Here is a 143507-nt window from a genome sequence, read left to right as displayed (position 1 = left end):
TCCCCTGTAACAGCTTGAGGTCATTTCCTCTCCTCCTGTCCCTTGTTCCCTGGGAGCAGAGCCCGATCCCACCCGGCTCCCCCCTCCTGTCAGGGAGTTTTAGGGAGTGAGAAGGCCCCTCCTGATCCTCCTTTTCTCCAGGTTGAGCCCCTCCAGCTCCCTCAGCTGCTCCCAGAGCTCCAGATCCCAAATCCCACCTGCTGTCCCTCCATGGCTATGGACCAAAAGGTCTAATCCCGTTATCCTGAAACACCTCCTTGCCTGAGGTGCTGCCCAGCTGCTCACACTCCCAGCCCATTCCTGGAAAGATTCCTGCCCCAAATCCTGCTCTAACAGCCCTCAAAGAGTTGGTGCCCTCCAACCTGTTCCCAAAATCCCTGGAGGATCTATTGCTTACATCACACCCGTACTTCCAGGGGCAAATCCCGCCTTGTTGCCTTGAAAACCCCAATTAAAGCTTTTCCCAAATCCCCGAAATATCCCGTTGTCCTGTACTGCTCACAAACCTACCCAGGAATCCTCCAGTGTCCCATCCCACCCCCATTCCACACACAGCTGTTATCCCAAATCCCTAAAGGAGCGAGAATTCCTCTGGCCGCTTCCCAGCATCCCAAATCTGACAACTCAGTGGCCACAAAGCCCTTTTTTTTCAGCCCCAAATCCCCCCAGACCCCATCTTTTTTCTTGCCCTTCTGCAGAGGGATTTCAGGCTCGCTGGGGAGGCAAAGGAGACGTGTGGAGGGTTGCTCCTGTGGCTTGGGAAGGGTTAAGAGCCTGGAAGCTGGAAGGTGGCACAGCAGGAGAGTAGTGACCGGCTAACAGCCCTCTTGGCATCCCAAAAGATTCCCGGGCTCAGGTTTTTGGTGTATCCCGGGGGAAGGGGCAGCCGGGGAGGGACTGGGGAGAAAAGGGAAGGTTTGGAGAGGAAAAGGGAAGGATTGGGAAGAAAACGGTCAGGGAGAGATTGGGGAGAAAAGAGAAGGACTGGGGAGAAAAGGGAGGGATTGGGGGAAAGTGCCAGGGAGGGACTGGGGAGAAAAGGAAGAGATTGAGGGAAAAAGTGTGGGAAGGAATTGGGAAAAAAAAGGAGGGACTGTGGATAAAAGTTCCAGGGAGGGACTGGGGAGAAAAGGGAGGGATTGGGGAAAAAAGTTCTGGGAAGGGACTGGAGAGAAAAAGGAGGGATTAGGGATAAAACTACCAGGGAGGGATTGGGGAGAAAAGGGAAAGATTGGGAAGAAAAATCCAGGAAGGGGATTGGGTAGAAAAGGAGGGAGTTGGGGGGAAAAGTACTGGAGAGAAATTGGGGGAAAAAAGGAGAGATTTGGGGATAAACTTCCAGGGAGGGACTGGGGAGAAAAGAGATGACTGGGGGGAAAAGTGCTGTGGAAGGTATTGAGGAGAAAAGGGAGGGATGGGGGGAAAAATAGCAGGGAGGATTAGGGAGAAAAAGAGAGGGATTGGGAGAAAAATGCCAGGAAGGGATTGTGGAGAAAAAGGGAGGGATTGGAAGAAAACATGCCAGAAGGGACTGGGAGAAAAAGGAAGGTACTGGGGAGAAAAGGGAGGGATTGGGGAGAAAAGGAAAGGATTGAGGGGAAAAGTGCAGAGAAGGACTGGAAAGAAAGAGGGAGAGACTGGGGATAAAACTGTCAGGGAGGGATTGGGGAGAAAAGGGAGGGATTGGGGATAAAAGGAAGGGATTGGGGAGAAAACATCCAGGGAGGGATTGGGGAGAAAAGGGAGGGATTGGAGATAAAACTGCCAGGGAGGGACTGGGGAGAAAAGTGCCGACACGGAGGAAACCTGGAAAATAACAGCAACAAAAAGGACCAAAAAACCCAAAAGCAACAATCAAAGGGAATAAATCAGAGCTGATTCCACGGAGACACAAAGCGATCCAAGAGCCAGAGCCCACCCCCTCCTTGCACCTCTCCTGCTTCCAACCCCCCCTGGAGAGCCCGTGTCCCTGGGGAAGGGAGCACAGAGTGAAAATTCCTCGCCGGCTGCCGCTGGATGGCCCCGAGCCTATGGAATGGCGGTTTCCCAGCTCCCACATCCCGTTTTCCCCCCGTCTCCCCCTAACCACTAACGACGTTGGGATGCGAGGGAAAGGAGATCGGGGGATCCAGGGGTGGAAAATGAGGGCTAAAAGCACGGGCACATGGCGCCAAAAATCCCGGGATGGGCCGTGTCCCAGATCCATCCACACACTCATCCTGGGGAACTGAGGCACTGGGATAATTTATCCTCCAGGAGGGGTTTACTGGGAGAAGGTTTGCCCTCCAGCACTTCCAAGAATTCCCACCAAGGCTAAACTCTGCCTTGGTGTGGGAGCATTTCCTTAGCACAGCTCATTATCCTAATTATCCACGTGGCCTCATCCAGCTTCGGGGTGATGCCTGTGGCCAACCCCACCCTTGGAGGTGACAACCCTCATCCTAACGGGTCTCCCATATCCCAAAACACCTTATTGCCCTCTCAGGCGTCGTGGGGAGGGTTTGGGACCCTGATGCTGCTGGTTGGTCCAGCACCAAGTGGAAACAACATCCAAAGGTGCTCCAAGAGAAAGTAAGGAGAAGGGATAGGGATGAAGGTGTTCTGTGGGAAGGGGTGCCAGGACACCTCCCTCCAGGACTGAGGAATTAGCAGCACCTCCCTCGTGCTTTAGCTCGCCCTAAAAGGGGACACATCTGTCCCCGTGGCCCCAAAATCTCCCGGGAACAGGATGCGGATCCCAAACTGGGAATCACTGGAGCCGATTTCCCGGGGTGCCGGCACAGCTGTGAGTTCGGGGAAGCTGCCGAAGTCTGGGAGGGGGAAAAAATCCTGATTAATCTCGCCCTGCCGTGGATCCTGAGCTGCAGATGTGCAGCTGCTGACTCGGCAGCTCCTCCTGAGGAGACCTGGAGCCGGGAAATCCGAGGGATCCAGGTGTGGGGATGACATGGACCCTGGGGTGAGGCTGGGATGCTGCCCTGCCATCCCATAAAATCCCAGGAGGCAAGGAGTCACTCATGCTCTTAATATCTGGTGGCACTCGCCGCTTTGGAACAGCATTCCCGTGGAGAGGGCTGGGAAAAAGCTGCCCGCAGGCTCAGGCAGGTGGGAATGAGCTGAATCAGCTCCCGAGTCAGACGCTCCCAGTCCCAACAAAACCTTTTATTCTAAGTATTTTTATTAATTTTATTAATTTTATTAATTTTATTATTTTAATAATTTTAATTTTTAATTATTTTTATTTTTTTATTATTTTTATTTTGCTTATTTTACTGATTTGAACGAATTAATTCATTATTTTAATTTTTACTGGGTAAAATTTAATTTTTACTCCTGGGACACATCCACAACCGCAGGATATATGGACTCATGTTATCCGTCCCTAATTAAACTGGAGAGGCTCCTTCCAAGGCTGACCTGACCCATTGGAATTAATCAGCAGGTGACCAATACCGAGCAAAAAAAGCAGGGAAAAGACGTTGCCCTCCTGATTAGACGGAAGGTGAAGTCTCCTGGAAAACAGGAATCGACTGCCCTGTGCCGGCCCAGCACCTCATCGATCCCTGTGGGCACATCTGGGAATGTAATGAGCTCCCCCGGAGGCAAAAGGGAAATAATTTGTGTAAGAAACGAGGGAATAATTGTGGAAGGAAATTGTTGGTGTAAGAAAAAACGGGGGTTGTTTCTGGGAAGAGCCGATTCGACACCAGCTTGGGAATTTGGTCCCCAGGGTGGTCGGGGAATGTGGTGGTCCTTGGGCATGGAATTGGGTCTTGGGTGGATGTGGGTGGATTTGGGAAGGCTGCTGGTGCTGTTCACACGGGCAGGGAATGGGGGGGGACAGACAGGAGGCACAACTTTCCCTAAAAGGGAAGGTGCAGAGTCCCCATTTGGGGACAAACCTTCACCTTCCCTTTGTTTGGGAACAAACCTGAAGGCTCCATCCTTCTTATCCAACCACCTCCATCCTATTGCCCATCCCTCCTGGTAAAACACCTCCATCCCATTTCCCATCCCTCCCACCCAACCATCTCCATCCCATTGCCCATCCTTCATATCCAACCATCTCCATCCCATTGCCCATCCTTCTTATCCAACCACCACTTCCCATCCCTCCCATCCAACCATCCCACTCCCATCCCTCCCACCCAACCATCCTCCATCCCATTGCTCACCCCTCCCACTCAACCACCTCCATCTGTTTCCCATCCATCCCATCCAACCATCTCCTCCTTTCCATCTTCCCACCAAACCACCATTGTCCATCTTCCCATCCCTCCTACCCAACACATCCATCTGTTTCCCAGCCTTCCCATCCAACCACCTCCATCCCACTTCCCTCCCTCCCATCCCACTTCCATCCACTGTCCCTCCTCCCATCCAACCACCTCCATCCCACTTCCCAGTCCTCCCACCCAACCACCTCCCTCCCATTGCTCATCCTTCCACCCAACCACGCCATCCTGTCTCCCATCCTTCCATCCAACCCCTCCATCCCACTTCCCAGCCCTCCCACCCAACCAACCTCCCTCCCATTGCTCATCCTTCCCACCCAACCACCTCCATCTGTCTCCCATCCTTCTCATCCACCCACCTCCATCCCATTTCCAACCCTCCCCCCAACCACCTCCATTCCATTTCCCATCCCTCCCACCCAACCACCTCCATTCCATTTCCCATCCCTCCCACCCAACCATCCCATTTCCCATCCTTCCCATCCCTCTCACCCAACCACCTCCATCTTGTTTCCCGTCCTTCCCACCCAGCCACCTCCATCCCACTTCCCATCCTTCCCATCCCACTTCCATCTCACTGTCCCTCCCTCCAACCCCTTCTCCACCACCATATCCACGCCTGGTGCTTCCCACAGCCCACACTGTGTCCTCACTCCAGGACTCCCAAACTTTCCCCTCCCAATCCCACCACCCCCCTTTTCCCAGAGCCCAGGACAGGAGCTCCAGGGGGACGCGGCACCAGGCTGGGTCCAGCTGCTGCCAAACCGGGCTCATACATCTTTAAACCGCCCCCAAAGGAAGCCAGGCCTGGGTTTCCACAGCCTCTCCAGACCTCCACACCTGCCTCCCATCAATATTGCATCTCTGCCTCGTGGCTTTGGCTCGGCTCTCGTTGCACTTTTCTTTCCCGTCCGGTGCTCTCCCTCATCCTGCACTAACGGCCCATCCCAGGAGACCCTCCGGCACCCCCCGCGCTGGCTCCTGAAATATTACAGGCCAGGACCCTTGGCCAGGGAAGTGACTTTGTGGGGCCCCTGCAAATCGAGGGGTGGAGGATCCTTCCCTCCTCTCCTTCCCCGACCTGTCCCGGAACGGGGAATGTGAAGAGCCCACACCCAGTAGGAAGATTTTTGGGGATAACATTGGGCTGAGCTCCAAATTGCAATTAAAAATGAGCTCCTGAGTGTCTTCACTCTGCCCTTGCAGGGGACACGGGAGGGAGGGGGATGGGAAGAAACGAGCAGCAGGACATTTATTTTAGGGACTGTGTATAATGACAGAGGGAAAACTGCTTTAATTTGGGTTTATTCCCTCTTTTTTCCCCATGAAATGCTGTCCCAGGAAGGCTTTGCTGTTGAGGCAGATCCTCTGCGGTCTCCACACTCTGCAGGGATGGAGAACCTCAGTCGGGTCGCCTGGGAATTTTTTCCTCTCTGGGGTCATGGATTGTGCCTCCTGTCCCAATTCCAGTGGTTTTGGTGTTCTCCAGAGGTGCTGAACTTTGCCGGGCATCATTCCCTCCCCAAAAACCAGCTGAGCCCATCTTGGCTCCTCCCCTCCCTCTATCCCACCGGATTTCTTTCAGGAACCCCATCCGGGGTCAGCAAAACAGCCAAACTCTCCCCCATCCCTTTCCCAGAGCGATCGGAGCGGGCAAATCCCAACTCCGCAGCTTCCCACTCCTCCGGAGCAGCCGGAGCTCAGCGACCCACCCGGGCAACTCATCCCTTCCTTAAATCTTAATCAGCAGCAATGAATATTTAACGAGGGACAAACAGGGCAGGTAGATGGGCCCATCCTTTATTCATGAGCGCAGGAAGGGGAGGCCGTGGGCAGAGAGATCCAGGCTCAATCGGTCATGGACATCTCCTCGATGAGCCAAGACCTCTTTTTCCGTGGCCTCAGGGTGTGAGGCAGCAGGAAAAACCCCCAGGGAAGCAAAGCAGGGTCAAATGATCCCACCGGGAAGAAACTCAACCAAACCCCCACCTTTTGGGTTGAGTTGAGCCTAAAACCTGCCTGAATGTTCGTGGGGATCATCTTGGGGTGATTTTTGGGAATGTGGCCAGCACTTTGCCCACTCCACTGTGTCTATGTCCACGGGAGGGATCCCATGGGTTGGCCACTTTTGGGAAGACCAAGCCAAGCCTGCACTGGATTGAGCTATGATGGACCCACGCTGACCAGGACCTTCCAAAAAAGGCCTCCTCTGCATCCCGGCTTGGAACAATCCCTAAATCCCACATCCAAATCATTCCCAACTCCTTTGGCATCCAAATCCCAGGCTTTTCCTACTGGCTCCATCCACACATAACAGACCCGAGTCACCCCCCTAATTAACGGGTTTAATTAAACACAGCCTGGCACAAAGCCTGGCCTGACGTTTAGTGGCACCCGAGAAGCCACTAACAAGAAGTCGTTAATTATCCACCTTATTAGATGCCCGCGTTATTAACATAACCCCGCCAGAACGAACCTGATCCAAACCATCCCGCAAATATTAATCGCCCAAAAATCTTCCCGTCTCTCTGACGGTCTTTAATAAGGCACTAATTACGGACAGTTGTGTGGCTGCGAGTTAATGACGTGGCAATTAATTAGCGTGAGAAGGGTGGTAAAAAGCCAAGGAAAGTGTTCTCCCAACGATCGATGGATGCTTAATTAATGGAGGGGAATAATCGGAATGAACACCTTGTTGGAAGGGTTGCGACAAAGGATCCCTGGATGGAAAGGGTCTCCTGTGCTCCGTGATCCAAGGGATGTGGAATCATAGGGTTGTGGAATGGTTTGGGTTGGAAGGGACCAGAAAGATGGAAGGGGAGACCCTGCTGATTTCAGGCCAATTTTGAAGGATGGAGAGGTTTTTGGGAGTTTTCACTTTGACCAGGAAGTGTGTGGATCAAAAAGAAGGGCCTGGGACATGGAATCATGGGATGGTTTGGTTGGGAAGGGATAGTAAAGATGGAGGAAAGATCTGCTGATTTCAGGCCAGTTTGGGGAGCTTTGAGAGTTTTCACTTTGACCAGGAAGTGTGTGGGTCAAAAGAAGGCCCTGGGCGTGGAATCATGAAGTCATGGAATGGTTTGGGTTGGAAGGGATCATAAAGATGGAAGGAAAGACCTGCTGATTTCAGGCCAATCTGGGGGACTTTGGAGGTTTCACTTTGGTTGTGGAGTGTGAGGATCAAAAAGAAGGCCCTGGGGTCTGGAATCATGGAGTCATGGAATGGTTTGGGTTGGAAGGGACCAAAAAGATGGAAGGAAAGATCTGCTGGTTCAGGTCAGTTTGGGGAGATTTGGAAGTTTTCACTTTGACCAGGAAGTGTTGGATCAAAAAGAAGGGCCTGGGTATGGAATCGTGGAATCATGGAATGGTTTGGGTTGGAGGGGACTAAGAAGATGGAAGGAAAGACCTGCTGGTTTCAGGCCAATTTTGGGGGACTTGGAGGTGTCAGTTTGGTCAGGAATGTGTGGAACAAAAGGAATGGCCTGGGTATGGAATCACGGAATCATGGAATGGTTTGGGTTGGAAAGACCTTAAAGATATTCGGTTCCAACCCCCTGCCATAGGCACCTTCCACTATCCCAATGGATAGTGGTAACTGGAGGATCTTTATATTCCCTCCCAACCCAACCTTTTCCATGATTCCACACCCAGGCCCTTCTTTTTGATCCACATGCTCCCTGGTTGAAAGTGAAACTCCAAATCAACCTCCATTCCCCCAGATTGTCCTGAAATCAGCAGGTCTTTTCTTCCCTCTGACTGCTGGAAGTGGCTTTTCCTCTCCCTCCCTTTGGACTGCGTCTACATCGGGATGGGCTTCCCACCTCGCAGTTGGAAGTAGCCCTGACCCCGTGGTGAGGAAGATGATGGTCCTGCACCTTCATCTCCATGAATTTGACTCCTCCAGCCACCAGCCAGGCAGGATGAATCCCATGGGAGCAGGGAATGTGCCGGTACCTTGGTACACACCTCCCAGGAGAGGGTGCGAGCACCAGGTTCCCTTCACATTCCCTTCCCTTCCCAAACCTCCCAAACCCTTCCCAAACTTCCCTTCCCAAACCTTTCTCTCCTCTCCTCCCCTCCCCTCCCTCCCCTCCCTTCCCAAACCTTCCCTTCCCAAACCTTCCCTTCCCAAACCTTCCCTCCCTTCCCAAACCTTCCCTTCCCAAACCTTCCCTTCCCAAACCTTCCCTTCCCAAACCTTCCCTTCCCAAACCTTCTCTGTATGTAAATGGAAAATAACAATTAGTTTATTTTTCCCTGTGAAAATTCCAGCTCCAGCTCCCAGAGATCCTCCAGCTGCCAGGGCTGCTCTGGGAGCGCTCCAGCCTCAGCCTCTTCCATGAATAAATAACCTGCTTTGGGAAGAGGAAGCTTTTCCTTCCCCCTCTGCTCTCCCTCTGCTCCCATCCATGGAAAGGGAGGATTGGAGAGGGGAGGGAAAACCCGAGGAATCTTTGGATTTTACTGGGGGGTGGAAATTAAACACGGAGTCGGTGATTTCACTGGGATGAGAAATTGCGGAGATGATGGAACAAAGGATGCCCAGGGATTGGGAATGGTGACTCCAAGGAGAGCTGAGCTGTCCAGAAAACTGGGATAACAAAGGGCTGATGGGATCTGATCCCAGGCCTGAGGACTGACGGAATGTCCTGGCATCATTCCCACTTGGCACTGCAGCTGGTTTCCCTGGATCCCGTATTCCACCTCCTGTATTCCATATCCCAACTCTTGCATCCAGTATCCCACCTCTTCTACTGTATCCCATGTCCTGCATCCCATATCCCACCTCCTGTATCCCATATCCCACCTCCTGCATCCCATATCCCACCTCCTACTGTATCCCATGTCCTGCATCCAATATCCCGCCTCCTGCATCCCATATTCCACCTCCTACATCCCATATCCCACCTCCTTCTACTGTATCCCATGCCCTACATCCCGTATCCCACCTCCTACTGTATCCCATGTCCTGCATCCCATATCCCACCTCCTGCATCCCATATCCCACCTCCTGCATCCCATATCCCACCTTCTGCATTCCATATCCCACCTCCTGTATCCCATATCCCACCTCCTACTGTATCCCGCCTCCTACATCCCATATCCCACCTCCTACTGTATCCCACCTCCTGTATCCCATATCCCACCTCCTGTATCCCATATCCCACCTCCTACTGTATCCCGCCTCCTACATCCCATATCCCACCTCCTTCTACTGTATCCCGCCTCCTACATCCCATATCCCACCTCCTTCTACTGTATCCCATGCCCTACATCCCATACCCCACTTCCTGCATCCCATATCCCACCTCCTACTGTATCCCATGTCCTGCATCCCATATCTCACTTCTTGTATCCTCTATCCCATCTCCTTATAATGTATCCTTCCTCCTGCATCCCTTATCCCACCATCTGCATCCCACAACCCGCATTCCATTTCTCACCTCCTGCATCCCATATCCCACCTCATGCATCCTGTATCCCAACTCCTTAAATTGTATCCCACCTCTTGCATCCCATATCCCACTTCCTGCATCCCTTATCCTGCCTCCTGAATCCCATATTCCACCTCCTGCATCCCATATGCCACATTCTGCATCCCATATCCTATATCCTGTATCCCACTACCTGCATCCCACGGCCATTGTCCTGTATCCTTGCATCTCACATCCCACATCCTGATTCCCATGTCCTGCATTCCACATCCTGCATCCCACCTGCCATCCACCTCCTCCATCCTGCATCCCACATCCTGCATTCCATACCCTGCATCCACCTCTTCCATCCCACATCCTGCATTCCATATCCTGCATCCCACCTGCTCCATCCCACCTCCTGCATCCTGTATCCCACCTCCTGCCTCCCATATCCCATATCCTGAATCCCACTACCTGCATTCCACATCCAATGCCCTTATCCCTACATCTCACATCCCAAATCCTGAATCCCATATCCTGCATCCCACCTGCTCCATTCCACTCCTGTATTCCATATCCCACCTCCTGCATCCCATATCCCATACCCTGAATCCCACTACCAGCATCTCACATCCAATACCCTGTATCCCTTCATCCCACATCCTGCATCCCATATCCATCCACCTGCTCTTCCCACCACCCACCCTTACTCCACTTCCGCATCCCAGATATCCCATAGCTGAATCCCTCTACTGCAGCCCACATCAGTGTCGTTATCCTGCAACCTGCATCCCACATCTGCATCCATTACCCTGCATCCCACTCTTCCATCCCATCTCCTGTATTCCGTATCCTGAATCCCACTACCTGCATCCCACATTCAATGCCCTGTATCCCTGTCTCACATTCCACCTCCTGTATCCCATATCCTGCATCTCACCTGCTCCATCCCACCTCCTGCATCCCATATCCCACCTCCTGCATCCCATATCCCACCTCCTGCATCCCCTATCCCACCTCCTGCATCCCATATCCCGTATCCTGAATCCCACTCCCTACATCCCACATCCAGTGTCCTGTATCCTTGCATCCTGCATCCCACATCCTGAATCCCATATCCTGCATTCCATATCCTGCATCCCACCTGCTCCATTCCACCTCCTCCATCCTGCATTCCATACCCTGCATCCCATCTCTTCCATCCCACCTCCTGCATCCCATATCCCATATCCTGAATCTCACTACCTGCATCCTACATCCAATGCCCTGGATCCCTGTATTCCACATCCTGCATCCCACCTACTCCATCCCACCTCCTGCATTCCATATCCCACCTCCTGCATCCCAGATCCTATATCCTGTATCCCACTACCTGCATCCCACATCCAATGTCCTGTATCCTTGCATCTCACATCCCACATCCTGAATCCCATATCCTGCATCCCATACCCTGCATTCCACATCCTGCATCCCACCTGCTCCATCCCACCTCCTCCATCCTGCATCCCACATTCTGCATTCCATACCCTGCATCCCACCTGATCCATCCCATCTCCTGCATCATGTATCCCATCTCCTGCATCCCAGATCCCATATCCTGAATCCCTCTACCTGCATCCCACAGCCAATGTCCTGTATCCTTTCATCCTACATCCCACATCCAGTGTCCTGTATCCCTGCATCCCACCTCCTCCATCCCATCTCCTGCGTCCCAGATCCCATATCCTGAATCCCACTACCTGCATCCCACATCCAATGTCCTGTATCCTTTCATCCTGCATCCCACATCCAGTGTCCTGTATCCCTGCATCCCACCTCCTGCATCCCAAACCCGTTCCCTGCATCCCACTTCCCACAGCAGCATTCCTGGGCTGCTCCCAAACCCACCCAAACCCAAGGAATTTGGGATCCAACCCCAGCCATGATCCTGTTCCTGCCATGCGGGGGTGGGGGGGGGTTTTCCCACATCCTGTTTTTTGGGAATGGTCTCACCTCTTCTTCAAGCTTTGGGATGTGTTGGCAGAGGGTTGGAATAAATTCCATGAATTCCAGCTTTAGGGATGAGGCAGGGAAGTGCCAAAGCCTCAATCCCAGGGCAGAGTTGAGTTTCCCCGAGGTCACAAAGGTATTTATAATATATTTATATTTCTATCTGAGGGGCAGGGAAGTGTTTGGTTTCCTTGGAAAGCAGGGAACGTGGTAAAATCAAGGATTACAAAAATCAGCTCCAGCCAAAAATTCCCGGCTCCAAACCGAGCCCGGGCCAGGATTCTCTTTTTTGGGGATTTGTTTTGCTGGTGTTTTAATTAATTCCTGCTTTTTGAGTGAGCAGAATCCCAAATCCCTCCATTCCCAGCAGCCCACTGGGAATTCACAGCCCAGGGGCTGGAATTCCCATGTTATGGAGGTGTCGGGATTCGCGTGGAACACGGCAGAGATGTCGGGATTTGGAACACGGAGCAGCAGTTTGGGAACAAACCTGGGAGTGGGATCATCCATAACTGAGGAGGGAGGAGTGAAGGACACTTTGGAGATGCTGCTTCCATCCGCTCCTCGTGGTTTTCCTCTTGTTTGCAGCGATCCAGAGAAATTCCTGCTTGGAAGTGGCACGGAGCGCCCGGCCCTGGATCACGGGGAGGGAGGTTTTTCCAGGGGTTGTAACAAATCCCAAGCATCCATGTGAGCTTGGATAAAGTGTTCCAAGGCGCTGAAGTGTCTGGGGGTGAGCATTCCCCAAAAAAACCCCTTTTCCAGTGGAAAACCCACCGACAGGGATGGCTGGAGGAATTCCAGCTGTTTCCCAGCCCGGTAGTGCCTTGGGAAGGCAAGGAAATCTTGGAATAGGGTTTACAAAGCTCTGCACATGTGGAAGAGACCCCCAGGGATTGCCCCCACCCCCCATTCCCAAGTGCCAGGCACCCCTTGGACATCCCATGGGGTTGGGATGCTGTTTTCCGCCTTGGAAAAGGCTGGAATTGGGATGCAGGAGATGCCCGGGATGAGTGGAGGGGCTGCAGACCCTCATGGGAGGAGGAGTGTGGGGTCCTCCTGCAACCTCGTGCAGATCCCAAAAAAAAACCAGCGAGGAGGTGGGAAAGGGGGCTCCACTCTTTCTCAGGGAATCAGGAAAAATGCGGGAAAAGCCTTAAAAAAAGGAGGTCGGGGTGACCCAAAAATGCCACACGTCCTCCTGCGCCACCGGAATATCCGCAGCCCTGCGGCACTGGGGACACACCAGCCCATCCCAGAACATCCCCATCCCAAAAAAAACGGCCCAGCACGCGTGGAATACACCACGCAGCCCTGCAAGGGTCAGCACGGTGCAGCAGTTCCAAAAAAACCCTGGAATTCCAAGCAGGAATCACCCAGACCCCCCAAAAAACCCGGAGTGCGGGTGGTTTCGGAGCCCCAACACGGAGATGAGTCATAAACGAGCCAAATTTGGGCTTAAAACACTCGGGTTTTATTATTTATTCGGCGTATCCCGATCCCAGGAAGCCTGGAGGGAATCAGGGGGATGATGATCACTGCACCCCAACACTGGGATAGGGCAGGAAGCTGAAATTCCACCCCCAAATCTCCCTGGAAAAGCGCCTTGGAATGGGGTCCCCTCCATGGAGGCAACAACCCCCCCCCCCCGCCCCATGTCCTAATCCAGCTTTTCCCCTGCTTGGGGGATTTCCAGGAGGTGCTGGAAAGCACAACAAAAAATCCAACTGGTGCAAGGGTTGGGAATCACATCCCTTTGGGAATGAAGGAAAAGGGTCAGTTCCAGGATCACCAACATAATCTGCTCCAGGGCGAGACCCCGGCTTGGTGCTCCCCCAAAAAATGGAATATCTAAATCAGAAAGGAGAGGGGGGAGAAGGCATTAAGGGGGAATATTGGGAATTCTCAGCCTAAAATTGCCACCTTTGCTCTGCCAAGGCGGCAGGAAAAGGATTCCCGGGAAGGAGGCGATGGCGGGATCTTGGGGTGAGATCCCACAGGGAGTGTTCCCCTAAAACCCCACAGAGCCCCCCCAAAGCCAGCTCTGCTTCCAGAACCGACCCCGTTGCAGGTGGGAAAAGGGGCAGTGACCCCACAGGGAGCGCAGAGCGAGATCCAGGGATGAGGAAATGGATGCAGGGATGGAAAGTCCCCGGGCTGGTTTGGGAAAGGCAGCGGCCCCAAACACCTTCTTCCCCCCAAACTCTTCGTATTTAATCGTGGGGCAGCTGGGTGGGTTTTCCCAAATCGAAAGCGCCATGAAAAAGGAATATCGGGAGGAAAAGTTAGGGAATAACCCATCAGGAAAATGCGATTCATCCCCAAAAAATTCCAGGAGAGGAGGCGAAGTCCTGCCAGCGGCTGCAGGGGCAGCGGGACGGGTTCTATTTATTTAGAGCCAGGTCTGCAAAGCTTCCTTGGATCTCAACAAAACCAGGAAAAGGGGATGAATCCCCCCTCCCCAAGCGCCCCAGGGCCGGGCAAACAGGGGGAAGTGATCCCTCTGCTTCCCGGCTCCCATCCCAAAATCCCAGTCCGACATCGAGCCGAGCTCTGGCTGCTCCAACGTCCTGAAAATAAGACACCAAACAGCCAGAAAATGAGGAAGAAAAGGAGGGGTGAGGTCGGGGGGGGGGGGGGGGGGGGGCACAGGAAAGGCAGGATCGGGGGGTTGTGGGGTCACAGGCAAACCCCAGAAATCCTGGGAAAAGCCCGGGAGTTGGATGGAGGGCGGCAGGAGGAAAAGCCGCAGCCACGGAGCCGGAGCAGCTCCCGACTGAGGACCCGCCGAGGCCGAACCCGTGCGAAAACACAGGAGGAAAATCACAGATAGATTTAAAACAATTAATATAAAACGTTCCCAAAATACGCCGGACCAAGGGTCGCGTCGGAATTTTTTCCCGCCGAGCCGGGAAAAAGCCGCGAGCGGAGCGGCCGCGCTCGGGATTTGCAGGAAAAACCTCCTTCCAAACAGTCCCCCCCAAAAAACCCCCAAACATCCCTGAAAATACCAGCACGAAAGGTTTTCTTTAGGGGAGGCGTGCGATGGTTTGTTAAGGGTTGTTTGTTTTGTTGGTTTTTTTTTTTATCCTCCTTTGAATTAAAAACTCGAGAGGGAAAAGCCAAAGAGGGAAGAAAAAAAATCATTTATTGCCGCTTCAAACCCAGCCGGCGGCTCGTCGGGACGAGCTGGGATCACACGCTGGATCCGGCGACTTTTTCCGCAGGGATAAAGGTCTCCGGGACGTTTCAGTCGGGAAATAAACCCCAAAACCACCCTGGAAAAGACTTTTTTTTAAAAAAAAAAAAAAGGCAGGAAAAGCGAAAAGCCGGGAGTTCAACGGGATTTATCCCCGGGGAGGGTTTGGCATCCACAGCGGGATTTAAAAGCAGGAAAAACGCCCCCCCCCCCTCCCCACAACCCCTCCTCGAGGTGAAGAGAAAACCCGACCCAGGCTCTAGTTGAATATAAGTTTTTTTTTTTTATCTTGATGCAACATCGTTAAAACCGTCACAAATCGAAACAACAGGTCGGTAAAAACGCTTCGCACGATCAGTCCCTAAAATGCACCAGGGGCTCCCCAAAAAGCTCGCCGCGTGTCCGCAGGACCCCTTTTGTTCTTCCCCCCCTCCCCTCCCCATCCTAAAATCAAGGGTTGTGTTTTTTTTGACGTCTTTTTTTTTTCCCTCTCCTCTTTTTTTAAAGAAGCAACTCGTTTAAAATAAAATTAAAAGAAAAAAAACCCCACCCCGCTCCTCGGTCCCGCTTTCGCTCCGACGATTGCACGAATTCTTAATCCCCTTATTCCTTTTTTTTTTCCTTTTCCACGCAACAAATAATGTGCATTTTCTTCCCGTCTTTTTTTTTTTTTTCCCCCCACCGAACATCGAGGTTAAAATAAGATCCCGTTTCTCCCGAGGGTTAATAAATAAATCTGGTGCATAGTGAGATAGCAGCCAACCGTTCGCAGTCCATATATTACTATATGCCTTTCAGGTCACCCGAAAATTGTTGCCTCTCCCTCCCTCCCCTCCCTCCCTCCCCTCCCCACTATTTTTTAAGAGCATAGATAATTTTAAATCTCTATAAAACAGTATTATTTAACCCAATCGATTCCTGTATATAGTGCATTCGGCTTCTTCCCAACATCATTAAATTAACTCGGATATTATTTGCATGCTATTACATACAAACTTTTAAGACTCGTGTAATTTTTTTTTTGTCTATTTTCTAAAGGATTTGGGGTTTTTTTTGTCTTTTTTTTAAGGTTTTTTTTTTTTCTCGTAAATCACCAAGCAAAATATAGGCTCAAAAAGAAAAAAAAAAAAGAAAAAAAAAGGCAAAAAACTAACTAATATTCTACATATTTACAAGGGTGAATAAGTTAAACGTGGCTCAGTTTCGCCGGCCGGGAATTAGGGAGGGAAAGGGGGGCGCGGAGGGGCCGGACAGGGCGCAGCGCTGCCGGGGACCCCCCCCCGGCCCGATCCGTGGGGACCCCTGGAACAAAAAAAATCAAATTGCGGGTAAAACACGCCGGCAAAGGGGTGTGGGATTGGGGGGGGGGGTGAAGAAGGAGAACGAGAATCCACCTGGAAGGCGCTGATGCTCCGGGAAAAGGTGGGGGGGGGGGGGGGTTGGCCGTACACGTCCCGCATGCAAGGCTGGCTCCAGGTCTGCTCCCCACTCACCACCCCGGGACCCCCACCCCGAGTCCCCACGGGCGAGTGGGTGCGTGGGGGGGGGGGCGAGTTCGACTTCCCCTCCCCAAAATTTCCCGGAGGGGGGGGGGCACGTCCTCATATTATTATTATTATTATTATTATTTCATTATTCTTAAATATTTTTTTTTAAAGACAAGCGGCGGGGTTTTTTTTTGCTCTTCTCCCCGCACGAGGAACAACAGCGACGACAAACCAACAACGACAACGAAAAAAAAAAAAAGGGGGGGAGGGGGAGCGATCCCACCCCCCCATCCCACCAACATCCCACCAGCCCACCGGGCTCACATGAAGAAGTCAGCGGCGGCTTTGGGGGGGGCGGCGGAGGATGGGGACGGTTCCCTCGGGAAGCCCCGGCCGGCCAACTTCTCGTATTTCTCTTTGTACAGATCCCTCTCCTTGGCCAGGCGGGTCACCCCTGCTTGAGCTGCTCCACCTGGCTCTGCAGCTGGCATTTCTCGTTCTCCAGGATGTGCCGCTGCTGGACCCGCTTGTAGCGGCAGGACTGAGCGTAGCCGCGGTTCTTCAAGGTCCTCCTCTTCTGCTTGAGGCGGATCACCTCCTCCTTGCTGAAGCCCCGCAGCTGCCGGTTGAGCTCCCGCACCGACATACTCACCAGCTGGTCGTCGGAGAAGCGATCCTCCAGGCGGAGGTGGTGGTGGTGGTGGTGGCCGGGGTGGTGGTGGGCGGCCGGCGGCATCTCCTCGCCCGCGAAGGGCTGAGGCCGGAAGGGCTCGTAGCCCTGGTGGTGATGGTGGTGGTGGTGCGGGGCGCCGATCAGCGCCTCCACCGCGTCCTCCGGCGTCAGGTTGAGCGCTTCGGGGTTCAGGTGGTGCTGGTAACCCGACATCCAGTACAGCTCCTCCAGCTGCTGTTTGGAGCCCAGCGAAGCGGCGGCGGCGGCGGCCGGGGGGCCGGGGGCCGGTTGCCCGCCGGGGCTGGGGGCGCAGAAGCTGGGCGAGGAAGGCACGGAGGAGCAGGGCGTGCTGAGCGGGGTGGACGACAGGGAGCCGGCGGGCAGGCGGTGGCACAGCCGCTCCGCCTCCGCCGGCTCCTTCTTCACCTCGAACTTCATCAGGTCGAAGTCGTTCACGTACTCGATGGCCAGGGGGCTCGTGGGCAGCTCCGCGCTCATGGCCAGCTCCGAGCCATCTCAGTCCATGGAGGGCACCGGGGGGGAGCCCCCGGGCACCGCCGCTCGCCGACGGGGCTCCGGGAGCCTCCTCCGAGCGCGCTCCGGGGCTGCCCCGCTCCCGGGGGGCTGCGGGACTTTCCGCCGGGGCTTTGCTGCGGTTCAGCGGGGCTGCGGGACCCTCCGCTGGGGCTTTGCCGAGCGGTTTACCGGGGCTCCGGGATGCTCAGACGCGGATCTGCTGCCGGGCTCCGGGACCCTCCGCCGCGGCTCCGCTTGCGGGCTCAGCCGGGCTCCGGGACCTTCTGACGGAGCTTCCCGGTGGGGTCAGCGGGATTCGGGACCCTCCGCCGGGGCTTTACAGTGGGATTCAGCCGGGCTCCGCTGCGGGATTCAGCCGCGCTCCGCGACCCTGCGACAGGGCTGTGCTGCGGGTTAAGTAGGGCTTGGGGACCCTCCGACAAGGCTGCTCTGCGGGTTAAGCCGGGCTTGGGGACCCTCCGACAGGGCTGCGCCGCGGGACCTTCTGACAGGGCTGCGCCGCAGGTTAAGCCGGGCTCAAGGACCTTCTGCCGGGCTCAGCCGGGCTCCGGTGCTCGCCTCCGATGGGATTTCGCGCTGAGCTTCAGCGGGGCTAAGCCCGGCTCCAGGACCCTCCGCTGGGGCTCCCGGGCAGCCCCCTCCGTCCGTCGGGGCTCGGCGCCGGACTCCGGGAGCCTCCTCCAGCCGCCGCTCGGCGCTCGGGGCCGGGCGGGCTCCGGCGCTGCCTGCGGCCGCTTCCCAATGGCGAGGAACGGGCAGCGCCCTGCCCGCCCCTTCCTGCCTCCCCCTGGCACCTGCCCCGGCCCCACCTCCCCGGGCTGCGAGCCTGAGCCTTCTCCTGCCTCCTCCTCCTCCTCCTCTCCTCCTCGTCCCCCGGGACCCGGGCGCGCTGCGGGGCGGGGGCCGCTCCCTGCCCGCCCCTGCCCGCGACCGGCGCCTCCGCCGCCGCCGGGCGCTCAATGGAACCCGCCGCCTTTTATACGGGAAAAGGAGGAGGCGCAGACACTCCTACAGGGGAGGGGATAATCCATCCCCCTTATCAGCACGCCGGGATTTGCATATCCCCATGGCAACGCCCCCGGGCAGCTGTCAGTCCAAGGGGGTTTTTGGGGGGCGCATCCCCTGGACCCCCCCGGGCACCCCCCGTGCGCCGTCACCCCTCCAGCGACAGCTCGGAGAGGGAAAAAGAGCAAAGAAATCGTGTTTTTCTCCCCTCCCTGAAAATTGGAAAGACCCAGAAAGCGGGTTATGGAGCCCGAATTGGGTTTGATTCCACCTCGCTGGACGCGGCCCCTTCCCCGCCTCGGGAGCGGCGCAACGTCCTTCCCCTACACCGAATATAGGTATTTCTGGGATTTTTAGGGATGTTCCCAGAAGGTGGTGGTGGGCAGGGAGCGGCCACGAGCACCAGAGCCGGCTCCCCGTGCTCCGCTCCGGCTTTGTGTCACCGCAGGTGACACCCGCACGTGGCGTGTGGCCGGGAGTGTCACCAGCTCAAGGAGCGGGATCACCATCCCAGCACCTGGAAAAGGTGTCCCCGGCGCCGAGGGGAAGCCGGTCGGGAGGTTTTGGGGGGTCTGGATGAGTCCCTGGAGGGGATGTGGCCTCGCTGTTCCTCCTGTCACCACGTGGCCACCGCAGGACGGGAGGGATTTGCAGGGAAACTGAGGCACCAGAGTTGTCCCACCCGATCCCAAGGGATGAGCGGCTTCATCCCACAGAGGCATCGACACCCACCCGCTCACCCCCCTCGGGGCCCAGGATTGAATCCCGGATCCCACTATATCCCAGCCCAGCTGCATCCCACCCCACTGCATTCCACAGGCAGTCCCTTGGGATGGGAAAGGTGAAGGTCCCTGGCCATCCCTGCTTGGGGACTTGGGGACAAGGGACACTGCCCTCCATTGACCCTTCAAAAGGAGGGATTATTTGGGCCAAATTAATGCAAAAAAAGGAGGGGTTTTTTTTGATGAAACCCTTACCCTGCTGCATCCCAGCAATTAAAATCCGACGTCATTCCGGCCCTGGAGGGTCCATCTTTCTCCTCCTAATTTTGTTGGGGCAGGTGGGGGGGATTTGTCCCCCCGGGAAGGGTCACAGTCCCAGGCAAAGCCCCAGCCAAGATCCTGGTGGTGCTGGATGTTATCCCATATTGGATAACCAGGGACACAGCTATCCCACATTGGAAACCCCAAACGTGAGCATGGAATAATGCCCCTCCCCCCTTCAACTCAAAAGAAGGGACAAAATAAGGGACAAAAAGGGCATCTTGATGATTTTGCAACAAAAAACCCCTTTTCACTCAGTGATTTTAGCCCTTTTGCTTCATCGTGCCACCCTAAATCCATCCTCAGTCACGTCCTCAGTCAGGATTTCGGATCCTGCCCTGGGAAAAGATGGGTGCCACCTCCCTACCCCTGGCACCACGTTCCTGCCCGGCTACTCCCCCATCTTGGCCCCCCCAGCAGCTGCCACCCGCCTCGGCCGGGAGCCACGGAGGGATTAGGAATGGGACGGGATCCAACGGGGCCGTCGCTGCTCCGTGGGTATTTTTAGGAAGTGCCCGTGGCATGTCCCCAACCCTCCTGGACACGGCCAGAGCCGTCAGCTAAGTTTACTCACAGGGGGTCAAGTGACATAACCAGGTTGGTGGCCTCGGGGATGGCCTTGGGATCACGTCACCCTCCGCTTATGGAGCTCGTGCGCCCCGTTAACCCTTCCGGTGGGACCTGCCTCGGCTTCCCGGGATATTCTAGCAGTATCCAGACTGGGGGCTGGTGGCTTGGGGACCCCTCACTGGGATATCATCCCATGGAGAGGGCGGTGTCCCATCAGGATGAACCCCATGAGCCGGTAGGATCATCTTGATGCTCCACCAGCATCTGCGCTGGATGTGGAGAAGGGTCAGGAATTTTGGGAAGGGGGAATCACACAGTGAGGATGGGAAGCAGAGGAGGGCAGGGAACCCCTGACCCCATGGAGAGACTGTTGTCCATCAGGATGAACCCCATGAGCTGGTGGGATCGTCTTGATGCTCCACCAGCATCTGCAACTGAACACGGAAAAGGGTCAGGAATTTTGGGAAAGGAGGGAATCACACAGCGAGGGTTGGGAGGAGGATGAAGGAGAGGACAAGGAGGAAGGAGAGCAGCGAACCCCTGACCCTATGGAGAGGGCGGTGTCCATCAGGATGAACCCCATGAGCTGGTGGAATCGTCTTGATGCTCCACCAGCATCCGCAACTCGACATGGAGAGGGTCAGGAATTTTGGGAAGGGGGGAAATCACACAGTGAGGGTGGGAGTAGGAGGAGGAAGAGGACAAGGAGAAGAGGAGGAGGGAAGGGAACAGCCCCCTCATGCCAGGCAGGAACCCGATCCAGCGGGTGCCCACCCGGCACCTGCTTCCCTGGCAGGGGCCCAAGAGCCGTGCTAGCAGCGCCTGCTGCAGGAGGGTTTTCCAGAAAATGTTTATGGAGCCTTCTAGAAACTCCATCCGCAGCACCCCCAGGGAACGTCCCTGCCAGGTACCCACCGTTCCCATCTTCCCAAGGAAGGACGAATAAATCCCCTGGGAGCTCGTGCCAGAGGCGTCGCGGCCATCGGAGACTCAGAGAAGCCACCGGGCTCGGAGACTCCTCTCTGGGGGCCGAGCTGATCCTGAGCCTGGGAATTAATCACCCCCCAAGTGGAGCCTTAACGACAGCCAGGAGCAAATTCCAAGCCTTCCCAGGATGGGAGCGGCAGCTCCAAGCGAGAAGCCGCTCGTTGCCTCATTTAATTAGCATGGCATGAGGCTTAATCCTCGTTAGGGAATCCATGGATATGGGAAACCCCCAAGCTCCACACTGGCCATCCCGGAGGATTCCCAGCTCCTTCTCCTCAGGGGGTGGTTTTTAGGGAATTTAGCCGTTGGTTTTTTTTTTGGGGGGAGAAATGTGGAAAAGTCGAATAATAATAAATAAATAATAAAATAAATATATAATAATAAAATATATAAAATAATAAATATAATATAATAATATATAATAAATAAGTAAATAATAATAATAAATAAATAAAAAAAATATAAAAGTTAAATAATAATTTACGAAAATTGAAAATTTAAGGGTTGGAGCGGCTTCTCCCTTGGATCCAAATGGATTTTGATGGGATGTTCCCGCTGGAAGAGAGAGGAAGCCACACTCCTGTCCCCAGGGGAGGAAAGTCTTTTATTTACAAACCAAACGACAGGAATTAAAATAAAAGACATTTCACGGCGACGGAGACGACGGAGCTTTTGTTACAAAACAGCTCTTGGGATACAAGGGACATCCCAGGGTGGATCCATCCATCCCTGGGGGAAACACTCTGGATTTGGATGGTGACAACCCCCCTTCCCACCGTGGGGGTCTCTCTGGGAATAGAAACCCCCCGGGGGGGGGGGTGTTTGGATGCAATCAGCATCTTCCCGGAGCCACGGAGCACCTGAGCCCATCCCATTCCCGGAAACATCCTCAGGGAGCCCCAGCGCTCCCCACATCCCTGCTGAGCCTTTTTTTTCCACAGGATTTCACCTGAGGGGCGTTTGGATGGGCAAATCCTGCCATCCCCCCCCTGTGGCTTGGAGGTGGCCCCCAAATCCCATCGGCGGGGGGGTTCCCCAAATCCATCCCTGGGAAGTGGTACCTATGGACCAAACCCTCGTGGTGCTGGTGACATAACGCCCTCTCCGTGCTTTGCTCCGGCAAAAAAAAAAAAACTCTGGAAGAGTCGGTTTGGGTGTCCCTGGGATGAGGAAAGGTGGGAATTAGGAGCAACAAGATCCCAAAACCTGCAGGGAGAGCTCGGCACCGCTCCCACACACATTCTCATTAGGAATGCTCTCATCACACGGCTCTGCTCCAAGAAATCCCCTCCCAAAGCAAGGGAATGGAGCAGGATGGAGGGATCCGGGCTGTGGGGGTTTTACATTCCGTTACATCCCGGCCCGTGGCTGCCCTGGATTTGGGAACGTCACCTCAGGTCCCCGGATCACCTCGTGTCCGGACAGCACCCACGGGAATGGGAAGCTCTTCCCACCCCAAACACCAAGGAGCTTCACTTGGGGGCAGGACTTGCCTCCAACAAACCAACGGAGAAAGGTCATTTATTGTCAACTCAAAGATTCCAAACGAAGCCGCTTCCTGTGGGAATTCCGTGGAATGAGAGGCGTATTCCCACGCTGCTCCTTGTCCGAATGGTGTCCCGGAAAAGCGAGAGGAAAGGGGGGTGCCATGTCTGGACATGGCGTCCTGAGGTAGGTGCCAGGTCGTACCGGCTCTCCAGTCCTGAGCGGGTCGGCTGATCCCGGGATCGGGAAATCGGGAATTCCTCACAGCCGGGGGCTTGATCTGCAGCCGTTTGCCTGGAAGGAGAGCACAGAAAGGGGATGGTGGGAGGAGGGAACACCTGGACACTCTCAAGTTTCTCCTTGCCCAGTCATGAGGGGTTAAAGCACCGGAAAACTGGGAATGTGGGTGGTTTTCCGCCCCGGTAGCGCCCACTGGCCTCACCTCTGGCACCTTCCACAGAGTGTCCTCTGATCCTCTGAAGATTCCTGTGGCAAAATCCTCTTCCTTTTGGTGGTGCCTGGGAGGGGAAAGGGAAAAAAGAGGAGAAAGTCCTGGAGGTTGGCTCAGGTCAACTTGGAAATTCCTTGGAATGAAGGAGTGGGAGTGTCCTGAGCTCCTCTTCTGCTCCACATCCCCCTTGGCCACATCCAGGATGGCTCATTCCCCCAAATCCCTGAGTATCCTCAGGGCACTTGGAGGTCCCTTCCCATCAATCTGCTGCAAAAATTCCCAAGTTATGGGTGAAAAAGAGAATTAAAAAGGATCCAAACCTTCCCACTGGAGCACAACATGAACATCAGGATCTGCTTTGGGGCTGAGCTGGAGCTGGAAGGAGCAGAGCACTGGAATAAGGATTAACCATACTCCATCCCCAGAATTCCCAGGTGATGGCTTCTGCTTTCTCCAAAGAGGGGCCTGGATGCTCATGGAAAGCCCCTGGGAAGTGACCTCCTTGGAGAGGACAGCACAGGAACATCCCATGGATCGAGTGGGAAGTCCTTCCCCCATTTCAACCCAACCTTTGTGCAGGTTCTCCCATTTTCCCTTCTCCAAGGGTTGGAAAGGTGGTTCTGTGGGGGAAGTGAAGGGTGGGAAGGAGAGCGGTGGTCCCCCAGGATGGATGGAAAGATTGGAAAAACAAGAGGTTTCCCAGAAAAAAAACGGGCCCGCAGCTTGTTGGAGGTTTAGTGGGAAAATTCCCCCCCCCCACCTGGGATTAGAGGATGGGGGAAGGTGATGGAGAAGATGGAGGGAATCCAGCCCAAACCCCCTCCAAGTGTTCTGGGGGAGCAGCACACAGCTTGGGAGCATTCCCACAAAATTCCACAGCCCGATTCCCAACGTTGGAGGTGAGACCACGGGACCTCGGAGAAGCCCAGAATGGAAGGATTGGGGGGGCAGGGGAGGCAGGAGCAGGGAGAGGACCCCAAGCAACACTCAACAACATGGGAATCTCCGAGAGTTTTCCTTAAATTTCAACTCGGATGAACAAACTGACTCCGAGTGGAGCGGCGCAGCAGTGACACAACGTTCTGGAGCTAATTTATGGAAAACAAGGAGGGCTCATTGAGCGCCTTCCCACCCTTCACACAACATCCATACATCAGGGGCAGCCATGGGATTAGTCACTGGCGCGGAGCGGAATCCGGATCCCGGGAACGCGACACCCTCCTCCTTTTTTTCCGCTGACCCCAAACAGTGGGTTTTTCCGGGACTGGGATTTCCAAATCCCGCCCCGTCGCTGGAATTAAGGTCCAGCAGAGCTGCTGGTCGTCACCTCGAGGGGTCAAAATCAGGGTGTGCGTGTTCCTGCTCCACCGGCAACCTGGTTCAGTGGGAATGGCGGGAAGGGCTCAATTCCCTTTGGATGAACCGGAAAAGCTTCAGTGATGAATTGTGTCCCATCTGGTTGCTGGAATTAAGGTCCAGAGCTGCCGGTGGTCACCCTGAGGGGTCAAAACCAGCATCTCCATATTCCTGCCAGTGTCAGTTCAATGGGAATGGTGGGAAGGGCTCAGTTCCCTTTGGATGAGCTGGAAAAAACTTCATTAAAATTTTTCCTCATCCTGGTTGCTGGAATTAAAGTCCAGAGCTGCTGGACCTCAAGGGGTCAAAACCAGCATCTCCATGTCGTCCCACCAGTAACCACAACATCAGTTCAACAGGAATGTTGGGAAAGGCTCAGTTCCCTTTGGATGAGCTGGAAAAAACTTCATGAATTAATATTCCCATCCTGATTGCTGGAATTAGGGTCCAGAGCTGCTGGTGGTCGTCCCAAGGGCCAAATCAGGATGTCCATGTTCCGGCCCCACCAGCAACCGTGGTCCTGGTTCAGCGGGAATGGTGGGAAGGGCTCAATTCCCTTTGGATGAGCCAGACAAAACTTCCTTAGTGAAGATCTTCATTAATTAATAACTTCATTAACTAATATCTCCCACCCTGATTGCTGGAATTAAAGTCCAGAGCTGCTGGACCTCAAGGAGTCAAAACCAGCATCTCCATGTCATCCCACCAGTAACACACATCAATTCAGTGGGAATGGTGGGAATGGTTCAATTCCCTTTGGATGAACCTGAGAAAACTTCATTAATTAATATCTCCCATCCTGGTTGCTGGAATTAGGGTCCAGAGCTGCTGGTGGTCATCCCAAGGGGCCAAAATCAGGATGTCCATGTTCCTGCCCCACCAGCAACTGTGGTCCTGGTTCAGCGGGAATGGTGGGAAGGGCTCAATTCCCTTTGGATGAGCCGGAGAAACTTCCTTATCTGATCTCCACAAGACCCCTCAAATCAAACATGATTAGAGAAGTAGAAATATGGATTCCTGGGGGTTTTTGGGGGGATTTTTAAATTGACCACAATTAACTTCACGACGCCGGCACGGAGCCCAGACGCTGTCGGAGCATCCATGCTTCATCCCAAACACATCCCTCAAAACACCCAGGCAGGAATAAGGGAACAAACCCAAAACAGGTCGTGTGAAAGGACTAAAGTGGTTGTGGGATGGAGGGAGACACAGCTCCTGGAAAAGCTGGAGAGCGACGGGATGGGAGAAAACCACCTCCAAGGGGTGGGAAACCCAGACCAAATGGTGAGTGAGGAGGAGTCGTTTTTCCAACTCCGGCGAAGGAAAAGACATTTTCCGCTTTTGTGCTTGGGAGATCCTGCAAATGGTGTGATCAATCTTGGGCCTCTCTCCCCCCCTTCTCCCACTTTTCCCTGCCTTTGGGAAGAGGCTCCATCCATCTCCTGGGAACCAGGTATATCATTTATATCAAGTAGCAAAAGAGAAACCCCCCTTTTATTATTTTTTTTTTTGTTATCCCATTACCACGATTGAACCGCTTCCGAAGGAAGAGGAACCGCGGCCGGAGCGCGAGTTTTCTGTCGGAAACCAGGAGGCTTTTTGGCCAGAGAATTCAGACTTCCAGCACTTTTTTTTTCCACCCCCCCTCCCCTTTTCCCTGATGGAAATCAACATTTATTTTGCCTGAGCTTAAGGAGGTGTCAAGCAGACGGAGGGGACTTGCCACTCTTCTCCGGGAGAAAGGAGGGAAAAGGAAGGAAATCTAATCGGAATATATTATCCAGTCCGAGGGGCGGACGGGGCAGTAAATCACACTTCAGGTGGCCCCATTAGATTTTTCAATCAAAACCTGGTTTTCGGAGCTGAGAGGCTCCAGCTGCATCCCACAGGGAAGGGAAAACCCAATTTGTTTCCTCCAGCTGCCGTACAAGAGGGATTTAAAGGGATCTCAAGGCAGGGAATCTCCTTCAGGTGAAGGGGAAAAGGAGGTGCGGCCGTGCCGGGCCCCAAATCCTCTCCCTGCTCAACTCCTGTGGGTTTCTCCAAGGAGTGGGAAAGTGGGAAGCAGCTGGAGATGTCCCAAAGCCCCAAAGTGACGGGATGTGGCTTTTCCAAGCTCCACCATCCCGTTATAAAAAACTTTGGAATTTTTGTGGGTTTCCCTTCCCTATGGGATGTTCAGGCTCTGTCGCTCTCCCGATGCCACCAAGGGGTTTCATCTCCTCCAGGAAGAGGCTCCAGGAAGAGGCTTCACTCAGGGATGCCATCCCAGGTTTCCCTGCTGGATGCTCCAGGTTTAACGCCACGGGGGAAATTCCCCAAAACACTTTTCCTCCCCTTATTCCCAAAGGGAAAATATCCCTTAACCTGATTTGAGGAGCCGGGAATGGTCGGATCATGACCCACCACTACCATGTTCCCCCCATCGGGATTGGGGCGAAAGGAGGAGAAAACCCCCACTTCCAAAGTGATTCTTCCAGAAGCCAAACCCATAAGGAGTTGGACTTGGATGAACCTCGTGGGTTCCCAACTCAGGATATTCCATGAATCCAGGAGCTGGGGATGGTTGGATCATGACCCACCACCAATGAGTTGCCCCCACTGGGGTTGGAAAAAAGGAGGAGCAAACCCACATTCCAAAGTGATTCCTCCAGAGCCAAACCCATAAGGAGCTGGACTTGGATGAACCTTGTGTGCCTCTAACTCAGGCAGCTCCTGATTCCAGCAGTTGGGGATGGTTGATCATGACCCACCACAAATGGGGGGAGCATCCAGGAGAAAGGAGGAGCAATCCACATTTCCAAAGTGATTCCTCCAGAAACCAAAACCCATAAGAAGCTGGACTTGGATGAACCTTGTGCATCCCAAACTCAGGCTATTCCTGACTCCAGGAGCTGAGGATGGTTGGATCATGACCCACCACCACCGTGTTCCCCCCGCTGGGGTCGGGGCGAAAGGAGGAGAAAACCCCCACTTCCAAAGTGATTCCCCAGAAGCCAAAGCCATAAGGAGTTGGACTTGGATGAACCTTGTGTGTCCCAAACTCAGGCTATCCTGACTCCAGAGCTGGGGATGGTCGGATCATGACCCACCACACATGGGGGGGCGTCCAGGCCAAAGGAGGAGCAAACCCACATTTCCAACCCCCACACTTCCAAAGCGATTCCCCCGGAAGCTGAAGCCGTAAACAAACCCGGGAGTGGCCTCCTCACCTCCCCCGAATTCCCGGGAAGCCGGAGCTCGGCGGGGCCGTTAAAAAAAGACTTGGAGCAGCATCTTCCATTAACGTTACGACCGTGAAATACGACAATCAAATGGCGGCCGTCTGGCGGCAAATTTGCCCCCGCCCGAGCTGCTCGGGGTTTTATCGCCGCTCCGACGCGCGGAGAAGCTGTAAAATGTTTACAGAAAGGGTCGTTTGAAGCCATAAAATCCTCTTTTCTCTCCTAAACAAGGCTGAGCGGAGCCATTACGCGGTCCGGAATGTTCGTCGGGGGAGAGGCGGAACATCTGTTCTCGCCGGGAGTTTCGCGGCGATCTCTTCTCGAACAAATTAACTAAAATGGGGGCTTCCTAATTAAATTAGCGCTCGGGTTCGGAATGGGTTGAGTCGGGATGAGGGGCCGCGAGGCTCCGGCACGGGGGATTTAACTGAGAGGTGAAATATGGAAAAGGCCGTTACCTGGGAATGGCTGTGGGAGGGGAAGGGGAGACGGTTTTCCCGCCCGTTATCCTGGCTGGATGGCACGGGGTTGTTCCGCGTCTGGAAGGGGTTTGCCCTCCCCATTCCACAGGGGGTGCTTGGAAAGCCTCAGCGCCCTCAAATTCCAGAATCATTTCGGCTGGAAAAGACCCCCAAGATCGTCGAGTTCAACCTTGCGTTTTGGGAGGTGCTTGGAAAGCTCAGCGCCCTCAAATCCCAGAATCATATTCGGCTGGAGAAGACCACCCAAGACCATCAAGTCCAACCTCTGCCCGGTCACCTCGTCCACAAATTACTCTTCCAACCCCAAATTCTCAGGCTCCTCTTGCGTGCAGGAGGACGACAGCAGGTTTCGCTCCGTGCATTCCCATCCGTCTTTCCATCCCCTTTCCCTGTATCCCAAGCCCAGACCCCCACTGAGACCCCCTTCAAGCTGATGCTGTTGCCCACGCTGGTCCTTAAAGGTCACTTCCAAGCCCCCTCCCCGTTCCTGCCATGCACGGAGCTGGTGTTTTATCCTGTTCCAGGATTAAAGGGCACTTTCCTCAAATTCTGAAGTTTAAACCGGGGGAATTCAGCTCATTCCATAATAACAACCTGTCTCTCTCCTTATTTATGATCCCAACAACTTGTGTGTTGACTCCGGCTCCACAGCAGAACCCACCATTATCACCCCCAAAATCCCAATGCCGGTTACGCGAGGACTCATCCTGACCGTTGACACAGCTCAGAATCCCGGAATCCTGGGATATTCTGAGTTGGAAGGGATCTGCCAGGTGAAGTGGTCACCACAGAGCATTCAGTCCTTCAGCAGCACCAATGGTCTCATCCCACCTCCTTTTGGGATTCCTCTTCTCCTGCTGGGTTTTGGGAGTCCCTGGATTCTCCCATGCCCCCAAACTCCTTGGATGAGGGTAGGATGAGACCCAAGTATTGGTAAGCCCACAGGACAACATCCCCGTGTCCAGACTCGCCGCATTCCTTTGGCGGGGAAGTTGCTTCCTCATTGGATGATTTTACAGCCATCCGTGATTCCTGCCCGGTTTTCCTTCCCTATGGATCCTCCAACATCTGTTTTCTCGATGCCACATGATCCCCCTGGCAAAGGAGCACGGAGGGAAATGCGTGCCCTGACCTCACCTCCACGGAGTTCCTCCCAACATTCCCAAATGAACCGGCTCCTCCTCCCCACACCCAAAAACCTTGGAAATCATTCCTTCCCTGCACGGACCACGCTGGATAAAGAGGAAAAGGACACACCTCACTGCCAAGTTCTTCCAGGTTGCCAAGTGTAATCCAGGGCCTTCCCCGGCCAATCCAACTTTCAACAGCCTTCTTATGCATGGATTAATTGCTCCGACTTCATCCTGGAGAGAAAAACCCCGCCCTGGGAACAATTCCCTGGCCCCGCCGCCGGGATCAAAAGGGAGTTGAACCAGGGTCAAGGAGAGGGAAGGAGTGGGGGAGAAATCCCTGTAAAGGGAAGGTGAGAGGAGCTTTCCCAGCCGGAATTATCCCATCGCTGTTCCCACCACACTGCAGTCCGAAGTGCACTCCTGTGACTTCGGGAATATGTTGTTAATCCTGGGAATTCTTCTTTCCGACAGTGTTCAGGCATCTCCGCCCCTCCCTGGCTCGAAGTGATTGAAGATTCTTGGTGCCCGCTCCAGCCTGGATTTGGTGCTGGATTCATCCCTTCTCCCAATGGGATCCCGCTCCAGCTACACAGGAAGCAGGGATTGAGGATGGGAAGGGCTCCTACTGAGCCACATCCTGTGCCAGCCGAGCTGGGGGTGGGAATTCCATCATTCCTGCCACAAAATCCTGTGATTTGCGAGCCTGTTGTGAGATCCAGAGGCTGCACATCCCTCTGGAGAAGGATGGAAGAGGAAAAGGGAAGTGAGGAGCAACATCCCACTAAAAACCTCTCGGCCAGCGCTGGGAAGAAGCAGGCATATTCCCTGCCTTGCCACCTCCATCACCTCTGCTCCTGGAGAAACAGCCCTGGAGCAGCCCAAAGTCCCATTCCCTACTGGATTTTCCAGAATTAGGAACCAAGGAAAACGTTGGAGAAGCAGAAATGCAGCAAAACTCCACCGGGAGCCTCTTTGGAAAGAAACAAAGACGTTTCTCTCACGGTTCCAACAGTTTCCCCTTTTTTCCCCCCTCAGTTTCAAACTGAAACGTTTCCCTGAACTTTTCCCGAGATAAAAAGCACGTGTCAGAAATTCCCAAGGAGTTCTGCTCATCCTAAAACTGCATTTCCCCAAAATTTCTACCCATTTCCAAAGCGGATAATTCCAGATTAAAGCAGCTTTTCCCTCCAATTTGTAGCCTGTCAAACACCCCATCCCATTTCCCACTGGGATGTTTGGATTTCCAAACTTCCAAGCTATTTCCTACCAGGAAAACCGTGGGAATGGACAGTCCAAAGGTCCTTCTGTTGGTCCAGTGGTGCATCCCATTGGAACACCCTCCTGGCCAGGCACTGCTGTGCTTCCATCATGGGAATGAGGTTTGGATTCATGTTTGGGGAATTTATGGGAAAAGGAAGGAGCTGACCGATAAAATATGGGATAAAATCCTCCCACGTGGTTTCAGGAGCAAACACAAGGATTTATGCCCAGATGGGAGACCCAGTTGGACTCCCAGTGTGAAACTGGGAGTTTTGGAGACTCCCGAGGAACATCAACCCCAACAAAACTCATGGAGAGCAGCAGGGAATAACCCTCCTGCTAGGAAAACGGGAGCAGCTCGGAGCACACGGAAGGAAAAGAAGAGGATGTGATTCCTACCTGGCTTCTCCTCCGGCTCATCCTCATCCTTCTCCACTTTGCAGCCCCGGAATCCGGGATATTCCGGGGATCGAGGGAGATGAAGGATGGAAGCTTCTGCAGGCAGCTCGTTGGCTTGACATCCTCTTCTTTCCCAAACTTCCCCTCCTGCTCCGCACTGGAAGGTCCGGGAATTTCCCCATCGTCGCGGAGCTGAGCTGGATCATTCCTGCAGGAGGCAGATGGGACAAATATTAAGCAAAAAATGAAACAATCCCACTTGGCAACGTTGGGAATGGCACCACGTGGCCCAGGGTTTCCCAGGCTCCATCCCAGGCCGCTCCGTATCCCTGGAGGCCACAGGGATTCAGCCACAGCTCCTCCCTCCCCAACTGGATTCCCTGCCCTGAGCTTCCCTGCCAGTTTTCCAGCTCCTCAGATTCTCATGGAGGCTCCTGTCTGGGAGTGAAGAGAGGGAAGGGGAGCAGGGATGACTCGGAGATGTCCCGCTGGGCTTGGCTCATTCCCAACCCCACCTCTCTCTTCCAGGCAAACCACCGACACTCCGGCTTCTTTCCCATCTCCCACCACGGTGCCAATAAAGGGAAAAAAAACCCCTCTGGAGCAGCTTCCAAGCCAGGGTGTGCTCCCATCCCCGCAGGAGGATGCCAGGAGCCTCCCAGTCACCCAGCCCTGCGCTCATCCCTCCTTCCCTAAAAAGAACAGGGAGCTATTTTAACACCCCGTTCACACCGGGAACGTTGAGCTGGGTGTCATTCCAAGGCTCTTCTGTCACCCGGGATAAGTTGGGAGAACCTGCTGAGCGCTCATCCCCCCTCTGCTACCTTACAAGGCAGGGCCAGGACGAGGCCCAGGCCCGGGAAGGAGCCTGGACCAGGCTGGCACAGCTCCCAGATCCCTGTGTTTCCATCCCACCTTCGCTCCCACCTCCCGCTGGGAAGAGCCGCGGAGAAGCCGAGCGCCCGACTCCGCATTTTCTCCTCCCACTCGGAGCAGGACTTTGAGACTTCAGCTTTTAAAGCCAAATCCCCTCTTTGGCTTTAAACTGAATTCCATTGGGATGCAGGAACTGCTTGAATTCCATTGGGAATGTCCTGCAGGAAGGGCTGGGGGTCAGGGAAAGGAAGGGGCCAAGGAAATCCATCTCCTTGTGAGGATGAGGATCAACGTGTCCATCATCTGCCTGGAGGTCCATCCCAGCACCCAAAACCACCAGGAAGAGCTCAGAGAGCTTCCAAGGACCCAACCCAGCATCCAACTGTTTTCCAAAGCCTCTGGTACCTCCGTGTCCACCCAGCAGTGAATCCAACCCCTCCGTGCTGTGCCGAGGGCTCAGCTCTGCTCTCCACATGGATTTAAGGAAGAGGGATGGTGGTTTCCAGCTTTCCCCCCAGAGCTATGGATAAGCTGGACCACTTCCAGCAGCGGGGAATCCCCATCAGGGCTCCTCCATCTCCCAGGTCCACAAAAGCCTCGGAGACACCTGGAGCTGCCAGAGCCCTGGATGGCGCATTCCCAAGGGCAAATCCTCTCTTCCCTCTCCATCAGCTCCCTCCAACACGGACACTGCCCAACCCTCCCTCCATCAGGAGGATAAATAAAATAAAAACCTTAAAATAAACCAGGACACAAGACCCGGAAGAGGAAAGATCCGGAGCAGGTCGGGAAGGAAACCGTTTAATCCAGCAAAAACGAGTTCATCCCATTTTTTCCTACCTGTCCGGCTCCTCCTTGATCCATCTCCACTTGGAAGGGGGGTCGGCGTGGTCTCCCTCTCCTCCTGCCTCCTTGGGATGCCGCCTCTTCTGGGGGTGCAGGAGTTTGCAGCGGCCACCCTTGGGACAGACGCCCTTCCGGGCAAAGTCGGGACACACCAGCGTGTGCTTCTTCTTGCACTGATGGGGAAGGAGAGAGAGGCGTCGGGAAAAGCGGGAAAAACCCCCTGGGAACACGGGAAAGGCTCCTGCAGGTGCCACCGACACCTCGCTAAAGGGAGGGGAGGATGTATTGGTGTTCCCTTCTCCGGATCCAAATCCTACTCCAAGGCAAAACACTCTCACAAATAACGTTCTTCTCCGGGATGTTCCACGCCCACCCACAGTTTTCCAAGGGATTTTATGGATCCAAGTGATTTTATGGATGCAGCGAGTTTGCCACCAAAGCCTTGATGGCAATGATTTACCCCCAAGGTGGCCATGCTGGGAGGTCCCCAAAGAGGTTAACTGGGCTGGAGAAGCTGGTTTTGGAGAGGGCACGGTTGTCCCAGACATTCTCAGGGCTTGGGAAGGAGCAGGGAAGAGCAGGAATAAAGTCCTTTTAGGACTTATTTTGGGATTGCTGCCCGGCCTTGATGAAGGTGGTTGAAGGCTGGAGCTCAACCTGCTCTGCCCAGGGATTGGAAATGAGCTTGGTTGATGTTCTCCCATCCAAGGAAGCTTAGTGCAGCCATGGAATGGGGCTGGAAAAATGATGGCATTGAGATGTTCATCCCTAAAAGTTCTGGCACTTCAGACCCTCCGGTGGGAGGGAGGAGTCATCAGTGCTCCAGAGCTTCCCCACAAGGCTTCCTGCTGGGAAAGAGCACTTTTTGGCAGTGGGAAAGGGCAGGGAAGAGATGCAGGCAGGGAAGAGGAGATGCCTTCAGGTGGGATTTCCCTCGGGGTGACCGGGAATGTTGGTGGAGAAGGAACAACCTCTCTCTGATCTCCAACTATTCTCAACACCCAGCAATCCAGAGAGCTCATCCCAGCGAATCCCAAGGGATGCAGGGTGGGAGCAGGTCTGGGAGCCCTGTTAGTCCCACTCTCAGCCAGGATGCTCCATCCCACCCAGCCTGGCTTTTCCAGGAAGCACCACATCCATGGTGGGACTCAATCCATCCCACCCGGCACAGCTGAGGATTCCCAACGCCAACATTCCCTTGGGGACCCTCTCCACAAGAAAAGTGTGTTTTTCCAACCACATGGCTCCTTCCAAACTTGGATGCCCACCCGGAAAACCTCCTCACTCAAATTTTGCACGGATCTGGGGGGGAGAAAACGGGATGAATCCACCGGGAAAGGAAACAGCGGGAGGGTTTCAGGATCATTCTGAAGGGGGGAGCTCCTGCCCTTTTCATGGAACGTGACTCTGGGGACACGGGAGCGGTTCCCCGTGCTGACCTTTGGGATGAACGGGATCCCTGCTGAGCCCTGGGAGAGCTCTCCAAGAAAAGGTAGAAGGGTTTGGCAGCTCTGCCTCCCGGGGATCCAGCACCGGAGCGAGGAGCTCATCTGCTGGAGGTTGGGATGGTGCTGAGCAGCAGGAGGGCTGGGATGCAGACGGACACTCGGATATCGTGGCTCTGGGAGGGGGATGGTGCTACTTTTCCACTAAAAATTCATATAAGCCCCCCATTCCCGTGACTTTCCACCTCTGTCAGAAGCCAAGGGACAACTTGCAAGTCGAGCTGTGGCTCTGCCGTTACTCCAAAATCCCAGGTTTCAGAGCAACATGGAATCCTGAAATGGATTGGGTGGGAAGGGAGTGGAAAGATCACCCAGTCCAACCCCCTGCCATGGGCAGGGACACCTCCCATTATCCCAGGTTGCTCCAACCTGGTCTGGAACACTTCCAGGGATGGGGCAGCCACAGCTTCTCTGGGAATTCCATTCTAGCACCTCACTACCCTCTCAGCCAAGAATTCCTTCCCAATATCCCATCTAACCCTCTGGCAGTGGGAAGCTATTCCCTGTGTGCTGTCCCTCCATCCCTTGTCCCAAGTCCCTCTCCAGCTCTCCTGGAGCCCCTTTAGGCCCTGGAAGAGGCTCTCAGGTCTCCCTGGATCCTTCCCTTCTCCAGGTGGACACCTCCAGCTCTCCCAGCCTGGCTCTCCAGAGGCTCCTGACTCCATTTTCCTCATTTTCCCATCTCACCCGCAAATAGAACACATCCCGGACCAAAGACAAATGCTTGGAAAAGGCAGTGACAGGACAGGAATTCAAATGGAGGAATTTCTCCCAAAATATTAACGAGGAGAAAAGCAAATCCCTCCACCTGAAAACTGCCTTAAAAAGAAAGGAAACGAAATTAGGGAAGAGGAAAAATAACGGCACGAGACTGTGGGGATAGGAAACCCCCTGGGGCTGGGTCCTGGTCCAACCATCCCAGTTCCTGGAATCACAGAATATCCCAAGTTGAAAAGCCCCTCCTCCCCCCCCCCCAAGGATCAGCAACTCCAAATCCTGGCTCTGCACAGGACAACCCCACAAATCCCTGGAAAGTGAGACCCACTTCTGGACAGAGGTTTTCCAGTCCTAAATGGGCTTGGAAAGGAGAAGAGCAGGGAAAAAAAGGAGCCTTGGCCTCCAAAACCCACACGGATGCTACGCTGAGGGATGCTGCTGTTTTTGGGGAAAAGCCAAGGAACATGGCTGTTTCTTCCCCGAGGGATGGGACAGCGCCGGGATCGGGATGTGCTCCGAGCTCCCGAGTCAATCCCATGTTTGTTGGCTCCATGGCAAAAAGATACTTAATAAAGCAAACAAACCGTGTGTGACTAATCCCGGGGCCGCGCTCCCGGCTCGGGTTCCTAATGGCTTTTCCACGCCTTTCCCAACCCTCCTTCCGGAACGCCCCATCCACACCCCGCTGTTTGGGGGGCCGGGATGGTAGGGCTTGGGATCGCCTTCCCCACTGGAAAAGCCCCTTCTGTTTATTTACAGCGGCCTCTCCCACTCCTGGTCCCGTAGGAATGAGGCGCCGGGTTTGCCGCAGGGAATTTTCGCTTCTCCGCCGGGACGAGGCCGAGCTGGGGCTGTGGGGTGGTGCTGGGAGCCATCTGATCCCTTCCACCTGTCAGGGTGGCTAATTATACCCCCCCAACCCACCCCCGGGACCCCCGCCAGCCCACAGGTTGGGCCATAAAAAGGGGAAGGAAAAAAATATTCCGATGGGAAAAAAAACCCGCCGGGGGTGAAACTTCACCCCAACCTTTCTGCTGCGGGATGGAGGTGCCACGATCCCACTGATGATCCCGCTGATGATCCCACTGTGGGGTTCCCCCCTCAGCCTGCTCGGGGTTGGGATGGTGCCCAGCTGACAGTTCCCATGTCCAGGACTCCTCCCCGGCTGCCAAGGAAGCTCCGGGTGAATTCCAAGGTGCCGTTGGCCTTAAATGGTCCAACGAATCCCAACGTGCCCCGGGAGAGTGGGATTGGGATGAGGGGCTTTGCAGGGCCCGGCCTTCTTTAGCATGGAGCTGGCAAAGGAGGAGGAGGAGGAGAAGGAGGAGACAGCTGGTGGAAGGGCCTCGGGAATTATGTTAACGAGGTTTTTCCATGGACAAGCTCGGTGGGAGGAGGTGGAGGGCGGGAGGAAGGTCAGGCCAGGTCACTGGGCCAAGCACCCACACCCACTGACCCGACGATCCCATCCAGCCCAGCATTCCCAAGCACTTTGCTCAGGGTGAATTTCTCATGTGTCTCCAAACTTATCCCACCCCCTGCGCCTTTCCCAGGACAGGGACAAGAGATGGGCTTTGATGATCCTTGGGAGGTCCCTCCCAACTCGGAAATGCTGGAGCGTCTTCCCATCTCCTTAGACCCTCGGACCTCTGTCCAAGTCCCTTTATCCACTGTGATGGACACAAATCCCACCAGCCAGACTTTTTGGGGAGATGGGAGCAACAAAAACCATAAGTTATTCCCCAAAACTCAAGCACCTCAACTCCAGCATTTCCTAATTTTTTTAAACCCCTCTGGAGCATCCCACGGAGTTTCACTGGAGCTTTTCCAGCAGCAGGATTAACCACCTGGACGGCTGTCTTCCCATCTCCTTGGACCTGTGTCCAAGTCCCTCCATCCCCTGTGGTGGACACAAATCCCACCAGCCAGACTCTTTGGGGAGATGGGAGCACTAAACCCACGAGTTATTCCCCAAAACTCAAGCACCTCAACTCCAGCATTTCCTATATTTTTAAACCCCTCTGAAGCATCCTATGGAGCTTCACCAGAGCTTTTCCAGGTATCCCCCCCGGTTGAGCAGCAGGATTAACCACCTGGATGGTTCTCTTCCCATCTCCTTGGACCTGTGTCCAAGTCCCTCCATCCCCTGTGGTGGACACAAATCCCACCAGCCAGACTTTTTGGGGAGATGGGAATGCTAAACCCATGAGTTATTCCCCAAAACTCATATGCCTCAACTCCACCATTTCCTATTTTTTTAAACCCCTCTCGACCATCCCACGGAGTTTCACTGGAGCTATTCCTGGTATCCCCCTGGTCAAGCAGCAGGATTAACCACCTGGATGGTTCTCTTCCCATCTCCTTGAACCTGTGTCCAAGTCCCTCCACCCCCTGTGGTGGACACAAATCCCACCAGCCAGACTTTTTGGGGAGATGGGAGTAACTTTATTCTCCAAAACTCCAGCGCCTCGACTCCAGCACTTCCTATATTTTTAAACCCCTCTGGAGCATCCCACGGAGCTTCACCGGAGCTTTTCCAGCAGCAGGATTAACCACCTGGATGGCTGTCAGGCTCTTTTAATGTCCCCCTGAGTGGCTGTTGGGAAGCGGCGGCTGGAGGTGCCGGAGCGTTTTCCGAAGTGACAGCCAGGAAATGGCTTTTTTTTTTTTCCCCCCCGATGGCTTTGCAATAATTGGGTGCAGATGGAAACAGCCTCGGGACAAAAAAAGTCCCAGCTCCCACCCTGTCATTAAAAACCTGGAGGACAACACATCCCCAGCATCATCCAGGCTGCGGAATAACCACGGAGGAATTTAACCCCTGCGGTTTTCCGGAGGGATTTGCTCCAAAAAAAAGGTTTCTGCCCTCCAAATGGGGTTTGGCACCCTAGAAAAATGCCTGGTTTAGGATGGTCTCCTCCAAATCCTCGCTAGGATTTGGGATCTAAATGCTCTCCAGGATTTACCACCAAGCAGGAACCTCCTGCCTTGGAATTTGTGGGAAATAAAACAACATTGGAGTCAAAATACCTCTGGAGCTGGAGCAAGAACGGGATGGTGTTTGGAAAATCATTGGGAAAATCGTATTTATGAGGCAGAAAGTGGTTGGGAGGGGATCCCTGCCCAGGCAGGGGTTTGGAATGAGAGAGGCTTTAAGGTCCCTTCCAATCCAAGCCATTCCATGATTTTGCGGATCCACGGCACCACTCAGCTCATTGAGGGGGCACCCAATCCCACACTAATATGTCATTAATGAAGATGTTAATAAGTCCTGGTCCCAGTATGGGCTGATTTGGTCCTGGTCCCACTTGGACACCAAGCCATTGGCTGGAACTCTTTGGATGTGGCCATCCAGGGGAATCCCAACCCACTACCTGAGGAATTCAACCATTCCCTGCACTGCTTTGGTGAGGAATTCCACTTCCATCAGGGACCCCCAGGATCCCATCCATCCCATCCCAGAGCCACTTTTACATGGAGAAGCCACCAATGGGAATGACCAATCCCAAATTATCTCTTCTGGTGTCCACTGGACACCCCCAGGAGTCTCATCTCCGTCAGGGATGACGAGGTTCCGCCACGTGTGCGATTCCAGGTGGCTCAGGGAAGGATTCCAACGGGATCCAGGGGGTCTTTAGGAAGAGCACTGGCAGCAGGTCGAGGGAGATGATCCTGCCCCTCTCCTGAGCCCTGGGAAGTCACATTTGGAGTGCTGTGTCCGACCCCGACAGCAGAGAACAGACAGGACCAAAGGGACATTCCAGACAGGAAACAAAGGCAAAATCTGCTCTTTTTTGGGTTCATCTCTGCAGAAGTTCAGGTTGAAATCAAGAACTTGCTGCCCCATCACTAAATTCCCACTTCAACTGCTGTTTCCCTCCCCTCACCCCCCAAAAAACTTCCTAATTTTAATATTTTGTGACGCATCTCCTTCTACAAAGTGTAAAAAAAAGACAAAATCTCCAGCCTGGGATTGATCTCAGCACAATTATCCACAAATTCCTGGGCTATTAAACCGTTCCAGGTCGTCCTGATAAGCCCCATCTCTGACATAAAGATGTTGGAGATGCTACAATTAAATTGAAGCTGCAATAAGAACCCTCATTATGCCATTTACAGCCTCCAGGAAATAAGATACAACTGGAAAGCCACGAGATTTCTGCGGAGATATCCAGGTAGGATTGGTCATGGAAGAATCCTGATGGGTTTAAACACTACAAAGTGTTTCCAGTGGGAAGATCCCATGGCCAGGATGGAGATTTATCATTTATTTTCAGCAGAGGAGATGGACAAGGACTCAGCATTCCCAAATCCATCCTGGACAACCCCACATGACCTTAAAAGAAGCCCCCATTGCCAATCCTACCCACTTTTTATTTGAAATAAAGATTTTTTTTCCTTACTAATCAGTTGGCTGAGGATTTCTGCTGCATTTTATGGGGGGGGGAATAAACTCCAATAAAGCTCCCAGAAAAACATCTGTCAACCAGAGCCAAAACGAAGGATAAATGGAATAAAAGTTGCTTTTGTAGCTGATTTTCATAGGGCTGACTATAAAAGAGCCATCAAAGGCAGAGCTCTCCATCAGCTGTTTCCCAGAGATCGCAGAATTCGGGAATTGTTGAGGTTGGAAAAGCCCTCTAAGATCATCGAGTCCAATCCACAGCCCCAAGCGCTACTTCCAAGTAAATCCCTCCAGGGATGAGGATCCCACCTCTCCCAGTGCCAGGTGAAGAGCTCCTCAGGGTGCTCAAGGAAAAGCCAAGTTGGGATTCAACCTGGGACCAAAAGAGCGGGAAAAAAGACCCGGAAAATCCAAGATCTGAGGGTGTGAGGAAAGAAAAATGTCATTTTAACCAAAAGAGCTGAGAACACACAACAGGAACAGAGTTGAGCTTCACCTTCCCGGGATAAAAGATGAACAAGGAGCCCAAGCTGATGTTTTCCATCAGGAATCCATCCCCTGGATAATCGAGGGAAAATCCCTAATGATATTTTAATGTCGGCTGCTGCCCTCACAGCGCTGGTGAAAAGAAATTAGAAAAAAAGGAAAAAAATTTGAAAAAAAGAAAAAAAATTAGAAAAAAATTAGAAAAAAGGAAAAAAATAAAGAAAAAAATTTGAAAAAAGAAAAAAATTAGAAAAAAGAAAAAATTAGGAAAAAAATAGAAAAAGTTAAGAAAAAAGGAAAAAATTTGAAAAAAGGAAAAAATTAGAAAAAAGAAAAAAGTTAAGAAAAAATTAGAAAAAAATTAGAAAAAAATTAGAAAAAAAGAAAAATTAGAAAAAAAGGAAAAAATAGAAGAAAAGAAAAATTTTCTAATTTTTCTTTATAAAATTTAATTCATTTTCTAAAGAAATGGGTTAAATTTGACATGTTATGGTGGGAAACTCTTCGACTTCCAGCAGAAAAGGGGAAAAGAACCAACTGAAGGCACCAAAAAAAAAAAAAAAAACCCACAGGAGGAGGAGGAGGTTAAAAAATCCCCACATTTGCATTTTCCGCAGAAAAATCGAGCAGCTGCTGCTGTGGGAAAGCACCACACACCACTTCCTTGGGAAGCTGCACTTCCTCGGGAAGCGCCGGTTGCTCAGGTCTGCCCTGGCCATCTTGTTTTCCACGGATAAGGAGTAAATCTCCGGGGAAAGGCTGGTGGTGCCACAAAAAAAAAAGAGGGATTTTTGGGAGGCTGATGGGTTTTCCCAGCCCAGCTCATCCCTGATTTATTCCAGTAGTTTTTTTCCTGGAAGCCTCGTTGTTTAATCTCACAGTGTTCTCGCTGCTTTAACAGCTCCCACGGGGGAACAACTTCCGAGGAAACACGGAGAGGGAGGGATTTCCCGCGGCTCCCGCGCCTTCACAGACACCGAGAGGGGGAGGTTGTTTAATTCCAGACAATTTTCCAGGTGCAGCAGTCAGAAGGGAATGGCCTGACCTGCTTGTCTTTGCTCTGGCACACTGGGAATGCTGGAGAAATCCAGCACCGAGAGCTTCCCAAGGTTCTGATTCTCATATATCCCAATAAGTACTGGAATGGTTTGTGTGGGAAGGGAGCTGAAAGATCACAGAATTCCAACCCCCTGCCACGGGCAGGGACACCTCCCACTATCCCAGATTGCTCCAACCTCCCCTTGGACACTTCCAGGGATGGGGCAGCCACAGCTTCCCTGGGAATTCCATTCCAGCCCCTCCCCACCCTCCCAGTCAAGAATGTCTTCTCAATATCCCATGGAAATCTCCCTTCCATGTTTTGTGCCTGTAAGGCAAATCCCAAGGCAGCTGCTCCTTGGGATCACCTATGGATGTGATCCAAGTGCTTGTGGTGATTCTCAGATCCGAGCTCTTGGTCAGGTAGAAATCTCAGCCCATCAAATATGGGTTGGGTCGGATGGTACCTTCAAGATCATGAAATTCCAACCCCCTGGAATTGCAACCCCCTGCCATGGGCAGGGACACCTCCCACTATCCCAGGTTCCTCCAAGCCCCATCCAACAAGGCCTTGAACAATTCCAGGATGGAGAATCCACAACCATCCAGTGTCTCCTCCCGCTCCTCCCCAACCTTGGGATCACACCACCACGAACGGCAACTTCATCCCTCACATCCACATCCTCATCCCACCCTCTCCCAGGGAATTCCCGCCCCAACAGGAGGCTCCACGTGGGAGGAGGGATGTGGAGTCAGAGAGGAGCAGCTCATTGTCTTTGGAAAACCCTGGGGAGCCCCTGGGAGAGAGGCCCCATTTCTCCCTCTCTTCCCACTTCCAGGGGGAAGGTCAGGGAGCTCCAGGAAAGGCAGTATGGATTTAGCTGACACGGATGCCATCATGTTTAGGGATGATCCAGATATCCATGGGGATATTTGGAGCCCTATTTCACCCACTGCTTCACCAAGCTCAACTTGCAGGCCCCTCCAATCCCTTTGGGAAGCACAAAAAGGTGGAGAAATTCCCGAGTCACGACCAAGGAACCCGTTGAGGATGCTGGAAATCAAGGCCCTCTCTCTGCCACCAGTTCCACCTTCTGGAAACAGAATCCCAGGATCATTTAGGTTGGAAAAGACCCTCCTCAAGATCAGCGAGACCAATCTGTGACCAACTAATTAATATTGGGGATGACATTCCCTCAATGAAGGAACTGCCCCTCTCCCAAAGGGTGGAGGGACCTTGGCCCTCTCCAGCCCAAATTCCCGGAAAAAGGGATTTGGGAATGCCAACTTAAAGCTTTCCCATGTTATCCCACATAATTCCTGATGAAGCCAGAGCAGGTTTGGCCCTGGTAGTCGGAGTTCCAGCCCATGGGATGGGTCAAAGGCCTGATCCAATTGTCCTGGAATCCTCCGAGACATCCCAGGAAGTGCTTAAGTGGCGCCGCCACCACGTCATAAATTATGGATCATAATGGACACTTTTGATGGCAGCCTGATAAAAAACAGGAATTGCTCTTCGGGGAGGGGCACAAGGAGGAAAATGCCACCGGGAGAAGAGCGCGGTGTACCGAATTCCAGCATAAAAGCACCTAAATCCCAAATTATTGCTTCCCTTCTTGGAGTTTATCCACCCCGGACATTGCCCCATTCCTGAAGCGGGGAAAGGCAGAACGAGGGCAAGATTTACTCCCGGTCTAAATTATTCACCGGGAAAAGGGAGCGTTGCCTCTTTAACGAGCCGTCGTTTTTTATGGAAGCCGAGGTTAACATTTTTCCCTCGATTCAGGAGAATATTAGAAACTCTCCGGGGTCCATTTGAGGACTTTCCGCTCGGAGCAAAAGGCCCGGACTCAGCACTTTCGATATTATTTAGAGGATAAAATTAACCCTTAATGGCCCACGCTGGTATTTCTCCCTCCCCCAGTTCAATCTGGCCCTCTCAGCACTTTCTCCCCCATCCATAATTACAGGCTGCTATCCATCATCCGGAGGAGAATGCCTTCCCCGACGCTCCCAAAGTGACGCCGTAAGCACTTTTCCTAATAGAATAAATATTCTAACTATCTCTTTGATATTTTCATTTAAATTGCAATAGTTTTTTTCGAAACGAATTGGCACAGGCCCCTGCCTGCGTGGTTGGCGCCGGGCCGCAGGGGAGGCCGGCGGCGTTCCCGCGTTTTCCTTCCCGGGAATTGTTTATCCCGTCCCCTCCAAGAAGGAATTAAGCCCAGAGTAATTTATTAGAGCTTCCCTCCGTTGCTGCTGATGTGCTGCTTGCCCTAAAACTCTCCCTTTTTAGCTTTTTTTTCCCCCCTCCCTTCTTCTTGCCTGGTTTTTGCTCCATGGTGCTTTTTCCCTCGGGAAAAGGTGGGACTTGGCTTAAAGGTTGGACTTGATGGGCTTCAAGGTCTTTTCCTGACCTAAATGATCCAATTATTCCACCCAAGGTCACGTTTGGATTCTGTCTGGAGCCTGGGACAGGTGATGTCATCACAGGGACGGGAACGGGGCGCCCACGGCTCCGCTCGGCCAACGAGGGATGGAGAAAACGAGGAGAAAAACCCTTTGGAGCTCCAGTACGTGGATCCAAGCATCCGACTGCTTATCCCAGCACCTTCCCCGGTGGGAAGCAGCTGAAACCATGAGGGAGGAAGAGATCTCCAGGAGCAGCAAGTCCAAGCCCAGTGTGTTTAGGGGGACGTGAATGAAAGTGTTGTCGGTTGCTGTCGGCTCATGGAAGTGGATGAACCGATCCAGGACATGGAGGAGATGGTTTTTCCATAGGAAAAGCATCCCAGAGGTGCTTCCCAGCTTCCCAGAGGAAGAGGATGGCTGCCATCCTCCCCCTGGGCTCAGAGATGGGCCAATGCTGCACAGCAAATCATGGAATCATGGAATGGTTTGGGTGGGAAGGGACATTAAAGGTCATTCAGTTCCAACCCCCTGCCGAGAGCAGGGACACCTCCTGCTATCCCAGGTTGCTCCAACTTCCCCTTGGACACTTCCAGGGATGGGGTAGCCACAGCTTCTCTGGGAATTCCATCCCAGCCCCTCACCTCACCTCACTTCTCCCAGTCAAGAATTCCTTCCCAATATCCCATCTATCCCTGCCCTCTGGCAGTAGGAAGTCATTCCCTGTGTGCTGTCCCTCCATCCCTTGTCCCCAGTCCCTCTCCAGCTCTCCTGGAGCCCCTTTAGGCCCTGGAAAGGGATCTCAGGTCTCCCTGGATCCTTCCCTTCTCCAGGCTGGCCATTCCCAGCTCTCCCAGCCTGGTTCCAGAGCAGAGGAGCTCCAGCCCTTGGAGTACCTCCATGGCCTCCTCTGGACTCTCTCCAGCAGCTCCACACCCTTGGGAGGACCCCAGTGAGGACCTGAGCTCGCTGCCATCCCCTTCTCCCGTCCCTTACAAAGAACAGGGGAGCCACAAGATGTTGGATAAACCCCAATATTCCATTTTTTTGCACTTTAAGAGCCCTAAAATTCCAGGGAAGCTGCTCTGCCTCAAGCTCTGCCCGTTCCATCGGGTGCCATAAGCTCATGGATGAGGTTGGAACTCTCCCCAGGGTGCACAGGAAGTCCATGCAGGACTTCACTGATCCAAACCAGAGGATCCCCAGGACCTGGAGGTGGCTCCAGGAACCCTCAGGACCTGGAGGTGACTCCATGAATCCCCAGGACCTGGAGGGGATTCCATGAATCCCCAGGACCTGGAGGTGGCTCCATGAATCTCCAGGATCTGGAGGCGGCTCCATGAATCCCCAGGACCTGGAGGTGGCTCCATGAATCCCCAGGCACATCCCTGAGCTCGGCTGGGAAGGCTGGTCTTGCTCCCAAGACTAAGCCACAACATTTAAGGCTCAAGTTTTAACCCCTCCTGGAGCCAGCATGGAAAAAAAGCTTTAACATCCATGGATTTCCAATGGAAAACAGGGAATCACAAGCCTTTTCTTTTCCATCTGTTTAGGGGAGGGGTTTTCCAGGCAGGGGAACACGGACACCCCAGGAAGAGCCTTCCTGGGAAGCACAACATTTATGAGTTGAAGCCTTGGATTTCATTCCTTTTTTTTTTCCCTGCCTGTAAACCCACTTTTCCACAACCCTTGGGAAAAGCAGTTCATCCCCTCCGGGCGTTTTCCAGCCCCGCGGTGCCGTCGGAACGTCGCTCGCGCCTTTGGACCCCGGGAAGCCGGGATAAATAAACCCCTTCCTTACCTTTTCTCCCATGGGACAATATCCCTTGAGGAAATCCTGGCACACCTCTGCCTTCCTGGACACGTAGACGTGGCTGTAGGGGCAGTTGCTGTTGCTGCAGATCCCCTTCAAGTAGTAGGAACACACCGGCATCTGGAAGAGAAACCCGGATCCGGAATCATTCCGACCCCTCCCCAGAGCGGAAATAAAGAGAAACCTTTTGCCAGCCACTGATCCCAGAGGGATTTTTTAGCTCTTCCATTGGTGTCCTGCAAGGAATATCCCTGATGTTCCGTGGTCCTGGTGTGTGAACATGCCCGGCTCGGCATCCCTTGGGATGCTGGAGGGATTGGAAAGCAGGGAGTGGCCACCAGGAGGGAAACCTGGAGAACGTCATTCCCAAGGGGTGATGCAGCCATGGAGAGGCCACCAGGAAGGAAACCTGGAGAACGTCATTCCCAAGGGGTGATGCAGTCGTGGAGATGGGAATAGCAGTAACAGGGATCAACATTCCACAAGGGGTTCTGGCCACCACAAAGGCCAAAACCCCATCCTAGGGGTGCTCCATGGATAAAGGCTCCACAAGGTGGGTCTCAGAACTTCCACAAGGATTTTGGAGAGGCTGCATCATTCCAAGGAACCCTCACCAAGGGCTGCAAGCAATGGGATGTCCCTGTGGGATTGCTCCAGGAGGGATGTCCCGGAGGGATATCCCAGGAGGGAGAGACGGAAAAGACAAGGAGAGCCCAGGTTCCTTTCAGATCCAGAGATTTGAGAAGGGGAGTGTTGGATCCAGGAGCACAACCCCGCTCCCACACCCCCCATTCCCGAGGCACCACAGGGAAAACCTACGGAGCAGGATCCAAACTTCACCTCCTGCCAGCTGTTGGAATTAACCCCGAATTCCCAGCCTGCTGTGATATTCCAGCATCCTTAACTCACCCCCTACCACAGGTAGAATGTGCTGAGCTGGTCCAGTTCCTCCTGTTCCGCCCACATCCCGAATTTCCTCCCTGCAGAGCATGGGATCAATCCCTCTGTTCACCGGCAGAATCCCAGTCCTGCCAGTTCCTTTCCCTCTCCTCTAGGTTCCTTTCCCTCTCTGGACTCCTTCCCTTCTCCTCCAGGCTCCTTTCCCTCCAGGCTCCTTTCCCTCTCCTCCAGGTTCCTTTCCCTCTCCAGGCTCCTTCCCTTCTCCTCCTGGTTCCTTTCCCTCTCCTCCAGGCTCCTTTCCCACTCCTCCATGGTCCTTTCCCTCTACTCCATATTCTTTTCCCTCTCCTTCAGGCTCCTTTCCCTCTCTGGACTCCTTCCCTTCTCCTCCAGACTCCTTTCCCCCTTCTCCAGCTTCTCTCTCCTCCAGGTTCCTTTCCCTCTCCTCCAGGTTCCTTTCCTTGTCCAGTCTCCTCTCCCTCTCCTCCAGGCTCCTTCCCTTCTCCTCTAGGCTCCTTTCCCTCTCCAGGCTCCCTCCAGGTTCCTTTCCCTCTCCAGGCTCCTCTCCCTCTCCTCCAGCACCGCAACATTCCCAACCCTACAACAACCCCGGGCGGGGACTATCCAGGGAAAAAAAAACCAAACCACCCTTATCCCTGAAGGGCACGGGGAGGGTTTGTCAGGAACCGTGAGAGAGAGAGAGAGGCAAGAAAACAAAAGGGACGCTCGGAAAAAAAAAAAAAAAAAGAAGAAAAAAAAGGGAAGAGTTTATCTTTAATTGCCTTTGAAGCGCCGACATTCCCGAAAGGACGGGGCTCGGGAAGCCGCCAACGACTCCCTTAATGCGCCTTTTGATGGAGAGCCCGAATTAGCGCTAATAAAAAGGGATAATAAAGGCGGCTCTGCCCCCGAGGCGCGGCCCCTCCCGCCCGCCGAGCCCGGGCCATTATCGAGGGGCAGCAGCTCCGCGGGTTTAATTAACCTTGTTAATTGTAAGCGGCCCGGCCGCACAAACAACCCCCCGCGCGTTCCTTGGCGCTGCGGGGGAGGCGCTTCCACGATCCCAAAACTCCGCGGGAGCCTCCCGACTGCTCCCGGGCTGACTTCGGAAGGGTAGGGAGGAAAAAAATGCTGATTCCTCGCCGAGCTCCTCGAGAGGAAAAGCTGTTGGAGCAGCTCCCCTGCGCTCCCAAACCGCCGAGCTCCCGGGCATTGGGTTCTCTCCGTCGCTGCTGGAGGAATCCGGGGCTCTGATCCCGCCTGGAGAATTCCCTGGGCAGATGCTCCTCACCCAGGGCGCTGCCCTGTGTCCCCTCTGGAGCAAAATTCCCTAACTGCCAGATTTCCCTCTCCCCCAGGCTCCTTTCCCTCTCTCCCAGGCTCCTTTCCCTCTCCTCCAAGCTCCTCTCCCTCTCCAGGCTCCTTTCCCTCTCCTCCAGGGTCCTTTGCCCCCAGACTCCTTTCCCTCTTCTCCAGTTTTCCCTTCCCTCCAGGCTCCTTTCCCTCTCCTCCAGGTTCCTTTCCCTCTTCTCCAGCTTCCCTCTCCTCCAAGCTCCTTTCCCTCTCCTCCAGGCTCCTTTCTTTCTTCTCCAGGTTCCTTTTCCTCCAGGATCTTTTCCCTTTTCTCCAGGTTCTTTCTGTTTCCCTCCAGGTTCCTCTCCCTCTCCACCAGGGTCCTTTGCTCCCAGACTCCTTTCCCTCTTCTCCAGCTTTCCCTTCTCTCCAGGCTTCCTTCCTTCTCCTCCAGGCTCCTTTCCCACTTCTCCATGGTCCTTTCCCTCTCCAGGCTCCTTCCCTTCTCCAGGCTCTTTTCCCTTTATTAGACCTCTTTTAGAAACTCAGGGTGGGGAGGGGCTGGGATGGAATTCCCAGAGAAGCTGTGGCTGCCCCATCCCTGGAAGTGTCCAAGGCCAGCTCGGAGCAAGCTGGGCTAGTGGGAGGTGTCCCTGCCCATGGCAGAGGGTTGGAACTGGATGACCTTCCAAAATCCCTTCCAACCCCAAGCACTCCACGGTTCTATCCTGATCCAGGAGCCTGAAAAGCTTGGGAAGCAAACCCCAAACTCAGCTGGAAACCCTCCATGAGGGATAACCTTCCCACCCCACGCCCCCACATCCCTCAGAATGTCACACTGACCTTGTCCTTGGACACTTTGTGGGAAAAGGGGCAGGTCCCATCTGTCTTCTTGCACGTGCCACGGAGAAACCTGGAATTACAGCAGAGGGAGAGGGCTGAGCAGGTGGTGGGTCCCAAACCACGAGGTTTTAACCCACAAACACTCATCGCTGAGACCCCAAATTGGGGAAGGTTGCTCCTGTTGGAAGAGCAGCTGCTGATTCCCAATGGATTCGGTCCTTTCATCCTATTTGGCTGCTCCTTAGTTGGCAGAGCAAGGGCTGTACCCCAAAAATTCAGGGATGATGCTCCCAGAAGGAGAAAAGGTCCTTCCAAGAGCCCTGATTCCTCCAGGATGGAATCACCATCCCTGAGTGTTCCAGGGGGAGTTTGGATGAAGCTCGGAGCAACCTGGGCTAGTGGAAAGTGTCCCTGCCTGTGGGAGGGGGTTGGAATTCTGTGATCTTGAAGGTCCCTTCCAACCCAACCCGTTCCATGACTCCGTGATTCCGGATGAAGCTCCGGGAGGAGCTCCGGGTGAGAGCGACCAAAACCCTGGAGGAGCAGCGGCAGGCACAGGACAGAACCCAAGATCCCAAAGGATGTTTGGAGCCAGAAGTTTTCCCAGGAAGCTGCCACTGTGACAGGAGATTCACAAAATTAAGGGATGATAAGAGAAAAAGCTAAAGATTGGGATTGGGGCCAAAGGCACCGGGAGGAGGAGACACAAGACCGGGAGAAAATCAGTGTTGTCCTCCAGTGATCCACAGAAACAGGGTGGGATGGAGATCCCAAAGACCTCATGGAGCAGCAATTCCTAAAGCAGGTAAGGAGCTGTGGGATGTGTTGTGGTTAAAAACCCCCATAAATCACCTTTCCCTCCTCCCTGATCTCCCACCGAGCCTGGGGCGGCTTCCAAGCGATCCCAGCCCAGCAGCAATTTTTATGGAGAAATTTACTCCGGGAGTTCATCGGCGGATTTGGCTTTCCTGCACTTTTTAAGCGACTAATAATGGAGTTTAATCAACTCCTGGGCAGGTCTAACGAGCTGGCAACGGGAGTCCGTTCTCCTGGAATTAATCATCTGCTCTCAGAGCCGTGCGACGTCACCGGATGAGGGAATGGAAGCTATTGTATGGATCCGAGTGGATCTGGGAAGTGCTACCGCTAGAATCGCCCGGTGTGTGGTCAGGGAAGGGTCTCAAGTCCCTCAGCTCAGAAGAGAAGGATCCAGGGAGAACTTGGAGCACCTTCCAGGGCCTAAAGGGGCTCCAGGAGAGCTGGAGAGGGACTGGGGACAAGGGATGGAGGGACAGCACACAGGGAATGGCTTCCCACTGCCAGAGGGTTAGATGGGATATTGGGAAGGAATTCTTGGCTGGGAGGGTGGGGAGGGACTGGAATGGAATTCCCAGAGAAGCTGTGGCTGGCCCTGGATCCCTGGAAGTATCCAAGGCCACGCTGGAGCAACCTGGGACAGTGAGAGGTGTCCCTGCCCATGGCAGGGGGTTTGGAATTCCATGACCCTCAAAATTCCCTTCCAACACAATCTATGGATGAACAAGGGCTTTATTTTCCCTGCTTTGCCAACACTTGGAAACAAATCATCAATTACTAAAGCAGGACAATTATTTCCAGGATATTTTGTTCCCAGGTGCTGGGATGGATTTCCCAGGGAAGCTGTGGCTGCCTCATCCCTGGGAGTGTGCAAGGCCAGCTTGGAGCAACCTGGGATAGTGGGAGGTGGGAGGTGTCCCTGCCCACAGCAGAGGGTCGGAACGGGATGACCCTCCAAAATCCCTTCCAACCCCAACCACTCCATGATGTTACAACCTTTTCTTATCCTCTTCCCGCAGATCCCTCCCAAACCAAGAACACCCATCCCTGCGATCCTACAACCCTCTATCACCCTGTTTCCCTTTGGAATATCACACCAAAGCCCACCAACATCCCGGCGACTTCCACATCCCTCCCCACCTGGTGCAGACGGCGACTTTGTCGGGATCGTGGATGTAGGGGCAGCTGTCGCCACGGTTGCACTTCCCAAAGCGGTTGTAGTACATGCAATATTCCTTCTTCTTCCTCCTCTGCTTGGCCTGGCGGATGATGGCCAAGCTCCTCTGCACGGCACGGCTGGGGGACAAACACAGCCAGGGTCAACTCCACCATGGAGGCACTTCCACGCCGCCGGGGAGCCCAAAATTCACCTCGGAGAGGGAGATGTTTGGAAGTTCAGGCTCAGAAGCTCTCAAGGATTTTTGATTTTCGGTCAATTTTACCCCAAATCATTAAAAATCTTCCAAGGTGACACCAATGAAATCCCTCTCCACCTCCACATCCTCTGATTTTATGAGCATGGAGAGGCTTCCTACTTTTTTTAGGGAATAGGATGAGGAAGAAACATCCTTTTCCACTCTGGACTCATGCACCAAAGGAGCCCAAAATTCACCTTGGAGAGTGAGATGTTTGGAAGTTCAGGCTCAGAAGCTCTCAAGGATTTTTGATTTTCGGCCAATTTTACCCCAAGTCATTAAAAATCTTCCAAGGTGACAGAAGGAAAGGAAAGGAAATTTCAGGAAAGGAAATTTCAGGAAAGGAAATTTCAGGAAAGGAAAGGAAAGGAAATTTCAGGAAATTTCAGGAAAGGAAAGGAAAGGAAATTTCAGGAAAGGAAAGGAAAGGAAATTTCAGGAAAGGAAAGGAAAGGAAAGGAAAGGAAAGGAAAGGAAAGGAAAGGAAAGGAAAGGAAAGGAAAGGAAAGGAAAGGAAAGGAAAGGAAAGGAAAGGAAAGGAAAGGAAAGGCAAGGAAAGGAAAGGAAAGGAAAGGAAAGGAAAGGAAAGGAAAGGAAAGGAAAGGAAAGGAAAGGAAAGGAAAGGAAAGGAAAGGAAAGGAAAGGAAAGGAAAGGAAAGGAAAGGAAAGGAAAGGAAAGGAAAGGAAAGGAAAGGAAAGGAAAACCTGCAGGTTTGAAGGGTTAAATTGGGATGAGGGAGAAACCCCAAAATGCCTGTTGAGGATAATGTAGTTCATTTAAAAAGGGATTTTCCAAGCAGGATTTGCTCCCAGAAAGGTGCAGCTTTCCATTAATAACTTTTCCAACCTTTCCCAAGCAGAATCCACGGCTTGGAATCCCGACTTTCCATGGCTTTCTGCTGGAAGTTGCAACCACTTGGAAGCAGAAGCCAAGGAAAAGCAGCGGCTGCGGCATCACCGGATAATCATCCAGTTAAACTCGAGCTCCCAACGGCCTCCTGAGCACAAATCCAGAGGGGGATTTCCCGGGAATACCAACCTGGCGATGTATCGGCAGGAGGAGGATCGGTTCAGACCTGAGGGAGAGACGCCGGGACTGGGTGTGGAGTGCAACCTCAGAGCTGGGAATGAGAGAAAAACATGGATCACTCCTGGGAATCGAGGCATTTTATAGGAATTCATAGAGCCCTCAGGATCTTTGATCCACAAAAATTACCGGAGGGATGGGATGGGATGGGTCTGCTGTGAGGAAAGGCTGGGAGAGGTGGGAATGTCTGACCTGGAGAAGGGAAAGATCCAGGGAGACCTGAGAGTCCCTTCCAGGGTGTAAAGGGGCTCTAGGAGAGCTGGAGAGGGACTTGGGACAAGGGATGGAGGGACAGGACACAGGGAATGGCTTCCCAGGGTTAGATGGGATATTGGGAAGGAATTCTTGGCTGGGAGGGTGGGGAGGGGCTGGGATGGAATTCCCAGAGAAGTTGTGGCTGCCCCATCCCTGGAGGTGTCCAAGAGGAGGTTGGAGCAACCTGGGATAGCGGGAGCTGTCCCTGCCCAAGGCAGGGGGTTGGAATGAGATGATCTTTCCACTCCCTTCCCACTCAAACCATTCCATGATTCCCAGACCTCAACGTTCCACCCAAAGCAGCTCCCAGATGGAGCATCCCGGATGGATGAGGATGCTCCTCATGGACCTCCACACAAGGCTGGGACTTTCAGGAGAGCCCCAGCACCACAAGTGCTCCTTTCCAGCTCCAAACCCCACAGGGATCTTCCCCTTTTCATCTCCCAAACGAGCCCAAACACATCCCGGAGCAGCTCCCGCAAAACTCCAGGGAAAACCAGCTCCGATCGGTGCTCACATGGAATCAAATCAGCCTTGACTGGGGCAGGAAGGAACAAGTTGGCAAACGAGGCTGTATCCAACTTTTCCAGGTGGTGGGAAGCGCCTCAGTCACTCACCTGCCAGCGGGAATGAGCGATTGGAATTTGATGGCTCGGCTGCCGGTGTCGGCACAGCCCCAGCTGTTCCCTCCACGCATCAAATTCCATCCAGGAGCCACCACCAATAAAACCAGGAGGTTTTATTCCCTGGGTTTTTTTTATCTTCCCCCTCTTCCCAGGCTACAGGAGCAGCTTTCCCACTTGGATTTAGTTCTACGACAACTCCGGGTCACTCCAGAGATGCGCCGGGATTTCTGGTTTGACCTCCCGGAGACGGATCCAGGTTAAAATCCCACCAGTCTGGAGCATCCTCAGCCCCCCTCTGGAATGATGTTTAATGCTCCAAGCTCAGCAGGGTGGGATACACCAGGAATCCACTCCCCAGGGCAGCAGAAAATCCCTACAAATATTTAATATTCCAGAATAAAAGCGGAGATTTGGGACAAAAAACATTCCCCTGGTTCTGTGGCATCACTTTAGTTAAAGCAGCCTGAAAATCCCACCTTGGGATCACAGAATCATGGAATGGTTAAGATTGGATCACAGAATCATGGAATGGTTGGGGTTGAATCACAAAACCATGGAATGGTCAGGGTTGGATGACAGAATCATAGAATGGTCAGGGTTGGATGACAGAATTATGGAATGGTTAAGTTTGGATCACGGAATCATGGACTAGGTAGGGCTGGATCACAGAATCATGGAATGATTAAGGTTAGATCACGAAACCATGAAATGGTCAGGGTTGGATCACGGAATCATGGAATGTTTAAGATTGGATCACAGAATCATGGAATGGTTGGGGTTGAATCACAAAACCATGGAATGGTCAGGGTTGGATGACAGAATCATAGAATGGTCAGGGTTGGATGACAGAATTATGGAATGGTTAAGTTTGGATCACGGAATCATGGACTAGGTAGGGCTGGATCACAGAATCATGGAATGATTAAGGTTAGATCACGAAACCATGAAATGGTCAGGGTTGGATCACGGAATCATGGAATGTTTAAGATTGGATCACAGAATCATGGAATGGTTAAGGTTGGATCACAAAACTATGGAATGGTTAAGGTTGGATCACAGAATCATGGAATGGTTAAGGTTGGATCACAAAACCATGGACTGGTTGGGGTTGGATCACAGAATCATGGAATGGTTAAGGTTGGATCACAGAATCATGGAATGGTTGTGGTTGGATCTCAGAACTATGGAATGGTTAGGGCTGGATCACGGAATCATGGAATGGTTAAGGTTGGATCACAAAACTATGGAATGGTTGGGGTTGGATCATGGAATCATGGAATGGTCAGGGTTGGATCACAAAACCATGGAATGGTTAGGGCTGGATCACGGAATCATGGACTGGTTACGATTGGATCACAGAATCATGGAATGGTTAAGGTGGGATCACAGAATTGTGGAATAGTTAGGGCTGGACCATAGAATCCAGGGGGGTTGATATTCCAGACTTTTCAGGAGGCCCAAGGAGCCTAAATTTGGATTTTTTGAGTGCTTACCAACTTGGAATTCCCAGTTGGAGCCGCTCCCAAGAGATTTGCATTAATAAATCCTTTAATAAATCAGTTTTCCCAGTGGTGGAGGGTGTATCCATGGCATTGGAACTGGGGGGAAACTGGGATTTCAGAAGACACCAGAGAGCGGGATGAGGGTTAAATCCCAACATCGGGAACCGGAATTCACTGCAGTCCGGCCTAAATCCAACAAAAAGCTGGAATGACACCGCCCAGGGTTGACTTTGGGATCTGGTTTGAGATCCAGACACAACACTGGGCACATCCCACTCCCGAATCCGTCCCGGTTTCCTCCTCAGTTGCTTCCCAAGCAGGAAGAGAGCCGGATGAGGAGGGCAACTCGCCCTTCCTTGATATTCCAAAAGCTTGATATTCCAAATCTAGGGATTTCAGGAAGTGCCAGGGCAAGTTCCTCCCCTGGGAACGCGCCGAGGCAGCGGGAACGACACGGAGAAGGGGAGGGGAGGGGGTAAAAAAAGGCAGGAAAACAAGGAAAAGCGGTCGGGAAGAACACACGGACACTGGTGGGATCTCTCATCCCCCGCACGAGGAACAAGTGGTTTTCCCTCCCCCCTTTCCCGTCGGTTGGAAGAGCAGCATCCGTAAGGAAACCCACAGGCCGTGGAAAAGCAGTTGTTTCTCTCTCCGTGCATCATCCCAACCTGACGCTGGCAGCTCCCGGTGATCGTTGTACCTAATCCAGGCGGGAGACTCCGTGCGCGGCTCCGGAGGGAGCGGGAGCTGTCGTGTTCATTAAATGCATGATTACAGCCGTGATTAATGGCAGGGGCTCCTGCCCAACTCCTGACTGTTTTTTTTTTTCCACCCCGTTCCCCGCTCCTCCAGAGGAATCCGCAGCCGAGCGGCGTTTTCAGCGGCCTGATGTTCCAAGCTTCCAATGGAAAAGGGGGGAAAAGACAGTATTTGTCCCCAGCGAAGGCTCCACGACCACAAGTCATGGTTCAAACAAGGAGGTCGGGTTAAAGGAATTAATTAAGGCCTTTCCATTTCTCTGATCCCAAAATACACCAAAATTGGGATGTGTTGGGACCAAGGGATGGGAAAGAGAGGGATAACCACTGGAATGACAAGTGTCAAGCCTGTTGTCCATCTGCTTTAGATGTCTCCAGTCAAGGAGAATTTATGGAGATCCTACACAGGGAGGGAAAGAACCAGAGTGGAAAACTGAAATAGGGAAAAAAAGGGAGAAATGGCAAAAATTGGGATGTGTTGAGGCTGTGGGATGGGAAAGAGGGGGAGGACACAGTTGGAACGATGAGTGTTGGGCATCAATCCCATTGCTGCCCATCATCTTCCACTGGCCCAAGGGAGGGATAATTCATGGAAATCCATGGAAACGAACAGGGTTTGACCCAAGAAATGCCAGGCAGGTGCTCAGCTCCACTTCCCGTCGCTCCAACTTGGGAATGTCCACAGCAGGGTCATCCCGTTTTCCCGCTATTTTTTGCCATCCACTATACTCATCATTCCAACAGTGTCCTTCCCCTCCTTCCCATCCCTTGGACCCAACACATCCCAATTTTTGCCATTTCTCTCTTTTTTTGGTCATTTCAGTTTTCCATCCTGGTTCTTTCCCTCTCTGTGTAAGATTTCCATAAATTCTCCTTGACTTGGGACATCTGAAGCAGATGGACAACAACGGGCTTGACACTTGTCATTCCAGCGCTGATCCTTCTCTTGCCCATCCCTTGGCCCCAACACATCTCAGTTTTTGCCATTTCTCCCTTTTTTTCCCCTATTTAATTTTTCCACCCTGGTTCTTTCCCTCCCTATGTAGGATTTCCATAAATTCTCCTTGATTTGGGACACAGGAAGCAGATGGACAACAACGGGCTCAACACTCGTCGTTCCAACAATGTCCTCCCACTCAGCCTCTTCCCACACAACCTCAGCCCTCTGGAAAAGGCTTCCTTGAGCCACTCCAGCTCCTTTAAGGGTTCCCATTATCCCTCTTTGGGAAGAGCCGAGCGATTCATTTCCTGAGTCCCCTCTCGGTTTTTCTTGCTGAAGCCAAAGTTTCGAGGCCGCGCTCCGGGAAATTTATTTCCTTAATTATTATTCATTTAAGAGGGTTCCGCGGATTCCGAGGATCAGCACTCGGAGCTGCCGGGGGTAATTTATTTCCCTCGTCGGAGAGAAACAAGCCCTCGCTCCGGAAAAGGTACTGGCAAAAAAAAAGGGATGAGCTGCTCATTGGATTTTCCCTGTTTTCTTGCCCGGTCGCCCCCCGTGTCCCAGGAATGGGGTGGGTGGTCCTGAGGGTTTTATTAATGAAGAAACCTCAATTAATGAGCTCCAGGTTCCATGTTCTGTCAGCAGATGATGCGAAGGAGCCTGGAGTAAGATCCGATCCCTGAAATTCCGGAGTTGAGGGATCGGGGGGTCGAAAGGGGGGAAGGGATTGAGGAATCCCAAAGCCAAGGGATTGACATTGGAGGGTCAAAGGGTTGAGATCAAGAGGGATAAGGCAGAGCAATCCCAAAATCATGGGATTGAGTGTGGAAAGGGTTAAGGGATTGAGCTCAAAGGGGATAAGGGATTGAGGAATCCCAAAACCAAGGGATTGAGACTGAAGGGACCAAGGGATCCCACAATCCCAAAGACAAGGCACTGAGACTGAGGGGGCCAAGGAATTGAGCTCAAAAGGGGTAAGAGATTGAGGAATCCCAAAGCCAAGGGATTGCAATTGAAGGGGCCAAGGAATTGAGGAATCCCAAAACTATGGGATCGACTGTAAAGGAGTCAGGAGATTGAGGAATCCCAAAACCAAACTCAGGAAGGGCCAAGGATTGAGCTCAAAGGGGTTAAAGGATTGAGTAATCCTAAAAACAAGGGACTGAGACTGAAGGGGCCAAGAGATCCCAAAATCCTAAAGACAAGGCACTGAGATTGAAGAACCAAGGAATTGAGCTCAAAAGGGGTAAGGGATTGAGGAATCCCAAAACCATGGGATTGACTGTAAAGGGGTCAAAGGATAGACAAATCCCAAAAACAAGGGATTGACCCCAGAAGGGACCAAGGGATTGATCTCAAAGGAGTCAAGGGATTGAGCAATCCCAAAAAGAAGGGATTGAGATTGAAGGGGTCAAGGGATCCCACAATCCCAAAGACAAGGCACTGAGACTGAGGGAGCAGGGAATTGCGTTCAAAAAGGATTGAGGAATCCCAAAACCATGGGATAGACTGTAAAGGGGTCGAGGGATTGAGAAATCCCAAAACCGAGGGATTGAGAAATCCCAAAACCAAGGGATTGAGATTGGAGGGCCAAAGGATTGAGCTCAAGAGGGGTAAGGCAGAGCAATCCCAAACCCATGGGATTTACTCTGGAGGGATTAAGGAATTGAGCTCAAAGGGGATAAGGGATTGAGGAATCACAAAACCAAGGGATTGAGACTGAAGGGGCCAAGGGATCCCACAATCCCAAAGACAAGGCAATGAGATTGAGGGAGTCAAGGAATTGAGCTCAAAAAGGGCAAAGGATTGAGGAATCCCAAAACCATGGGATTGACTGTAAAGGAGTCAAGGGTTTGAGAAATTCCAAAATTAAACTCAAAAAGTGCCAAAGATTGAGCTCAAAGGGGTTAAGGGATGGAGAAATCCCAAAACCAAGGGAGTGAGACTGGAGGGGCCAAGGGATCCCACAATCCCAAAGACAAGGGACTGAGACTGAGGGAGCCATGGAATTGAGCTCAAAGGGGGTAAGGGATTGAGGAATCCCAAAACCATGGGACTGACTGTAAAGGAGTCAAGGGTTTGAGAAATCCCAAAAACAAGGGACTGACCCCAAAAGGGACCAAGGGATTGATCTCGAAGGAGTCAAGGGATAGAAGATCCCTAAACAAGGGACTGACCCCAAAAGGGGTCAAGGGATTGATCTCAGAGGAGTCAAGGGATAGAGAAATACCAAAAACAAGGGATTGAGATTGAAGGGGCCAAGGGATCCCACAATCCCAAAGACAATCCCTGAGATTGAAGGGGCCATGGAATTGAGTTTAAAAAGGGTAAGAGACTGAGGAATCCCAAAGAAAAGGGATTGGGTTTCAAAGGAATAAGGGATTGAGGAATCCCAGAGAAAAGGGATTGCAATTGAAGGGGCCAAGGGATTGAGGAATCCCAAAACCAAACTCAGGAAGGGCTAAGGATTGAGCTCAAAGGGGTTAAGGGATGGAGCAATCCCAAAACCAAGGGAGTGAGACTGAAGGGGTCAAGGGATCTCACAATCCCAAAACCCAGGTACTGAGATTGAAGGGGCCATGGAATTGAGTTCAAAAAAGTAAGGGATTGAGGAATCCCAAAGAAAAGGGTTTGGGTTTCAAAGGAATAAGGGACTGAGGAATCCCAAAGCCAAGGGATTGCCACTGAAGGGGGAAAAGGGATAGAGGAATCCCAAACCCATGGGATTGATTGTAAAGGAGTCAAGGGATAGACAAATCCCAAAAACAAGGGACTGATCCCAAAAGGGGCCAACGGATTGATCTCAAAGGAGTCAAGGGATTGAGCAATCCCAAAACCAAGAGATTGAGATTGAAGTGGCCAAGGGATCCCACAATCCCAAAGACAAGGCAATGAGCTTGAAGTGCACATGGAATTGAGCTCAAAAGGGGTAAGAGATTGAGGAATCCCAAAACTATGGGATCGACTGTAAAGGAGTCAAGGGATTGAGAAAATCCCAAAACCAAACTCAGGAAGGGCCAAGGATTGAGCTCAAAGGGGTTAAGGGATGGAGAAATCCCAAAACCAAGGGAGTGAGACTGAAGGGGCCAAGGGATCCCACAATCCCATAGACAAGGCACTGAGATTGAAGGGGCCATGGAATTGAGCTCAAAGGGGGTAAGGGATTGAGGAATCCCAAAACCATGGGACTGACTGTAAAGGAGTCCAGGGATAGAGAAATCCCAAAAACAAGGGATTGACCCCAAAAGGGGCCAAAGAATTGAGCTCAAGAGGATAAGGGATTGAGGAATCCCAAAAACAAGGGATTGAGATTGAAGGGGTCAAGGGATCCCAAAATCCCAAAGACAAGGCACTGAGATTGAAGGGCCAAGGAATTGAGCTCAAAGGGGTAAGGGATCAAGGAATCCCAAAACCATGGGATTGACTGAAAAGGGGTCAAGGGATTCCACAATCCCAAAGCCAAGGGACTGAGCTCAAAAGGGGCCAAGGGATTGACATGGGTTGGCTCCAGAGAGCTTAAACCTCTACCTTTGGGAGCCCAACAATCCAAGGCTCTGGATCCAACAGTCATGGATCAAAATTGGAAACCCCAATAAACAAAATCCTGGGGTCGGTTCTCACCTTCACCTCCCCAAACCCACCAGCCTTTCTCCCACCAAGCACCTCCCAAGAGCTCAAATCCTCCCTGGAGGATGAGGAAAATCACACAGGGGAGGATTTGCCCACGGAAAAAAGCAACCTGGACGCTTGGAAAACCCCTTGGAGTGAGCCCCAGGTGCAATTCCTGCCTCCAGAGCCGTTCCAAGATTGGGGTCAGGGCCTGTTTCCGGACAACATCCAGCCTTAAATTGGTTTCTGTTGCTTCCAATCTTGTATTTTCCCTTCTGTTTTTCCTCGTGAAACATTACATTGCCCAGCACCTCTTGCTTCCTTCCCGGATTTCATGGAAATTCCTCGAGTGTCTGAATAACTCTTCAGCAGGAAGGAAGGAAGGGAAGGTTCCTTGGGAGCTGGAAAACCCGATTATTCCGCTTGTTTAATTAACTTCCACCCCACTGCCTGTTTCCTAACGCTTCTGCAAAGGGAAAAAAAAATATATCCTTGCTGAAATGTCATTTATCCTGAAGGAAAAGGGCTTTTCCATGTGGGATTCCGCATCTTTGTCCTGCGCTGGGATGAGGGTGACTGTTGGAGCTCTGTTTTGAGACTTCTCCATCCTCGATGGAGCTACAAATTAGGCCAAATCCAAGATCCCAATCCAGCGCTTTGTGTTAATCCTGCGTTTCGCTTGCGGAGTTCCGTGGAATTCCTTTGGAAGAGGATCCACAGATGTGACGAGAGCACAGTTCTCAGTTCTCAGCAGCTGCCCCGAAACACGGATTGCTCCAGGTTTTTATACCCAAAACATCCCCCAAAAATTATTCCTGGAATGACAGTGACACTTCCCTTGTTCCTAAATTGAGTGTTTTCCATGTCTCTCCACCCTCGACGAAGGAAGTCATGGAAAAACCACGGCAAACTCCCGCTCTTCCCATTGCTCCAGGAGACGGATGAGATGCTCCATCGCTCCTGGGAATCTCAGGATTGAATCCAGGGGTGCAGGAAGTGCATTCCCAGGACCAAATTTTAACTCGTCGCCGGCATCCATCAATAAATTCCTCGATGGGAATGATGATGGATCAACCAAGTTGAACGAAGCTCAACGGAAAGTTGGGAGCTGTGCTGGAATTCCGTCTTTTAGGGTTATCTGCACAATGTTCCTCCCAAATTTTTTGGTCAATACTGACCAGAGTTTGAAGAGCATCTCCAACCTTGTGATGCCATTTGAAGTCACTCAAGGCTTCGCTCAGGTTCTAAGAAGAACCGAGTTTAATGGCGCAGATCTACGAGCATGAACTAAGCCCGGCTTAAGAAAAACATCAATTTTCTTAAACTTCCCATCTCTTTAACATTATGTCCCCTTTGGTGCTCCTGCAAAGCAGGAACAGCTCCTGGCACCCACAGGATGCCCGTCCCCTTGGCATCCGTTCCCTTGGCATCCGCTCTCCTACGAGGCCGGAGGATGAGCAGCAACACCAAGGGCTGGGAATAAACGGCTCAAAAACTTCACTCCATGGATTCTGGGATGGGAACTGGGACAAATCCTACTGCTCACCTGCTCTGCTGGGGGTTTTGGTGCCCAGATCCCTGCTCCTGACGGGGGTGCTGGAGGTTTTGGAGAGTTTGTTGGCCGACACTCGGTACAGGACGCCGCCGATGCAGCGGAAGCCTTTGCTCCTCCACCGCGGTGGCACCAGCTGGGATTTGGCACCTTGGGGTGATGGTCGGGTTTGGTTCAACAACAGGGACCTGCAGGAGAGTAAGATAGTCAAGGGGAGCCCAAATTAGGGGGAATATCCCAAAAAAGTGCTGCTCTGTGAGCAAACCCTCAGATCAGGATGGTTTGGGTCGGAAGGGACCTTCCAGGTCATCTCATTCTGACCCCACTGCCAAGGCCAGGGACACCTTCCACTAGAATGGAGGGGATGTACGGAAAAGCCAGGGGGGAAAAGCTCTGATTCCAAGTCATTTACACCAAAAAACTCAACCTTCAAGGACTCTGCCACTTTTCCCTCTCTTGGCTTGCAGCCCCAGCCCCAGGGAAATGTGGATTTTATCCCATGATGGAATCAGCAACGTGGGATCTTCCCTGAGCTGAACCAAGTTTTATGGAGCTCTACAAGCTTTGATATCCCTGGAAGTGCTCAAAGCCAGGTTGGATGGGACTTTGAGCCACCTGGTCTAGGGGGTGACATCCCTGCCCACAGCAGGGGTTTGGAAGGAGATGGTCTTTAAGGCCCCTTCTGACCCAAAGCATTCCATGATTTTATGATCCCTGCATGGGACAAGTCACCCAAGACCATTCCCATCTCCATCTATCACCTGCAGGAGATGCTGGGACACAAGTGGGATTCAGTGGGTGGCGTTGGGAACCTGTTCCCACCTTCCCACCTTTCCCTACATCCACAAATCCCGTAACGAGGTAGCAGGACGGCAATGAGTCGGGAGCCATAATCCAGGGCATAAGGAGCCCAAAATAATCCCATAACATTATCCTGAAGGATCAATAAACTCTGAAGTGGCACCTTAGGGATAAATACCATGGAATCATCATGGAAAAGACCTCTGAGATCATTGAGTCCAACCTGTGCCTCATCCCCACCTTGTCCCCCAGCCCGGAGCACCAAGTGCCACATCCAGTCCTTCCTTGGACACCTCCAGGGATGGGGATTCCACCACCTCCCTGGGCAGCCCATTCCAACATTTAACAACCCTTTCCATGAAGAAATTCCTACTCACGTCCCACCTGAACCTCTCCTGTCTTGCTAAAGATCCCAGAGGGACCATTTGTCCCTTTACCACCCAAAACCCACCCAGTCCATGACCCGACACCTCCTGCACCGCCCGCCCCACCCCAGAGCCTTCCCGGCTTTTCCCTCCATCCCCCGTTATCCAAACACAGCCGAATCCAATCTCCTCCGACATCAGCCGCCTTCCTCATTTAGTGCTAATCCAAACAGTAATTTGTTTATGCAAATTGGAGCTCTAATTTCGCATTAAGCCCAAACTATGCCCGTAATGCTATTAGCGGAACGTCCATAAAACCGCGCATTAGCCGGAGAAGATCCGTAAATTAAGATCCAACCCCCATCCGAGCAGCGGGATGCAAACCCCGGAGAGCGTCTCCTTGAAACGAACGCCTGCTCCCGAGGAAAGGAGAGCTGGAAAAACGGAATGGTTACAATTCCTAAGGCTCGCCCTGACAGCCCCTTCATTCCCGAAGGTTGTTGTTGCACCGGGGAAGCGCTGCCGGGTTTTTTGGGGGAAGGGGATTGGATAAAGGAGAGGCTGCCCTTGCTTTCCAGTTTTCCCGGGGTTTGCTCCTCGTGGAATAGCTCCAGAGAGGAGCATCAAGTCCTGGGAATCCATAAAGAGCCACAGGGGTGGCACCTTTGGGTGAAGGTGTTGATGGCACAAAGGACATTTGGGTCACCCTTGGACCACCCAGAATTTCATGGAAAACCTTGGAAAAGCCAAGGTTTCATCCAGCGTTGGATGTAGGATCTGGCGAAAGGTCTCGTGGCTTTATCAGCAACCAAATGTGGGCAATAAAAATGATATCAAATGATATCAAATATCCAAGGGCCGGCAGGGCACTGGAGAGAATTTTCCTGGAGAGCATCTCCTTTGAAGGAACGTTTGCTCCCAAGGAAAGGAGAGCTGGAAAATGGAATGGTTACAATTCCTAAGGCTCGCCCTGACAGCCCATTCATTCCCAAGGGTTGTTGTTCCACCGACTACCGAGCTCAGGGAAGCGCTGCCGGGTTTTTTGGGGGAAGGGGATTGGATAAAGGAGAAGCTGCCCTTGCTTTCCAGTTTTCCCAGGGTTTGTTCCTCCTGGAATAGCTCCAGAGAGGAGCATCAGGTCTTGGGAATCCACAAAGATCCCATGTCGTTGGGTGAAGGTGTCGGTGGCACAAGGGACACTTGGGTCACCCTTGGACCACCCAGAACCTCATGGAAAATCTTGGAAAATCCAGCATTGGATGCAGGACCTGGCGAAAGGTCTCGTGGCTTTATCAGTGACCAAAGCTGGGCAATAAAAATGATATCAAATGATATCAAATATCCAAGGGCTGGCAGGGCAAGGGAGGGGATTCTTGCCCCCTGCTCTGCTCTCCAGAGATCCCACCTGGAATTCTGCCTCCAGCTCTGGGATCCTCAGCACAGGAGAGACATGGAGCTGCTGGAGCGAGTCCAGAGGAGACCATGGAGATGCTCTGAGGGCTGGAGAACCTCTGGAGCCAGGCTAGGAATGCTGGGTATGTCCAACTTGGAGAAGGGAAGGATCCAGCTTGGAGAAGGGAGACCTTCTCCAAGGAGAGCTGGAGAGGGAATTTGGAAAAGGGATGGAGGGACAGGACACAGGGAATGGTTTCCCACTGCCAGAGGGTTAGATAGGATATTGGGAAGGAATTCTTGGCTGGGAAGGTGGGGAGGGGTTGGGATGGAATTCCCAGAGAAGCTGTGGCTGCCCCTGAATCCCTGGAAGCGTCCAAGGCCAGGTTGGATCACCCTGGGATAGTGGGAGGTGTCCCTGCCCATCCACAGGGTCTCCAGTGCCGATGGCTTTTGGGATCCTGAACGACATCAGTCCCTTCCAAGAGGCTCCGGAAAATCTTCTAATTCCGTAAGTACTGTCCATAAATTATCTCTGGATCACACACAGAGATACAAACACACATCTCTCCCCACACAGAGACACAAATTATTGAATATATTGAATATATACCCCGAGTCCACACATTGAAATACGAGATCTGTGTATTCCATAGAATAATAAATGGAGATTGTTTTATACATAAATCTATATATTATTATCTGTATTCTCCAGGCCTTGTATCTATCATTATCTATATATTATAGATTTTATTCAATGTATGCAATGAATACATAGATTGAATGTTATATATATACATAAAATATAGAATTTTTTATATATATATAAAGTATATATATATATATGAAGTATATATGTTAAATATATGTATAGTAAATATAAATATATATATATATCTTATTATCTAGAAATATTCAACATATATACTTAATGATATCCAGAGATAAATTATGAGATATATTTACATTTATTATATTTATTATATTTACTATGCTTATTATATTATTATCTGTATTCTCCAGGCCTTGTATCTATCAATTATCTCTAGATTTTATTCAATGTATGCAATATATATATCGAGTCTTATATATATATACATAAAATACATATAAAAAATATATATATATAAAGTACATATATATATATAAAGTATATATATATAAAGCACATATATATAAGTATATATAGAGTGTATATGTAAAAATATATATACATATATACATCCTATTATCTAGAAATATTCAACATATGTATAACAATATTATAATATTATTATAATACATAATATACTTAATAATATCCAGACATAAATTATGAGATATGAAGCTTGGATTGTATTTTTATTCTTAGTATTTTATATTATTGATAATATTACTGAATATAGAGAATATATATTCAATTACATATATATATTCAAATAATCTTATATATATATACATAAAATACATATATAAAGTATATATATAAAGTATATAAACACATAAAGTATATATATATAAATACATAAAGTATATATATATAAAGTATATATATTTATTCAATTAGGTATATATATTCAGTTAATCTTATATATATATACATAAAATACATATTAAAAGCATATATATACATAAGGTATATATATAAAGTATATACATATTAAGTATATATATATATAGTGTGTATATATATAAATATACATATATATATCCTATTATCTAGAAATATTCAACATATATACTTAATTATATGCAGAGATAAATTATGAGATATGAGACCTGGATTGTGTTTTTATTCTTAGTATTTTATATTATTGATAATATATAATATAGAGAGAGTATATATTCAATTATGTATATTCATATATATATGTATATTCATATATATATATGTATGTATATATATATAGGTGATAGATGTAATATATAGATATTTTCCATATATGTCATATTTTTCTTAAGTCTATTGGAAGGGGAGGAGAATAAACTATATAGATATTAATGGATTATATACAGACATGTATCTGATATATCTATAAGATGTATATCTATATTTAAGTATATCTATATTTAAGTATATATCTATATTTAAGTATATATATCTATAGATACAACATATTGTATCTATAGAGTTATACCTATATATTAAATATAAATATATCTGTATATATTAATCCACCTCTATTATCTTTAATATAATAAAACCTATATAAATATCTTCATAAATATATTCATATCTATTTTATATATATAAATATATAATAGATATTTTATATATATGTATTATATATCTATACATTATATAGATATTTATATATTTACTTATATAATTTACAATATATTTAATAAATACATAATGTATCATAATATATATTTACATATATTACATATTTAAATATATATTTTAATATATTTATTTTATATATTTATATCTATATTTTATATATCTATATTTTATAAATTTAAATATGAATTCTCTACAGATATCTATACAGACAAGTCTTTCTATCTCCACACACAGCTCCATCTATACCTCTATAAATATATATCTACACGTATTATCCAGAGCTAATAAATCAAGATATTTGGAATACAATTTTTTATATGTGCATTGATATGATTGACATCCTCCTGCTCCAGCCCAGCTCCTCCCCTGGAAACCCTCCTTCCTAAAAATTCAACTTTCATGGGATTATTCCCCCAACTGAGATGAGAGGAGTCCCAAAACCCACCTCAACCCCCTCCCCAGGAGCCTTTGTTATTTATATTTATATTTATATTTATATTTATATTTATATTTATATTTATATTTATATTTATATTTATATTTATATATGTTTATATTTATTTTTATTTTATTTTTATTTTATTTTTAATTTTAAATTTATATTTATTTTATTTTTAATTTTATATTTCTATCTATATTTAGTTTTATATATATATATTTTTACACTTAATTTTATATTTATTTTTTATTTATATGTTTATGTTTATTTTTATTTTTAAATTTATTTTTAATTTTATTTTTGTTTTTATAGTTATATTTATCTTCTTTTAATCCCACAGGTTTCCTCTTCCACCCTTCCTTTTCCAGAGCAATTTTAAGCTTGGAAGACTCAGCCTGGGGCTGGTGGGACCCCCCCCCTCTTGCCTACAGATGTTCATCCCATCTTGGGGTTTTTTTCCCCATGGAAAACCATCGGGAGAGGAGAAACACCGGGACGCTTCCGGGGGGATTTCGGCACGTGTTGGGTCCAGATTTAACCACATCTTAGAGATACAAACTATTAGTAATTAGAATATTTTTTATAGTTATTATTTATTGTTTTAGGTGGAATATTCATAATAATTATTGTGTTTGTTATTAATTTATTCTATTTGCATTTATTATTATATAATATTATTAGGTATATTATTATATATTTATTCATTATATATTTACATATATATTTCTATATACTACATATTTATTTATATATTTACATTTATTATATTTATTATATTTACTATGTTTATTATACTATATCATATATTATAATGTTTATTGTGTATAATGTATTATATTCTTATACATTATATTTATAATATTATCTTTGTTATGTTTACTAGAACTGTTGTTATATTTATTACATATAATATATATTATAACTATACTATTACATATTATTTATAATATTTATTATACTAGGTATAGTATTCTAATATTTATTTTATTTATTCTGTTTATTGTATTTATTATATTTACTGTATTTATTATATTTATTATATTCGTTATATGAAATTCCACTATATATTAAAATATTTATTGTCTATAATATATTTTTATATATTATATTTATACTGTCTGTTATGTTTGTTATAACTGTTACATCTATTATATTTATATATAATCATAATATTAAAATATAACTATAATATATATTTTTATAATATTTATAAAATTATTATTATATTAGGAGGAGTATTCATAATAGTTATTGTATTTATTATATTTACTATATTTACTATATTTATTATATCACATTATCCTATACATATTAAAATATTTACTCTGTAGAATGTATTATATTCTTATATATTATATTTATATTATCTTTGTTCTGTTTATTAGGACTGTTATTATATTTATTATATATCACAATATAATAATAATATCATATTATAAGAATATAATATTATGACTATAATATATTTTATTTATAATATTTACTATACTATTATTTATTCATAATAATTATTGTATTTATTATGCTTATTATATTTATTATGTTTACTATATTTATTACATTAAATCACATTACACTACATTATACTAAAGTATTTATTCTGTAAAATGTATTATATTCTTATATATTATATTTATGTAATCTTTGTTATGTTTACTATAACTGTTATTATATCTATTGTATATTATATATACCAATATTTTATTATTATATTATTATTATATTATCTATAATATTATATTTATTATATTATATATTACATTATATTATATATATATTTACATTATATATTTATATTATATATTACATATATTAAATATACATATATATAATACATTATGTGTTATATATATTACTTATTTTTTTATTTACAGAAGCCCAAAGACATTTAAAATTAAAGGAAAACCACCTTTTTTTTTATGGAAAAATCCTGCCCACACCAAAGAGCAAGGAGGGACCTCAGCTTCCCAACATTCCCCTGTCGGAAAACCACCTTTCCCTCCAAATCCAAGCTGTTGCTCCCAAGTTGTGTGGCCTCAACACCACCCCCTCCCCACCAGCTCCGGAGCTTTTCCTCCATGGAATTGTCTCCCTCGGAAAGGGAGACCGGAGGGACAAAGGAGGATCAAATTAAGGAGATAAGAGCGGGGCCCAAGCACCTGGAGAATAAACCGACCCCTCAACACGAGGGGGGTTTGTAATTCCCTAATTCCCTAATTCCCTCTCCCGTGGATCTAAAGAGTCTCCCGGCCCTTCCCGGCTCCTGCAGGAAATTTCATTAATGCCGGAAAATAGGGAAGGAATTAAGCGTGGATAATGAAGGGTGGGCTGTGAACGGCACCTTGACTTTGGAGCCTTTGTAAGGGGAGCCACGGACTCTTCCCTTCAAATCCATCTCTAATCCATTGGAAATACTCCAGCAAATTATCTCCCACCCTCAGCCCCCACTGGAAAACCGAGTCCCAACGGAAGTGACAGCGCTCCCGAATTTATCCCCCTAACCTTGGCTGCACGGGGGTGAGGATTGTGTCTCTCTCTTGCTCCCTACAGGAAGAGACCTTTTTAATGGGAAAAAAGGGTTGGAGGGAGGTTGGAAAAATGTTTAAAAACGGCGGCGGAGCCATCAGAGGTTGGACGGAATGGGAAAATCGGAGTCCGGCGCTAAAAGTGTTGCAAAGGGAGGTCCTGGGATTGTAAAACACTCAAGGTCAAGCTGGGAGAGATAGGAATGTTCAGCCTGGAGAAGGGAAGGATCCAGGGAGACCTGAGAGCCCCTTCCAGGGCCTAAAGGGGCTCCAGGAGAGCTGGAGAAGGACTTGGAACAAGGTATGGAGGGACAGGACACAGGGAACGGCTTCCCAGGGTTAGATGGGATATTAGGAAGGAATTATTCCCTGTGAGGGTGGAGAGGGGCTGGGATGGAATTCTCAGAGTAGCTGTGGCTGCCCCTGGATCCCTGGAAGTGTCCAAGGCCGTGGTGGAGCAACCTGGGATAGTGGGAGGTGTCCCTGCCCATGGTAGGGGGTTGGAATTCCATGATCCTAAAGGTCCCTTCCAACCCAAATCATTCCATGGTTCTGCAGGATGAGGTTTGGGCTCTTCCATGGGATCCCTTGAAGCAGCAACTTTCCCTGGGAGAACATTCCATGCTGGTGCTTTGCAGACGCTCGCGGCGACCACGTCTGGTTTCTCTTTCCCAGGATTAAACACCGGCCTGCCACATCCTTTGTGGAATTCCAGAAGGATTTAGGTTGGAAAAGCCCTCTAAGATCATGGAATTCATCTGTAACCCTGCACTGCCAAGGCCATCACTGCCCATGTCCCCAAGTGCCACATCCACACGGCTTCTAAATCCCTCCAGGCATGGTGATTCCACCCTGGGCAGCTGTGCCAGGGCTGGACAACCCTTTCCAGGAAGGAATTTTCTCTAATATCCAACTTAAACCTCCCCTGGCACAACTTGAGGCCTCTCACCCTGTCCCTTGTTCCCTGGGAGCAGAGCCCGATCCCACTCGGTTCCACCCTCCTGTCCCCCTGGATTCCCCCCCTTGAGCCTCCTTTTCTCCAGGATGAGCCCCCCCAGCTCCCTCAGCTGCTCCTGCTGCTCCAGACCCTTCCCAGCTCCATTCCCTTCCCAGGACAGGCTCCAGCCCTTCAACATCCTGTGCCTGGAGATCCCAAAACCTCCCCCCGGACTGGAGGTGCCTCAGTGGTGCCAGCACAGGGGAACGGTCGCTTCCCTGGTCCCAAAATTCCTCCAGTCTTCCCTCCTCAACCAACTTCATGCTTCTTTGAAGCTGGAAAAGCTGATTCCTTCCTCTGAATCTTCCCGGAGGAAAATCCCTTAGGAAATGGGAATGTTGCTTCCAACAGACTGATGAACCCAAAGCACAAACGGGAGCAAAGGCAGCAGATGCCAAATCCACGCCCTTTGCTCGCCTCCAAAGCTGCTCAGAATGGCACAAACCCACCAAAACCTCAGCCAGCAGCTGGAAAAACACGATCCCTCTTAAATTAATCCATGAAAAAGTAAAACCAACCCCGGAATATTCCCAAGCTAAGACGGGTGAGCGACGGAGAGCAACAAGTCCTTGGGTTTAACACCCCGGGGATAATCTGATCCTAAAAACCCTGCCTGAATCCCTTCAAAACCTCACCTATGTTGGAAACATAAAATTCTGGGAGTATTTGATGCCTGGAATAAACGAAATCCAACTCCAAGAGTAGAGGGGGAACATCCCGACGACGTTTGAGCCGGATGAAGCCGAGAGGATTTCCCGGCGCTGAGGGCGATACAAGCGGCTCTTAAAGGTCGTTTTTTCTTTTCCTCCTGGTGAATCTTCTTTAGGTTCAGCTTAAGAGTTATTTCATTTTATTTCTTTTTTTTTTTTTGTGGAAGTAATCCTTACATATAGTAAGAAATCACATTTGCATGCTGGCATTTGAATCCCGAGGAAAGAGCGTCGGGAATCGCCGGCAGGGAACAGGCAATGCAAAATCCTGAGCTGGGAGAAATACTTCCACAAAAATCCTGTTATTTAGGATTAAAAGTGCTCCTCAAACCCACCAGGAACTCTCTGAGGTGCTGCACAACTTCCCCTCGGAAGCTGCTCCGATATCCTGGAATGTCTCTCTCTCCTCACCCACCTGAGGATCCCAAAAACCCACAGGAAAGAGCAAGTCATTCCATTAAAATGATTTATGGGGTTTTTATCAATGTTAGAGAGCTTTCCTCTTAAAATAAAAAGGTCAGATCTCACATAAACACTTAACAGGACTCAATTTACTTAAAGAACCTGATTGGGATTATTGGAATAATTGAATTGGCTGATTATGATATTGGAGGTTGAAAAAAAGGGATTGGAAATGGAAAAAACGGGAAGGAATGTGCCTTTTCCCAACACACAACCATAAAAATGGGGAATCCATTAGTTTTAAATCCACGGTGACCAGCGAAAACCCCGTTAATTTACCCCCAAACAATTCCCTCCATTCTATAATTAGCTCTAATCATGAAACAAACACTTTAAAAAAAAAACAAACCCAAACCTATTTTAATTTGGTTCAATGGACTATGAATTTCCATTCAAATGCAGCTTAATGTGTAATCTCAAGGACAAAAAAAAAAAAAATAAATAAATAAATAAATAATAATCCAGCCTGGATCTCATTTAGTTTTCAAAACCTGGGAAAAATGATGAATCTCAATGAGCACCTTTTAAGCTCCTTAATTACCTAAAATAAAGCTGCCCCTTCCCAACAAATCCCCCCGGGCTTGGGAAAGGAAAATAGTTGCAAAATGTAGGATAACATCACTTCCCCAATTTCCACATCCCACAGGATGCCTCTTTCCCAAATCCTTGGGCAGGTTGGAGAATTTTCTCCTCCAAGAATTCCACTTGGAATTCCACCCAGGTATGAAAATAAGATCCTGAACTTCTCGCGGAGGCTCCTCAAAGGGCTGGAAAACCTTCCCCTAAACTGAGAGGGAACATTTCATGGAATCATAGAATGGTTTGGGTGGGAAGGGAGTGGAAAGATGGAATGGAATGGAATTCCAAACCCCTGCCACAAGCAGGGACACCACCCACTATCCCAGGGTGATCCAGCCTGGCCCTGGACATTCCCAGGGATGGGGCAGCCACAGCTTCTCTGGGAATTCCATTCCAGACCCTCCCTACCCTCCCAGCCAGGAATTCCTTCCCAATATCCCATTTAACCCTGGGAAGCCATTCCCTGTGTGCTGTCCCTCCATCCCTTGTCCCCAGTCCCTCTTCAGCTCTCCTGGAGCCCCTTTAGGCCCTGGAAGGGGCTCCAAGGTCTCCCTGGATCCTTCCCTTCTCCAGGTGAACATTCCCAGCTCTCCCAACCTGTCTCCAGCCCTTGGAGCATCTCCATGGCCTCCTCTGGAATTACTCCAGCAGCTCCACATCCCGCTGATGTTGGGAATCCGCAGTTGGATCCTGTGATTCCCTGAGGTCTCCAACACCTCCTCTCTCAGCACAGGAAGTCGCATTTTGTTGGATTTATTTTCCAATTCCCATAAAATTGTGTTTGGGGCTTGGGAAGAACAGGAGAAGTGTCTTGGATCGTTGTCTGTCCCTGTAAAGCCCTGGGATGTAGCAGGAATGGAAGATGAGCTCAGCATTCCGGGAAGAAGCACCATCCATGGTATTTTCCTCCCCGTGTTCTCTCCACCTGGAAAACTGCTCTTGGTGATGCAGTAATCCATGGAGTGGATTGGGAATCTGGTGCCTGGATTCCTGCTCCTATTTTCCAGCTCCTCTACTCAGTGTTTTCCCACAGGTTTCCAGCCTTGCCTTTCCCTTGTTTTGCTGGGAAGACTGGCTGTGGGTGGACTGTGCTGGGAAAATCACTCTGGAATCTGTGGTCCCCTCTGGACTCACTCCAGTTGTCCTGGTTACAATCCCTTCCCTCAAGTGCCTCATTATTCCCTCCCCCTGGATCTATTCCCTCAGGAAGCCATTCAGCCCCATTCCTTCCCTTCCATCTCCCGAGTGTCTCCAGGAAAAGCCCCGGCAGAGGCTCCAGGTTGCCCTCAGCAGCTCCACCGGGCTCAGGTGCTCGGTGAGGGTGAATCCATGTGCCAGGGAAAGCTCTGGAATGCTGCCAAGGCCTTCCCAAGCACAGAGGAGATGCCGTTCCCAGTCAGAGGAGCTCGGAGTAGCGGGAGAGCAGAGCTAAATCCCGGCTATTGTTTGGAACCCGATGCATTCCCGAGGGAGACGAGGAGCCTGGATACAAAACCAGCTCCACGTGCCAAGGATGGAGAACAGGGAAAGAATCCACCTCATGACCTCCTGCACTGGAGGACTGGGGAGGGCAGGGATGGAATTGTCCTACAGAGACAGACGGGAGAGAAGGCTGTGGAGCTGCTGGAGCGAGTCCAGAGGAGGTAACAGAGATGCTCCGAGGGCTGGAGAACCTCTGCTCTGGAGCCAGGCTGGGAATGCTGGGAATGTCCAGTCTGGGGAAAAGAAGGATCCAGGGAGACCTGAGAGCCCCTTCCAGGGTCTAAAGGGACTCCAGGAGAGCTGGAGAGGGACTTTGGACTTGGGACAGGACACAGGGAATGGCTTCCCACTGCCAGAGGGTTAGATGGGATATGGGGAAGGAAGCCCACCCTGGGAGGGTGTGAGGCCCTGGCACAGGTTGCCCAGAGGAGCTGTGGCTCCAAGTCCCGTCCAACCTGGCCTTGGACACTTCCAAGGATGGGGCAGCCACAGCTTCTCTGGGAATTCCATCCTAGTCCCTCCCCACCCTCCCAGAGAAGAATTCCTTCCCAATATCCCATCTATCCCTGCTCTCCTTCATTTCAAGGTCATACCTTCAGTTCTCCCCTCAATCCCACATCTCCCTTGGGTTGCTTCAGCTCCTTGTGTTTCAGGTTCTTCCACATCTCTCCTCCAGAGCTTCCAGGAGCTTGGATTCCTGCTCCCCAACTTCCATAAGTTCCCCTTCTGACCCAATCCCAGCCCACATCCAGCTCATAGAACTGGAATCACGGAGGCTTTTCAGTGGGAAAAGACCTCCAAGATCTTGGAATTGTTTATGCTGGGAAAGATCCTTAACATTGTTGAGTCCAACCTGGAGAAAAGGGGGATCAGGGGGGACCTTCTGGGTCTCCACAACTCCCTGAGAGGAGGGGGGAGCCAAGGGGGGTCGGGATCTGCTCCCAGGAGGAAAGGAAACAGCTGTGCCAGGGGAGGGTCAGGTCAGACATCAGGAGGAATTTCCTCATGGAAAGGGTGCTCAGGCACTGGAAGGTTTGGAGTCTCCACCCCTGGAGATGTCCAAGGAAAGCCTGGACGTGGCACATCTGTCACAGGTTGGATCAGTGATCTTGGAGGCCTTTCCCAACCTCAGTGATTCCGGGATTCAGGGATTCTGTTAACTGAAAACTACCAAATCCACCACTAAACCACATCCCCAAGTGCCACATCCACATGGTTTTTAAATCCCTCCAGGAATGCTGACTCCAAGCCTTGACAACCCTTTCCATGGAGAAATTCTCCCTGACATCCAAAACAAACCTCCCCTGGGAGCAACGTGAGGCCGTTTCCCCACGTCCTGTCTGCCCTTTGTGACATCCCAACCCCAAAATCCACCTTCCTCAGCTTCCCTCCACCGACTCCTCCGATCCCACCCACCGAGATCCACGGAAGGATCCTCGGAAACACTTCCAGGAAGTTCGGGCTGTAAAAACGCCTCTCCCCGAAGAGAGAGGAGACAAAAGTCCCCTGGGAGAAGATTTCCCTGGGAGAAGATTCCCCAAGGGAAGCTGTTTCTCAAGGTAGGTCACCCCTGAGCCCAAATTCTCCCCCCTCCGTCAAGGTCCCGTTAAACCGCTTACGGCGGGAGAATGGAATTGCTGACATCCCCTAATACTCGGATTTCCGACGGCGGATCAGTAATTACGCCGGGAAGAGCGGGAACTATTGTCCCATTAATTAGATTCCTCATGCCCCCGTTAGCTCCGGAGACGGGAGGGAGCTCATCCCGGTTTAATTCCGATTGCTGGCACGGACCTAAAAGTGCTCCCACGTGGAATGCATTTTTTGGGAAGTGCCGGGACCTGTGTCCACGTGGGAAAGGGCTTTAAATCCTTAATCCCTCCGAGGCACCTTCCTAGGGAAAGTCCAAGACCTCCCCCTGTCCCGGCACAGACATTCCTTCCCCTGCTCATCCCAGAGGAAATCCCAGAGCTCTGGGTGTGCCCTGGAATATCCCACAGTAAATCCCATCCCAGAGCTCTGGGTGTGCCCCGGAATATCCCAGAGTAAATCCCATCCCAGAGCTCTGGGTGTGATCCGGAATATCCCAGAGTAAATCCCATCCCAGAGCTCAGGATGTGCTCTGAAATATCCCAGAGTAAATCCCATCCCAGAGCTTGGGATGTGCTCTGGAATATCCCAGAGTAAATCCCATCCCAGAGCTCGGGATGTGCTCAAGAATATCCCAGAGCAAATCCCATCCCAGAGCCCTGGGTGTGCTCTGGAATATCCCAGAGCAAATCCCATCCCAGAGCTTGGGATGTGCTCCGAAATATCCCAGAGTAAATCCCATCCCAGAGCTCAGGATGTGCCCCGGAATATTGCAGGAATTCTAATTGCTGGGGATCATTTCAATGCCAAACCCAAAACGGCTTCAGCTTTGAATATTTATCCCAAAAAATCACCCAAATCCCAATGGGGGTTTTTCCCTCCTGCCTACTTTCCCAAAATTGCTTTTTCCAAGGATATTTCCGTTCTAAATCCTCTTTTTCTTGCACAAGAATAACACCCTGATGAGCCGAGACAGTTGATGGATTTTAATTAAAGCCAATATCTCGCACCGGGAGCAGGATTCCATGGAAAAAACTGTGCTCCGGGAACTCCCTGAGCACGGAAAAGGTTAAAAAAAGGGAATTATCCCTTGGAAACCTCCCCCCTCGCCCATGGACACAGCTACAGGGGCTTGGACTAGGGATGGATCCACATCTGTGGAGATGAATACTGAAAATGAAACTTAAAATTCATTAATTAATTAAAATTTAAAATGAAATTTAGCTCCAAAGGCACAGAAATCAGGGCAGAGAAATCAGGATTTTTTTTTTCCCTCGGTTTTCCTGCCTTATAATAAACTTAAGGAATAAACAACAAACCCAGGTTATTTCTCTAAAGAACCTTCAGGGGTCTCTTCCAACCCAAAACATCCAATGATTCTGTGATGTGGGTTTTCCTAAAGCTTTCCCTGCTTTGGGAATTGCCATTCCAGCTCTCATGGAAGCAGTAAAGGAAGAGGATCCACACTTAATCCCGGAATAATGAAGTTGTAATTAGAGAAATATAAAATAAAGAAGTTAAATATACAGGAAAAATTGTAAATGAAGAGATAAATATTAAGATAAATTTATAAGATAAAAGGAACTAAATAAGTTTAGGAATAAATAAAATAATAAATAAAATCAGATAAAGCCCCAAAGCTTCTAAACGGCACCAAGAGGCCCTAAATCAGGGACTGGGGGGGGGGAGCTGGGAAAAAGGGGAGGAATTTATGGGATTTGGAAGGCTCTGAGGTGTAAAACCCACCCATTCCAAATTTTGGCACGCCGGTGCTTTGGGGCAACATCCTCATTTCCAAAGTGTGCCCAAAGCCCAAATAAATCAGGATTCTGCTGGCACCAGACCTGGAGCAGCTCCCAAACTCCCAAAAACCTCCCCAAAATCTCCAGAGAAACAAGAAAACCAGGAAAAACTTCCCAAATAAACCCCAAACCAGCCCCCAGCTGCCACGACCCTCCTCAGGTCAGAGCTTCCGAGGCGACTTCCATGGCATTATCATCCCCCCCCTTCACATTTTTCCATGGAAAAGGGGATGGAAAAGGATTGTTGTGATACCCCAGGGCCACCTTTCCGTGCCCAGGCACATCCCTGGTAAGCAGCCAGGCAAAAATTTGGCACCTCTTGACTCGTGTTCCCACCGAGGGTTTGGCCCTCACGAGGATGTTCGGCCTCCAAATCCATCCCAGAACTCCCGGATATCTCCCTATGGAGCATCTCCACTCCGAGGTGGTTACAGCAAACCCTAAAAACATCACCTTCAGAGCCAAAGCTGGGCTTAAAACCTGACTTAAAGGGAAAAGAAACCACCAAACGGGTGCCCTTCCGACTTTATAAAGCGCCGGCACAAGTGGAGAAAGCAACGGCTGGAAGAGCTGAGACGGATTTTGGAAGAGCTGAGATGGATTTTGGAAGAGTTGAGATGGATTTTGGCACTGAAAAGCTGGAGGAACACATTCCCTGGGTCTCCTGAGGAGCAGGAGAAGCCGTGAAGGTCACCCAGAGAATCAGGGAAGGCACAGTTTCCCCTGGGAACAACAGCACAGACACCTGGAAACCAGGAGCTGAGGGATCTGCCCTGGGTTTTTCAGGAGTTGGGAATCGACCGCCTCACCACATGCAGAGGAGCAAAGCCAGTGTCCTGTTTTCAGCCACATCATCAGGAATTGTCTTACCTCCCTTTCTCCAACCCAAAACAATCGTCTGAGGAATCCACGTGACCACAAAAAAGACCTCGGAGGGGCCAACGGAGGGAAGGAATTAAACCCAGGATTCCCCATCCTGCATCCAGCAAAATCAACAGTAGGACACCAAACCTGATCAGATCAACTCTGGTGTCACCCCAAAAAATGGGAAAGGTGTGAGTTGGGGGTGTTGCTCTTTCTCTGTCCCCAACAGAGACAACCCCAACCCAACAAGGACCAACACCGGCACCATCCCGGCTGGGAAAAGGCTGGGAAGCAGAGGCTGGAGAAGCAGCAGCGGGATGGCTGTAATTTATCCTCTCCTGCCTCTCCTTTATGGCTTTCTTAATTCGGCTCCTGCTACTATTAATGTCGTTAATGTTGAGATTATATCTATTTTCTGGCGTCAGGCAGTGATTTATCCCAGCCATTTTTCCGGTGCCGGCTCCCACGCTGTTAAATCAAGCGAGTTGCCAATTAAGTGCTGACTGGGGAAGTGGTTGGAGTCGTAACAGATATCCAAGAGCAAATTAAACCTGGTGTTTGGGACACGGGAGCGCTGACCCTCGCTGAGCCGGGGGGGAGGGAGGGCAAAACCAACCCCCAAAATGAAGGGAAAACAGAAAAATCACCTCAGACTCAGAGCAGAGAAGAAGGGAATTGACTTTCCCATCACTCAAGATTCAGGGACTTTGGGGACTTTGAGATTCAGGGAATATCACCCAGCAGGGAAATCCAGGATGGGGAGTTCAAGGGTGGTTTTGGAAGCGTCTGTTTTGGAGAGTAAAGGAGGGAGTGGGAGTTCTTGGATCCAAAAGGATTCCAGGACTCCCGGGGTTCATGGGAGACCAGGTCACCTCGAGGTTTGCAGCACAAGAGTCCAACCACCCGCCCAGGGCTGGTTTTTGATGGGAAATCATAAAATCATGGAACATTTTGGGTCGGAAGGGACCTTTAAAGATCACGGAATTCCAATCCCCCTGCCGTGGACAGGGACACCTTCCACTATCCCAGGTTGCTCCAACCTGGCCTGGAACACTTCTAGGGATGGGGCAGCCACAGTTTTTCTGGGCAAACCTCAAATCCCCCTGGATTTCCTGGAGTTCCAAGGTAGGATGTGCCAGGACCAACAACAGCAACCCCAGAGGTTTTCAGGAGAGACACGGAATGGTTCAGTTGGAATGAACTCTGGAAGTCACCTGGTCCAGCCCCCTGCTCCAGCAGGACCACCCAGAGCCAGTTGCCAACCACCATGTCCAGATGATGGCTTCCCACTGCCAGAGGGTTAGATGGGATATTGGGAAGGAATTCTCCCCTGGGAGGGCGGGGAGAAGCTGGGATTGAATTCCCAGAGAAGCTGTGGCTGCCCCATCCCTGGAAGTGTTCAAGGGCAGCTTGGAGCAACCTGGGATAGTAAGAGGTGTCCCTGCCCATGGCAGGGGGTTGGAATTCTATGATCTTTAATATCCCTTCCCACCCAAACCCTTCCATGGGTTTGTTAACTCCTTTAAGGAGGGACATCACACCCCAAAGGCTTGGGAGCTCCTGAGGTTCCCCAGCGCCTCGGTGGGTCTGGTTGGGCTCCATCACCTTGGATACACCTGGATACACCATCACCACCTCCCATTAACCCCAGAGACACCTCCCCATGCCTGGTAGGCTCCAAAATTCCCATGGGGCATCTCCATGGACACCCCCATCTATCAGGAGAACACAACAAGAGCTCAGTCAAGAGGTTCCACCTCCAGCAGGTGACCACCAGAAAACCCCCCCAAAAAAACTGCCCTCCTGCTTCCAGGAAGAGGCAACGACAACCCTGCTGCTCCCCAACCATCGCAAACGCTTCCCTGCATCCCAGATTTTCCTCGGGAACCGTAAGGAAGAGCAACACAGGGTCGTTAATAACAGCCAAGGGTCGTCGCGGTGACAGCTCAGGATAAGTGACCTTTTATGCCCCTTGAATATTCAGCAGGATTAAAGGAATTAAAGAATAAAAAAGGGGGAGGAGAAAGCCAATCCATACATGCAGGGAAATGTCGGAATTCCAGAGATCCCCCTGGGTCGGGTTGTGTCCGTGGCCAGGGATTAAATCGAGGGATGAGAAGGAACAGGTGAGAGGCTGCAGCGTGTCCCGACAGGCAAAAAAAGGGATCTATGGGAAGGGTGGGAGTGATTCCAAACCCTGCCAGCTGCTGAAATTCAATCCAGGGGAAACCCCATCCGGAGCTCCCATCATAAATACTCCACCACCGAGGATGCAATAACGGGATCGTGTTCCCGGGTGGCACAACCGGGGCGGAAGGAAAAGCTCCAGCTTGCTGCCGGGTTTTAGGAAGCATGGAGTGGTTCCCTGGAATATGAGATGAACCAGACTGGGAATGGGATTTACTGTCACTGGGAGAAACCTGGATTCTGCGGTTCCAGAATCCCTGGATTCTGGGAAACCAAAATATTTGGTGCCTCGAAACCTCCCCATGTCCTGGGCTCGTCTCACAGAGTGGGAAGCAGGAAAGGGAGGAATTCTCTCCCTCTGCACTACTCAGGTGAGATCCCACCTGGAATCCTGCATCCAGCTCTGGGGAACAACATCAAGAGGATGTGGAGGTGCTGGAGAAATTCCCGATGAGGCCACGGAGATGCTCCAAAGGCTGGAGCTCCTGTGCTCTGGAGCCAGGCTGGGAATGCTGGGAATGTCCAGCCTGGAGAAGGGAAACTCCAGGGAGACCTGAGAGCCATTTCCAGGGCCTAAAGGAGTCCAGGAGAGCTGAGAGGGACTTGGGACAAGGGATGGAGGGACAGCACACAGGGAATGGCTTCCCACTGCCAGAGGGTTAGATGGGATATTGGGAAGGAATTCCTGGCTGGGAGGGTGGTGAGGGGCTGGGATGGAATTCCCAGAGAAGCTGTGGCTGCCCCATCCCTAGAAGTGTCCAAGGCCAGGTTGGAGCAACCTGGGATAGTGGAAGGTGTCCCTGCCCACGGCAGGGGGTTGGATCTGGATGATCTTTAATATCCCTTCCAACCCAAACCATTGGATTTGATAATTCTCCAAATCAACCAAAAATCCCAAAGGGCACAGAGGGGACTCCAAAGGGACCTGGGTGAACTGGCACCCAACTCATGTCCACGTCCCACAGAAGCTCTGCCTTGTCCCAGAACTTTCCACACTCCAATTAAGTCCAATTAAGTCCTTTCCACTCCAATTAAGCCCTAAAATACCCTCCAGGAATGCTTCGAGCCGGACTTCAGAAACTCCTTATTAATCTCAGTATTAAAATAATACCCATTCATCTGCAGTAAGAGGTGAGCCTGAGGCTACCTGAGGAATATTATCACCCTCAGGTTTTGCATAAAAAAATAAAGGATAAATTCCCTGAATTCAGCAGACAAAAAAATCCACCCTCCCAAAGGGAACCCGCGGTCACCTTCACGGCCACGGGGGATTAACCACGAGCCACCGGGGGAGACGGGGCTGCCCGGCTGGAATTATGCAGGAAACCATAAAAACCTTAAGAAAAAAAATATTGATTATTGCAAAATCAGTTTGCTACCGGTCCTAAAACCGGCCTAGAAGCGGGGATTGAGTAAAGTAAAAGTGGTGTTTAATTATGGGGAGTTTTAGCTCTTCCCTTTTCCGGTTTGAAGGCTCATCCCAGGGGGTTTTTTTTGGGGTATTTTCAGGGAAGTCCACCAAGGGTTGAGTGCTGCGGGAAGCACAAGGTGAAGAACATCTCAGTTACTCCTCTGCTCCTTTAAATCCCATTTTAACACTGATCCAGTGAACCCAGAGCTTCCCAAACTGGAAGATTCCCGAGGCTCCTCCTTGTGTGTTCTTGGTCAAGCTCATCCTTCTCCTCTTCTCCTCCTGAGACCACCTCAAGTGGTTTCTTCCCCACCGATTAACCCCCAAAAAATTGATAATTCTCAACCCTCCAGGTCTGATTTTATTTAGTTTCCCTCAAATCCCACTGGAACATCGCGTGTCCACCCACATCCCACTCCCACCTCAGGACAAACAGGCTGGAGAAGGACTTTGTCCTGATATTTCCATGCCCTCATGTTCTCCTGGTGAGTAGCTCATGCTCCAAAGGGCTCAATTGGAGACCGTGGGGATGGAAAGATCCAAGAATGGGAAGGGAAAGCTCCGGAAAAATCCAACGGGCTCATCCATGGATGGGCAACATCTCCGACCACCAGGAGCCCCACTGGCATCCAAGACCTTTTCCCAAGGATTTTAACCCCATCCCTCAAGGATGGGCTCCAACACCTCCTCACGGTGTCGGAGCAACAGCCTGTGACTTGACTGAGCTGGTTCCATGGGGAATTCTGCCCTGGGAATGTCTGTTATCCATAGGGAGCCCCAAGTGATTAGTCCACAGCTAATGAGACCTCCTGCTAATTACACCCTTCTCCCTCTTCCCAAACCTCTTCTCTTGGAAAACTTGGCATTCAGGCAACAGGAGAAATCCATGGAGGGGATGAACCCGCTCCGTTCATCCCATGGCTGAAAAATCCCAGGAAGAGACAGAAACACCTCAAAATAAATTAAAAAACCAACCTACAAAAATCCAAATTAAGAGCTCCCAGTGAGCCGAGACTACAACCTCCCCTTCCATGGGAGCTCCATTCATTAAAATGATGGAAGCAAAGGGATCCAAGAATTGCACTTCCCGGCTAACGAGGGGCCGAAGGGATCCGCCGGTGCAATTCCAGAGGCCAGCAGTATTTTTCCGGGATCGGCAAGTGGTTTAAATTGAAAAGGCCCAGCTGAATCGATATTTACTGCATCGCAATGAAATGAATAGTAATAAGTCACCGAGCTCCCCGTCCTGCTTCGGGAAGTAAAAAATTATCCAAACGAGCGACCGCCGGGAGTCGTAACCGGCTGCTCTCATCCCGAGGAAAGCTGGGAAAAAACACCCGCCCAAGGAAAAGCCCAGAAGAGGGGGGAGAAAAGGAAAAAAACCAAAACAAGTGAAAATAGGAGTTGAGAGTTTCACAAAGGCAGGGGGGAAAAAAAGGCTTCTTGGAAAAGCGAGGATTCGCTGAGGAGACTTCTCGGATTGATCCCGGCCTCTGGAGCTGTGGGGGGTGGGATGGTACGGGTTCTGCCCTCCCTGAGGGTTGTGTCTCATGGGTGGCACAGGTGGGAATGAGGCAGATCCATGAGGAGGTGCCCGCTGGGATGTGCTGGGATCAGGGAGCGGGTCCGGGATAAGGTCAGCGCTGCCCAACTCCCCCCCGTCCATCCACAAATCCATCGATGGCTCGGGATCAACCTCAGGAATTACAAGCAGGGACAGCGTGTCCAGTCAGTCCTCATGGAGTGAAGCAGGTTGCCCAGAGATGCCATGGATATCCCATCCCTGGAAGCGTCCAAGGCCAGGTTGGAGCAACCCGGGATAGCGGGAGGTATCCAGGGAGTGGAATTCCATGATCTTTAAGGTCCCTTCCAACCTAAACCATTCTGGGATTCCATGATTCTCATCCCACACCTCCACGTGTTGCCCAAGGAAGTCTTTTTTTCCTCCTCCTTGTTCATTGGGGTTTTTTTATTCCTAAAGCCCTGGGAATTCAGGAAAACGCACATGGAGGGGCTGGAGCATGTCCAGGGAAAGGAACAGAGCTGGGGAAGGAGATGGAGCAGTAGGAGCAGCTGAGGGAGCTGGGGGGGATCAGCCTGGAGAAAAGGAGGACCAGGAGGGACCTTCTCATTCCCAACAATTAATTCCCTGACAGGAAGATGGAGCCGGGTGGGATCGGGTTCTGCTCCCAGGGAACAAAGGACAGGAGGAGAGGGAACAGCCTCAAGCTGTGCCAGGGGAGGTTTAGGTTGGATATCAAGGAAAATTCCTTCATGGAAAGGGTCATCCAGCCCTGGCACAGCTGCCCAGGGCAGTGGTGGGAATCCCCATCCCTGGAGCCGAGAAGGAAATTCCAGGCTTCCCAAGTATTAAGAGAAAAGAGTGGAGGGAGATTTTTCCCTGCCAGAAACGCTAAAAATGGGAACCAGAAATGCCAAAAACCAAAACTAAAACCACCAAAAATAAGAAAATATAAGCACTAAAAATAGAAATGCGACTTTTTAGCTCACTTTGCCAAAGCCATCCCTCAATTCCCCACACGGTTTTACACGGATGGGGACAAAAATCCCACTGCTCTGCACTTCCAAGCTGGAGCTTCCCGGTATCTTCCCGTCATTCCCACCTGCCCATGCCCCCAATTCCTGCTGCAGCAGCACCGAGCCCTGTTTTGGGTTGGAACGGGGGGATTTCAGGTGCAGAAAGGACTGGGAATTTGTTAGAGGGAGGGAAGGAACAGGGAAACATTCCTGCTGTCTCCCACAACTCCCAAAAAGTCCCTTCCCGTGACATGAGGGATGTTTTCCCTTCTGCCCCCTTTTATCCTCGAGGAATTTAAAGCAGCGGAGATGCCATTCCCACACTCCCAGCTCCTCCTTTTCGAACCAGAAAACCTTTTTCCATAGGAAAATATCCCGAACCAGAGATTCATCCCTCGTTGCCTCCGTTTGGACACTCCGAGGATCCCAGGAATGCCGGGGGAGAGCCTGGATCTGAATCCACCACCAACAACAATTCCAGAAGCAATTCTTCAATCCCCATTTATTTTGGGGGGAGGGGCAGGGGGGAGGGAGGATTAAAGGAAATTATTTTCCATCAAAACAATATTCCGGGCTCGGAAAAGCGCCGCTGCTCCCGGACAGGTGGCCGTGGGATCCGTGCCAAGCTCGGGAACGCCCCTCCGCTCTTTTTTTCCCTGCTTTCCCGGCTTTAACAGCTGTGACCTCTCGGCCCTCCCCGTATCCCGGTGCAAATCCTGCTTCCAGCAGAGTCCGGTGGGAAGCGGGAGCCGCAGATGCCGCGGAGACCTGGGGAATGGACGGACCGGTCGGAGCCACCGGACGCAGATGGTCGGACTTGCCGGTGCCAAGGGCGCTGGAGAATCCGGAATCCAGCTCTGCCACGCACAGGAGAGCCCAGGGAAGAGCCAAGGAAAAACTGGATGCTCCAACAGGAAACCCACGCATTCCTTGCTAAAGGTTTGGAGGGAACACCCCAGAGGAATTCCCACCACACAGGGAATTGGGGCGGAGAAAGAGGATCCTTGTGGGTCCCTCCCGGCTCGGGACATTCCAGGATTTCTCACAGAAGGATGGAACTGGGAGGAGGGATATTAATGGGCTAATCCTGATTATTCCCAAGGCAGCAGAAAGAAATAAGTGCCCAGGGAGGAGCCAAGGAAAGGTTGGATGTTCCAATAGGAAACCCACGCATTCCCTGCTAAAGGTTTGGAGGGAACACCCCAGAGGAATTCCCACCAGACAGGGAATTGGGGAGGAGAAAGAGGATCCTTGTGGGTCCCTCCCAGCTCGGGACATTCCAGGATTTCTCACAGCAGGATGGAACTGGGAGGAGGGATATTAATGGGCTAATCCTGATTATTCGAAAGGCAGCAGAAGGAAATAAGTGCCCAGGGAAGAGCCAAGGAAAGGTTGGATGTTCCAATAGGAAACCCACGCATTCCCTGCTAAAGGTTTGGAGGGAACACCCCAGAGGAATTCCCACCAGACAGGGAATTGGGGTGGAGAAAGAGGAAATCCCAGTGCTCTGCTGGGGAGGGATCATTCCTGGGAGGAGGGATATTAAAACAGGATAATCCTGATTATTCCCAAGGTAGCAGAAGGAAATAAACACCCAGAGAGGGGGAAAGCTGATTATGGAATTCCAGGATGGTTTGGGTCGGAAGGGACCTTAAGGATCATCTTGTTCTGACCCCAAACCTTCCCATCATTCCATAGGTTTGGGATACGAACACATCATAATTTAGGAATCTTTATCCATATTAAGCACAAAATTCACCTCAAGTCCACTGGAAATTCCATAATCACAGCCTGAGGGTGAAACTGGACCCTTTTTTCTGGGGATGATCCCGTGCAGGACCAGGAGCTGCACTCCCATGATCCTCCCGGCTCAGGACATTCCAGGACCTCTCACAGCAAGGTGGAACTGGGAGGAGGGATATTAACGAGTTAATCCTGATTATTCCCAAGGCAGTAGAAGGAAATAAATGCCCAGAGAGTAGGAAAGCTGATTACGGAATTTCAGGACATTTGGGTTGGAAGGGACCTGAAGGATCATCTTGTTCCAACTCCAAACTTTCCCATCATTCCATAGGCTTGGGATACGAACACACCATTATTTAGGAATTTTTATCCATATTTAGCACAAAATCCACCTCAACTCCACTGGAAATTCCATAATCTCAGCCTGAGGGTGAAACTGGACCCTTTTTTCTTGGGATCATCCCGTGCCGGACCAGGAGCTGCACTCCGATGTTCCTCCCGGCTCGGGACATTCCAGGATTTTCTCACAGCAGGGCGGAACAGATGGATCCATCCTCGGGCCTGGGAGAATCCTCAATGTTTACTCAACCTGGCTGGAATGAAGCAGCTGGAAATGACGCTCCAGCTTCTTTGCCAAGTGACCTTTTTGCTCCCAAAAATCCGGTTCCCTCATTCCCGAGCTCTGGGACCTGCCCGGGCACATCCCGGAGCTCAGCCCAGATGCCGGTGGCAGTTGGACCCGGCTCAGGGCAGCAGCTCATTTTAAGCTCAATTTAAGCTCAATTTAAGCCTCACAACTTTATCCTGGTAAGGAGAAATTCCGGGAATTTACGCCATTCCTTCCTTTTTTTTTTTTTTTTTGGCGGTTTTCCTTTTAAATACCAACTTTCCCACTGGAAAACTCCAAAAATATTGGAGAAGTTACGGCCCTTCCTGGGAAAAAGCAGGTGGAAAAAAGGCAGCTTTGCCATCACTAATCGCTTAGAAACTTGGGAATTAAATCCATCCCTCAAAATTTGGGAATTACATCCATCCCTCACTCCCACAGCTGTCCCCATACGGTGAAAAATCCGGGAATGTGGAAACACCCAGCGCTGGGAAAAATGCTCTCCAAACAGGATGGCGTCAGGAGGGATTATGAGCCTTGGAAAAACCACTTCCAGAGGGTCCAAACCACTTCCAAATGAGGTTGAAATTATGGAATGTGGCCAGCTTAGGAAAGTTTATCCACAAGGAGATTTCACCCGGCTGGAATATTCAGTTCCTGCAGAAGATTGGGTTGGAAAAAGGGAATAATATCCCATAATATCCCATAAAATATGAGGTGGGTTTTTTTAAGTTACAGTTGATATTTGGGAATTTGGAGGGATAAAAGGAACAGCAGCGCCAGAAACTCTGTGGTCCCATGGAATATTTTATCCTGGAGCACCCAGGAAGGGACAAAGGATTCCCTGGGATAGAGGGAGGAGCAGGGAGAGGGTTTAAGGGTTTTAAAGTCCGGCTTTGAATCCCAAGAAAACCTCGACTGGTCCCTGAGGGGACTTTGTGTCCCAAAGTTTGGGTGAGGAGGGATAAATCCACTGGAGTCATGGAATCATGGAATGGTTTGGGTGGGAAGGGAGGGGAAAGATCATGGAATTCCAAACCCCTGCCATGGGCAGGGACACCTCCCACTATCCCAGGGTGATCCAACCTGGTCTTGGACACTTCCAGGGATGGGGGAGCCACAGTTTCTCTGGGAATTCCATTCCAGTCCCTCACCATCTTCCCAGTAAGGAACTCCTTCCTAATATCCCATCTAACCGTGGGAAGCCATTCCCTGTGTCCTGTCCCTCCATCTCTTGTCCCCAGTCCCTCTCCAGCTCTCCTGGAGCCCCTTTAGGCCCTGGAAGGGGTTCCAAGGTCTCCCTGGATCCTTCCCTTCTCCAGGTTGGACATTCCCAGTATTCCCAGCCCGTCTCCAGAGCACTCAGAGCATCCATGACTTTTTCCACTCTGACATGGGATGAACCATCCCAATCCTGGTGTCCCAGCACCTGGAGAGGAGCAGACAAGCCTGGAAAAGACCTCCTTGGGTTCCCCGGGTCCACAGATCCACCTCTCCCATCTGAATTCCTGCCCAAAGAATTTATTCCCAGCTTTTATTCCCAGCTCTGCTCAGGTTTTCCGTGTCTGTACGATCTCCCTACGGACAAAATCCAGCTTCCTGCACTTATCCCCCCTAAATCCAGCGACTCCCAACTCCGGGTTTGCTCCCAACCAACGCACGGAATCGTTGGAAAAGACCTTTGGGATCATCGAGCCCAAATGTCCAACACGGGGCTCCCAGGAGGGAAAATCCAGGTTTAGGGAACGGTGAGGACGCTCCAAGCTCCGGGAAAAGGGCTGATCCAAGCCCAACTCCCCGAGGAATAAATAAGCGGCGGGTCGGGATGTGACACTTTCATTTCTAATGGAATCCATTCGGAAGGCGACGACTCCATTAACCCAAATTAAAACAGGCAAATCCCATTATTCCCGAGGATGTTGGCGAGCACTCGGAGCTGGTCGTTAACCCCCGAGTCCCGTTTTTATTTGGGATTCATTAGTTCCTCCGAAGTGGAGCTCGATTGCGGCGTCGACCCCGCCGGGAGTGCTGCCGGCAGCCTGGAATTCCCGGAAAAATGGCACAAAATACAATCTCCCGGCACTGGGAAGGAATGGGGGGAATGGGAGGATGGGGGATAGGCTGGGGAGGGAGTGGAGGGGGTGGAATTTTTGGGATCTGCTGAGGGGTTTGATGGGTGGGAGAGAGGGATGGGGGGAGGAGAAGAGAGGGAAAGGGGGGAAAAATGGGATGGAAAATATGGAAAGAAGGGGAAAAAGGGGAAAGAAAAGGAGGAAAAAAGAGAGAAGAAATGGGGAAAAGGGGAAAAGGGAAAAAGGGAAAGAAGGGAAAATAAAGGAAAAATAAATAAGGAAAAAAGATAAAAAATGGAAAAGGGGAAATAAAGGAAAAATAAATAAGGGGAAAAAAGAAAAATGGAAATAAAGGGAAAATAAAGGAAAAATAAATAAGGAAAAAAAGAAAAAGGGAAAAAGGGAAATAAAGGGAAAACAAAGGAAAAATAAATAAGGAAAAAAGATAAAAAATGGGAAAAGGGAAATAAAAGAAAAATAAAGGGAAAATGAATAAGGAAAAAAGGATTAAAATGGAAAAGGGAAAAAGGGAAATAAAGGAAAAATAAAGGAAAAGTAAATAAAGGAAAAGATATAAAACGGGAAAAGGGAAAAGGGAAATAAAAGAAAATAAAGGATAAAAAAATAAAGAAAAAAGATACAAAATGGAAAAAGGGAAATAAAGGGAAAATAAAGGAAAAATAAATAAAGAAAAATATGTAAAATGGGAAAAGGGAAATAAAGGGAAAATAAAGGAAAAAAAATAAAGAAAGTAGATACAAAATGGAAGAAAAGGAAAAAAGAGAAATAAAGGAAAAAGAAAAAGGGAACAAAGGAGAAGAGATAAAAAAATTGGAAGAAGTGAAAAAGGGAAGTAAAGGAAAAAGAAAGAAGGAAAAGGGGAAATAAAGAAAATTGGGAAAAGGGAAATAAAGGAAAAAGGAAAAAGGGGAAATAAAGAGAAAAAAGAAAAAAGAGAAAAGAGAGAAATTTAAAAAGGAAAAAAGGAAAGAAAGAAAAAGGGGAAAAGGGGGAAGGGAAAAAAGGAAAAGGGAAAAATGAGGGGAAAAGGAGAAAAAGAACAGGGAAAGGGAAAAGAGAAAAAAGAGAAAAGGAAAATGAGGGGAAAGGGAAGAAAGAAAAAGGGGAAAGGGAAAAATGGAAGTAAAGGAGAAAGAAAAAGGGGAAAAGAGAAAAAAGAGGAAAGGAAAAAAGGAGGGAAAGGGGGAAAAGAAAAAAGGGAAAAGGGAAAAAGGGGTAAAAGGTTAAAAAGGGAAAAAAGGGTAAAAGGTTAAAAAGGGAAAAGGGGGGGAAAAAGGGAGAAAGGGAAAAACCATCACAGAGAATCCTGGAATTGCTGAGGCTGGAAAAGACCTTTGAGAGCATCAAATCCAAGTGTCCAACTCCAGCTCAGGATGAAGCTGCAGGAGCTCCCAGGAAGGAAAGATCCGGGTTTAGGGAACAGTGGGGAAAAAAGGAAAAGGGGGAAAGGGGAAAAATAGGAAAAGGGAAAAAATGGGGAAAGAGGAAAAGAGGAAAAAGGAAAAAAGAAGAAACAGAAAAAAGGGGAAAGGGAAAAAAGGGAAAGGGGAAAATAGGAAAGGGGGAAAAGTAGAGGAAAAAAAGGAAAAAAGAAAAAGGGAAAAAGGGAAAGGGGAAAATAGGAAAAGGGAAAAATAGGGAAAGGGGAAAAATAGGGAAAAAGAAAAAAGGATAAAGGAAAAAGGGAAAAAAAGGGAAAGGGGAAAATAGGAAAAGGGAAAAATAGGGAAAAAGAAAAAAGGAAAAAGGGAAAAGGGGAAAAAGGGGAAAGGGGAAAATAGGAAAAGAGAAAAATAGGGAAAAAGAAAAAAAGGAAATAGGGAAAAGGGAAAAAAGGAAAAAAGAGGAAACAGAAAAAAGGGAAAAGGGAAAAAAGGGAAAAGGAAAAAAGGAAAAGGGAAAAAAGGGAAAAGAAAAAATGGGAAAGGGGAAAAAGGAAAAAAAAGGGAAAACAGAAAAAAGGGAAAGGAAAAAGGGAAAAAGGGAAAAAAGGAAAAAAGAGGAAACAGAAAAAAGGGAAAAGGAAAAACGGGAAAGGGGAAAAAAGGAAAAGAGAAAAAAGGTAAGAAGGGAAAAAAGGAAGAAGAGAAAAAAGGGAAAAGGAAAAATAGGGGGAAAGGAAAAAAGGAGAAGTGAGAGAAATGGGGAAAATATAGAAAAAGGGCAAAGAAAGGAAGGTAACAAAGGAAAAAAAAATTAAAAGGGGGGAAATGAAAAAGGAAAAACAAGAAAAAGAGGGAAAGGGAAAAGAGGAAATGGAAGAAGAAGAAGAAGAAGAAATAAAAAGAAAAAAGGGCAAGAAAAAAGGAAAGAGGGAAAAGAGGAAATGGGGGAAGAAGAAACAGAAATAAGAAATAAAAAGAGAAGGAAGAGAGAAGAGAGGAATATTCCCAAGTGTCTCTGGGAAAGGGGGAGTACCAGGAACACGAAGGATTAATCCCGAAGCTTTGCCCCACCGAGATCCCATTGTTGTTTTTTTTAAAGCCTCCAAACCAGTCTTGGCACAGAAAGTGGATTATCCTGGGCCACATGTCAGGGCTGCTCCAAACAATCCGGGCCCTGCCTCTCATCCCCCCTCATTAAAGGGATTAAAAAGCCTTCCTATAGAAAATTAAAAATATAGCTTCTTTTTTTTTCCGAGGGGGGGAAGGAATGTCACTTTAATGAGATGTCACTGGGGAAGAATGGCTTCGACAGCCCTTCAAAAAAAAACCATAAAAACCCCCAAAAATCCAAGCCTTAAGAACCTCCCTCGGGATTAGGAAAAGGAAATTCAGCACCCAGAACAAAAACGGGGAGAAAACAAAACGGGGAGAAATCCATGACAGGGCCCTTCTTAAAGGAAGGAAAAAAGCTTTTTTTTTCCAAGTTATCTGCTCAAGCCCACACTAAGACCTTAAACCATCTTGTCTGGGAGCTGCTTTATGCTGATGACGCCGCCCTCGTCGCTCACACAGAAGCAGCTCTGCAGAGTTTAACATCCTGCTCTGCTGAGCTCTTTGGGCTGAAGTCAGCTTGAAGAAGACAAAAGTTCTCCATCAACCTGCTCCTCAGGAAGTCTTCCATCATCCCCATATCACCATTCCCCTGGACAAGGTCTGTGACTACACCAGGACATCCCGATTTCCCGGTGGCCACATCTCCTGACAACCCAAAAATCCCACCACATCCCGCCTAAACCTCCTCTCTGTCAGGTTGAAGCCATTCCCTCTTGTCCTGGCACTCCAGGTCCTTGCAAAAATTCCTTCTCCATCTCCCTTTTCCACTCCCTTCAGGTCCTGGAAGGCCACAACTGGGTCACCCTGGAGCCTTCTCTTCTCCAGGCTCAACAATCCCGAATCTCCCAGGGATAGGGAAAGGTGCTCCATCCTTCTAACCATCAACTCCAGAGGGCTTCAGCTGCCTCTGGACAAGGTCTGTGACTCCTGGACATCCAGAAATCCCACCACACCACATCTAAACCTACTCTCTGCCAGGCTGAAGCCATTCCCTCTCATCCTGCCACTCCAGGGCCATGAAAAAATTCCTTCTCCATCTTCCTTTTCCGCTCCCTTCAGGTCCTGGAAGGCCACAACTGGGTCACCCCGGAGCCTTCTCTTCTCCAGGTTGTTTTATGCTGATGACGCCACCCTTGTCGCCCACACAGAAGCAGCTCTGCAGCGTTCAACATCCTGCTCTGCAGAGGCTGCTGAGCTCTTTGGGTTGGAAGTCAGCTTGAAGAAGACAGAAGTTCTCCATCAACCTGCTCCTCAGGAAGTCTTCCATCATCCCCATATCACCATTCCCCTGCACTCAGTGCTGGTGAGGCCACACCTGGAGTGCTGTGTCCAGTTCTGGGCCCCTCAGTTCAGGAAGGATATTGAGGTCCTGGAGCAGGTCCAGAGGAGAGCAATGAGGCTGGGGAAGGGACTGAAGCACAAGTCCTCTGAGGAGAGGCTGAGGGAGTTGGGGTTCTTCAGCCTGGAGAAGAGGAGGCTCAAGGGAGACCTCCTCACTCTCTACAACTCCCTGACAGGAAGGTGTAGTCAGGTGGGGGTTGGTCTCTTTTCCCAGGCAACCATCAGCAAGACAAGAGGGTTTGGTCTGAAGTTGTGCCAGGGGAGGTTTAGGTTGGACATTAGGAAGAATTTCTTTCCAGAGAGGGTGGTCAGACATTGGAATGGGCTGCCCAGGGAAATGGTGGATTCTCCATCCCTGGAGATTTTTAAAAAGAGACTGGATGTGGCATCAGTGCCATGAGCTGGGAACCACAGCAGTGTTGGATCAAGGGTTGGACTCGATAATCTCAGAGGTCCCTTCCAACCCAGCTGATTCTATGATTCTATGATTCTGTGATTGGCAAATCAGAGCTCAAATCAGTTTAATTCCCTAGGCAGCCTCATCTCCTCAGACGGTCAGATCGACGGAGAGATAGGCAACAGGTTGGCAAAGGTTTATAGTGCCTTTGGAAAGCTCCATAAAAGAGTTTGGCGAAATAAACACTTGAAAAAAAGTACAAAAATCAATGTTTACAGAGTCATAGTGCTGTCTACCCTTTCATATGGATCTGAAACTTGGGTCATCTACCGCCATCATCTGCAACTCCTAGAACGCTCCATCAACACTGCCTCCCTACAATCCTAAACATCCACTGGTCAGATGATGTGACCAATACATCTGTTCTAGAACAAGCAGCAGTCACAAGTATTGAGGCCATGTTGCTGAGAACACAGCTGCGATGGGCAGGGCACGTCTCAAGGATAAAAGATCACCGCCTCCCTAAGATCTTGCTTTATGGTGAACTTGCCACTGGTTGCCGCAAGAGAGGAGCCCCAAAGAGAAGATACAAGGACTCCCTGAAACAACATCTCAGCCTTGGCCATATTGATCATCATAACTGGTCTACTCTGACCTTCAATAGGGAGGTCTGGAGACACATCATCTATAACGCTGCTGATGCTTTTGAGAACTCACGCAGGATCACCCTTGAGGAGAAAAGACAACGCAGAAAGAATCGTGCCTTGCAGAATTTACCACCTAAGGAGTCCTTCTGCTGTGCCTTTTGCAACCGGACGTGCCTGTCTCATATTTCCTTTTTAGCCACCAACCACTTCGGGGCATCATCAGGACAAGATAAACAACTTAGAAAACTGTGTCTGAAACAGAAATTAAGTTGGGATTTTGCAGGTTCCCCCACACACACTTTGGAGAAGTATCACCTCTGAACTGGTCTGCAGGAATTTGGGATCCCAACTCTTGGATCCTTCAAGAGGAAGAAATAAACGGATCAAGGAGAGAAGGGAGAGTTTGCTGAGATCTTTAAAATCTCCATCCCTGTCTCTCTCAATATATGGGAATGTCGACTAAAGCCGCTCCCCTCGGAGTGTTCGGGGAAGCCGACGTCCACAGTTTTCCCTGCTTTCTCTGCTCCTTTGGAGATGACCACGGCCCAGAGCTGGAGAAATATGGATTTGCTCCATCCATCGTGAGTTATGATCCCAAATTCTGCTCTGAGTTCCCAGCTCCAATTGCTGCTGCCTCTGGGATCATGGGATGGTTGGGTGGGAAGGGACCTTCAGGTCATCCGGTTCCACCCTCTGCTGTGGGCAGCGACACCTTCCACTATCCCAGGCTTCTCCAAGCCCTGTCCATGGACAATTCCAGGGATGGGGCAGCCACAGTTTCTCTGGGAAACCTGTGCCCACCACCTCCAATCCCAAGTTGGGTTGTACGACAACCAACGTCCAGCGATGGATCTCAAGCGCTTCCCAACGGTTTCCATGAACGCCGTAAGAGAGGTTAGCTGAATCCATCCCATTCCCACAATGGGCTGGACTTCCCAAGGAGCCTTGGGAGTGCAACCAAAAGGCTTGGAACCAATGGAATTTTGTTCTGGCAAGTCAACCCTACAGTTCTGTGTCCTGCGGGAATTGGACATGGGAATTATCACGGACCCAACGGGGCACATGTGACTCTATCCTGGAACCCAAGGCCTTCACTCAACCCTTGGTGAATCTCCAAGGATTTAGGGAGAAAGGGATAACTTACACGCCAAGAGCACACCAGGACTGGCACCCGCAGCTCCGGAATAACATGGAAAATGTTCTCCCATGGAGGGGGAAGCCAAGGGACCACGGGGACAGGGAGGTGGCACTGGATGGTCTCATCCCTGCAAGTGTCCAAGGTCAGGTTGGACGGGCCTTGGAGCAATCTGGGATAGCGGGAGGTGTCCCTACCTTGGAACTGGATGCTCTTCAAAGGTCACTTCCAACCCAAAGCATTCCATGATTCCATGAACCGGGCGATGAGTTGGGTCAACTGGTTGGCGACTGATGTCCAAAAACCAGAGAGAGAGTAGAAAGAAGCTGGAAACCAAAACCCAACTGGCACGAAGGGAAGGGTGGGACAAGGAGGTTGGTGTGTCCAGGTGACCTGGCACAACATCCCAAAATCCTGCAGAGGCCACTGCCAGGGATGGGGTTTCCTTCTCCTCTTGGATGTTCGGCCATAGATCTCATTTCCCTCAGGCAGTGGCACTTGGACCCACCACTGTGGTTGAGTCCCATTTCAAACCCAACATCCTCCACTTTACCAAACCCTACATCCCCCTTTACCTTCCAACCCAAAACCCTAAAGGATTTAGGATCCTTGAAACCAGGGAAAAAAAATCCCTGCAATGGCAGAACCATTTCCATTGGAAAAGATCTCCTGGATCACCGAGTCCAACCTTTGATCTACCCCCAGCCCAGAGCACTGAGTGCCACGTCCAGTCCTTCCCTGGACACCTCCAGGGACAGTGACAATGGAAAATATTTTCCTCCCAAATCCCTTCAACGCTCCAGGTCACGGAACAGACAAAAAACACCCCAAATAAACAGGGAATAAAACAAAGCTCAACAAGAAAACAAAACTAAACCACCCGAGTCCTTTTTCCTGAGCCGGCATTTCTCTGACAAATGTTGGATTATCTTGTTCTTTACTTATTTATAGAACTGGAGGGGTTGGATTGTCCCTCAGGACGAGCCGTGAAGTTTTTGGGAAAACATGTCGGATTCTTTGCAGAAAGGTGACTTTTGTTTTCCACACTCGCAGCAGGATTTTAGGAAAAAATCTCTTCAAACTGGGTCAGCGCTCGACTCGCAGCTCGGGGGTCTCTGAACACGAGGCTGAGGACTCTGCACTCCCAAAAATGTGGCTTAAAAGCGCCTCTGGATGTCCAGGGTTGGAGTCTCCTGCTGGAGTTCAGAGAATCCTACAATGGTCTGACTTGGGATGCACAAGGATCACGAGTCCAACTCCTGGACATCCCAAAAATCCCACCACATCCTACCTAAACCTACTCTCTGTCAGGTTGAAGCCATTCCCTCTCATCCTGTCACTCCAGGGCCTTGCAAAAATTCCTTCTCCATCTTTCTTTTCCGCTCCCCTCAGGTCCTGGAAGGCCACAATCGGGTCACCCTGGAGCCTTCCCTTCTCCAGGATGAACGATCCCAAATCTCCCAGGGATAGGGAAAGGTGCTCCATCCTTCTAACCATCAACTCCAGGAGGCTTCAGCTGCCTCTGGACAAGGTCTGTGACTCCTGGACATCCCAATTTCCCGGTGCCGGCGTCTCCTGACACCACGGGAAGAGCTTGGAAGCATCCATCAAAACTCCTCCTGACGGAAAGAGGCCGTGAAGGGAGGGGACATCCCTTCCCAAGATTTTTTTTTATTTAAGGGATGACCAACCTCAAAGTCAACAGGAAGCAAATCCCAGCCCTCGGGAGTCGCGCTCCGGCAAAGCAGAGGGAGGGGAAGGGGAGGAGTGAAAAAGGAGGATCAATAAATCTTCCCCTCATTCACGACGATCCGGAGCTCTTATTAAGTAAATTAATTTAAGTTAATTTAACTCGATCATGACTTCCCGATCACGGTGATTTAGTGAGGGAGGGGGGGGGAAATTGCATTAGGAAAGGGCCACACTGGCTTGGATGGAAAGAGGGAAGAAAATGAGATCCACTTAGGAGCGTGAATTAATATGGAAATAGCGGGTGTAAATTTAACCTTATCGAGAGAGGGGAAATTATCTTCATAAATTGGGAGGAATGGGCCCCGGGTCACTTATAAATCTATTTAAAACCAAAATATTACCAAAAGTGGAGGAAAATTAATTTCAAATATACTCCCACCTCCTCGCCTCGAGGCCAAGTCAGCGGCAGGGCAGAGTTTAATGCAAGTCGGCGATGATCGGGGGGACGGAACTCATTCCCGAGGGATCGGGATCAGGTGTCTCCTGCCGCTCTCCCCGGCACTCGTTTCCCAAAGCCACGCCCCTCGTCACCCTATTCCAGCGATTTCTTGGCAACAAGGGTGACATCCCGGATGCCCCAGAGCGAGTAAAGCCCTGGGATGTCACTTCTGGACATCCCAAAAACTGGATTTCATGGAAGGAGTTGCTCCTCAGTGGCAGTTGGGAAGAAATTTGGGAGCAGAGTGCGGCACCACCGGTTGAATTCCCACTTTTGGCTTAAGAACAGGACGTTAAAAATATCATATTATTATAAAATATTATAAGTATTAAAAGCAGAATGTTACAGAAATGTTAAAAATAATTAAAATCATTAAAAATCATTAAAAATAATTGTCCAATCAGGAGGAAAGATAAAACTCAATGTCCCATCATCACCAGAGCGGTTCCTTCCTTTGGGAAGAGCAAGGAAAATCAGGAAAAAAGGAGTTCCTTGTGGTAGATCCGTGAGGATGCTCCGAAGGACGGAGAGGAAAAAAACCCTAAAAACCACAGGAGAAGAATTTTCCACGTGCTCCCTCCAGACAGGCCGGATGATGGATCGCCCCCAACGAAGGTAATTTGGGATTTACGGCTCCGTGAAACCACAATTGTTTCAATTTGCTGCCGGCGTTTCATCCGAATTCGTCTGGAGCAGCTGGAAGATCTCGGCTCCGTCGTTTAACGGAGTCAGAGATGGATAGGGATGAAATGGGAATGAGGTCATTCCGCTGGAAAATCGTTGCTGGGTTGGGCAAGACCCACCACCCCCATTCCAGAGGCTCCTGCTCTGGTCCTGCCTGATTCCCATTCCTGAAGCTTCTCCCCTTCCTGTCTCTCACCACGGATCCTCCATCAGATGATGACGGGAAGAGCCGGAGTGGAACACAAAGAGCACAAACTGTTCTCTGGTAATTAAGGCTGAAGTTCATGGAATCTTGGAATGGTTTGGGTTGGAAGGGACCTGCAAGATTATCCAGGTCCAACCTCCTGCCATGGGCAGGGACACCTCCCACCATCCCAGGTTACTCCAACCTGGCCTTGGACACTTCCAGGGATGGGGTAGCCACAACTTCTCTGAGAAATCCATCCCAGCCTCCCAGGGAAGAATTCCTTCCCGATATCCCATCTAACCTCGCTGGCATTTTGAGGGGGACGATGAGTCACACCCAAGCTAAAAGCATCCAAAATCTGAGGTTTAACCAAACCTAGCACTTCCAAAAGCCCCTTTTTTAACAGCACCAATTATTCCCAGGACCTTCCCACTCCTACACAACCTCCAAGTTTTCCCTTGGCCTCCGAGATGCTCCCTGGAAGCATCTCCAGCCCATTTAGGAAGACTCTGACTCAAGGCTACAGCACCATCCTTGGATGACACCCTTTTCCAGGCGGGTGCCGACATATTTCCAGATGGGAAAACCGGGAAAAGAGGTGACTTTGTGTCGGCACCTCCATCCCGGGGAAGGTTTGGAGCATCTCCCTCCCACCCGACAACGCGCCGACACATTTATTCCTCCTCCTTCCAGCTAATTTAACTGCTCCAGGGAAACAAGTGATTCCAAGGGGGAATTAATCAGGAGCTTAACCCGACGACTAAAACCATTTTCCACTTGAAGTCAATAAGCCTGGTTTTAGAAGGACCAAACAAACAGGGAATAACATGGAGCCAGCGTGGGAATTGGCCCGGCTCCCGCACCCCAACAGCTGCATTTTAGGGATGGAAAAATTACCTGGATGTCCCGGGGCGCCTGGTCTTCCAGGTGGGAATGGGGCTGGAGAAGGAGGACAAGGCTGGAGTGGCCACGTTCTTCTTCACGATCCTGTAGCGGGTCTTGATCACCTTGTTGGAAGGGGGGCTCCTGGCCAAGGGGAAGTTGGATCCTAGGAGGAAGAACATGGAAAAAAAAGAACTTGGAATTTGGGTGCGGATGGGACAGGAGGGATCTCACCAATAGAATTGTTAAGGCTGGAAAAGACCTTTAAAAGATTTTTCAAGTCACGGAATCGCGGAACAACAGAATATTCCAACCATCAGAGGTTCTGTGTCCAACTTAGGTGCTGCCCAACTCCTTAGAACCTGGAAAAGGGATGGAAGAGCCCTGGGATGTGCCAGGGATGGGACAACCCCGGCGGATGGTAACGGGAAGGGCCTGGTGGCCTTGCGGGTGTTTGGCTCCAGCAACCCCTCAGCAAAACTCCACCAGGGGAATCATGGATTCCCCAACACCTCGATCCCAATATCCCCCCTGGAAAAGGATTTATCCATTCAATTCAGTATTTTTCATCCCTGGAAGCATCCAAAACCAGGCTGGATGGGGCTTGGAGCAACCTGGGACAGCGGGAGGGGTCGGACTGAATGATCTTTCCCTTTCGAAATCCCTAATCATCCCGGGATTCTCCACTTCCCAGGATGACCCACACGCCGGGATATTGCATGGAACATTCCCTGCAATTCCCAATTCCCAACTCCGTTTTCTCCCCCTCTTGGACAGCGAGGTCATTTTTTTTCCCTGGCTTTCAGGGAATGCGTCCAATGTCCCAACTTCTACAACCTCCAGCTGGAAGTTCCCAGATAATTAAAGCTGACCCTCCATGCCCAGACCCAGCCTTGTCGGTTTAGACCTGATTTAAAGGGTCGGCTGTTTTTCTTGGAGATCCTCTCCATAAAATTCACGGTAGGTTCAGAGGGGAAAAGCGGGAGTCATTATTCCCCCTGGAAACATTGTCCCCATCCCAACGTTTCTCTCGGCCAGAGGAGGGAGAATATCCCATCCCACTTAAATTCAGGATGCTGGAGCGGTGTCCAAACAGGAAAAATAGGCAAATATGTTTTGGAGTCAATCTTATTCCTTAGAAATCAGGGAGCAGCTTCCCCCTGTCCCTGCAACAGCAGCGACATCAATCCATGGATTTACACTTTCACACAGGGAATATTTTCCTTCTTGAGCGTTCCCAACAAGTTTGTGTTGGGTTTGGGAAAGAATAGGCGACACAGATTTCCGCTCCCAAACTCAGCCAGCCTCCTGATGGTGAGGGAAGGAGAAACCCAAGCTCTGCCAGGACGGAAAAATCCCTGGAATTTTTCCTAATAAAGACGTTCCTCGACTCGATACCGCGGGATAAATGAGCACTGAGGAAGGAGCACATGGAGGGATTCACATCCCTGAAAGCCCCAACATCACACAAACATTCCCTTTTCTACAGCTGCAATAAAATTTGGGAAGTGTTTGGGATAAATATCTCACCCAGCTCAGCCTTGGCATTGCTCCTGCCCACGCCACAGGAGACGGAACCTCCAAACCCCCGGATGAAGCCAAGATCCCAAGTCCAAAAGGTAATTTTAAGACTCCTTCCCATCCCTTCGACTCCTATGTGGGACTTTGGCTTAATTGACACATGGAAATAATGTTCCCATGCAAATTATTTTGGGCATCAGCAATTTTGGTCATGGAATCACGGAATGGCTCGGGTTGGAATGGATCTTAAAGATCATCTCATTCCAAGCCTTCTCCCACGGGCAGGGAATGATGCTTCCAAGACCACTGTTGGGAAAACAGGGAGCGTCCCTAAAATCAGAAGTGCTACAAAGGACATTCCAAGGAAAGGTTCCTTAAGTCCTTCACTGGTTAATGTTGAACGGATGGAAAAGTAGGAAGATAAAAGAAGTCACTTCGAGAGTTTCTGGGGATTTGGAATAAGAATTAAAATAGAAGAAATTCCGATAAAACAGGAGGTTTTGTGCTGCCTCCAGCTCTGGGATCTCCAACAGCAGAGGAATGTGGAGCTGCTGGAGAAATTCCAGAGGAGGCCACAGAGATGATCCAAGGGCTGGAGCCCCTCTGCTCTGGAGCCAGGCTAGGAGAGCTGGGAATGTTCACCAGGGAGACCTGAGAGCCCCTTGCAGGGCCTAAAGGGGCTCCAGGAGAGCTGGAGAGGGAGTTGGGACAAGGGATGGAGGGACAGGACACAGGGAGTGGCTTCCCAGGGTTAGATGGGATATTGGGAAGGAATTCTTGGCTGGGAGGGTGGAGAGGGGCTGGAATGGATTTCCTGGAGAAGCTCTGACTGTCCCATCCCTGGGAGTGTCCAAGGCCAGGTTGGAGCAACCTGGGATGGTAGGAGGTGTCCCCTGCATATAGGCAGGGGGTTGGAATTCCATGACCTTCAAAGTTCCCTTCTAGTCCCAAATCATTCCACAACTTGGTGACGGGAGGAATCGAAACTTTGGAGGTGAGGGAAGAAGCAAGAGAGGAAAGACGACAGAGACACAAACTGGTTTTCCATCACAGTTTCCCCATCCCAGGATTTTTTGGCTCCCACCAAATTCCTCAGGGTAGCGCCTGAATCGCCGCCTAACCTTGGACACTTCCAGGTATGGGGCAGCCGCAGCTTCTCTGGGAATTCCATCCCAGCCCCTCACCACCCTCCCAGGGAAGAATTCCTTCCTGATATCCTATCCAACTCCACCCTGTGACACTTTTGTCCCCTGGGATGTGTGGACACATCCAGCCCCTCATGGATACAGCCCCACGTCCCCAAACACAACCCCCAACAGCAACCACACCCTCAAAGCAGTTCCTTCCCACCGGGAAAAGAGCCACAATCCAACCCCCTCCCCAGACAACACCAGCACAAGTCAATCCTTTCCCTCTTCCCAAAATTACTAAACCAGGAATTCACCGGATCCATAATTAACACCTTTTTTTGCCCGAGCTGCCACTAATCAACCCAGAAGCTCATCAGGCAAGAAACACAGGTCCCAAATCGTGGTTGTCTCCCCCTCCTCCTCCTCCTCCTCTTCCTCCTCTTCTTTCCCAAACCGGGCTGGCACCTGGAAAACTCTATTCCCGGCGGTAATTGGATGGCGCATTCAAGCCGGAGCAGCTCTTTGGGAAGCGCTCCCGGCATTAACCACCTCCTCAAAGAGCCTCTCGGCAGAGCCGTGCTCTCTATTATGACTTGCTTGCCGAGGGGTTTTGTGTAGATAATCATGTTATTTAGCCGGGATGTTGGTTTAATTCCCTTCATTACAGGCTCCCGGGGTTGTAATTTTTCCCTCTCCGCGTGATGAATTCCCGGTGGCACATTTCACTCAAATCAAACACTCCAGGCTTTTATTACAAACAATACCCCGGCGTCCCCCGTTATCAGCCCGGCGCACGCGTCCCCCCCCTCCCCGCCGCGATCCGGAGGTCACTCCTAATGACTAATCGATCTCATTAGCTTTCCTAATTAAAAACTTTACTACCGCAGTGGAAGACAAAGTACAAAAAAACTGCTGGCATCATATTCGGGGGGGATATGAGCCTCGTTTATCAGCCGGGGCCCAGCCTTGCTGAGCTCGGGGTTTCTTCGGAGAAGCGAATCCCGAGCGCAGAATGCCAGAATCCCGGAATGAACCGGGTTGGAAAAGACCCCCAAGATCGGCGAGTCCAATCCCTGCCCCAACCCCACCTTGGCACCCAGCCCATGGCACCGAGTGCCACGTCCAGGCTCTGCTTCAACACCCCCAGGGATGGGAACTCCACCCCCTCCCTGGGCAGCCCATTCCAAGGTCTGATCCCTCTCTCTGGAAAGAATTTCTTCCCAATGACTGATCTAAACCTCCCCTGGCACAGCTGGAGATTGAGCCCTCTTGTCCTACTGCTGGTTCCTGGGAGCAGAGTTCGACCCCCCCGGCTCCCCCCTTCTGTCAGGGAGTTGCAGAGAGTGAGGAGGTCTCCCCCAAGCCACCTCCTCTCCAGGTTCAGCCCCCCCAGCTCCCTCAGCCTCTCCTCATGGGAATTGTGCTCCAGACCCTTCCCCAGCCTCGTTGCTCTTCTCTGCACCTGCTCCAGCCCCTCCCTGTCCTTCCTGAACTGAGGGCCCAGAGCTGGACACAGCACTCGAGGTGAGGTCTCACCAGCACTGAGTCTAGGGGAAGAATCCCTTCCCTGCTCCTGCTGCCACACTGCTCCTGATCCAGACCCCCGCTCCCATGGAAAGAATCACAGGGTGAACTCCAGTCGTGGAGTTGTTAAGGCTGGAAAAGAGCTTGAAAGTCATAGAGCTGCAGAGGGGCCCAGAGAGGCTGGAGAGATGGGATGAATCCAATGGGATGAGGTTCAACAAGGTCAAGAGGCAGGTCCTGCACTTTGACCACAACAACCCCCTGCAGCGCAGGGACAGAGTGGCTGGAGAGAGGGATCTGGGGGTGTGGATGGACAGCAGCGGGACACGAGCCCAGGGGTGCCCAGGGGGCCAAAAAAGCCAATGGATCCTGGCCTGGATCGGGATCAGTGTGGCAGCAGGAGCAGGGAATCGATTCTGCCTCTGGACTCAGTGCTGGTGAGGCCTCACCTCGAGTGCTGTGTCCAGCTCTGGGCCCTCAGCTCAGGAAGGACATGGAGGGGCTGGAGCAGGTGCGGAGAAGAGTAACGAGGCTGGGGAAGGGTCTGGAGCACAATTCCCATGAGGAGAGGTTGAGGGAGATGGTGGGGTTCAGCCTGGAGAGGAGGAGGCTCAGAGGAGACCTCCTCACTCTCTGCAACTCCCTGACAGGAGGGGGGAGCCGGGGGGGGTGTGTCAGGCTCTGCTCCCAGAAACTAGCAGTAGGCCAAGAGGGGACAGCCCTGAGCTGTGCCAGGGGAGGTTTAGGTTGGACATTGGGAAGAAGTTCTTTCCAGAGAGAGGGACCAGACCTTGGAATGGGCTGTCCACGGAGGGGGTGGAGTCCCCGTCCCAGAGGGTGTTGAAGCAGAGCCTGGACATGGCACTCGGTGCCATGGGCTGGGTGCCAAGGTGGGGTTGGGGCACGGGTTGGACTCGACGATCTCAGGGGTCTTTTCCAATCCGGTTCGCTCTGGGATTCTGTGAGTCCAACTGGTCAAGGCCACCACTAAACCACATCCCCGAGTGCCACATCCATATGGATTTCAATCCCTCCAGGGACAGGGATTCCATAGCTTCCAACACCTGAGCGTCCCTCCAGGGAGGAAATTTTCCCTGATATCTCACCAAAACCTTCCCTGGTGCAATTTGAGGCCATTTCCTCTCATCCAACGCTGACCTGGAGATGGGAAATCGGCTGCCAAAACCTCTTCCCAGGGTGGATCCAGGACTCAGTAGCTTAGGAAAGGTTGGATGCAACAGGAGCAGGAGGGTCCTTCCTTCTGCTCGGATTTTGCTGCAGGAGGTGCCAGGAATTGGCTCCCTCGGGAAGAGGAAGCAGGGAGGGCAAAAGCAGGGCTGGCTCCTGGGATGTTCTGCCCGGAAAAAAGTCTGGAAAGACCTTCTTGTGGTCTTTCAGGATTTAAAAGGGGATTAAAAGAAAATGGGGAGGGACTTGAGACATGGGATGGAGAGACAGGACGGAGGGAATGGCTTCCCACTGCCAGAGGGCAGGGAGAGATGGGATACTGGGAAGGAATTCTTCCCTGGGAGCGTGGTGAGGGGCTGGAATGGCATTCCCACAGAAGCTGTGGCTGCCCCATCCCTGGAAGTGTCCAAGGCGAGGTTGGACAGGGCTTGGAGCAACCTGGGCTAGTGGAAGGTGTCCCTAAAAACCGTGTGGATGCAGCACTTGGGATTGCTGGAGAACAACTGGACCTGATGATCTTGGAAGTCTGTTCCAAGCTTAGTAATTCCAGGATTCTGAGACTCTAAATCCCTGAGGAAAAGAGGAAGATGATGCCGCTCGGGGTGGATTAGGGAAAAGCCGCAATATTGGTGGGGTAAATCCTGTCCAGCCACTGCTGGGAAAACCAGGAATTTAAAAAGCCAAGGGAACTTCAGGAGCGCGGATTCCCAAATTTCAGAGATTATTGCTGCCTTTGGAAAAGGATACGGGATAGAAAAACTTCCTGGATGGGCACAGGAATGGGGAAAAGAACTGAAGGGAGCATCCAGGTCTCCCATCCCTAATCCTTGGCCAACGTGCCCCTTCCCACGTGTGTCTGTAGGGTGTTGATGCCGAGCTGTTCCAGCACTGCCGTTAATCCCGATCGGAGCGGGCCGGGAGCAGTGAGTGACAGGTCTATTGATCTCCCAGCACTTGGAAGCGAGACGAGAGAGCAGGAACAAAATGCAAATGGGGAAGCAGGAGCTGAACGTTTGAGTCGTGGTCAGGATCATCCCCGGATCCCAGGAAAACCTCGGGAATGCAGCAAGACCAAGCCAAGAGGCCTTTGGAACTTGGTCATGATGAAACCGTCAGGGAAAAACTCAAAGGAGAGGCCAAAAACCTCTGATAAAACTGGATTGTGCTTTCCAAACATGAGGGAGAAAAATAGAGGGATAATAAGGATTATTAGGAAGCACCAGCAAATCCCAGTTCCCCATCCAGGCTCTGGGGTGAGCAGGGATGGAAAAAACACAAACTCGGAAGCCAAAGGAGCTCCAAAAAGAAGGGAAAATCTCTGCCCAAGGGTTTCCTGAAAGCAAACACTTCCCAAGGTGGAAATGATCCCTCACCACGGGATTTGCTCCAGGGTTGGAAGTGAAGATCCAAGGAAACCCAAACCCACCGTTATCTCGTCCTCGGATCCCAGAATGGAGCAGAACCTCACCCCAAACCACCCCAGGCTGCAGCAGCAGGACAATCCCCATGGGTGGGGATCCTCCGGGATGGCACGGCTCCCAATATCCCTTTTTTCCATGGGAAAAGGCATCCCTGACCTGAGGAACTCATGTGGAGGTTGGGATGACCAATGCCACGAAGCGAGCCCCTCACGTCTCCCTCCTGGAAAATCCCAGCAGGCCCACGTCCTAACGGATCCGATCCTTCTGCACCAAGGGCTCCCACCTCAGGGATGAAGGGAAGGTGGTGGATGGAGTTTTTTGGGATTTTAGCAGGAATTCCTTCTGGACAAGTTGTCCAACTGGGAGCGGAGCAGCACACAGAGCGATGGGACAAGAACTGGGTGGATGACGGAGCTCCAAGTGGGGAGAGGGAATGTGGCTGGTGATCCATCCCCAGCCATGTTCCCAAGCCCTGGAAGTGTCCAAGGCCAGGTTGGATGGGGCTTGGAGCAACCTGGGACAGTGGAAGGTGTCCAGCTGCAGGAGAACGGGAAAACACACAGGGAATGCCCCTCCATCTCCGCCAGAACCGGCTCTGGAGGGATCTCAAGCAGGTCCAAGGGCATTTTTGGGGGCAGGAGAGGAGTTTTCCGCCAGAAAAAACCTCAACAGCAAGAGGACTGTGGGAAGTCCTGATGGCAAGGATGGATCAGCCTTGATCCCGCTGATCCCCTCGATCCCAACAGCAGATTACAGGGATTGAGGATCCCAGTCATTGCCCTCGGGATCAATCCAGAGCCAGGTTGCTCCAAGCCACGTCCAATGTGGCCTTGGACACTTCCAGGGATGGGGTAGCCACAGCTTCTCTGGGAATTCCATTCCAGACCCTCACCACCCTCCCAAGGAAGAATTCCTTCCCAGTATCCCATCTAACCCTGGGAAGCCATTCCCTGTGTCCTGTCCCTCCATCCCTTGTCCCAAGTCCCTCTCCAGCTCTCCTGGAGCCCCTTTAGGCCCTGGAAGGGGTTCCAAGGTTTCCTTGGATCCTTCCCTTCTCAGCACTGGATGCAGAGATGGAAAACAATCCAATCCCTCTGCGGATTATCCCCATCCTGAACATCCTTCCCTGGATGGGAAAACCCGTGGATGGGAACGGAACAGCAAATGGAGGGAAAAACTGAGGAAGACAAAGAGGAGTTGGGACAAACCAGGAATCATGGAATGCTCTGGGTTGAAAGGGACCTTCAATACCATCCTACTGTGGGCAAGGACACTTTCCGCTAGACCAGGCTGCTCCAAGCATTTGGAACAGGGATAAATCCATGGGAAACCTGAACAAAAAGGCACCACAAGCACCCGGAAGCACCCGGAGGACGACACCCCCGAGCCGGTGCTTTTTGTCCCGACTCTCAACTCAGCCAAATCCCTGAAGTTCCGAAAAGGCTTTGGGGACGACCGTGATACCGTTAGGAATTCAGCGTGGAAGCAGACGCCGGCATTAGGGAACGATTATCCCGGAGAGCGTTCCAGATGTTCGCGCAGAAGGGCCCAGTGGGAGGCGAACGATGTCGCGCCCGGAATGAGCTTCCGAAAGGACCATCCTCGGGAATTTAATTCCCACACTTGTTCAGTTTGGGAGCTCTTTCTGCTGGAATGTAAACGATGCTTAATAGGGAATAAATCTGACGGATCAGAAGTGCTTTCCCTGGGAGCTGGAGTGTGGTGACTGCTCCGAATGTCACATTCCGGAGAAGGGCGGGATTTGGAGCCGACGGGTTTTAGAGGGCTCTGAACCCGCTGGAATAGTTGTTTGGCCCAGCAGGTGCTTTAGGCTGGGAATATTTAGGGAATTAATACCAAATCTGCCTGGGAATATTTAGGGGATGAATAGGTAATCTGCTCAGATAATTCCATTGCGCTCATGGATCCCACCTGGAGCGACGCTGGATTGGTGGCTCCCAGAGTTCAACTGTAAGGAAATACCCCTTTTAGCAGGAAATCATGGAATAGTTTGAGTTGGAAGGGGCCTTAAAGATCATGGAATTCCAGCCCCCTGCCGTGGGCAGTGACACCTTCCACCGTCCCAGAGAATATCGGGAAGAGTAGCGTCTTTGACTCAGCAATTCCAGCACCAAAATCCAAACTGTGACAGAAACGCTGGCAAATATCCCGGGATATTTGGGATATTTGGATTGTGCTTTCCAAACATGAGGGAGAAAAACAGAGGGATAATAAGGATTATTAGGAAGCACCAGCAAATCCCAGCTCCCCATCCAGGCTCTGGGGTGAGCAGGGATGAAAGAAACATGAACTCGGAAGCCAAAGCAGCTCCAAAAAGAAGGGAAAATCTCTGCCCAAGAGTTTCCTGAAAGCAAACACTTCCCAACACGGAAATGATCCCTCAACACAGGATTTGCTCCAGGGTTCCAATCCCTGTGCCCTCCAACCCCAAACTACAGACAGAGGCGGGGATGGCCGGAGCCAACAAGGTCTCGGTGGGGACAGGAGGACACGTACCCTGTCACCAGCCCCCAGTAATCCCAGGAATTCCAGTTCCATCCCACCCCCATTCCCGTGGAGGAAAAGCCCTTCCCGGGCTTCCACACCGAATTCCTAACGGTATCACGGTCATTCCCAAAGCCTTTTTGGAACTCCAGGGATTTGGTCGAGTCGAGACAAAAAGCGCCGGCTCGGGGGTGTCGTCCTCCAGGTGCTTCCGGTGGGATGGGAAACACCAAAACCATTTGGATTAGGGTGGAGAAGCTGTGGTGGGATTTTGTTCAGGTTTCCCATGGATTTATCCACCGGGGCGGACAAGCCTCCTCCAGATGAGGAGACACCCCGTTATCCATCAGGATCAGCCAGAGGTGGCCACACTGAAGTCACTCCCCCCACCATCATGATCATTCCCAAAGCCTTTTTGGAACTCCAGGGATTTGGCCGAGTCAGGAGCCAGGACAAAAAGTGCCAGTTCGGGGGTGTTGTCCTCCAGGTGCTTCCGGTGGGATCCAGGTTTCCCATAAATTTATCCACGGGGGCGGACAAGCCTCCTCCAGATGAGGAGACACCCCATTATCCATCAGGATCAACCAGAGGTGGCCACACCGAAGTCACTCCCCCCCCCCCCCCTTTTCCCAGCTCCGGGGGCGTTAAAAAGCCGGAACGTGTCCCCAGAGCCTCGGCCCTTGTTCCAACACAACCCTTATTATTACGACAAAAGGGGGCGGGCGGGGGGGGTTTTCCTTCCCCCTTTCCCACAGGGAATGATTATTAATGTGCTTCCAGGAGCTGGGTTTCTCCGGAGGAGGGAGCGGGAAGGCAGGGAAAGGCTGACAAACACCCTCTCCTCCCCCCCCACCCCGGATCACGGCGGGAGCTGCCAGGGGGTCTCGTCCTAACAAGGCGCAGATGGAAGGCGGTTGGAATAACAAAGGATGAATTTTGATGAGTCTAATAAATCACTCCACTTTTCCAGCTCTTGATCGTTCCCGGCACTTCAGGCACGAAGAAAAAAAAAAAAAGAGGAAAAAAAAAACCCCGGCTTTTAATCCAAGGGAGGGTTCAGGGAGCTCCTGTGGTGGTTCTGCCCCCGCGGGAATGGTGGGAGTGCGTGAGGGGCTGGGAAAATCCATTTGCGTTCCGGCTCTGGGATGGGTTTAATTGTTTTTATTTGCATTTTTATCATTTAATTTTTTTTAATTTAATTTTTATTTAATTTTCATTTTAATTTTTATTTTTGTTTCTTTTTATTTAATTTTTATTTAAGTTCTTTTTAGGTTTTAATTTTTCATTTAGTTTTTCATTTAAATTTTTGATTTAATTTTATATTCCAATTTTTCATTTAAATTATTGATTTAATTTTATATTCCAATTTTTCATTTAAATTTTTGATTCAATTTTATATTCTAATTTTTCATTTAAATCTTTATTTAATTTTTTATTTAACTTTTTATTTAATTTTACATTTTAATTTTTTATTTAAATTCTTTTCATTTGTTTTTTATTTAACTTTTTTATTTTAATTTTCAATTTATTTTTATTTTAATTTTGTATTTCATTTTCATTTAATTTTAATTTAAATATTTTTATTCAATTTTTCTTTAATTTTTATTTGATTTTTTATTTAATTTTTCATTCAATTTTTACTTAAATTCTTTTATTTAATTTTTATTCATTTTCTTACTTTAATTTTTTATTTAACTTTTATTTAAATTTTTATTTCATTTTTAAATTTAATTTATTATTTTAATTTTTTATTTGATTTTTATTTTAATGTTTTAATTTAACCTCTACTTAATTTTTTATTTATTTATTATTTTATATTTTTTTATTTGACTTTTTAAATTTTTTAAATTTCTCTTATTGAGCTTCTATTTAAATTTTAATTTATTTTTTATTTAATTTTTATTTATTTTCATTTAAACTTTTAATTTAAATTTTTCCATTTAATTTTTATTTAATTTTCAATTAAATTTTCATTTATCTTTTTCATTTAAATGTTTTATTTAAATTTTTTATTCAATTTTTTTTTATTTAACATTTTCCTATTTAAATCTTTTTAATTGAAATTTAACAAAGAAAAATTCCCTCCCTCAAAGCCATTTTTCCAACCGGAGGCCACCCAGTTTTTCCCTTTCCTCACTTATCCATTGAAAAAAACCCTGCTCTGACTCGGAACTTGGATAAACTCGGAGCAAAACTTTGCAGGTTCATTAAGAACCTTTTAATTCCCCTTTCCAAACTTTTTTCTGAAGCAGGAGATGGACAAGCTCCAAATCCATCCCGAGAAACAAAAGGATTCAACTCCCAGTTGGAAGCACTGAGCCCGCGCACACGGATTTGCCGAGGGGAGGATCTGCCAAAGGGCCGGGAAAGCATCACATCCATGGAAAAAAAGAGTCAAGATGTTGATTTTCTTCCCAAAAAAACACTCCTGGAACATCCCAGACTGTGCCCGGCAGAGGAGAACGGAGCCAAAGTCGGAGCCTCCGCGACCATTCCCACTTGGAATGAGAGGGCCTTGAAGGTCCCTTCCAACCCAAACCATTCCATGACTCCACGTGGTTGAGCCAAGGAGGACACGACTGCTCTGCAATCCCTCGGGATCAAACATGGGAATGAGACCTCCAGGAGCTTTGAATCCTGGGAAAAAACCCATCCTGATGATCCCAGAATCATTTAGGTTGGGAAAGACCTCTGATTCCTCCCCGGAATTGTCCAGGCTTGGAACGGGTGGCCCAGGGCAGTGCTGGAGTCGCCATTCCCGGAGGGATTTAAAAGCCATGCGGATGTGGCACCTGGGGAGGTGGTTTAGTGGTGGCCTCAGGAGTTTTAACAGAATCCCAAACCCATTTAGGTTGGAAAAGTCCTCCAAGATCATCCAGCCCAACCCATGATCCATCCTCACCTCGTCCCCCATCCCAGAACACCGAGTGCCACATCCAGGCATTCCTTGGACACCTCCAGGGATGGGGACACCAAACCTCTCTGGCCACCCCATTCCAACACTCAACTCCATGAAAATTCCATGAAAAAATTCCTCTTGGATCAGAATTAACTCCCAGCTGAGGGTGAGCCTCCATCCCATTCCAACGCTTAACAACCCATTCCATAAAAAAATTCCTCGTGGATTGGAATTAACTCCCAGCTGAGGGCAAGGGTCCATCCCACTTCAATGCTCAACAACCCATTCCATGAAAAAATTCCCCCCGATTTGGAATTAACTCCCAGTTGAGGGTGAGCCTCCATCCCATTCCAACGCTCAACAACCCATTCCAAGAAAAAATTCCTTCTGGATTGGAATTAACTCCCAGCTGAGGGCAAGGGTCCATCCCACTTCAATGCTCAACAACCCATTCCATGAAAAAATTCCCCCTGATTTGGAATTAACTCCCAGCTGGCCTCCATCCCACCAATCTGAGCCTCTGGGACTCGAACGGGAAACCTGCTCTTCCCGTCATCCCGGTCTTTAATCCATCTGTTTCTTTCCCCCCCCCTTCCCTTCTCCCTGCTTTTCATTTGCTTTTCCGGCACCGCTCGGCATCGGGGAGGGAATCCATCTTTGACAAACATTTACCGATTATCAAATCACCGGTGCGGCCGCCGACAGGGGCAATAAGTCACTCCCAGATCCCGGAGCCGGGGAGTTCGGGCGGTGACAAATCGCTCCTGTCAAATCCTCGTGTTCCCGGGCGCTCCGGAGCCGCGTTCCCTGTTGTTCCGCGCTACCCGGTGCTTAATGACGGAGCTGTCAACGGACTCGAGACGGAGCCACCGCCGCTCCCGACTGCCAACGGCCTATTAGGGGGAAGATTGAGACCCTGCTCTTCCCAAACTCACTCAGGCAACACAAACGCGCCGGTTCGGGATAATTACGGAGCGGGAGCCATCGATCCCGTGCTGACATCCCGCCTATCCCTACGAAATGGGAGTAGTTTGCCAGGTGACAGTCGCTATAGATTATTTGGGGGTGGGTTGGGGGGGTTTGTTTTTTCCCTTCCACCCCCCCTCCCCTCTCCTGCCTCGTTTCTCCGGTGCTCCACAGAGTCCGGGATGGATGGGGAGGAAGAGCTTCGGGGCCGTTTCTAGTCCGACTCTTTGGCTTCCAAGGGAGTTGTTTGGAGAATCGGGGAATGGATTGGGTGGAAAGGGACTTGCAGATCATCCAGTCCCACCCCCTGCCTTGGGCAGAGACAGCTCCCGCTATCCCAGCTTGCTCCAGCCTGCCCTCGGACACTTCCACGGATGGAGCAGCCACAGTTTCTCTGGGAGGTCCATCCCAGCCCCTCACCACCCTCCCATCCAAAAATTCCTTCCCAATATCCCATCTAAATCCCCCCTTTTCCAGTTTGAAGCCATTCCCTGTGTCCTGTCCCTCCATCCCTTGTTCCCAGTCCCTCTCCTGCTCTCCTGGAGCCCGTTTAGGCCCTGGAAGGGGCTCCAAGGTCTCCCTGGAGCCTTCTCTTCTCCAGGTGAACATTCCTAGTTCTCTCAGCCTGTCTCCAGAGCACAGGGCTTCCAGCCTTTGGAGCAACTCCATGGCCTCCTCTTGTTTGCTTCCCTAAGTTTCTGGACACATGGACTCATGGATAACTTAAAACCCTCCATCCCTGGATGATTTCCCTTCATTTCCCCGCATTCCCTCTCTCCCTGCCCCGTGGGATCCCTGCTCCAAAGGCTGGAGCCCCTCTGCTCCAGAGTCAGGCTGGGAGAGCTGGGAATGTCCAGCCTGGAGAAAAGAAGGATCCAAGGAGACCTTGGAGCTGCTTCCAGGGCCTAAAGGGGTTCCAGGAGAGCTGGAGAGGGACTGGGGACGAGGGATGGAGGGACAGGACACAGGGAATGGCTTCCCACTGCCAGAGGGCAGGGATAGGTGGGATATTGGGAAGGAAATTCCAATTTCCCTGGGAGGGTGTAAGGCCCTGGCACAGGTTGCCCAGAGGAGTTGTAGCTCCAAGCCCCATCCAACCTGGTCTTGGACACTTCCAGGGATGGGGTAGCCACAGCTTCTCTGGGAATTCCATCCCAGTCCATCCCCCCCCTCCCAGGAAAGAACCATCCCGCTGGTTTTGCCTCCTTCGGTGCCACTTAATCCCTGGCAGTGCCACTTCCAGCAGCTCTGCCCATGGAATGGGATGTTGGGTGGGGTTTGGGTGCCGGCTGAGTATCCAGAGCCTGCCAGTGGAATTCCAGAGGGTCCTTCCTCCTCCAGCATGGATGAAGCCGAAAGTCTTTGGGGAGGTGGGAGAGGTGGCCGAGTGCCAATCCCAACCAGCTGGATCATCCCGATGGGACGATTCCAGCACATCCACCACATGTCCCGGCGCTCCTGAGCGGCTCCGGCTGTGAAATTCCTTATTTATGGGAACTTAACGGATCCCAGAAAACGGCTTTCCAGCAGATGAGCACATTCCATTAAAGCGACAGAAATGTTCCTCCTGCTCCGAGGGGGGGAAGGTTTTAATGGAAGAGGGAAGATTTAGGGGAGAAATAAGGAATTCTTCCCTGGGAGGGCGGGGAGGGCCTGGGATGGAATTCCCAGAGAAACTGTGGCTGCTCCATCCATGGGAGTGTCCAAGGACAGGTTGGAGTAACCTGGGATAGCGGGAGCTGTCCCTGCCCATGGCAAGGGGTGGGACTGGATGATCTTTCTGCTCCCTTCCCTCCCAAATCATTCCATGATTCCATGACAGGCCCCCCTTTGGGATGAGGGTGACTCTTGTCCCTTCAGGTTGATTAAACTCCTTGGGAATTGCTTTTTACAGAATTCCGGGATCACTGAGGTGGGAAAAGACCTCCAGGGTCATGGAGTCCAACCTGTTCCCCATGCCAGAGCACCGAGTGCCACATCCAGGAATTCCTTGGACACCTCCAGGGATGGGGACTCCAAACCTCCCTGGGCATCCCATTCCAAGGCCTGACCACCCTTTCCATGAAAATATTCCTCCTGATGTCCAACCTGACCCTCCCCTGGAGCAGCTTGAGGCCGTTTTCTCTCCTCCTGTCCCTTGTTCCCTGGGAGTGATCCCAATCCCACCTGGCTCCACACTCCTGCCTCCCTGGATTCCCCCCGATCCCCCTTTTCTCCAGGCTGAGCCCCCCCCCCCGCTGCTCCTGCTGCTCCAGACCTTTCCCCACCTCCCTTCCCTTTCCCTGGACACCCCCAAATCCAAAGTCTTTCCCATGAATTCTTCCCAGACTCCAACACCCCAAACCGCCCAACTCCCACCTGGTGCTGCCGACTGTGGCACGAATCCCATGGAATTTCAGGATTTTCAGGGGAGCTCAGGTTTTGGGATCCATCCATGATCCAAAGCCAGGCCGTCCCCATTCCCAGCCCCATCTCCAAGCAAAAAACACTTTGGAAAACTCCATTCCCTCTCCCCCCCTTCGCTCCTTGGCGGCACAAAATGCTTTTCCAAACGTTTCACACTCCGAGGGCTCCTCCAGCCGTGTAATTCCCACAAAGTGCTTCCCAAAACAGCTGCAGCTTCCCTTAATTAGTCTCCGTGGGCAACGGGCGTTAACGATCCGCTTGGATCCGCTCGGATGAGCGGCTGGTTCCGTGGAAAACCCCCCTCGGCGCTTCCTGAGGGATGGTTCCCTCGGGCCAAACCTTTCCTTGGAAAAGCCGAGGTTAGGGCAGGAAAACTTGAGGAAAGCTCTGCCCGGTTCCAAGAGCAGGGAATTCCAACCCCAAAGAGTCTGCCCTGCTTTTCCAGGGATCTCCTGGAGATCCCACTCTCCCACCCCAAACACCAGGATACTGAAGCCACAGGACTACCCACTTTTCCAGGCAGGACAAGATATTCCAAAGGGTCTGCCCTGCTCCTCCAGGAGTCTCCTGGACATCCCATTCCCCAAATTCCAATTCCAGGAGCCTGAAGCCACAGGACTACCCAGTTTTCCTGGCAGGACAACATATTCCAGAGGGTCCACCCTGTTTTTCCAGGGATCTCCTGGAGATCCCACTCTCCCACACCAAATTCCAGGAGCCTGAGGACCGGGAATCTCCTAGAAATCCAACTCCCCCAAATAAAATAACAGGAGCTAGAAGACACTGGAGAAACCAGTTTTCCTGGCAGGACAACATATTCCAAAGGGTCTGCCCTGCTTTTCCAGGGATCTCCCGGAGATCCCATTCCCCTCATTCAAATTCCAGGTGCCTGAAGCCACAGGACTACCCAGTTTTCCTGGTAGGACAAAACATTCCAAAGGGTCCGCCCTGCTTCTCCAGGGATCTCCTGGACATCCCACTCCCCTAAATCACATTCCAGGAGCCTGATGACACAGGTTTCCAAACAGGACGCCACATTCCAAAGGGTTTGCTCTGCTTTTCCAGGAGTCTTCCGGAGATCCCACTCCCCTAAATTCCAATTCCAGGTGCCTGAAGCCACAGGACTACCCAATTTTCCTGGCAGGACAACACATTCCAAAGGGTCTGCCTTGCTTTTCCAGGGATCTCTTGGAGATCCCACTCTCCCACCCCAAACACCAGGATGTTGAAGCCATGGGACCCCACGGTTTTCCAGACAGGACAACACATTCCAAAGGGTCCGCCCCGCTTTTCCAGGGATCTCCTGGAGATCCCACTCCCCCAAAATCACATTCCAGGAGCCTGATGACACAGTTTTCCAGACAGGACAACACATTCCAAAGGGTCTGTCCCCCTCCTGCAGGAATCTTCTGGAGATCCCTCCCACCCCTTCCACACCAAATTTTGTGTGAGGATCCAGATGAAGCACTTTTTAAGGATGGATCTTGGGAATTGGAGGGCAGAGCAATCCCTGGAATCTGAGATCTGGGATGCGCCAGGGTCTAAAGCTCCTTTAAAACTGAATTTTGAGGTTTTCCTGCAGGGATTTGCGGCAGAATTAATCCCAAATTCGGGGAAAGGATGCAGATTAATCACTTTTTAAGGATGAATTTTGGGAAGTGGAGGGCAGAGAGATCCCTGGAATCTGAAACCTATCCCTAAATCCTGAGACTTGGACCGTGCCAGGGTCTAAACCACCTTTAGAGCTCTGCTTAAGCATTTCCTGTTTGGATTTGCAGCAGAATTAATCCCAAATTCTCTGTAAGGATCCAGATTAGCCACTTTCTAAGGATGAATCTCAGGAAGTGGAGGGCAGAGTGACCCCTGAATTCCAGAATCCCTGATTCCAGCCAAATCCCTTTCCCCCTTCACTCCTCATCCCACCAGTCACGAACACCCCGGGAAGATTTTAATGTGGAATTCCCTCCCTTCCCTCCTCCAATCCAAGAAATCCTGTGCTCAAATCCCCACCTCCTCTCTCCTCCAGCCCGACTTTTCCACGAGCATCCCATTCCCTGAGTTCTCCGTTGTTTTTTTTTTCCAGCCAAATTAATGATTTTAATGACCTGGAAAACCTGGCCCGGGCTGGACTTAGGCTGGGTTTTATGGAGTTCTTTTTGCTGAGTCCAGGCAAAGCTTTGCTGGGATAAACATCTTCCTGAAAAAACCTTCTGTTCGCCCCCTGGAGCCCCATTTCCCGGAGAAAAGATGGGGAATTTCTTGGATGGCAGTTCCGGGTTAAAGGAGCCCTGAGCAGCAAGGAATTCCCGGGTTTATCCACATGGGAAAAGCTCCAGGTCTCAGGTTCCAGGGATCCCTCTGCCCTTCACTTCCCAAAATCCATCCTTAAAAAGTGGTTAATCTGGATCCTGACACTGAATTTGGGGTTAATTCTGCTGCAAATCCACGCAGGAAATGCTTAAGCTGAGCTTTAAAGGTGGTTTAACCCCTGGCACAGTCCAAGTCTCAGGATTTAGGGACATGTTTCAGGCTCCAGGGATCTCCACTTCCCAAGATCCATCCTTAAAAAGTGGTTAATCTGGATCATTACACTGAATTTGGGGTTAATTCTGCTGCAAATCCCTGCAGGAAAACCTCAAAACTCAGTTTTAAAGAGGTTTTAGTCCCTCCTACAATCCAAGTCTCAGGTCTAGGGACATGTTTCAGGTTTCAGGGATCTCTCCGTCCTCCACTTCCTAAAATTCATCCTTAAAAAGTGGCTAATCTGGATCATTACCCAGAATGTGGGATTAATCCTGCTGCAAATCCCAGTAGGAAATGCTTAAGCTGAGCTTTAAAGGTGGTTTAACCCCTGGCACAGTCCAAGTCTCAGGATTTAGGGAAATGTTGTTTTAATAAAGCCAATCCCTGTTTTCCCTAAACTTGTCCCCACAATTAATTCCTTTAATTGCTCTCCAAGGACAGGGAATGACATGGGATCAACTCCAGCCCCCGGAACGCCAGGAAAGGCTCCGTCCTTTCATTAAATTCCTCGTTGCCGGTCATTCCCTCCTGGAATTGTCTTGGATCAGGGTGGCAAACAGAGAGATTTAGTGACCCTGCCCAACTTCAGGAATGCTGAGATCCATGGAAAGGACAATTAGGGAAGGGGAGGATGTACGTCCCTGTTTTTTCACGAATAAAAATGTGGGATTTAAAAATTCCCGGACAATTGGGAATCAATGAATGGACAGAATCAGCTCCGGGCGGGAAAGATCCTGGAGGCAAAGCACAAAAGCAACACCGGTTCTATCCCGGGAATCCCACATGGAAAAGCAAGAGGTGCTTGGGAAGGGCTTTTCCTGCTGGGAAAGGGGTTCAAACAGCTGGACTGCATCCCAAAGGGATCATTACGGGATGATTTTTTGGGATAACAGGATCAGCTCCTGCTTTCCAGGAGCGCTGGAAAACAGGATTGACTCCTAAAGGGGTTTTTTTATGGAGCATAAATTTTCTTGGAGTCTTAACGCTGGGAATACCGGGAATGAGGGAGTTCCAAAAAACCCAGCGTGGCGTTTAAACGACATTCCCGCCTCTCCAGGTTATCCAGGATATCCTGAGTTATCCGGGATACACAGGGAAAGCTGGAGGATCCACGTTTCCCACTCATTTATCTGGGATAAAAGGGCAGAATTCGGTATTAAACCCGATTGGATCCTAAAAAATCACGGCAAGAATTAAGGAAAAGCGGCAGCGCCGGGGAAAATTCCGGCAGCTCCAGCCCGGGTTGCAAATTCCTGCTGAACACACGGATATTTTGCTGCTCCTTGGAACTCTCGGCTCCCTCTGGAATGAAAAGAAACCCGGTCGTTCTCCGGGAAAACGGTGGATGCCTCGTGCCCCCTAGAGGGAATCCTGGCAGGGATCACATCCCGCTTTTCCGTGTGCAAATGGGAAAAAGAGGGAAGAGAGAGTCATTCCTGAATATTCCTTAGAAAATCCGGGATATATAAAGACTTGGAAAAGAGGGAGGAGAAAAGCGGTTGGGAATTTAAAACCGGGCGGAACAGGTTCCGAGTTTTATCCCTCTGGATTTCCTTTGGGAATGAGATGTGGAGTTAAAGTCTGGGTTGATCCTGGAATCAGGAATCACAGCAGGGATCACATCCTGCTTTTCCGTATCCAAACGGGAAAAAGAAGGAAGAGAAAGCCACTCCTTTCCATAGATTCCACACCCGTGCCTGAATATTCCGTAGAAAATCCAGGATATATAAAGACTTGGAAAACAGGGAAGAGAAAAGTGGCTGGGAATTTAAAACTAGGCGGAACAGGCTCCAGGTTTTATCCCTCTGGATTTTCCTTTGGGAATGAGATGTGGAGTCAAACCCTGGGTTGATCCTGGACTCAGGAATGCAGGGAAAAGATCCTTCCTTGCTTTTGCTGGAGTGGGTTATCCATGGAATTCAGCTCCATGAGAAGCTGCTGGTGCTGGGTTGATCCCGTTATCCCTAAAAATCATCCCAGAATGATCCCTTTGGGATGTAATCCTGCTCTTTGAACCCCTTTCCCAGCAGGAAAAGCCCTTCCCAAACCTTTTCCCTTGCTTTTTTCTCCCCTTGGGAAAACGCCAAGTTCAACAATTCAAGGAATTACAATGGAAGGAAAACCGGGAGAGGGAAAAGAGGGAAAAACCAAAAGAGGGAAAAGCCAAAAGAGGGAAAAGCCTGGACTAAGGAATGCAGGGAAAAGATCCCTCCTTGCTTTTGCTGGAGTGGGATATCCATGGAATTCAGCTCCATGGGAAGCTGCTGGTGCTGGGTTGATCCCGTTATCCCTAAAAATCATCCTGGAATGATCCTTTTTGGGATGTAATCCTGCTCTTTGAACCCCTTTCCCAGCAGGAAAAGCCCTTCCCAAACCTCTTCCCTTGTTTCGCTCCCCCCTCCCCCCAAGTTTTTCCCTTGGGAAAACGCCGAGTTCAACAATTCAAGGAATTACAGTGGAAGGAAAACCGGGAGAAGGAAAAGAGGGAAAAGCCAAAAGGAACAGGAGGGTGGGAAGTGGGAACAGATGGAAAGCCAATGAGGCGGAGAATTCCAAGGATGGGAGGCTGTTGCTGCCTCAGGGAGCTGCCAAGGTGAAGGATCCATCCTGGAAAAGGGATGGAAAGGGAATATCCCTTCCAACCCAAACCATTCCATGATCCCACGACCAGGAGCCCACAGGGATCCCGCCCCTTTCCTGCTGCCCGTGGACATTGAGGAATTTGGGATAAAACTGTGCCTCTCCTGGACAAACTGGACTTCCCACTTTCTTCCCAGAGCTTGGGAAACACCCGATTTCCAGGATTTTACCATCCCTTCCTAGCACATCCAGGAAATTTTGGGATGGGGGCAGATGGGAGAGCAGGGGACTGGTGAGGACAGGGCAGAAATACGGGAACGAGCCGAAAGGGGTTGGAAAAGCAGGACACACAATGCTGGGAAGGCGATCCCTGCTCCCAAAAAATTCCTCCCCCCTCCACCTCCCGGAGCAGGGAATGCCCAGCCCGGGACTCTCCCACTGTCAGGGCGTGGGGGACACACATTCCATGGCCTGGGGGGAGCAGCTTTGTGGGAATCCTGAACTTGATATCCGTGTTTATCTCTTCCCAGGCCCCTCCGGATAAACAGGTGCCGGGGTTTGTGATGCCCAACAGCCGGAATGACTCCGAGTTCTCTGGGTTTGTCAAGCTGTGGAATTCCTGGGATGTTCCTCCACGTGCTCCAGGATCCTTCTGGGTTTGCTTTGTGAGGTCTAATCCAAAAAAAACCTGTTGGAATACGGATGAGGCGGGAATATTTCCAAGTCTGGGAGATCCTGGACACCAACAGGGATTGGGACAACTCACACATCCCTTGTATTCCCACTAAACACAGAATTATGGATACAGTGGAGGATCTCCTGGTTTCACAGAGCTGGGAATAAGGGAATTGTGGTTCCAATTCCTGGCTCCCAGGTTATCCCAGAGGTTTTGGGAAGGTTGTTTGGATTTCCCTGTGGGCAAAGTGTGGATATGGGTTGGATTTCCCTCCGGACAAGCGGGAGGGAAGTTGGGGAGATGTTCCTGGGAGACACCGGGAGCAGAGTTGGAAGGGGTTGGGAGGGACCTTAAAGACCAACTTCTTTTCCTGTGTCCCAGCCCAACCTCTGGAATTCCAAGCTTGGCTCCCTTTTCCTGCTTGTCCCTGTCTCCTGGTGTTTGTGCGTGAAAGGAATTTTTCAGGAGCTTTTGGATTTGTCCCTGGGAGAGGTGGGTGGTTCCTCCTTCTAATTTGGAATCCTGGAATGGTTTGGGTTGGAAGGGAGGGGAAAGATCATGGAATTCCGACCCCCTGCCATGGGCAGGGACACCTCCCACTATCCCAGGTTGCTCCAACCCGGTCTCGGACACTTCCAGGGATTGGGCAGCCACAGCTTCTCTGGGAATTCCATCCCAGCCCCTCACCACCCTCACAGCGAAGAATTCCTTCCCAATATCCCATCTAACCCTGGGAAGCCATTCCCTGTGTCCTGTCCCTCCATCCCTTGTCCCCAGTCCCTCTCCAGCTCTCCTGGAGCCCCTTTAGGCCCCGGAAGGAGCTCCAAGGTCTCCCTGGATCCTTCCCTTCTCCACGTGAACATTCCCAGCTCTCCCAGACTGGTTCCAGAGCAGAGGAGCTCCACCCCCTGGAGCATCTCCGAGGCCTCCTCTTTGCTTCCCTGAGTTTCTGGACACATCCAAGCCATTCCAGCCACTTGGAATCACGGATAACTCAAAACAACTCCATTCCTGGATGACTTCCCTTCGCTTCCCTGCATTCCCTGTCTCCCTGCCCTGTGGGATCCCTGCTCCCTCTCCCTGTTCCAGCCCAGCCCCTCTCCTGGATGCTCCCAGGATTGCTGACATTCCAGCTGGGAATGCCGCAGCCCTTCCGTGGGGCTGTTTAGTGCCTGGACTTCGAGACATTCCCGAGCGGAACCTCCTGAATTCCCACCTGGAGCGACAGAAAGCCCCTGTAATAAAATGTGAGGGAGAATTCCAGCGTGAAATCGAGCTGGGAAACCTCTGCTGCTGCCAGGCTGGAATTCTCCAGCCTGGAGCTTCCCTTGGCTTTGGAATATATAGGGAAGCAGGAGTTTGTTTTATGCCCTTGTGTCTCCCGGGGCTCGGAATCGGAGCCGGGATCAGTCTTGGAACAATTTTCCATTCCTTTCCTTTCCTTCCAACTTTGGCCTCCTGCTCCAGTGATTTTTCCTGCAGGGAATTCTGGCTTTCCCAAGAGTTGCTCCTTGGATCCTGTGTGTTTTAAAGGCTTTGGGGGGAGTTTTCCATGTTGCTCCATGTGGGTTGAGCTGGAATTTTGTTTTCACTGGATCTACTTCCAATCCCATTGGTTCAGGATCATGGAATTCCACCCCCTTCCATGGACAGGGACACTTCCCACTATTCCAGGTTGTTCTCATCTGGCCTTGGACACTTCCAGGGATGGGGCAGCCACAGCTTCTCTGGGAATTCCAGCCCAGCCCCTCACCACCCTCACAACCAAGAATTCCTTCCCAATATCCCATCTAATCCTGGGAAGCCATTCCCTGTGTCCCGTCCCTCCATTCCTTATCTCAAGTCCCTCTCCAGCTCTCCTGGATCCCTTTAGGCCCTGGAAGTAATTCCGATTTATTATCGGAATTCATTTCATTTCATTCCTTACCACAATCCCAGATTTCTGGGAACACGCGACAGGAAACACCCACTCAAACATTTTTTTTTTCCTCCCAGGGAAAAATTCCTTCCCGATATCCCAACACCCCCAGTTCCATCCCAATATCCCAACACCTCCAGTTCCATCCCAATATCCCACCTATCCCTGCCTCCCTTCAGCTTGTTTGGATTCACCACCAGATCCATTTTTTTTTTTTTAGGGCAGTTCATCCCTCAAACCTTCCCCTGGAGCCTCAACTTTTCCCTCTGGATATCATGAATCCTTCCAAACCCCAAACCGGGATCGACACCCCGCGAATCCCCGGAGTGACATTCCCTTGATTCCTTATTAATTCCTAATTAATCCCTGAATATTAAGGAAAATCACCAAATCCATAAAAACCCGGGAGCCATTTGGAAAAGTCCATTAAGCCAGAAAAAAAAAAAAAAAAATCCCCAAACTTTGGGGGTCGCTCCCGATCCATCAATTAATTCGGGAATAATTAATCAGCCGAGCTCCCACAACCCATAAAAACCGGTCGCCTCCGACTCCGCGGATAATTGATGTGGGATCTGAGGATTTGCTGCTGTTGCCTTTTCTCCTGCCTAATTCAGCACTTTCCCGGGTTGGGTTTTTTTTTTTTTTTCCCTGATGGAAGCAAGAACTCTCCCGGATTTTTACGGCTCCGATGCCCTTTTACGGCGTTTGCCGGAGTGGAATCTCTGGGAATGATGGATCGCCGAAGCTCAGGGGCCTGGAAAACGCCCCCGGTTAAGGGGGAGAGAGAGAGAGAGAGAGGAAACCTTGGCTTTTAAAAACACTCAGAGAGGGAGGGATTTCTGATGGATTCGCTTCATCCCATCAAATCCCCTCCTGATTTTCCTTGGGATCGCTTTGATTTTGCCTTGATTTTCCACTGGATTCCCGATAACAAGGAAAGCATTCCCTAAATTAAGGTCACCAATTATCCCAAACACGACCTGCTGGGAACGAACAGTATGCAGGTGACAGGTTGGGCTCCTGTTCCAAAGGAAAGAGTTCATGGATTTCCTTTTTTATTCCCAAGAAAAGCAGGTTCCATTTAAGCCTTTGGATTCCAGTGTGTCCTTGTGATCCCAAAGAGTGGAGCTGGATAAAGAATGGATTGGGAGTAGCTCCCTGAGAAGGACTCGGTGGGGGAGAAGCTCCACCTGACCTGGCCACAGCATTCCTGAAATTCCCGGTGTCCTGGGCTCATCCCACAGCGTGGGAAGCGGGAGAGGGGGGGGAATTCTCTCCCTCTGCCCCGCTCAGGTGAGATCCCACCTGGAATCCTGCATCCAGCTCTGGGGAACAACAGCAGAAGGATGTGGAGCTGCTGGAGCGAGTCCAGAGGGGACACAGAGCTGCTCTGAGGGTTGGAGACCCTCTGCTCCGGAGCCAGGCTGGGAATACTGGGAATGTCCAGCCTGGAGAAGGGAAGGATCCAGGGAGACCTTGGAGCACCTTCCAGGGCCTAAAGGGGCTCCAGGAGAGCTGGAGAGGGATTTGGGAAAGGGATGGAGGGACAGCACACAGGGAATGGCTTCCCAGGGTTAGATGGGATATTGGGAAGGAATTCTTCCCTGGGAAGGTGGGGAGGGGCTGGGATGGAATTCCCAGAGAAGCTGTGGCTGCCCCATCCCTGGAAGTGTCCGAGGCCAGGTTGGAGCAACCTGGGATAGTGGGAGGTGTCCTTGCCCATGGAAGGTGGGGGGGAATTCCATGACCTTCAAGATTCCAACCCAAACCATCCTCTGCCCATTCCAGGGACGAAAAAGGGCTTTGTTTTTCCTGGTTTGCCAGGATACAGGGAATGGCTTCCCACTGCCAGAGGGTTACATGGGATATTGGGAAGGAATTCTTCCCTGGGAGGGTGGGGAGGGGCTGGGATGGAATTCCCAGAGAAGCTGTGGTTGCCCCATCCCTGGAAATGTCCCAGGCCGGGTTGGAGCAACCCGGGATAGTGGGAAGTGTCAGGGGTGGAATTCCATGATCTTTAATCTCCCTTCCAATCCAATCCCAACCATTCCAGGATTCTGTGGGGAAAAACCAAAGTTCCACGGCACAGCCCACCCATTCCCACTTTTCTGAGCTCCCTCTGTCCCAGCCCAGGCCGAGCTATCCCGGGACAATTCCCAGAGCCATGAGGAACAGCCGGAGCTTCTCCATCCCAACCACCAGCGGCGTTCCCGGCCCACACGACATCTCCGAGTATTCCCGTGCCCTTTTCCACCGGAGAGCCCCCCAGGGCAGCTTAAGGAGCCGATAACACACGGGATCAACTCCGGGAACAGATCCAACCCCTCCCTGTCCACACTTCCACACAAACCCAAAACAAGCCCAGAATAGAATCCTCTCGGAATCCGCACGCGCCGGGATCATCCGGAGGCACTGGCGAGGAGGAAACATTCCAATGAATTTAAACTTCCGGGGGGGGGGGGAAAAAACCCAGCAAAATTCCAGTTGGCAAGCTGGAAATAAATGTGCTCCTCCATCCCTTTAAAACCAAAGCGAAACCTCGGATCCGTAAAATCTGCCGGAACAGCGGAGTTTTGTAGGACTTGGGAGATGTTGAGTCCACAAAACCCTTCTCCCAGGTGTTCTCCGGCATCTGTTCCGCGTTCCAGGGAATATTCCCCGGTTTTTTATCGCTTTGGAGAGCACACGGAGCGAGCGGGGAAGTCCTGGAATGAACGACTTCCATCCGGAACTCGTCGTTCCGGGTGGGAAAAAAAAAAAATCAAATGGGAATGTTTGCGAGGGGGGGGAAGTCAAAAATAAGAGGGGAAATTGGGATTTGGGAAAGAACGGGAAGCAGAGAGCGGAACAGAGAAAGCCACCCAGGTTTTCCAGGGAGTTGAGCATCTGCCGGGTTGGGATTTGGGGAATCCCGGTGCCGAGACTCCGATTATCCGCGCCGGCATCGGTTAATTCCAACCGGGACCGTGCCGGGAATAACAACAAGACATTTTAGGAGGCGAAAAAAAAATAGGGAAAAAGAAAAAGGGAGGAAAGAAAGACAACAGGGTTAGATGGGATACTGGGAAGGAATACTGGGATATTCCTTCCCAATGGGGTTAAATGGGATATTGGGATATTGGGAAGGAATTCTTGTCTGGCAGGGTGGGGAGGCCCCGGCACAGGTTGCCCAGAGAATTCATGGATCCACCCATTCCTGGAACTGGGAAACCCCAGGAGGACAAAGGAGAAGTGCAGGATTCACTGCTCTGTTTCCCAGCTTTTTTTCCCCGTATTTTTTTTCCCTGTATTTCTTTTTCCTGTATTTTTTCCTACATTTTTTCCCTGTATTTCTTTTTCCTGTATTTTTTCCCCTGTATTTTTTTCCTGTATTTCTTTTCCTGTTTTTTTCATTGTATTTTTTCCCCTCTATTTCTTTCCCTGTATTTTTTTCCCTGTACTTTTCCCCCTGTATTTTTTCCATGTATTTCTTTCCCTGTATTTTTTCCTGTATTTTTTCCTTATATTCTTTCCTGTATTTCTTTCCCTGTATTTTTTCCTGTATTTGTTCCCTGTATTTCTTTCTCCTGTATTTTTCCCTGTATTTTTTCCATATATTTCTTTCCCTGTATTTCTCCCTGTATTTTTTCCATATATTTCTTTCCCTGTATTTCTTTCTCCTGTATTTATTCCCCTGTATTTCTTTCTCCTGTATTTATTCCCTATATCTTTTTTCCCTGTATTTTTTCCCTGAAAATATCCAGGCTCAGAGCCAATGGAAGGATGAATTCCTGAATTCCCAAAGTCAAATATTTTTCCTATTAGTGTATAAACAGGCAATTCTCCAAAGAGCTGCTGGATACCGACGGAATTCCCCAATCCCAAAATAGGGATCAAGGTAAACATCCCGAAAATAGGGATTGAGGGGTGATTTTCAACATTAAATCATGGAATGGGTTAGGTGGGATGGGAATTTTGAAGGTCATCTCATTCCAAACCCCTGCCACGGGTTGGGAAATCTTCCCCTATCCCAGGTTGCTCTGAGTCCAATCAAACCTGGGACAACTCCAGGGATGGGAATTCCACAAGTTTTGGATTCCACAACAAACTGAGTGTTCAGATGGGAATTCTGCAGGAAAAGAGACGCTCCAGAGACCTTCAACTCACGTCTCTGCCGTGTTTCCACCGGGATGTTCCCTCTGATTTCCCTGATCCCAAATCCCAACGCCGGAGCCGCCGTTTAAGCGGAGACACATTCCCTCGCTCCCAGCAGCCTAAAAGAGGTCCCTGCAAACAGAATTCCCACTCCTGGCTCCCTGCCTGAGGCTCCTCTTGCAGCCCGGGACGAGTCCCCCGGGAATGCCAAGGAAAAGGCGGAAACCCAAAACCGTTACTGACGCCCACGGACGCAACCGGAGCCGGCAGCGAGCCAGGAATGTGAACTTCTCCGAAGAGTGAGGAGCCACCTCGGCAGCCACGCTCCACCCCTGGCTCCCAAGGACAAACCAGAGGGAAGAGAGACCTGGCAACGGGATGATTTCCAGGGAAAGTCAACCTGTGTGTGACGGCAGCGATGTCTGCCCGGAGCACGGTGGGAATGTTGGGCTCAGGGAGGAGAAACTGAGGGAAAAATCTCCAGAAAACGGGGTTAATGACACACCAAAGGAAAGATGGGATCGACTCCAAGGGATCCTGAGCTGGGCACGATCCAAGAGATTCCATGAGGGAACGGATCACTGGTTTAACCTGCCCGGAATGGGATCCGAGGTGTTGTCTCCAACAGCAGTAAAATAACGTGGGAATCACTAATAAAAGGGAAATAAACCCAAAACCAGCCTAAAAAACAAAAAAACAATGCTTCTCTGGAAACATTCCAGAGTTTGAGTTGGGACACAGGGAAAGAAGTTGGTCTTTAAGGTCCCTCCCAACCCCTTCCAACTCTGCTCCCGGTGTCTCCCAGGAACATCCCCCCAACTTCCCTCCCGCTCGTCCGGAGGGAAATCCAACCCATATCCACACTTTGCCCACAGGGAAATCCAAACAACCTTCCCAAATTCTTCGCTGGAAGCATTGTCCCAGTGGGAATCACCCCGCTGGAAACATTTCCTGCCGGAGAAGGAAAAAAGAGACGGGGGGGGGGGTGGAGTTGGAAGGAAAATCCAGTGCTGACATTCCCGAAGTTGCCAGAGGGATCCGAGTGCTCCGTGCCCATAAAATCATCAGCAGCTGAGCATTTGGATGCCTCCCATAACTTACTCCTCGCTTGTTCCCAGTTTACTCCCTCCACGAGTCCGGCAAAGCAGTTCCTTCCAAATTTGCCGGCAGCATTTTTCCGAGCGGGAGCCGCCCACTCATCCCCGGTTGTGGAGCCAAGAGGGAGAAGAACAAACGGTTTAGGGAATTTTTGGGAGGGAATTTTTAGGGAATTTTTAGTGATTCTGGCACTAAAGAGTCATGGAAAGTTTCTGAAGGGGGATTTTTCCTCGGGAAGAAGAAGGGAATGCGAACGGGATTTGCTCCCGTTTGGAATGTTCGCCCGAGGCGGTTCCGGCAGAGGGGGGAGCGGGAATTTGGTGACACAAATCACTGGCTCATCCCAAACTGGAGCAGGAGAAAGGAAAAGATGAGCAGGGAAGGAATATTTTGGAGAGGGACAATCCCAAAACCAGCCTCTGGAAGGGATGGATTGGATACAACAAGGATGTGCTCCCGAGTTATTCCTCCTTTGCCCATGGAATTGCATGGCCACAGATGGATCATTCCAACATTCCCCAGCTATTTAAGGTGAAGGAGGGAAGGTTTAGAGGGATATTGGGAAGAAATTCCTCCCTGAGAGGGTGGAGAGGGACTGGAATAGAATTCCCAGAGAAGTTGTGGCTGCCCAATCCCTGGAATGTTCAAGGACAACCTGGAACAACAGGGCTTGGAGCAACCTGGGATAGTGGGAGGTGTCCCTGCCCATGGCAGGAGGGTGGAATTCCATGAGCTTTTAGCTCCCTTCCAACCCAAACCGTTCCAGGATTCCAAATTAGAAGGAGGAACCACCCACCTCTCCCAGGGACAAATCCAAAAGCTCCTGAAAAATTCCTTTAACTCACACACCAGGAGACAGGGACAAGCAGGAAAAGGGAGTCAAGCTTGGAATTCCAGAGCTTGAGTTGGGACACAGGAAAAGAAGTTGGTCTTTAAGGTCCCTCCCAACCCCTTCCAACTCTGCTCCCAGTGTTTCCCAGGAACATCCCCCCAACTTCCCTCCCGCTTGTCCGGAGGGAAATCCAACCCATATCCACACTTTGCCCACAGGGAAATCCAAACAACCTTCCCAAGACCTCTGGGATAATCTGGGAGCCAGGAATTGAAGCCACAAGACTTCCTTTATTCCCAGTTCTGTGAAACCAGGAGATCCTCCACTAGATCCATAATTCTGTGTTTAGTGGGAATCCGAGGGATGTGTGAGTTGTCCCAGTCCCTGTCGGTGTCCAGGATCTCCAAGACTTTGGAATATTCCCGCCCCATCCATCATCCAACAGTTTTTTTGGACCAGACCTCATAAAACAAACCATTCCATGATCAGGAGACAACAGGAACCATCCAACCCATTCCAAAATATTTAAGGAATTGAGACACATAAAGAAGGAGAAATCCCTGGAGAATCTCCTGCTTCCATACCTGGGAATTCCTTCCTGGAACGGGACATTACAGAGGGGGAAAAGCACAGTGGATTCCTAGATTTGGGAATATTCCTGTCCCATTTATCATCCCACAGTTTTTTTGGACCAGACCTCACAAAACAAACCATTCCATGATCAGGAGACAACAAGAACCATCCAACCCAAAATATTTCAGGAATTAAGACATATAAAGAAGGAAAAATCCCTGAAGAACCTCCTGCTTCCAGCCCAAAATATTTAAGGAATTAAGACACACAAAGAAGGAGAAATCCCTGGAGAATCTCCTGCTTCCACACCTGGGAATTCCTTCCTGGAATGGGACATTACAGAAGGAGAAAAGCACAGTGGATTCCCAGATCTGGGAATATTCCTGTCCCATCCATCATCCAACAGTTTTTTTGGACCAGACCTCACAAAACAAACCATTCCATGATCAGCAGACAACAGGAACCATCCAACCCATTCCAAAATATTTAAGGAATTGAGACACATAAAGAAGGAGAAATCCCTGGAGAATCTCCTGCTTCCAGCCCAAAATATTTAAGGAATTAAGACCCGTAAAGAAGGAAAAATTCCTGGAGAACCCACTTCCTGCTTTCACCCCTGGGAATTCCTGTCTGGAATGGGACATTACAGAGGGGGAAAAGCACAGTGGATTCCCAGATTTGGGAATATTCCTGTCCCATCCACCATCCCATAGTTTTTTTGGACCAGATCTCACAAAACAAACCATCCCATGATCAGGAGACAACAGGAACCATCCAGTCCAAAATATTTCAGGAATTAAGACATATAAAGAAGGCAAAATCCCTGGAGAACCTCCTGCTTCCAGCCCAAGCAAGCCCTGGGAATTCCTTCCTGGAATGGGACATCAGAGAAGGGGAAAATCCATTGAGGAACCTCTGTGATACTCCCCGATCCCCAGGTCCTTTGGAATTCCATTAAACCCCTTCTCCACCATTCCAAAGCAACCCCATCCAGCTGGATCATTCCCAAACGATCCCAAACCAAACCCTGCTGGATTTTCCCGCCTCCAGCCTCCTCATCCCCTTGTTTCTCCTTTTTCCAATTAAATCTCCGACAACACGAGGCCAAACTAAAAAAAAAACAAAAACAAAACGAGCTCACCTCATCCAGCAGGAAAATTGATTCCCTCTTTTTTTTTTTTTTTTCCCCTCCAACCCCCCCTTTTCCCTCCATCCCCATCCCAGGGTTTTTATGGACTCTCTTCCCGGTGATCATTAGTAATTCAATTTTCTTTTTATTAGCCCCCTTATCTGCTGAGCAATAGAGTGACCTCTCTCACACAGAAGGGGGGGGGTGGTGAGGAGATGTTTCAAACCTTCTCTTCTTCTTCCCCCTGATTAATTTTGCCAGTTAAGGCAAAAAAAAAAAAAAAAAAACAGAAAGAGGGAGAAATGATCCGGCTCTTTGCCATCCCAATGAATAAAAGCTTAATGTTGATCGTGCTGGAATTTGGGATTGCCGGGGGAGAATTGATGGAACGCGGCAATTACGGAGCGAGGGGAAAGGGGGGGGGCGGGGGGAGGAACTCCAGAGGAATGGGAGAGAGGTTTTTTTTCTTCTCTTGCCTTGCTCTGGCCCTGTTGGTTATTTAAAACAATCCAATTTGCAAGGATAATTATATATTAGTGGTTTATCTGCCACTGGGAATGAACAGGGGAATTTTGATACCGGCCCGGCATTAGCAGGTTATTGCTGCAAATTACTCCGTATCTGCTTCCCTTCACATAAAGGGGAAATTAGGCCATCAATAACCGGGAAAAGGTGGGATGAGGGCATGGGAGAGGCACGAGTGCCCTCTGCTGGGCTCGGGGGGTGCTTCCCAGAATCGGGGAATTGCAGGATCAGCCGGGTGGGAAAAGACCTCTGAGATCATCAAGTCCAACCCTGGATCCAACCCCGCCGTGGTTCCCAGCCCATGGCACTGATGCCACATCCAGTCTCACCTGAAACACCTCCAGGGATGGAGAATCCACCCCCTCCCTGGACAGCTCATTCCAATGGCTGATCACCCTCTCTGGAAAGAATTTCTTCCTAATATCCAACCTAAACCTCCCCTGGCACAGCTGGAGACTGAGCCCTCTTGTCCTACTGCTGGTTCCTGGGAGAAGAGACCAATCCCACCCGGCTCCCCCCTCCTGTCAGGGAGTTGTAGAGAGTGAGGAGGTCTCCCCTGAGCCTCCTCCTCTCCAGGTTGAGCCCCCCCAGCGCCCTCAGCCTCTCCTCATGGGAATTGTGCTCCAGACCCTTCCCCAGCCTCGTTGCTCTTCTCTGCATCTGCTCCAGCCCCTCCATGTCCTTCCTGAGCTCAGGGCCCAGAGCTGGACACAGTACTCGAGGTGAGGCCTCACGGGGGCACAATCCCTTCCCTGCTCCTGCTGCCACACTCTTCCTGACCCAGGCCAGGATCCATTGGATTTTTTGGCCCCCTGGACACCCCTGGGCCTGTGTCCTGCTGTCCATCCTCACCCCCAGCTCCCTCTCTCTCTCCAGCTGCTCTGTCCCAGCCCGTGGGGTTGCAGGGGGTTGTTGTGGCCCAAATTCCAGGATGGATTCTCCCGGAAAACCGACGGTTCTCCCACAAAACCGACGGTTTTTCCCCGTGTGCAACACACGGTGTCGTTCCCTGGCCAGGGAGCTGCCACTGCCCTGACATTAAAGCACATTAAAGGACACAAAAAGGCAACAAAAAAGACACAACAGACAGAAAAAGGCACAAAGAGCACACAAATTGATATTAAAAGACATCAAAAGACATTAAAAGACACATAAAAAGACACAAAAAGGCACAAAAAGACCCCAAAAGATCCCAAAAGAAACAAAAAAGACACAAAAAAGGCACAAAAAAAGGCACAAAAAAGGTACAAAAAAGGTACAAAAAGATACATTAAATGACACATTAAAAGACATTAAAAGGCACAAAAAGGCACAAAAAGACACAAAAAGACAAGAAAAGGCACAAAAAGGCAAAAAAAGGCAAAAAAAAGGTACAAAAGACATGAAAAAGACATTAAAAGGCACAAAAAGACATAATAAAGGCATTAAAAGGTACAAAAAGGCAATAAAAGGTACAAAAAATGAAATGACATTAAAAGACACAAAAAGGCACAAAAGGACACAAAAGGCACAAAAAGGGTCAAAAGGGCATCAAAAGACACCAAAAGACCCAAAAAAAACCCCAAAAGAAATAAAAAGAAACAAAAAAGACATTGAAAGGCACAAAAAGGCACAAAAAGACACCAAAAAAGGCATAAAAAGGCACAAAAAGGCAAGAAAAAGGCACAAAAAGACATTAAATGACACATTAAAAGACACAAAAAGGTACCAAAAGACAAGAAAAGGCATAAAAAGGTACAAAAAAGGCAGAAAAAGGAACAAAAGGGCATAAAAACGACACAAAAAGACACATTAAACGATACATTAAAAGACATTAAAAGACATTGAAAGACACATTGAAAGACACAAAAAGGCACAAAAAGACCAAAAAAGGCACAAAAAGGCACAAAAACTCAAAAAGACACCAAAAGACCCCAAAAGAAACAAAAAAAGACATAAAAAGGCACAAAAAGGCACAAAAAGACATTAAAAAGGCACCAAAAAAAGACACTAAAAAGGCACAAAAAGGCACAAAAAAGACATAAAAAGGCACCAAAAAAAGACACTAAAAAGGCACAAAAAGGCACAAAAAAGACATAAAAAGGCACCAAAAAAAGACACTAAAAAGGCACAAAAAGGTACAAAAAAGACATAAAAAGACACAAAAAAAAGACACTAAAAAGGCACAAAAAGACACAAAAACGCACAAAAATGCACAAAAAAGATTGAAAAAGACCAAAAAAGACACAAAAATACACAAAAAGACACTTCCCTGCTCCCCCATCCCATCGGAACCACCTGGATTTGGGGCACTCTCCAATTTCCAAGGGGTTTCTTAAACATTCCCCTGAATCCAATGAGGATTTTGGAATTAATTCCCAAAGAATCCCAAGGCAACTCCTGCCAGTTTGCCCCGTTCCTGATCCCTAAAGGGAAGCAATTCCCACCGGGGGAAATTCCAATCCCAAGCCAAGGCTGGAAAAGCTGCTCCGTTGATGGGATCAACGGGATCCATTTGGATCCAAGCTGGGAATTGGAGAGTCGGGAGCTGGACGAGCACCTGGGAAAGGGAGGAGCGACTCCAAGCTCGGATCCCAAAATCCTGTTGGACGGGACAAACAGGAAACCAGCCGAGCTGCGTCCCAGCAGGAGCCACATCCATGGGGCTGATCCAGCTTTTCCACCCACATTCCAGGGCCTGTTCCTCCTCTCTGCCCTTCCAACCTCAGCCCGGACACTCCCCGGGTCACTCCCAGGGATCCTGGGTGGGAAGGGAGCGGAAAGATCATGGAATTCCAACCCTCCTTCCATGGGCAGGGACATCTCCTGCCATCCCAGGTTGCTCCAACCCGACCTTGGACACTTCCAGGGATGGGGCAGCCACAGCTTCTCTGGGAATTCCAGCCCAGCCTCTCCCCACTCTCCCAGCCAAGAATTCCTTCCCAATATCCCATCTAACCCTGTGGCAGTGGGAAGTCATTCCCTGTTATCCTGTCGCTCCAGGCCTTGTCCCAAGTCCATCATCCAGGAAAATACAACATCCCAGAGCAGTGATTGGAATGGAAAAGAACTGTAACCCCAAAATATCTCTGGAGACACATCAGAATCCAAATCCCTGTCTCAGCAATTCCCACTGGCACACCAGGAAAACGTGCTCCACATCCATCCAAAACAACCACATTCCAGGTGGGAGAAGCCTCTTGTCCGCAAAATTGTTCCTACGGAACAGCGAAACCCAACCCAGAGCCACAAACATTCCCGACAACATTCCACACCCATGGAATGTCAGAGTGGCTCTCGAACGCCGCACTGAGAATTCCCAACCCAAGGCAGCTGGATAGGGATGCGAATTCCCAGTTCCCAAACAAATGGACTCGTTATCCCTCTAATTATTGCAGGTTTAAGCAAATGAAATCCAAAATGGGACATAGAAATGGGATACAGGGAAGAGATTATGGATTCCTGCCTCTGCCAACCGCTTCCCTCCTGGAATACCTTCCCATTGGACACCTGAAAGTCCGAGAAAACCACATGAAAAGCAAGGAACAGCCTGAAAATTCCTTTGTCTGGAGACGCCAAAGCCCGGGATGGATCTGGGAGAAGGGAGGAGTCAAACATCCCCTCAGCGTTTGCTCCAGGCCCAACGACACATTCCCAAATCCAAGAGCCTTGGAAGCACTTCAGAGAGCCTTTGGAATGCCTGTTCCTACCTTCCTTGGTGGCCCCCTGTGGATTCCTGGTGGCCGGAATCCTGCGGAGCCTGTGCCTGGAGACCTGGACCAGGATCCTGGGAGAGGAGCGTTTCGGAGTCGCCGACGGTTTTCCCCGCGCGGAATTTTTCCTCCGGAGGTGGAAGCGGCTCTTCAGGGCCGCGCCGGGCGAGATGTTCTTCTTCTCCGTCGGGAAACTGGGAATGGGAAAGGTCACATGGTTAGGAAGGAGTGGAAAGGTGACCTCCAGAGCTCCAGGGAAAAGAGGAGACACCGGAATCCCACCGTGCAGCTCCTCCGGAAAAGGGGGAGAAGCTCTGAGGGGAAAATTCCAAGTAAATTGGGAAATGGGAGGAATTTCTGGCAAAGAACAGCCAGAGAAGGAGGGATTTGAGAGCCAAACTCACACGTTGCCTTCTGGTCAATGGATGTAAGGGATGGAATAGTGGAATTGTGGAATCATTTTGGTTGGAAAAGAGCTCTGAGATCAAGTCCAATCATTCCCACACCCAGTGTCCCTCTCCAGAGTTCCAGGGAAAAGAGGAGACACCGGAATCCCACCGCGCAGCTCCTCCGGAAAAGGGGGAGAAGCTCTGAGGGGAAAATTCCAAGTAAAGTGGGAAATGGGAGGAATTTCTGGCAAAGAACAGCCGGAGAAGGAGGGATTTGAGAGTCAAACTCACACGTTGCTTTCTGACCAACAGATGTGAGGGATGGAATCATAGAATCAGGGAATTGTGGAATCATTTCGCTTGGAAAAGAGCTCTGAGATCAAGTCCAATCACTCCCACAGCATTCCAAGGCCACCCCTGATCCATGTCCCCAACTGTCACATCCACAGGGATGTTCAATCCCTCCAGGGCAGCCTGTGCCAGTGCCTGATCACCCTTTCCAGGAAGGAATTTTTCCCAATATCCCACTAAACCTCCTCTGGCTCGGCTTGAGGCCGTTTCCTCTCGTCCCATTCCTTGTTCCCTGGGAGTGATCCCAAATCCCACCCGGCTCCCCCCTCCTGTCAGGGAATTGTAAGGAGCAGGAAGGTCCCCCCTGATCCCCCTTTTCTCCAGGATGAGCTCCCCCAGCTCCCTCAGCTGCTCCTGCTGCTCCAGACCCTTTCCCAGTTCCGTTCCTTTTCCTGGACACGCTCCAATCCCTCAAGATCCTGGATCTGGGAACCCCAAAATCCCAGGATTTCAGGTGCCTCCCCAGTGCCCAGCACAGGGGGATGATCCATGATCCCTCTCCTGGTCCTGCTGGACTTTAGCAAGAAGGAGGGAGTCTCCAACTGCCAAAAACACCAGAACATTCCCAGCTTTTCCAGGCACGTTGCTCCAGAGTGATTTTCCAGCACAGTCCACCCACAGCCAGTTTTCCCAGCAAAACAAGGGAAAGGCAAGGATGGAAACCTCTGGGAAAACACTGAGTAGAGGAGCCGGAAAATAGGAGCAGGAATTCAGGCACCAGATTCCCAATCCATTCCATGGATTACTGCATCACCAAGAGCAGTTTTCCAGGTGGAGAGAACACAGGCAGGAAAACACTGTGGATGGTGCTTCTTCCCGGAATCCTGAGCTCATCTCCCATTCCTGCTCCATCCCAGGGCTTTACAGGGACAGACAACGATCCAAGACACTTCTCCTGTTCTTCCCAAGCCCCAAACACAATTTTATGGGAACTGGAAAATAAATCCAACAAAATGCGGCTTCCTGTGCTGAGAGAGGAGGTGTCGGAGACCTCGGGGAATCACAGGATCCAACTGTGGATTCCCAACAGCAGAAGGATGTGGAGCTGCTGGAGGAGGCCATGGAGATGCTCCAAGGGCTGGAGACAGGTTGGGACAGCTGGGAATATCCAGCCTGGAGAAGGGAAGGATCCAGGGAGACCTTGGAGCCCCTTCCAGGGCCTAAAGGGGCTCCAGGAGAGCTGGAGAGGGACTTGGGATAAGGGATGGAGGGACAGCACACAGGGAATGGTTTCCCAGGGTTAGATGGGATATTGGGAAGGAAGTCTTGGCTGGGAGGGTGGGGAGGGGCTGGGATGGAATTCCCAGAGAAGCTGTGGCTGCCCCATCCCTGGAAGTGTCCAAGGTTGGGTTGGAGTAACCTGGGATAGCGGGAGGTGTCGGGGCTGGAATTCCATGATCTTTAAGCTCCCTTCCCACCCAAACCATTCCAGGATTCTATATATATAAATTCTATAAAACATATAAATTCCAAATACATAAACCCTAAAATTCGTCGGAATTCCACAGCCGCAACTCCCACGAAACCAGCGGACGCGAAATCCAACCGGCATTTTCCGACGGCGCCCGGAAAAACCCCCCGAACTCACCCCACGTTCCCTTTCCTCTTGATGATCTTGGTCCGACTCTTCACTTTATAAGTGGATAACGGGACCTCTCCAAAGGATTTCCCCGCTCCGAGACCCACGGAAGCGGCGCTCGGAGCCACGGGAGCACTTCCGGGACACGGAATGTCGGGAGGCTTCCTCTGATCCTCGCACCTCCAGCGGAATGCCGACTTGGAAGTGGAAGGCAGGGCCGGCAGGCTGGAGGCTTTCCACTTGTATTTGCTGGGAGAGACCCCTCCCAGCTTGGATTGCAATCCCGATTTTTTCGCCTTCGCTCCCAAATCCGCCCGGGGGGATGTTTTGGTTCCTCTTTCCGCCCCCCCGAGGCCTTTCCTGGAATTCTCGGCTCGGGGGCTCCCCCACCTCCTCACCAGCCGGCAGCTTTTCCCGGGATTTGCCACCCAGGTGTAGTTGTTCTTGCGGAATTTTGGGGATTTGCTGGAGACGGGAGACTTGGGAATGATGGGAAACCTGCTCTTCCCTGAAGTCACCCCGAGCTGAGCGGGTGGAGAGGGCACCTTGGCATTCCCAAAGAGTTTGGGGAGTAGGGAAGCATCCTTGGCATTCCCAAAGAGTTTGGGGAGCAGGGAAGCGTCCTTGACTTCCTCGCAGCTCTGCCCCGGAGACGGTGGTTCCGTTTTGATCCGTCCCGAATTCCCAGCCGGCTCCTGACCCGGAAATTCCAAAGGTTCCTGCGGCTCCGATTTCAGCGTCACGGCGCTTTCGCTGCCGCTTCCAGAGGGGGAAAAGCTGCTTCCAGCCACACTTCCGGGCAGACACACGGTCCTGGATGTGGAACTAAAGGATATGGACAGGGAAGGTCTTCTCTCTTCCGGGTACGGAGATTCCGGGATACTTTTCCCATTGCCCGAAGGAGCCACCGCCGCTTCCTGCCCGGAAAACTCCCCGGAAGCTCCCGCATCTCCAGCCCTCTGTGGCACCTGGATGCCCACAACGATGTTCCCATCCGTGGTGAAATCCACATGTCTCTCCGGCGACGATTCCGGAGGCTCCGGAGCCGGGTTGTCCCCGTTGTTCCCGAAAACCCGGGATGTGCCGGAAGCGCTTCCAACCTCGGAGGTCGATCCCGGCAGCCGGTTGTCCAGGGAGTATTTCTTCCTCCACGAGTGAGTCTGGCGTGGGTGGAAATTCCTGGGAGCTTGGAAATTCCTGGAAAACGCTCCCCTCCGGCCGTAGGTGGTGCTCCGGGGGTTGTTCCACCTGGGAGGTGCCGTTGGAAGCGGTCGCGGAGCATCCCCATGGATGTTCCTGTGGCTGTTGATGAGACCTGGGAAGGAGGAGACAGAGGGTTGTGAATCCCTTGATCCCGCGGGAATTTGGGAGCCGGAATCACGACAGGCTCCCACTTGGGTTTGGATAAGCCACGGCGGAAGGAAAAGTCATGGAATCGTGGAATGGTTTGGGTGGGAAGGGAGAGGAAAGATCACGGAATTCCATCGCCTTCCATGGGCAGGGACATCTCCCACTATCCCAGGTTGTTCCCAAGTGTTCCTGGTCTGGGACACTTCCAGGGATGGGGCAGCCACAGCTTCTCTGGGAATGCCATCCCAGCCCCTCACCACCCTCCCAGCCAAAAATTCCTTCCCAATATCCCATCTAACCCTGGGAAGCCATTCCCTGTGTCCTGTCCCTCCTGCCATTCCCAAACACAAACCCAGGATCGTTGAGGTTGGAAAACCCCTCCGAGCCCACGGAGTCCAACATTCCCACAGCGCTTCCAAGGCCACCCCTGACCCATGTCCTCCAGTGCCACATCCACAGGAATAATTCCCCTCAGGAATGGTGACTCCAGGCAACCTCTTCCCATGCTTTACAACCCTCTCCAGGAAGGAATTTTCCCAGTATCCCACCTGACCCTCCCCTGGCACAACTTGAGGTCGTTCCCTCTCGTCCTGTCCCTTGGTCCCTGGGAGTGATCCCAAATCCCACCTGGCTCTCCCCTCCCGTCAGAGAGGTCCCCCCAATCCCTCTTTTCTCCAGGATGAGCCCTTCCAGCTCCCTCAGTCATTCCTGGTGCTCCAGCCCCTTCCCAGCTCCGTTCCCTTCAAGGAAAAACTCCAAGACTTCGCTGCTGAATCCCTCTGGAATCCACCACCCCTTCCCAGCGCTTCGATCCACTAAAAAAAAAAAAACCACTTGGATCATAAATCCCTGTTCATTCCGGAGGTTCTTCCTTTGTTTGGCCTCAGTGTTGAGAAAACCTTTCCCAGGAGTGATTCCCAAAGGATTTTGAAGCCTGGCACTTCAGGCAGGGAAGTTTTTCCTCCTCCTCCTCCTCCGGAGCTGCCGGAGGAGCAGAGTCAGCACATTCCTCCTGGAAAAGCCAAGGACTGTGTTTTCCTGCCTCTCCTCCCTCCCCCACGTGGGAGCTCCCGGAGGGAGGTAATTCCCAAATCCTGAGGAGGGGAGGTTGTGGTCTCACAAACGAGGAAAAAATTAATTGCAGGGATAAAAATAGAAGGAATCGGTGCTAAAAAAATAATCCCGGCGCTCTGCGGAGCTTGGGAAGAGCACATGGATCCACTGATCCCATGGATCCACTGATCCCACGGATACACCCCTTCCATGCTGAGAATGAAGGGATGGAGGGCCCAGGGAACAGGGAACACCCCCTTCCCAAAGTCAGGGGGATCCCAGATCCTGCAGGGAGCAGCAGGGTGGGAATTCCAACCCCCCTCAACGCTCCGTGGGCTCTGTTCCCTCCCTCGGCATTCCTGGCTCTGCTCCCTTTCCCCCTTCTCCCAGAACTCCTGGATCCTCTTCCTTCCCTCTCCCCCCTCTCCCAACACTCCTGGATCTTCTCCCTTTCCCTCTTCTCCCAGAACTCCTGGATCCTCTTCCTTCCCTTACCCCTTCTCCCAACACTCCTGGATCCTCTCCATTTCCCTCTTCTCCCAGAATTCCTGGATCCACTTCCTTCCCTTTCCCCCTTCTCCCAACACTCCTGGATCCTCTCCCTTCTCCTCACTCCTTCTCCCAGAACTCCTGGGTCCTTTCCTGTCTTCTCCCAACATTCCTGGATCCTCTCCCTTCCGCTTCTCCCTTCTCCCAACATTCCTGGTCACTTCCCTCTTCTCTCAGTACTCCCAGATCTTCTCCCTCCCCTTTCCCCCTTCTCCCAGAATTCCTGGATCCTCTCCCTTCCCTTTCCCCCTTCTCCCAACACCCCTGGATCCTCTCCCTTTCCCCCTTCTCCCAGCACTCCTGGGTCCTTTCCTGTCTTTTCCCAGAACTCCTGGATCTTCTCCCTTCCCCTTCTCTTTCCCCCTTCTCCAAGCACTCCTGGATCACTTCCCTCTTCTCCCACAACTCATGCATCCTCTTCCTTCTCCTCCCTCCTTCTCCCAGCACTCCTGGATCCTCTCCTTCCTTCTCCCAGCACTCTCTTCCCAGCATTCCTGGGTCCTCTTCCTCTTTTTTCTCGCACTCCTGGGTCCCTTTCCCTCTTCTCCCAACATTCCTGGATCCTCTCCTTTCCCTTCCCCCCTTCTCCCGGCATTCTTGTGTCACTTCCCTCTTCTCCCAAAACTCCTGGGTCCTCTCCCTCCTTCTCCTTCTCCCAGCACTCCTGAGTCCTTTCCCATCTTCTCCCAACGCTCCTGGATCCTCTCCCCTTTTCTCCCAGCACTCCTGGATCGTCTCCCTTCCCCCCTTCTCCCAGCATTCCTGGACCCCTTCCCCCTTTTCTCACCACTCCTGGCTCCCCTCCCTCTCCATTTCCATCACCCTTTGGGCGCTGCCCAGCCCTTCCCCTTCCCAATCTGGGAATCTGGGATCCTCTCCGGTTCCTCCCCAATCCCCCGTTCCTCCCGCAGGACTCGGATCCATTCCTGGCTATTCCCGGCATTCCCATAGCTTAGAGCACTCGGATTTCCCGGCACAGCCGTTCCCATCCCCGGTATTCCCATACCCTGGAGAGCTCGGATTTCCCCACACAACCATTCCCATCCCCGGTATTCCCGGCATTCCCGACTATTCCCGCCTATTCCCATACCTTGGAGCGCTCAGATTTCCCGGCAACAGCCGTTCCCATCCCCGGTATTCCCGGCTATTGCCGGTATTCTCATACCCTGGAGCGCTCGGATTTCCCGGCACAGCCGTTCCCATCCCCGGTATTCCCGGTATTCCCATACCTTGGAGCGCTCGGATTTCCCGGCACAGCCGTTCCCGTTCCGCCATCCCGGTACCGCTCCCCGCCGTGACGTCATCAACCGGCGCCGCCCCGAGGTCACGTGAGCGCCTCGAGAGCGATCACGTGGCGCGCGCGGCCGTTGCCCGGCAACGGCGCCGGGACGACGCGGCCTAAGGCGGGCCTAGGCCTGGGCCTAGGCCTGAGCCCGAGCCCGAGCCCGAGCCCGAGCCCGAGCCCAAGCCCAGCACAGCCCGGGCCAACTGTCCCTTGTGCCCATGTCAGCCTGGTCACCCCGATCGCAGTGTCTGTTCCCAGCCCAGCCCGGTCTAACTGTGCCCAAACCTTGTTCCTTCCACAACCCCATCCAGCCCATCCCACGTCCCCAGCCCAGCCTGGTTCAGCTCTCACCTGTGGGAAAAATTCCTCTTTTAAATTTACAAAGACTGCAAAAACTCGTGAAACAAAAAGAAAGAATTTATTCAGCGCGCTGGGTCCAGTCTCACACCGAGCTTTTTGGGGAGAAAGACCCTTTGGATTTAAATTCCATACATTCTTTAGTTTCACAAAATCCCACCATTTTTCAGATAAGTTTAATATACTCATTTTTGCCTAAAAAAATCAGAAGGAAGGGAAAGCCTCTTTTTCAGAGAAAAGAAACCCTTTTTAGGCAAAAACGAATATATGAAACTTATCTGAAAAATGGTTTTATTTTGTAAACCTATAAAATGTATAAGTTGTATGCCCAAGGGGTCTTTTCTCCCTGAAAACTCGGTGTGAGACTAGACCCAGCACGCTGAATAAATCCTTTCTTTCATGATTTTATGCTGTCTTTCTAAATTTAAAAGAAGAATTTTTCTTACACCTGCCCCCATTCCCTGTCCCCAGCCCAGCCTGGTCCAGGTGTCCCCATCTCCCAGTGATCTGAAGCATTTCTTCCATGACTGTTATCCCAAAAAAGGTCCTTACACCCCGTGTGCCAGAGGCCAACCCACACAATTATCCGGAATACTGGATTTATTTACAGTCCTGAACAGAAAGGGGGGGACTGGATTTCCCTCTTCTGGCCTCGGTTGTTTCTCCAAGTGTCCTCCAAATAATGGAGACTGGGAGAGCTGGGAATGTCCAGCCTGGAGAAGGGAAGCTCCAGGGAAACCTTGGAGCCCCTCCCAGGGCCTAAAGGGGCTCTCAGGAGAGCTGGAGAGGGACTTGGGACAAGGGATGGAGGGACAGGACACAGGGAATGGCTTCCCACTGCCAGAGGGTAAGATGGAATATTGGGAAGGAATTCTTGGCTGGGAGGGTGGTGAGGGGAAAAGGAAAAGGAGAAGGAAAAAGGAGAAGGAAAAAGGAGAAGGAAAAAGGAGAAGGATCACATCCCATGAATCCAAGCCCTGGGCAGTGCTTGCACAGGAGGGACCTGGTCACTCAGCTCCAGATATTTTTATTCCCAATCCTCCAGGAAAAGGGCACGGGGAATGACCCCTGACCCTGGGCCCGCTCCGGTGACGTGTTTGAAACCTTCACTCTTTGGATTTTCCGCTTCCGTCGGGATTCTCACCAGTTTTCCCACATCTCCCTCACGTGTCTCCCTGAAATCTTGGCACAACGATCCAACCGAGACCCAAGTGCTGGGATGGAATTCCCAGAGAAGCTGTGGCTGCTCCATCCCTGGAAATGTCCCAGACCAGGTTGGAGCAACCTGGGAAAGTGGGAGGTGTCCCTGCCCATGGCAGGGGTCAGAATTCCACGATATTTCCGCTCCCTTCCAACCCAAACCATTCCAGGATTCCATGATCTCCTGTCCCTATTGGAGCCTGATCCATCTATCTCCATTCCCTGTCTCCAGCCTGGGCTATTCCAGCTATCCCCTGTCCCTTTCCCAGCCTTATCCAGCTATCCCAACTTTCCCCATCCCAGCCCTGGTGTCATCCCACATCCCGCCCCCGGGCACGAGGGGGAGGTTTTCCTGCCGATCCATAGGACCACCTCCCACAAAGAATCTTTAATTCCACACCTCAGCCTCAGGATTCCTCATTTCTCCCGCTTTCCCTGCGACAGTTCAGGATATTTTCCAGGAAAACCAGTCCTGGAGCTCCAAAGTCGTGGTGGTGAAAAAAAAGAAAAAAAATCCTTCAGGAATTTCTTTTCCAAGTCATTTCCTTCTTCCCTGAGGGAATAAAGCCCAGAGACAAAGAGCAGCAGAACCTCAAGTCTGCAAAGGAGATCAAAATCCAGCCTAAAAGTCTTTTGGGAACGATTTGGGGAAGAAAAAACCCGATCCAAGGAGCTGGAGCAGCACGACAACGTTTCCTTGGAACGCTCCCATCGTGGAAACTTGGGAAAAGCAACTGATATCCACCTGCAATCCTTTAAAACAGCAGCTTTCCCTTGGGATACTTCACTTCCCGGAGAACCTGGGGAGCTCTGCCTGTCCTGGCTCTGCTCAAATCTCATCCCTGGGACAAATCCAGGATTTCCCTGCTCGGAAAGGGAGATTTAGGAAATTATTTCTGGTGTTTCGTGGCGTTTTCAAGTGGAATATGGGAAGAAGCAGCTTGTGGGATCAAACTCCTTTGGGAGGATGGTGGAAAAGGCTGGAAAAACATGAAGAATTTCGGGAGTTTGGGCCTTATTATCCTCTCCTGATGCCTTAAAACTGCCCAAAAAAACCCCAAATCCTCTATTTTTTCCAAGTTTCGGATGTGTGGGAAGAGGCTGGGAATGAGGAGGGCAGAGATGACAGATCTCCTCCCTTTGGGATCAGCTCCAACTGATCCCAAATCCCACCCAGAGTTTCATAACGGCTTTAAATTCCCGGGAATTGCCAAGAGGATCCTCCTCCACTTCCAGCTGCTCCTTCCCTCCCTTTTCCTGGCACAAGGAGTCCGGTGCTTGGCATGAATGAGCTGCTCTGAATTCCAATTAATTCGGCACAGCCCGAGGAAAAGCTCAGTTTGAAGCCAGGGAAGTCTTGGATCCACCACTCCCACAAAATCCAGCCTCGGGAAAAGTTGCTTTCCCAATTTACACCCAAATATGGAAGCAGGAAAAACTGTTTTCCCAATTTACACCAAAATATGGAACAAGGAAAAGCTGTTTTCCCAATTTTCTCCAAAATATGGAATGAGGAAAAGCTGCTTTCCAAATTTATACCAAAATATGGAACAAGGAAAAGCTGTTTTCCCAATTTTCTCCAAAATATGGAATGAGGAAAAGCTGCTTTCCAAATTTATACCAAAATATGGGACCAGGAAAAGCTGTTTTCTTAATTTACATAAAATACGGAAGCAGGAAAAGCTGTTTTCCCAATTTACACCCAAATACGGAACAAGGAAAAGCTGTTTTCCCAATTTTCTCCAAAATATGGAACAAGGAAAAGCTCCTTTCCTTATTTATATGAAATATGGATCCAGGAAAAGCTGATTTCCCAATTTACACCAAAATACAGAACAAGGAAAAGCTGTTTTCCCAATTTACAACAAAATATGGAACAAGGAAAAAGTGCTTTCCCAATTTACACCCAAATATGGAACCAGGAAAAGCTGTTTTCCCAATTTTTTCCAAAATATGGAACCAGGAAAAGCTCCTTTCCCTATTTACATGAAATATGGAACCAGGAAAAGCTGGTTTCCCAATTTTTTCCAAAATATGGAATCAGGAAAAGCTCCTTTCCCTATGTACAGGAAACATGGAAGCAGGAAAAGTTGTTTTCCCAATTTACCACAAAATATGGAACAAGGAAAAAGTGTTTTCCCATTTTTTTCCAATATATGGAACCAGGAAAAGCTCCTTTCCCAATTTACACCTAAATATGGAACAAGGAAAAGCTGTTCTCTTAATTTACACCAAAATATGGATCCAGGAAAAGCTCCTTTCCCTATTTACATGAAATGGGGATGGAGGGACAGGACACAGGGAATGGCTTCCCAGGGTTAGATGGGATATTGGGAAGGAATTCTTCCCTGGGAAGGTGGGGAGGGGCTGGGATGGAATTCCCAGAGAAGCTGTGGCTGCCCCATCCCTGGAAGTGTCCAAGGTCAGGCTGGAGCAACCTGGGACAGTGGGAGATGTCCCTGCCCATGGAAGGAGGGTTGGAATTCCATGATCTTTCTGCTCCCTTCCAACCCAAACCATTCCATGATTCTCTGAACGACCCCATCAGCTCCCGGAAATGGGAACGTGGCTTTTCCTTTCCCGTTTCCAAGGGATACAACCGACCCACCACGAGACCACAAATATTTGCCCACGTGAAAACATTCCCATGGATCCAGCTGCCGTTGGGAAGGAGGGAGGAACTTTGCTCCCCGACCACTTTGGA

At 50.5% G+C, this 143507-nt stretch overlaps 2 protein-coding genes across 2 annotated transcripts; both read right to left on the bottom strand.

Moving 5' to 3' along the window:
- Window positions 1–16675: 16675 nt before the first annotated feature.
- Window positions 16676–17553, bottom strand: MAFA (MAF bZIP transcription factor A). The gene has a single exon (XM_032693511.1). It carries the CDS (start codon window positions 17502–17504, stop codon window positions 16782–16784), a length of 723 nt encoding a protein of 240 aa, XP_032549402.1. The 5' UTR covers window positions 17505–17553; the 3' UTR covers window positions 16676–16781.
- A 5076-nt stretch (window positions 17554–22629) lies between these two features.
- LOC116789380 (zinc finger CCCH domain-containing protein 3-like) lies at window positions 22630–139311 on the bottom strand. The gene is given in 14 exon segments (XM_032693171.1): window positions 22630–22927; window positions 23076–23151; window positions 30939–31013; window positions 31016–31146; window positions 32655–32833; window positions 45025–45156; window positions 48073–48142; window positions 50029–50184; window positions 51343–51424; window positions 60630–60823; window positions 97466–97616; window positions 132688–132884; window positions 135019–136324; window positions 139191–139311. Coding segments are annotated over 14 exon segments (3042 nt in total). The 5' UTR covers window positions 139237–139311; the 3' UTR covers window positions 22630–22680.
- Between the last annotated feature and the right edge of the window lie 4196 nt (window positions 139312–143507).

The sequence above is a fragment of the Chiroxiphia lanceolata genome, chromosome 1 (genome assembly GCF_009829145.1).
Source record: "Chiroxiphia lanceolata isolate bChiLan1 chromosome 1, bChiLan1.pri, whole genome shotgun sequence".
Lineage (NCBI taxonomy): Eukaryota > Metazoa > Chordata > Aves > Passeriformes > Pipridae > Chiroxiphia > Chiroxiphia lanceolata.
Note: the sequence above shows the minus strand (reverse complement) of the source record. Positions and strands in the feature narration are given on the sequence as shown.

Coding starts and splice junctions, on each gene's coding strand:
- MAFA (XM_032693511.1), bottom strand. CDS start 17,504: ATGAGCGCGGAGCTGCCCACGAGCCCCCTGGCCATCGAGTACGTGAAC.